At 38.2% G+C, this 140,918-nt stretch overlaps 6 protein-coding genes and 3 pseudogenes across 6 annotated transcripts; 3 read left to right on the forward strand and 6 right to left on the reverse strand.

Moving 5' to 3' along the window:
- The first annotated feature begins 25,310 nt into the window (after positions 1 to 25,310).
- LOC143572139 (glutaredoxin-C9 pseudogene) lies at positions 25,311 to 25,838 on the forward strand (annotated as a pseudogene).
- Positions 25,839 to 36,054: 10,216 nt separating this feature from the next.
- On the reverse strand, positions 36,055 to 36,528 carry LOC143572145 (uncharacterized). Its single transcript, XM_077057378.1, has one exon. The coding sequence runs from the start codon at positions 36,526 to 36,528 to the stop codon at positions 36,055 to 36,057; it is 474 nt and encodes a 157-aa protein (XP_076913493.1).
- A 9,947-nt stretch (positions 36,529 to 46,475) lies between these two features.
- Positions 46,476 to 48,652, reverse strand: LOC143572142 (aquaporin PIP2-7-like). The gene is made up of 4 exons (XM_077057376.1): positions 48,304 to 48,652; positions 47,803 to 48,098; positions 46,949 to 47,089; positions 46,476 to 46,856 (listed from the first exon to the last, which is right to left on the reverse strand). The coding sequence occupies exons 1-4, from the start codon at positions 48,620 to 48,622 to the stop codon at positions 46,743 to 46,745; spliced, it is 870 nt and encodes a 289-aa protein (XP_076913491.1). The 5' UTR covers positions 48,623 to 48,652; the 3' UTR covers positions 46,476 to 46,742.
- A 12,812-nt stretch (positions 48,653 to 61,464) lies between these two features.
- Positions 61,465 to 61,833, reverse strand: LOC143572146 (large ribosomal subunit protein uL11 pseudogene; annotated as a pseudogene).
- A 16,101-nt stretch (positions 61,834 to 77,934) lies between these two features.
- LOC143572147 (protein S40-4-like) lies at positions 77,935 to 78,378 on the forward strand. The gene has a single exon (XM_077057379.1). It carries the CDS (start codon positions 77,935 to 77,937, stop codon positions 78,376 to 78,378), a length of 444 nt encoding a protein of 147 aa, XP_076913494.1.
- Positions 78,379 to 85,338: 6,960 nt separating this feature from the next.
- Positions 85,339 to 85,523, reverse strand: LOC143572150 (U2 spliceosomal RNA; annotated as a pseudogene).
- A 6,592-nt stretch (positions 85,524 to 92,115) lies between these two features.
- On the reverse strand, positions 92,116 to 93,075 carry LOC143572149 (uncharacterized). Its single transcript, XM_077057380.1, has one exon. The coding sequence runs from the start codon at positions 93,073 to 93,075 to the stop codon at positions 92,116 to 92,118; it is 960 nt and encodes a 319-aa protein (XP_076913495.1).
- A 17,370-nt stretch (positions 93,076 to 110,445) lies between these two features.
- LOC143572143 (vacuolar fusion protein MON1 homolog) lies at positions 110,446 to 115,631 on the forward strand. The gene is made up of 13 exons (XM_077057377.1): positions 110,446 to 110,983; positions 111,791 to 111,870; positions 112,055 to 112,126; positions 112,779 to 112,920; positions 113,004 to 113,125; positions 113,219 to 113,351; positions 113,433 to 113,524; positions 113,847 to 113,928; positions 114,084 to 114,148; positions 114,246 to 114,521; positions 114,614 to 114,705; positions 114,837 to 114,901; positions 115,207 to 115,631. Exons 1-13 carry the CDS (start codon positions 110,495 to 110,497, stop codon positions 115,300 to 115,302), a joined length of 1,806 nt encoding a protein of 601 aa, XP_076913492.1. The 5' UTR covers positions 110,446 to 110,494; the 3' UTR covers positions 115,303 to 115,631.
- Positions 115,632 to 116,677: 1,046 nt separating this feature from the next.
- LOC143572140 (CASP-like protein 5A2) lies at positions 116,678 to 120,321 on the reverse strand. Its single transcript, XM_077057371.1, has 3 exons — positions 119,960 to 120,321; positions 118,083 to 118,215; positions 116,678 to 117,114 (listed from the first exon to the last, which is right to left on the reverse strand). The coding sequence occupies exons 1-3, from the start codon at positions 120,160 to 120,162 to the stop codon at positions 116,923 to 116,925; spliced, it is 528 nt and encodes a 175-aa protein (XP_076913486.1). The 5' UTR covers positions 120,163 to 120,321; the 3' UTR covers positions 116,678 to 116,922.
- Between the last annotated feature and the right edge of the window lie 20,597 nt (positions 120,322 to 140,918).

Here is a 140,918-nt window from a genome sequence, read left to right on the forward strand (position 1 = left end):
ATGTGTTTTATAATGTTTGATTAGGCCTACAAAAAAGTTGACCAAATTAGTTGTTTTGGTAAAAAAGCAGGGACGACTTACCCAGTAGTTAAAATTGATTAATATATGCAAACTTTTGATAAGTAATCTGCATCTGTTATGCCACAACAACCTCTGCGCCAATACCAGTGCCTTTCGAAAGTAAATTAAAAAATGAAATTAAAATAGCCATCCAACGAATTTTGTCATGTTTGTATATCTTTGCTTTCAATTAAAATTGGGCATTTAAACTTAAAACTGTTCAATTTATATTGCGGAGTTAAACAAGCTAGAATAGTAAATCTAATGTACATTATGGTGCATCCGAAGCCACTTTTAATTTAACACACGTATAACATTGTTTTAGATAAACATGTGACATCTTAGACACTTCATGCCCCAATACTTCATTCAGTTATTGATGGTATTGTTGTTGATGTTGTTGAAGTCACAACGTTTTTAGCCTCAAGGCCACTGCAACAATGGACCCATAATAGAATGCAACCGCAAAACCCATCAAAGTAGCAGAAATAGTAGATAAAAAGGGTACACCCTAACGGTTACAATATGTTTACCATCTATATTTCGTTAAATAAGCATTAATTTAAGATTTTTTTTCTTACCATCGGGCATAGAATAATAGCCGAATAAACACAAAAGCGAATTGAAGTCTAGCATATATATTTCAGGATGTTTAAACTACAAATTAGGGAGGTGTTCAGAATTGCTTATTTTAGTCAACTTGTAACTTTTTAAAAAGTTAAATAGGTGTTTGGAATTGTTTATTGTGTGAGGGGATAAGTGATAAGTTACAGTAGCATGACTTACCTCAAAAATAATTATAAAGAGGTAAAAATAAGGAATTCCAAACACCCACTGTTTGAAATTTAGTCAGGCGATTTTGAATGGCTCACAAATGACTCTACTTATAACACTCTCAATGGATGGACACAATGTTTCTAGTTTTATTTCAAGTAGAAAACTTACCTGTTAGAGTAGAGGTCATGACTAAGAAAACATCCCACCATTGAAAGAAAAGACAAATGATATATCAATCGGGTCCTCACCTATGTCCATCACCGTCACAAGAATACAATATATAAAAAAAACAAAATACTTTAGATTTAAAAAAAATATATTCGGGTATGTTATGTGAATGATATTATTTCAAAATTGAACTAAATCTCATTTCCCCAAACACAACCCACACTGAAAACCACAAAATTTTTTACTTACCATAAATTTTTAAAAAAAGTGAAAGTATGCGAGTATGTTAATGAAGACAAGTTGCGGTATTTTCCCCGCATGACGAATACCCATATCAAATGAAAACAAATGTTGAAATTTTAACTTTTTATTTTTTTAAAGGAAAAGTAATATAAAATGTGTTAATTTGCGGCCACTTCAACATAATGCTAGCCATCAGTTGTGTTTATTCTTGAGATTGTTAGGAGGTCTAGAGGTATGTTTTCTACGACTTCACACGTATTATTCCCTTTTATGGCTGAACTATTTGATGGCACATTCTGTATGTACCAAAGAAAGTTCGCCTCTGCAACCACATGCCATCCGTAAGGTTTCCTCACATTCACACAATTTAACAAGGCAAATCCGGCATGCTGCCTCTTCATCGGATGCATGACCCAGATCAGTAGCTTGACAAATGAAAAATAAATTTAGGGTTTGGAGATTAAAAAGGGGGTGAACTGATACTATAATGTAATAATTTGGTTAATAAGATGTAGAATGTAACTATATATATCAATAATATAGATGCATTCTACATCGTATTAACAAAATTATTACATTATTATGGTATCATTTCATCCACTATTTAATCACTTAACCATAAATTCATTTTTCATTTGTCAAGCTGCTGATCTGGGTCATGCATCCGATGAAGAGGCAGCATGCCAGATTTGCTTTGTTTAATTGTGTGAAGGTGAGGAAACCTTACAGATGGCATGTGGTTGAAGAGGATAACTTTCTTCGATACATAAAGAATGTGCCATTAAATAGTTCAACCATAAAGAGAATAATCCGTGTGAAGTCAAATAGAAACATACCTTTATACGTACTAACAATCTCAAGTACAAACACAACCAACTACTAGCATCATGTTGAAGTGGCCGCAAACTGGCACATTTTATATTAGTTTTCTTTTTAAAAAGTTTGAAGTTCAACATTTTTGTTTTCATTTGACATGGGTATTTGTCACGTGTGGCAGATACCAACACTTGTCTTCACTAGCATACCGACATGCTTTTACCTTTTTCAAAAATTTATGGTAAGTAAAAGTTCTTGTGGTTTTTAGCGTGGGTTATGTTTGGGGAAATGAGATTTAGTTCAATTTTGAGCTAACTTCATTCGCAAAACATACCTGAATATTTTTTTTTAAATCCAAAGTATTTTGTTTTTTATAAATTGTATTCTTGTAACTGTGATGGGCATAGGTGAGGACTCGGTTGATGTATCCATTGTCTTTGATTTAATAGTGGGGTGTTTTCTAACAGGTAAGTTATATATAACTTAAAATAAAACTAAAAACAATTTATATATAGAGTGTGGTTATAATAAGAAATGAAGTGTGTCTAAAAAGTAATCTGGTACGTTAGATATGTTGATCTGACAGTGGATATGGAAAGTGTGTTGATTGTGCAATGTATTTTATTTTAGTTGCGGTGTGTTTTTTTAGATCTAATGTGAAAACACACTTTCTACAATTCTTAGGAAAATCTATTTCTTAATATAACCTTACTCTCTCTCTCTCTCTCTATATGTATAGATGGGTGAGATTTAGATAGAAATCCTCTTAAAGAGAGAACTATAGAACTAATAAAAAATTATATATATATATATATATATATATATATATGTGTGTGTGTGTGTGTTTACTTGAGTGAGATTTAGAGAGAAGTCTTCTTAATGAGAGAACTGTAGAACTAATAAAAAAATATTTTTAAGTTTTTGATGTAGTGCATATTTTCAATAGTGTGCATTTTATATATACAATAGTTTTTTATTGCATATTATACAAAGCAATTGCATTATACAATGTATACTATTAGATATATGCAAATACAACACTATTTCTTGTATGCAATACACACTATTGCATATATATATATAATATAACACTAATGAACACATACATTATATCATTTTTTTTCATATAATATAACACTATTGCGCGCATATATATATAATACAAACATCTGCATATATGATATTCAAATCTGTTGCAAAAATCAATAACTAGTCATTTGTGTCATTGTGTCCGTCCGGTGGAGGGTGTTATAACTAGAGTCATTCAAAATTGGTTTACTAAATTTCACATAGTGGGTGGGTGGAATTCCTTATTTTTACCTCTTTATAATTATTTTTGGGATAAGTCATGCTATTATAACTTATCAACTTATCCCCTCACAATAAACAATTTCAAACACCTTTTTAACTTTTCAAAAAGTTACAAGTTGGCTAAAATAAGCAATTCCGAACACCCCCTTAATTTTTAGTTTAAAAATCTTGAAATATGTATTTTATTTTTGTTACAATGAAAGGAATACTTGTTCAGTTGTTCAGCTATTATTCTTTGCCTGATGGTAAGAAAAAAAATCCTTTAATGCTTGTCTAGCGAAATATAGCTGGTAAACATATTGTAACCGTTAGGGTGTTAACAGTCTTTTGACGTTTTTAGGTTAAACTGCGAATCAAACCGTGAGTAGCGGTTTCTAGTCATTGAAACCGAAACTAAACGTACGATTGAAAAAGAAAATCGAACCAAACCCAATTGTTACTAACGTTTTGGTTTCACAGTTTGAACTTATTAGGCGATTGTATAAATACTCAAATTTGTGAGTTGAGTAAACCGATATTATTTTTATATTATACCTAACTCATCATATATATATATACACTCAAATACATGTTATAGAAAACATTTTTAAAAATTAAAATATGTTTAAATGTTACTGTCTGTTCTGGTTTTATACGGATTAAAAATTTTCAAACCGCAAACCAAATCGTTCATTACGTTTTGCACATTTTTAAATAGGCCGACTGAAAGTTAATTGAATAAAAAAACCAATCGTGAAATCAAACCGATGATTGTTTTGGGCAGTTTTAAACTGAAGCATGAACACCCTAGTAAATATTCCACACTCACTTCGTGACAATCGTTTCATTGACGCATGTGTAGATTAAATATTTGGATACTCAACCCTTGTTATCTGCTACTTTGATGGGTTTTGCGGTTGCATTATGTTACGGGTCCATTATTGCAGTGACATTGAGGCTAAAAACGTGGTGGTTTCAACACCATGAAGGTGCCAAGAACAATACCAACAATAACTGAATGAAGTATCGAGAATGTCAGGAGCATGAAGTGTCTAGGATGTCACATGTTTATCAAAAACAATGTTACACAGGTGTTAAATTAAAAGAGGCTTTGGATGCACCATATTGTACGCTAGATTTACTATTCTAGTTTGTTTAACTGCGCAATTTAAATTGAACAATTTTAAGTCTAAATGCACAATTTTAATTCTAAACAACGATATACAAATATGGCAAAATTCGTTAGACGACTATTTTAATTCCATTTTTTAGTTTAATTTTATGTCAGCAATGGACAGATCAGTTACTACTTACTAGAGATAATGTGCATTCATTTTCGTACCATCCACGGTACACATGTCATGTTGACGAATGACGGGTATGCGAGAAGCTTTTTAGTCTTAAAAGACGAATCATTATACACAAAGAGGTAGTGAAGAAAATAATTTTATTTTTGCTTGCAAAGAATATAAGAATAAGATCCACACATATCTTAAAAGTTTAATATAGTTTTTAGACTCATGGTTTAAATGGTTAAACGTATCATTATATCATTATAATTACATAATTAGTTTAGGCGTCAAATGTATACAACTTTGACACATCATTTAACATTTATACGCCCGACATACTGTCATAAGTGGTTTAACACACCATTGTAATTAATTATATATAGTCACACCATTGTAACTAATTATATATAGCCTTAAAGGGAATCATAATACATGCGAAGTCTGCAATCAGACTGTAGAAAACATACCTGCCGCCTGATACATTGACACATTTGCACCTCTGATCCACTTTTATCTCTCTCCTTTATGACTTTAGTCTTTAAGGGAGATGGTCAACGGAACAAGAAAGAGGGACACTGGATACAAGAGCTGGAATGAAGATGTGCACGGCGTCAAAAAGATTGCTACTTCGTTCTTTGTTACGAGCATACTGGAGGGATGGGATACAAAGATGTTATGGACTTTATTCCAGGTTTATGGTCAATTAGCAGATTTTTATTTGGCCAGAAAACTGGATAATCAAGGAAAAAGGTTCGGATTTGCAAGATTTCTGAATGTTAGGGATCGAAAAGACTTAATGAAATAAAGATTGGAAGCTCCTATTTACAAGCAAATGTGTCAATGTATTAGAAAAAGAATTTCGGTGTTAGGGGTCCTGCCGAAGATGATAATACCGAGGAGGGAGAAGATCGGAAAGCAGGTTACCGTTTCAACCACAGAGGATCCTTTCTACAGAAAATGTGGGGCTTGGTCACGCAAAAGATTTGATCTTGATCCAAGTCTTGATAGTGATCCATTTGAACTAATGCCCTTAATAGAACAAGTGGGTAACGAGGTTCTTCTAATCAGGATGCCAGTGATGAAACTCAATCTCTAAAATTTCAGAAAAGAAAAGGAGCTATCGGTGAAATTCAGACACTATCGGTGAAATTCAGATCTGTTGTTACGTCAGTTTAAATCTAAACTACGTTTCAATAATTTGGACCAAGAGGTCAACTCAAATGAACAAGTGCATGCGAGCAACATTGAAGATCTGAATAAAGAGGTTCGCAGAACAAAAGACATAGGGGAGATTCTTGGATTTCAAATATTATAACTACAGCAAACAAAGTTATCACTTTACCTTTTCACCTTGTTTAGCTCCATAATCACTGTAACCCTCAACAGTCAATAAGCAAAGTGCTCCTGTTAAGCATAGATATAAAAAGCTAAGTGATCACACCATTTCTTTTAAAACAATCACCATGAAAGTTTAGTGGCTTTAAAGAAACAGAAAAATTTAGCAAAACGTCTGAAGAGTTATAACCTATACACACCTTATGCTAACTTTTATAATTGATGTTAAGAGACAGAAAAACTTCTTTATATCAATTGTAAAAGATAACATAAGGTGTGTATAAGTTATATATATACACTGCAACTGCTTAAAATGGCAAAGTGTGCTCTTCTAAGTTATTCAAATTCAATACCCAAAATGAGTACATCTTCCTCTCTCGTTTCCTTCTTTAATTTCTAAACAAATTTACAATACAATCGTTTAAGGAGTCACATTAAAGTTTACACAAACCAAAACATATACTTAAAACTGTCCTTGTAGTTAAAACTGGATAGATATAACCACTCTTAAAGGCATTTGCCAATTTGTCTAAAACGCGTTTCTTAAGTTTATTATGCATCCACGTCTAGTTTATGGCCATTTGGTTTACATAAAATATTTGACAAAATTTGAGAACTAGTGATATTATATTTAATTGTTTGCACAAATCACAAATATTTATGGCCATTTGAGGCATTTATTTTAAAATTTTGGTGCAAAACAATTGCACATAAAATTAGGGGTGAGCTTTTAGTAAAACCCGACCAGAACCGAGTATTAATTGACCCGGAAAGCAAAAAAACAAGAAGCGAATGTTGGACCCATATGCAGTAACAGGCCTTGGTGAAGTATTGATTTTCAGAATTCGGGTAATACTCGGTTCCAGTTTGTAATGTTTAACGATATATAGAGAGAGAGAGTTGGATTTCAAATTCACAAACCATATATAGTTATATTATATAACCCTCTTTTTTTATTAAGTTCGATAATAACTTTTTTCTTGAACGATTAAAATTGTTATACAATCCGTTTTTCATCAAATCAGTTTACTTACAATTATGGACATAGTTATGTTTTGTGTAGTTTTAGAGGTTGTTTACGTGTTGTTACTATTTTACCCTATTAAAACTGCCCAGCCCATGGTGGGGATAATATTCCGGCGTTTTTCATCAAATCCGTGTCTGAAACCAGCTTAATGCCGGCTTTAGTCGTTTGACCTCGGTAGCAAGAGAAAGCGTATGTTTTCTTCCCCATTTCGGGTAACCAAGTTATCAGTGCCACAAAACTGGTGGTAATTTCAACTCATTTACCTTTAATGCCGCTTGATTAATTGGGCCGTGTTGTTATTTCAAAAGATGAAACCGTTGTAAATATAAAACTTTAGCTTAAATGGCAATAATGTTAAAGGTCTGAAAGTCAACCAAAGGGTCTTTTCAAACGCATTCATTTTCGTACCATCCATAGTACACATGTCATGTTGATGAATGACGGGTATGGGAGAAGTTTTTAGTCTTACGGGGGAGGAGGTGGTTCGATTTCCATCACCCACCGTACCCAATGGTGGTGTGCCACCTCATCAAGTCTAAATTCATCACATGTGGTGAAATTTACTAGGGGTGGTGTTGTGGTGTGATGGGTTTTAATATACATGTCAGGCCCGTCCCCGAAAATAATAATAAAAAATTAGGCCTCGTGCGAAATAGAATTTGGGCCTCCTCCTTAGGGTAATTGTCGTCCCCTTAGGGTATGGGGCGGGTTTGGGGATTGCCTTTGAATTGGTGCAATTACCTTTGAAATTTTTCATGGGTTTAGAACGGATATATGATTTGTAATATACTTAATTATCTGACCCGATTACATAGCCTCATTTATCTTGATTATATACCTGAGCGTAACCCGTCATGATATTTTTTTATAATCTATTATATATTTTTTAATATATAAAAATTATAATATTCATGATTATATTTGGTTTACTAAATGTCTAAAAAAAAAGTTAAGATCCGCGTTCATTTAAATCTTGATTTAATATTTAACAGTTTGTTAAAATAAGTTACATTTTCTCATTAAATAATCCAACTCTAACCTTTTATTTTTCTAATATTTTTTCAATTAATTTTTGTTGGTGTTGAAACTGAATTTAATAAAGTTTTAATTGTATTAGAAACTTGAAACAGAATTTAATTGTCTCGGTCCTCCTTCCTCTGAATCTATCAAATGTGAATTTGGGCCTTATATAGTCATATACATATATGTGTTATAAAATCCTTTGGGCCTCTTTTAGCTATTGGGCCTTGTGCCATTGCACGGATGGCACAGCCCATTAACCGGGCCTAATACATACATATATAGGTTTTTGTGTAAGTGTATACATACATATATATATATATATATATATCCAACGGCTCCCTCCTCGAAATCCCCCCCCCCTTACTTGCGTGATAGTCATCACGCACACTCCCCCCATCACGCGTGATGGGGGACCGGCGGCGGTGTGCGTGAGACCATCACGCGTGATGGTTCCCTCACCACGCACCAGCCCGTCCTCCCTTAAAGATTAGTCATTATACACAAAGAGGCACGGAAGAAAATGATTTTATTTTTTCTTGCAAAGAAAAAATTTAAGAATAAGATCCAACACGTATCTTAAAAGTTTAATATAGTTTTAAACTCATCATTTTAATGGTTAATCGTATCATTATAATTACATAATTAGTTTATGCGTCAAATGGATATAACTTCGACACATCATTGTACATTTGTATGTCAGACATACTGTCATAAGTGATTTAAACACACTATTAACTATTATATATAGTCACACCATTCAAACTTATTTTTATATATACTCGTATAAACGAGTTCTTTGTTAGATACCCTAATATTTACTTGGATTACTATTTTATTTTTATGTTATGTATGGATGAGGTACTTAATCACTGATATTATTTTGTAACTGCTTTTTTGTATAATTTTATAAAATATAACTTGATTAATGGTGATTTTGTACTCATTAATTAGTGGTCATACTCATTTGTTCTTTCTCACATGCCGACCAAAGCTCCAATCACTTCTACTCTTGTCGGATCTCCTAGCATTCGTCACTAAATGAACCTTAAGATCAGTACAAATCGGCGGTTGCTATTAATAAAAATCTTATGATCAGGTCAAATCGATGATTTGAGATTAATAAAATCTTACACTTAGTTCAATCGATAGTTGGGATTAATAAAAATCTTATGACCAGATTAAATTTCACTTAAACCATTATCAAATTGAGTTTGACGTTCTTTATTTTTATATGATAATGTCACATGTGCGCTTATGTGAATGCCTAGATATCGACATATGCATGACAAAAAATTTTGTTTCGGATGCCAACTATTTAAACATAAGTTCTTTTTTAAAATGCATATCATTTCGAACTTTATATTCTGTATAGGAGAAAAGTAAAATCAACCAATAGTTGAAAGTTTAAAAGAAAATCATAAGAAGTTCAAAATTTTGTGAGATTCAGAGTTCATTTAAAAGAAAGAAAGAAAAGAAAAGTTGTTCCTTCCCTTTTCATTTTCTTTCCATTCCTTCCAAATTGAAAGGAAACCAAGCCTCTAATTTTTGCCTTCATTTTCTCTTGTGTATGGTGGCTATTGAGAGGAAGCACCCCCAAAAGGTTCTTTATATGTAGTTCTAGTGAGCCAAGGAGTGTGATGGAACGAGCCCACACACCAAAAACCCTATTCTCAATATTGTGTTCACTCCAAAGTCCAAAATGAATGCATACACCAAACAACCACCTACCACCTTGAATGGCCAAGTGGGCCCCAAAAACCCCACAAACAACACTTCATACGGTCGAAGTGTAAACATATACATTCCTTTTCTTTTATTATATTACAAAATACAATATAACAAGGCGAAAGTGAATATGAGGCTGTTAAGCATGTAAGATTAGATGTGAAACCATTCAAAACTACGTAGTTTTGACTCAAATCAATTAAAAACTTATATTTTTTATTAAAAAAAAATAAAAATAACCTAAATCTTCTAACTTGGGAAACTAATATCAACCTCCAAAAATTCCTCAAATTGTTTCTTCGTTCTTCTCTAAGGTATAAACCTGCAACTAATATTGATTTATTTTAATCAATCCAATCTCCAAAATCAATTTGTTCGTAACTCATTTCAAACTCAATAATTTTGATTTCCCAAGACCATTCATTTGAGGAATGAAATCCATTTAGTTGAAATGGCTTACAGCAAAAAGGAAAAAAAAGTATATATATATATATCTAGAAACTTCAAATTCCAAACAGGAAACCAAGGAATTAAAAAAACATATGTTAACGCATGTATGAATTTTTTTTAAACCAAACTCGGTGATTGAAACACCAATAAATTAACAAAACGGTTAATAAATACGTAATTTTTCAAGTGTTTTGGGATGGTAACAATGTGTTCTATTTCTTGGTGTTGAGTTTCTAGCAATAAGTATTTATTTATTCAATAAGTTTGATCACAAAATAGATTTTTCAGCATCAAATTTGTTAATGCTATTGTGATTAGCAGTATTGAAAGTGAGGAATTAATGGTGATCGTGACTTTTAATAAGTTTTTAATTGATTTGAGTCAAAACTACGTAGTTTTGAATGGTTTCACATCTAACCTTACATGCTTAACAGCCCCATATTCACTTTCCCCATATAACAATAGTACTAATAAACCAATGATGGATAAAATTGTTGAATTTTCCAATGGACAACAAATACCTCACAAGCCGGCTACTTTAACATTACATTACAATTAATATTAAGAAGACGGCTTGTGGACCAACCTTCTGCAGTTTGAAAGAAAAAAACTGTTTGTTTTTTAACGGATGTAGACTGTTAAAATAAACTTATTTAAACACTTATACAAATTAATAATTGAACAAAAAATACTAATAAGAATTTAACAAATCAACTTTGTTTTGTTAAACTAATAATAATTCAACAAATCAATTTATAAAAACTAATAAGAAAATAACAAATCATTTTCTAAAAAAACTAATAAAAATTCAACAAATCAATTTCTAAAAACTAATAAGAATTTTACAAATCAATTTCTAAAAAAAACTAATAAAAATTAAACAAATCAATTTCTAAAAACTAATAATTATTTAACAAATCAATTACATGGAGGTGTGGATGTGCGACAAGAGCGGCGGACGTGTGACATGGAGGGCAACGGTGGCGTGGGTGGCCAACGTTAGCGTAGGGCGTGCGGCGGAGGCATGGGGAGGGGGCGGAGGTGCGACAGGGAGGCCGGCGTTAGCATAGGGTGGCCGAAAAGGGTTCAATGATAATGATATGATATGAGATTTAAAAAGGTTCATTGATTTTCAATCTAGATTCTAACTTATCCTTAAGTTATGAATATACATCAACATAACATATTTAAGTTTCGTTTTACACAATAACTCATATGAAATCTACACAACTATCCAATCTTCTCATTAAATCACATCTTTATTAATCATAGAATGTTTTCTCAACATTAAATAACATCAATTATTTATTTTCGATACCCGCCTCAATGCCTCATGGCCTCATGTTTAGACAAAGAGATAGCTCATGCGATCTCTAAAATATAAAATCAATTTCCAAAACATTAATGCAATCAATTCAATCTTGTTCATTAACTCCTTTGATAGTAATTTCAATTCTCTTACCCCTACTTATTCTCATAACAACAACAACGATAACAAAGCGCAAGTCCAATCGTTAAATTATGCTATTAATCAAATCAACAATCAATCTCAACAAAATCATAGCGTCTCAAACAAGAAACTTTACGACAAAATTCACTCGATACGCTTTACTTGCCACGTACCATAAGACGTTCCTCAACGGTCTATGCCATATAATTCTAAAACCCATGCTACGACGTTTACTCAAATTTTATACCCCGCTACCTATAATTGCCACAACCATGGAAATCCTAACCACCTACTCCATGTGTGTTCTCGAATCAATCATGTTCGTCAAGCTCAAAATATTCCAAACTTATTCTTTTAAACAATACTTTGCAACCTAATCAAAATATTTCAATTCAATCAACTTCAATTATCCACATTTTTATAGATCTAATTAATCAAGTTATTTTAAATCAAATCAATCATAACTAAGTTTATCAAATAAGACGTTTTTGTCATTTTTATCTAAACATATTTTATCTTTCTCAATCGTAATATATAACAAATCTTTGTTCGATTTCTGGATTTAAACAATTTCAATTCTAATAATTTATTAATTATGCTTATACAATAAAATCTAGATAAAATCTATCTTCCCAAAAGACAACTCCTAGTTTATCTCATGACCTCATTCATCCCAATTCGTCTCACTTTCAACCCTAAGGAATCCTTTCCTTTTCAAACTTCCAAAATTTATATCTAAAGTCGTTTTAGAAACTTTAATATTTTATTAAATCAACTCAAGGATTCAATTCGTTTTTAGCAACATTTTACACAATGACTATCTCCTATTTATAAGTAAATATATTAAAATTCTTACTTTCACCAAAAAAAAAACATGTTATCCAAATGTTTTGTAACCCACACAATGAGATGACTTATGTGGACCATCCGACGATCTAAATAATTATGGAGGCCTACATAATTATCAAAGTCCTCGTATGGAAATCATAATGCGTGCAATTGTGTGTCATAATATAGAATCAAAGGTAATTGGGATAACGGTACTTGTAGAGATGATAAAGACATGGTGGATACGCCGCTGGTACATCCTATATATAAGTGTCCTTATCGGATTTTCATTTGGAGCGTTATTTTACCTATTCAAAGTTATGTGTTATGATAAATTTTAAAAGTAATATTTAAGATTTTATTTTCCTCAAAATTCAATGGTTTTGTTATGATATCCTTTAATTTCGGGACGAAATTCCCTAAAGTAGTGGAGACTGTAACAACTCGGGTTTTTCATTTACATATTACCCGACCCGTTTTCATTTTCAAGTAATCTTTATATTGCGTCTATCGAGTTACTATCTTAATTTTTTTTTATTATTTGTTTATTATATTTAGTTTTATATATAAAAATAAACTTTCATTTACATACAACTTATACCCTCAACTTTACTTTAATCTTTGTATGTATCCACTTCTATAGTATAAGGACTAAAGTGCAAAATTCGATATATGATATTATAGTATTATACCATATTCTTTGAACCAAACCCGAAGACCCGTATTTGGATCCAACCCATAACCCATATTGCTTGCTTGATCCTTAATTCTCGTACAATAAACGAAATTGATTCCCTAAGATCGTTTATACGTGTTTTACGACTCCAACGACTCATTTAATTAGGAAGGTCGTTCTTGTTAATACGATTTCCAAATAAAAGAGCCCGTCATATAAGGAATTGGTATTATGCTATTTACTCATAACAAAAATCCAATTAAACTGATCTCGAGGTTCCTCATAACATCGCAAACAATAACCCTAACACTAATCATATTATACCAGTCCGTATTGACCCATTCTTATTCGTTTTCCTGCCGTCGGTTTTGGGTGGCTGTTCTTCGTCAATCCGTCATCTAATCAGGTAATAAATACATGTAAAACGATCGGTTTTCATCACTCATCATTAACCCTATGGTTAATTTAACAAACATGCAACATATTAAGTGATTGCAAAATCTAGGGTTCATAGGATTTTGGAGAAAATCGGATTACTGTATTTAAATCTATGTTTGTAATTTGTTACCAGCCAACACCCCAGCGCAGCTGGTGGTGTGGTGTGTTAAACCCTTTGAGCCAGCAGCTCCACTTTTATTTTTATTTGTTTGTTTTGTGATTTAAATGATTTTATAGATTATTAAAATCAATATTTAATATAAAATAAATAATATTTTAATAAACCGACACCTTTAAGTTTACGGTTCTTGTAAATTAATCTCGTTTCAAGCTTTCGCATATGTGTGTGTGTGTGTATATATATGTATGTATGTATATATTTATGTACGTGATTATAAGTTAGGCGTAATAATGATGAACTATATTTTATTAAAACTCGACACTTTGGTTCACGTTTCGTCACCATTGAACGTCGATATAAACTTAATTATGTTTATTATATATATATATATATATATGTATATATATATACATATTATCTATCTAGTAATCGAATAAATATATTTTTATTAAAAGATTTAAACAACATATTTATTTATATATTATTACATATTATGACTAAATAATTACCCATTATTATTATGGTTATTTATTTATACATTCGTATTTTATTTATTCGGATAATTGTAAGTGTGTTTCATATCAAATTTAGTTATCTAAACTATTAGTTTATAAATTTGATTATATGGTTATCATATCAAGTAAACAAGGGTAATTTTAATATATTAAAAATAAGGACTTTAATAAACAAATGTTAATCAATAATGTAATCTTGCGATAATAGTAGAAATCCATCAATAAAATTAATAAACATCCTAATCCCAAACGTAACTCAAATTACATCGAAATCCTCATTCATTAAATAATGTTTTATCTTTACAATTAATTCTTGTTACTATTATTTAACTAGGAATCCTTTTCGGTGAATCCCGAAGGTGTTTAACTGCTGTCATCCTCACATCCTCACTTTTATTTCGTTCACCCGATCAGGTGAGTAATCACTCCCCTATTTTACTTGTTTTCAAATGTTTTGGGGACACTTGCGTACCATTTATCAGATTATTTATCTTATTATTTCTCAAACGCAAACTGTGATCTTTGTGATGTGTATCAATTGAATGATAGTCTGTTAATTGCTATTTGCTTACTTGCTTACTTGAATTGCATTCTGAGAGGTCCAACATAATCTCATTATAGTATGATCATACGACCGTCGTAGTGGCCGGAGCCCGATCGCATTGGCAATGGTTTCACCGACACCTCATTTTTGGTAACCAATGCCCATTCGCATGGCAACGGTTTAGCCCTTTCTTTATGGTTGATTGTTTATGCATGTGTTATGGTTTAATTGCTTATACTCACAGATAACAGTTTGCCTATTTTTTTTATTCACTTATATCATTATATATTATTACCATTTTTGTTTGTGTCAAAACTAGTGATCTACTCACTCAACATGTGTTGTTGACAAACATATATTTTGTACGCATTTGCAGGTTATAGACTTGGATTGCTTATCGAACTGAAGCTCACATAGAGATGACTTTAGGATAAAACATATACAAGAATAGTTGGTTTTGTATTTGTAGTTTTCTTTATTTTTGTTGTATATGAATGTTGTTTGATAATAAATAAATTAATTAGATATTGTCGCTTTCATGATAGTAACCTTGTGAGCTGTAAAAATCAGTTCACGCCCCGACATTTCCTCCGTAGGTTGGGGTGTGACAGATTGACTGTAACACCCCGGCCCCTCGCACCACCAATATTGTCCGCTCTGCCCACGAAGAGCTCACGGATTTGTTTTTGGTTGCCCAAAACGCGTTGGTGATTGAAGAGGCAGGACATTACTTATGAACCAGTGATCTCTCTTGTCCACAGCCGATGTGGGATAGCCTAAGAGTGGGACGATGTTGTGTTTGCCAAGGGTGTTACAGACAACCCCTCTTTGGACTCATCGTCCTCGATGAGGCATGTCCCAACATACCGAACGGCACAAGAGTGGCTTTGATACCAACTGTAACACCCCGGCCCCATATTGTCCGCTCTGCCCACGAAGAGCTCACAGATTTGTTTTTGGTTGCCCAAAACGCGTTGGTGATTGAAGAGGCAGGACATTACTTATGAACCAGTGATCTCTCTTGTCCACGGCCGATGTGGGATAACCTAAGAGTGGGACGATGTTGTGTTTGCCAAGGGTGTTACATTAGTACCTAGGCTTTAACCATTATTAATATCATTATTATACGTAGGGATAAGATAGGATTGGTAAATCTCCTATCCCTAATCTAACTAAAGTGCAGATGTCTTATACTAACTACTTTGGTCGTAGACACCGAGTAGCCATTCGATCAGTACCGACAATCATTCACGAGCCATCCGATATGGAAAGTAGCAATAGTTACTACACTAGCTTTTCAATCGCGATCAACCAATCAATACGATGTTACCGTATGGGAGCCAACCTGTGTATCTCCCAGGCAGTCAACAATGTCCAATTGAAATCTCTGACAATACCGAGGACAACGTTCCCCAGTATTACCCCTCTGACATCCCAACATACCATCCTTCCGAGGAACAAGAGGTGTAGAGTAAAATCAAGCAAGAAACTGAATCGGAGTCATCAAGCTGGATGAATTGTCACTCTGATCAAAGGAGATGGCAATTCGGATCACCTCCATTGGGTTATCAATACCTGATCCCACCAACCATTGCTGAACCAAGTCGTAAGCCAAAGATGAGGGTCATCTTACCATACTAAAAGAGATTAGTTCAATCACCAATCAAGAATCCTTATGAATCTGAGGAAGATCCCGAGGAAGAGGAGGATTCTAAGAAAGAAAATGAGGAGAATCAATATCCTTATTTTCCATCTTATAAGGGATCAATACCATCGATCTCCCAGCAAGCAAAAGAGATTCGGGAGGAGGCAAATCTCGTCGAAGAATTTTATACTAATAATATCCCCGATGAAGAAATGAATGCATACGTTGCTAACCCGCATCTCTATCCACAAGAAAATGCTTATCTCTTTCCAGCCGCATCCGCACCAACGGGATATCCGAACCCGCCAAATTCGGTGTTGGACGAGCTGAGAAACGAGAAAGTGGACAAAAAGAGAATAGGGAGAAAGATTGCCAAGAAATGTGACAAGATGAAAAATCTTGTTACAAAATGGATTAAGGATTAGAGATCATAGCTATTTACTGTTGTAGTTATTATGATATTTTTCTTGTAAGATAAATAATGTAATATAAAGTGTGTCCTTTCTGAAATTTTGTTTTATTCATGTAACAGCATGTCTAAAGCAAACAGTAATCAAGAAACTCAACTAAATAATAAAGGAAAGACTATCGAAGAAATCATGCAAGAAAAAGCAACTGCGGAAAATATACAAGCCATACCACAAAATTATGTGCTTGGTATCCTCGATCTAATAAAAGAGGTTGTGAATCCAATCTATGAAATATCGAAACATGATCAAAGTCGTACTGCCTCGCATTCTAACAAAAGAACAAGTCGAAGTAAAAGCGAATATGCTACTTCGAAAAGAGAATCAAAGAAAGAATCTAAAAAGGAATCGGAAAAGAAGGAATGTAAGAAAGAGAAAGAATCGAAAAAGAAAGAAGCGAGTGATGAAAGTTCGACTGCTGAAAATAACCTCAGTGAAAAGACAAAGAAGTTAGAGATACATGAAGGTTGTGATTTCAAGGTGTTTAAAGTTTATAACCCCAAAGAGTTCCATGGGGATAAGGGAGCGATACATACCCTCCGATGGTTGGAGGAAATGGAATCAGTGTACGGAAAGTGAGAAGGTACAATATACCTCCCAGATGTTCAAGGGGGGGGGGGCATTAGAGTGGTGGAGTACCCTGATTGGAATCAAGGGTAGAGAAAACTTATACAATCTGGACTGGGCAACGTTTAAGGCTATGATATTGAAGAAGTTTTGTCCAATAAACGAAATGGACCAAATTCAGACTAAACTCTGGAATCACAAAGTTGTGGGAACCAATCTCAAGGAATATAATACCAAGTTTCTTGAGTATTGTAGAATCGTGCCTCATCTGGTCACTCCTGAAATCAACAAGGTGACGCGCTATATTTACGGGTTGCCAATAGAAATCCGTGACTTAGTCCGTTCACATATGCCGTCCACGACGGAATCGGCTATGGAGTTGGCCGGATATCTGATAGATGGAATGATAAGGAACCGAGATGAGAAAAAGAAGGATGATAGAAAAACAAGTGTGGGTGGAAAGGTGAAAAAGACGGAAAAGAAAAGAGAATGGGGATTTATGTATAGTCGCCCCATTTGCAAGACATGTGGTAGGAGACACTTTGGAAGATGTCTTCGACCAAACAACTCGGTTACATGTAATTTTTGCAAGAGACCAGGTCATGTGGAAGCAAATTGCACAAGAAAAACAGTGGAATGTTTCGTGTGTGGAGAGAAAGGACATTATAGTAATGAGTGTCCAAAGAGGAAACCAACAACGATGACAGTTGGTGCAAGTGGCAGCGGTACGAAGACCGATGCCAAGAAAGGAAACGCTCGTGTATTTATGTTAGACACTCAAAAAGCAGCTGACATACCGGACGTGATCACCGGTACGTTTCCTATAAATAATGTTTAAGCTAGAGTTTTATTTGACTCGGGTGCAAACCAAAGCTTTATAGATTATAAATTTTGTAGTCTATTAAATGAGCCCTTAGTTAAATTAGATAAACATTATGAAGTCGAGACAGCTGATGGCAATGTAAGTATAATAACCGAGGCTTTAGATAATGCCACCATTTCTCTAGCTAATCACGTCATACCTGTACGATTGTTACCCATGACATTAGCAGGTTTTGATGTAGTTTTAGGTATGGACTGGTTATCGTGTAATCAGGCCCGTATCTTATGTAAAGATAAAGCCATCGACATTTGAACACCCAATAACAAAACCATCCGTATAACCGGAGATAAAGAAGGAGGAAAAGTAGGAATCATTTGCAAGATCAAAGCAAATCATTGCATAGGTAAAGGATGTCTCGCATTCATAGCCTATGTAACCAAAGAACCCGAACCAAAGAAGATGGAGGAAGTTCCAATCGTGTCCGAATTTCAAAATGTATTTCCTAATGAGCTACTAGGAGCCCCGCCTGATAGAGAAGTAGAATTTAAGATCGACCTCGTGCTAGGAACATCACCAATTGCCAAATCACCTTATCATTTAGCACCAACGGAAATAAAAGAACTAAAGAAACAATTAGATGAACTTTTAGAGAAAGGATTTATACGACCGAGTTCGTCACCGTGGGGAGCCCCAATCTTGTTCGTAAAGAAGAAGGACGGATCGATGAGGATGTGTATAGATTACCTAGAACTGAACAAGGTCACGATAAAAAACAAGTACCCATTACCAAGAATCGACGACTTGTTCGATCAGCTTCAAGGAGCAAGTTGTATTTCCAAGATTGACCTAAGATCGGGTTACCATCAATTGAAGGTAAAAGAATAAGATATCCCTAAAACGGCATTTAGAACCCGATATGGACATTATGAGTTCACAGTGATGCCTTTTGGACTCACTAATGCTCCGGCAGCATTCATGGACATGATGAATCGGATTTGCAAGCCATATTTAGACAAGTTTGTTATCGTTTACATTGACGACATCCTTGTTTATTCAAAATCAAAAGACGATCATCAAGTTCATCTTAAGATCATACTTGAAACCCTAAGAAACGAGAAATTATACGTCAAATTCTCGAAATGTGAATTTTGGTTGTCTGAAGTACAATTTCTTGGTCATGTAATAAATGAGAAGGGTATTCAAGTAGACCCAGCAAAGATTGAAGCTATAACCAAATAGGAGAAACCCAAGACACCGACTCAAGTCTGAAGTTTTCTAGGCTTAGCCGGATACTATAGAAGATTCATTCAAGACTTCTCTCGAATAGCCGTTCCATTAACTTCACTCACAAGGAAAGCAATTAAGTTTGAATGGGGACCGAAGCAAGAGGAAGCATTCGAAACACTAAAACAAAAGTTAACTAATGCACCGATACTGGCTTTGCCAGAAGGGCTAGAAAACTTTATCATTTACTGTGATGCTTCACACACGGGAATGAGAAGTGTTTTGATGCAAGGAAAGAAAGTGATTGCTTATGCTTCGAGACAATTGAAAGCTCATGAAAAGAATTACACCACGCATGATATTGAATTAGGTGCCATAATTTTCGCGTTGAAATTATGGCGACATTACTTGTATGGTGTAAGATTCACAGTATACACTGATCACAAAAGTTTGAAGCATATTTTCGATCAGAAGGAATTGTATATGAGACAAAGGCGTTGGATGGAAACACTTAATGATTACGACTGTGAGATCGTATATCATGAAGGAAAAGCCAACGTGGTAGCTGACGCCTAAAGTAGAAAAGAACATGAGAAGCCAAAGAGATTTCGAGCTCTTAGATTGGAACTCAAAGTGGATTTAGCTAGTCAGATCAAAGAAGCTCAGAAGTTGGCACTGGAAGAAGGAAACATTAAGGCCGAAAAAGAAAATGGCACAATTGATCAACTAGTTAAAGGAAGTGATGAAATACTTAGACTCGGTACAAGGATTTGGGTACCGATAATCGGAAGTCAAAGAGATAAAATTTTAGAAGAAGCACACAAGTCAAAGTATATGATGCATCCAGGAAGTGACAAGATGTATCATAATCTAAAAGATGATTATTGGTGGATCGGGATGAAGAAAGACATTCCTTTGTATGTAGCTAAGTGCCTGACGTGTTCTAAAGTGAAAGCCAAACATCAAAAGCCGTTAGGATTACTACAACAACCGGAAATCCCGATATGGAAATGGGATATGATAACTATGGATTTCATCATGAAGTTACCGAAAACTTCACGCCAAAATGATGCGATCTGGGTTATTGTAGATAGACTTACCAAGTCTGCCCATTTTATTCCAACTCAAGAAACGTTTAGTATGGATAAGTTAGCACATCTATATGTCGAGAAAATAGTATCCTTACATGGTGTGCCGCTATCTATCATTCTGATAGAGATAGTCGTTTCACTTCAAATTATTGGTCAAGTTTTCAAAAGGCTATGAGGACTCGACTGAACTTAAGTACCGCATATCATCCCCAAACTGATGGCCAAAGTGAACGTACAATTCAAACCTTAGAGGACATGCTTCGTGCTTGTGTTATCGACTTAGGAGGAAGTTGGGACACTCATCTTGCGCTGATGGAATTCTCGTACAATAACAGTTATCATACGAGTATCCAAGCAGCACCATTCAAAGCATTGTATGGGCGTAAGTGTAGAACACCTGTATGTTGGTCTGAAACAGGTAATAGTCAGTTTTCAGGACCTGAAATTGTTCAAAGAACCACTGATCAAGTAATACAAATCCGAGAACGATTAAAGGCAGCAAGAGATAGACAAAAGAGCTATGCGGATGTTCGTCGCAAGCCATTAGAATTTAAAGAAGGCGATAGAGTCTTATTGAAAGTGTCGCCTTGGAAAGGTGTAATCCGATTCGAGAAGAAAGGAAAACTAAGTCCAAGATTCGTTGGACCATTCAAGATAATTGAAAGAATTGGACCAGTTGCTTATCGTTTAGAGTTACCTGATGAAATGAAAGGAATTCACGACGTGTTTCACGTATCCAATCTAGGCAAGTGTTTAGCCGATGAAACCCTTGCAATGCCATTGAAAGATGTCAAGATCAACGAGAAGCTTAAGTTTGTTGAAAAGCCGATTCAAATAGAAGATAGCATGATCAAGTTTCTCAAACACAAACGGCTCAAGCTCGTGAAAGTCAAATGGGATTCAAGACGAGGACCCGAGTATACGTGGGAACTCGAGTCAGAAATGAAGAAAAAGTATCCCAATCTATTCCAATAAATCTCGAGGACGAGATTATTCAAAAGGTGGGGAGGATGTAACACCGCGTCTTTTACCCTATTTAATTTAAGCCTGTATATATTAACTTAGAAAGTATAGGGACTGAAAATGAAAATTTTGAAAATCTTGTCCCGCCGCGGTACGCGACGGGGTAACATGGAACCCATCGCGTAGCGCGATGGGGTTGGTGAGTCAGCAGACACGTGTCCAACACCGTGTCAACACGTGGCGCAATGTGACAGGCCACGTGTCACCACCGCATAAGGCGGCGCAATATTGCAGCGTCACGGTACGCGACCTGTCCCAAAGGACCGGGCGCGGTGCGCGACGGGGGCCAGAATTGGCTATAAAAGGGGAGTGACGGGCATGAACCCCATTCATCCCAAACACACCTCTCTTTACACACACATAGTATTGGAAATCGTGCCCCGTTGCCGTAACAAGCCGAAGTGCTGTTTTCTCGTAATTCGTGCAAGAAACGAAGTTATAATCAAGTAGTAATCACATAAGCGAGTAGATCAAGATCTTGCCTTTTTCTTATTATCAATCTAAGCATCCGAATTAAGGTAGGAGTTATGTTTAACTTATTTGAATTATAGCTTAGACTATCAATCGAGGATATGACCTTTAACCTTGATCGTATTTTACAAATCATTCACAATCATGTTTTCATGAATGTTACTTCATGATGAAGTAATGTTAAACAAAGGATATATTTTGACGGGCATGTAGTAACTGGAAGGGGGATATCACTAGTAGTAAGTTTCTTGCCTAAGAAAAAGTAATTCGCATAAATCCCAATCAACCGAGGGACCCGTTTACTTACCTGGAGAAACTTACCAACGTGATAAAACCTATTAGGCCAAAGCATGCTATGTTAAACGTCACATAAAACAAGTGTTTTCATTCACAATCAAAGATAAACGATTTCAAGGTTAAGCTTACAATCATAGCTTAACAACATTCAAAACATTCATACAAACCTCTTTATGTATAGGTTAATATCATTTACAATCAATCAATAAATCAGTCAAGGTTTTCAACACCGACGGTACAGGTGAATACGCCAACCTTTTAATCAGTTAAAACATATTTATATACTCAATGAGACGAACGGGTGTTTGTCTTAACGAGTCATTCAATGTCTACATGAGATCACGAAATCTCTAAAACTTTATAATACAAAGTAGAAAATAAAGTCAACTCAGACCGAATACACATGTGTCTGGATCCAAACATAACCGTTCAGCCTAATCATTCTAAGGCTACGTGGCCGCGGCCTAATGGTCATAACTAGTCTCCCAGTAAGGGCTACGTGGCTCGGGAACAATTGTGTGTGTAGGGCAGTGGTACATAGACCAGAAGTAGAAATGCTTCTGCTGAGCTTGTAGAGAAAACTATATTTGTATTATATGGTCATTCAAATGTTTTATTGAGTCATGCGTGTTCACCAGCATATAGCTGACGTATTTTTCCAACCCATTGCAGGTAATTAAGCATAAGTAGCATTAACAAGGATTGGAGTCTTAATGAAGATAGAAGCGCGTACAAGATGGTTATGTTTTCAATAACTAAACATCCTTGTAATATGAAACATATATTTTGTAAACTAATACTCGGGTGTTTAATTCCCGAGTAAATTTTCAATGTAAATTAATATTATATTCAAACCTAAAGTCTTCCGCTAAAATCCACCCATAAACTCTGATATATTTACAAAACAGGTATCAACTTGTGGTCACACGCATAGACCTTAAATCGGGGTGTGACAGCAATATCTAATTTCACGACTTAGTTATGGCATGAATATACAATGCAATATCTATTTTCATGACGAGGCATATACTTGTTTTGTGTGGCCTTGCACAAGTGGTATGACAGACTATCTCCGTTTGGTGTCGAGTTCCAACGATATTCACATTTCGAATTTGGAACCTTCTTGAGGTGTAAAAGTTCTCTTCTTTACCGAAGAAAAAGGCTAAAGTTTTTTATGCTATTGTACCATTTGATGTGGAGGTTATGGAAGGCCTAAAGCGAGGTTGTTCATGACAGGGTGGCCATTCGGTTGGCTAGCTTGGTAGAGAAGATTAAGATGATAAGTTTTCTTTGGATACGAAATAGATTGAAAACAAATCATGTAACATGGGAGGATTGGAAGTCCTTTAATCGTAGTTTTCAATATGGTTAATGCATTTGGGAGGGGAAACTACTGATGAAAAAAATTGAAACTCATGGCACGTAAGCAATTTGGCTAGTTGCAGACTAGTTATATGTCGACGGAATATGGAAAAATGATCAAAATGGGCCATTTAACCAATCACATTCCTTAACTAGTCATCCTGTTCAAGAAATACTCAAAATGGCCATTCCAGAAACAATCAGACCAACCGTTTAAATATGTTATTCAACAATTTATGGAACTAACAATATCTTGACACATGTCCTCTAAACAACAACATTTGTTATCCTACTGGTCTAATTTATCGGTCGACTTATCTATCCCGTCAGCCGACTAATATTATTTGGTCGAACCTTTGTTTCAAATATTAATCATTTTACAAAAGACCTGACTGAACAGATCATATCAATAGGCTGCCAAAATAGATCAACAGGATGGCATATGTTGTTGTTTCGAGTACACATGTCAAGATCTTGTTGATTCAATAAACCGTCGGATGGAAAATTTAAACGGTCAGTCATACCGTTCTTGGAATGACGAACCACATTCTCTTAACTAGTCATGCCGTTAAGAGACTGGTTAAGGAATGTGGCTGGTCAATGAAGCCATTTTAGTCATTTTCCCTTGAAATATAAATAGTCTTTCAATAAAAATTGAAAATCACCCTATCGAAATTTATAATTCTAAAGTATTATTAAACTAGGTGACAAACCCGTCGCGTTGCGGTAGGGTAGCGACACGAAGTCAACCGTTATCAGTTAGGTTCGTAAATGTCACGACAATAAACCCAAAATAGTAAACGCATTCTTCAAATTAACTTATAAACACGTAAAATAGTTATAAACGATGTTTATTCGACTGGTAAAACCCCATGTTGGTAAAACCTGACGGCTGTTGGTTTCCCACGTTAGAGTGGTGAGTCGGTAAAACCCGGATGTAGGTAAAAACCCGAGCGTTGTCGTTCCAGGTCGTTGTGGCGGTGAGTCGACGCGAATTTGGTTGGTTTCAATTACGTTCATTATGGTTCAGAACTAAAACAAAAATGATTGTAAAACTCGGTTGTTGGTAAACCCGAGCTTTGTCATCCCGGGCGTTGCGTGAGTTGGTAAATTCCGAGTGTTGTAATTCATGCGAATTTGGTCGGTTTCAATTACGTTCATTACTGTACCAGAACTAAAACAAAAGTGTCGTTAAAAACGGTCGTTGTTATAACCAGAGCTTTCTCGTCCTCGGCGTTACGGCGGTGACTCGGTAAGACCCGAGTTTTGTCGGTCCCGAATGCCGAAACGACACGACTAACTATATATTATTAGATTAAAACGAAAAAAATCAATATAAATAACTTGACCGAATCAGAGAATGTCGTGTGGATCAATCGTGATCCAACGTCACCAAGTTTCTTCTTTGTTATATATAAAAATATAAAATAATAAATAAAAATAATAATTGGTTGGGATAATTTAAAGTGAAGGTGGTATGATGTCACGTTTACATCAGCTGAAACATGTTGCACCGCGTAACCGCCCTTGACGTCTGACCCTTTCAAGTCACTGGAAACACACCCACATCTTTTCTTTTCTTCTATAAATAAATAATCCCTCAAACCATAATAAACAAACACACCCACACATTTACACACACTCTTTCTAAAATCTAAATATGCAACAAGCAATTCCGTACAAAACCTGGTCACTTCCCCTAAACCACCACGCCATCAACCTAAACCCTAAACAACTTAACGGACCCACAAACAACACGGTTCGAGACGCCGTGTCCGAAAACTCAGTCATCGTGTTAGCTCGTCACGGATGCTGCATGACCCACGTGGTGAAACGGTTGTTAAACGGTCACGGAGTGAATCCGGGCGTGTTTGAGTTTGAGGAAGATGAGGAGAAAGATGTGGTGAAGGAGCTGAAGATGATCGAAGCACGAAACGATGGATTAAAGTTTCCGGCGGTGTTTATTGGTGGACGGATGTTTGGTGGGTTGGATGAGGTCATGGCGACGCATATTAACGGTGAATTGGTTCCGGTGCTTAAACAAGCCGGTGCGTTATGGCTTTGATGTGGTTTTAATTATTATTATTATTATTTTTTGTCATAACGAATTTTTATATAATTTACTGTAAAACGATTACAATAAAGTGGTAGGCAAATGGGCAACAAGCTGCGCCGCAACCCCCTTTTGAATAGTAAAACCAATCCTGCTAAAAACGAAGCTTTGGGACCTAGAAGCTGAAGAGGTTCCGTGTACGACGCGCTGAACCCTACTCAAAAATTTCACAGCCTCTGGAGCCAGAAAACCAAATGTATCAAAGGCAAATGGTAGAAAGACATGTTGATTATCTAAACAAGCTATCTCGTGTTTAACAACTTTGCCCGATTCAACCTTCAACGCAGCCTGACCCATAACAAACCCACGGTCCCTGAGCCCAACAAGAGGAGACACTCCTGTAAGATCCACACAGGCGTGTTTCCCCCCTGCCCACCCGAACACAAGAATATCAGCTGGTCGTAAAGTAGACCTCCCTTCAAGAGGATCCGTGAAAAAGTTAACAGGGGCCTAATTTCTGTTTTCTTAGAGACTTGAATTCAGTTTAGTTAGGATTATTATTTTTTTTGGTACTTAATTTAGTAAATGTTGATTAAGTTCATATGATTTTAATATATTCAATGATTGCATAAAGTATTAAAGTACCAATTTGTTGAATAATTTTAAAATAAAGTTGAACACGTTAGTTATTCATGAAATGATAAAATAAAATGTGTTTAAATATGAGTGGAAAGAAAACTTTATTAGATATTAAAGTTGAAGACTTAATAAATAAAGGGTGATGCAATTGGTACATCGTTGCTAGCGAAACCATGCATGATGTCAACCAACATGGGTTTGTAAGGTCTTTGTCCTCATTTGTCTTTGTTACAACAGTCATGTCGCCTAACCAATACGCACGGCATGTATAATGTCATCCAAACCCTGTTACCATGTCAATCATGCAACACGTATGAGTTAATATTAATTGTTTGTATTCATGTCTCGAATGTGTTCCAGAAGAGGTTTTCTTATTATGTATGTAAACCAATTATTTTACATAATACAATATTTCGTTAATTATTAGATACAATAAAATATTCTATCAAATATTTGATACGACAAAAAGACTCCACTTAATTCTCATACATAAACATCAAGTTTTAATAGTATTCATAAGTACTCCTCTCAACACTCATGAAGTTACATGATATTAACGGGAGTCTTAATTGGCAAGGGGTTTGCATATCGTTCACTTTTTAACCAATCATTACCAAAGTTGTTTGACTTGCTTCCCGCTATGGAGGGGTCCACTAGAGTTCTCATATCATCAAGCGCTTACATTGTACATGTGACTGCTAACCATTATGTCATAGTGCATTTAAAAGGATCGTATACGATGTCTTCCAATATTACATCATTGTGGATCCACTATCAACATCAGTGTGCAACTGGTGGTAAATCTTATATTGTCACGGCTACAAGTATTGTAGATTATGAAGATTTAGATATTATAGAATTGTATTTCATTAAAACTTAGCCAAATAATTGTAATTAAAATTTGTTTACACTTGTTCAAAAAATAACTAATAAAAGTTATAGATTTGTTGAAAAAAAAAACTATCATTATTATCTTCTTTTTTTCTTCTTTCTTCTTTACTCTGTATAGCTGACACCTAGCTTTTAAGCGTCTCGGTTGTTGATTAGTATTGATTAATGATCCAAATTACTTCTTACGCTTCTCACGTTATAAAAAGAAACTTTGTATGTGTGATGATTTGGCCGTTAAAGTGTTGTTGAGCCTCCGACCTTGTGTCCCTATAGCTTCTGACTAGTTATTTTTCATATTATTCTCGTCTTATTGTTGGCCTGATGTAACATCCCCATTAACTCGACGCTGGAAAAGAAAAGTCCCCCCCCCCCCCCAACCAGGTGGTTAGTCAGGTAAGTTTAATTTGGTTTTTTGAAAAGTGAGCCTATAATTATATACGGATGAACTTCATTTAGGTTTTGTTAGAAATGAAGGTTCTAAATGTACATAAAATATTTGACGTGTATTTTGGTTCCATTTGACTTTGGTCCATCTAGAAGTATAGGACTTACAAATTGTCATCTAATTTTCATTTAGTTAAATTTGACTTTTGGTCCAGAAATAACATACGGAGTATAAATTTTAAAAATCAGGTAGGTTGGTTTCATTTGACTTTGGCCATATATAGTGCGTTGACTTTATGGCGGAATTGCACAATTTAATAACTGAAACAGCTTGCAAACCAGTGATCAACGACATTTGCCAAATTCTTTTTTTGAATGAATTTTAATAATCCAAACTATGACACTATTACCTATTTGACCAATAATTATCAATAACAATCCCACTAACTGATGACTAACTACGTTTATTTTTAAATAGTTCCCATAGACATAGTTAACACATATCATGAATTTGATAGAAAAAGAGACTACGTACCCGCAAGGAGCAAGAAGCCCGTTACAAAAGAAAGAAAACAACAACCAGAAACTAAAACGAGTTATAAGTTATTACACACTATAAAAGAAAATTAACAAAGCTAAATATGCACAACTCCTAGTGTCTATTAATGTTTTAACTTTAAATACTTTTTGTTTAAGGCACATTATTGGTTTCCTACATGGATGAAATACTAATAGAAAATACGGTATACACACTCATAAAGCTTAGAAAATCGTCCGAAATACTTAACCTATTGTGTCATCATCGTCTATTTCGAATCCTGGGGCTCACTTTGAATCCCATTATAACACAAGCATTATGGTTCAAATCTGACCCTAAAACAAAACTGGTGAAGGTTGAATTGTTGATTGTATACTTACCAATCAAATAAATCTATTTAAGTTCATAAGGTTTTTGTGTTTGACTGTTAATTATGTTGTTTTATACTTTCTAGATTTTGGACTAATTAGTAATTAACTTTACATAATGTTTCCATATTTCCTTAAAATAAGTATAACTAATGTAGATTTTCGTCAAGAAGAAGAGATATTTCTTTGAAACTTAACTTTGGTATAACAATCTAAACTAAAAGCATGCATGAACCTTCACCCAACACTATTAGCTACCAGTAAAAGTGACAATATATAAAAAGATACAAAATGTATTATTAGCATATGTATTTGTTGGTGATCTAGTTAGATACATATACACCTGTTAATGATTATTAATGAGAAACTGAAACAATTGAACAACAATAATGAATGTTTAAAAAAATTATAAAAGTCTTACTCTTCTGATAAAGAAAAATATTAATGCTTGGGTGTTATGTCCATCTTTGATTTTATCCTAATTTACTCTCATAATCTTCTAATCTCTCATCTCAGTAATATATTTATCTATTTATGGGTCATAGGTCAAAACCATTTTGACAATTGGGTTATAATATAGTCAATTTTCTCTCATAATTTTCTAATCTCTCTTCTCATCCTTCTAGATATCCATGGTTCATGTGTCAAAACCATTTTGACAAGTAGGTTATAAAATAGACAATTTTCCCTCATAATCTACTAATCTCTCATCTCATTCATCATACTTATCCATGGGTAATGGGTTAAAACCATTTTAGCAATTGGGTTATAAAATAGTCAACAAATTAAAAGTAAAATATTGATTGAAGATTAAACAAGTAGAAATATTAAATTTAGTTTTGTTAGAAAATCTGAGCCCCCCCCCCCCCCCCCAAAATCCCAACGTCGTTTATGAACATATTTATACATATTGAGTCTGGCCCTACGTTTTTGTCCAAATTCCGCCACTGATTTAAAATTAACAAAATCCATGAAAAATGCAACCTTATTTGATATCACTGGTCTAAGAAAAGTATGTGAGATGTGTTAAGGAATTGATACAAGAATTGGCAGATTCTTTTATGAATAAACTAATTAGCTAAATATGCGTAAACCAGATAGAAAAGCCCAAACTTCATATGGGCATAATTTGGGCTAATGATGGAATTACTTGACCCACCAGTAGCCCGATTTCACCAGATAAGACTTTTCGTGCTAGATTCATCGCATTCAAAACTTTCCAGAAATAAGATGTTGCGTTTACTTTCTATCGTTCGTAATTTAGGCTGTAGTTTATCATTTTCGTGTCATTTCCATTTATTGTTTGTAATTTCAAATTTTTGCATAGCTGCCAAAATTAGAAATCCTTATATATTGGGGCTTAATGTAATGTTTTATGCATTCGTGTAATTTATCAATGAACAATTATCTTATCCTCGAGAATATGTTCTCTCTGTTCTTTTATTTGCTTCTGCGTCGCGTCACATGCAACCTTGACACTGCAATGCATGTAGGAAGTCTAGAAAACACATGTAAAAAGTTGAAACACCTAAAATATACAATATCGGTATTTAGACATGTATTTTAATGAGTTTGTTGATAAAAAATCTAGTTATGGACAAATATTGTATCAGGTGATACCCGTCTAATTATCCAAAAGGCCAAAACCAACTTCATACTATTTTACCCTCGTCGCAAATTGAACATATGAATATATAATGTAGTTTTATATATTAGTGTTTGAAGTTTTATAACATAAGTATAGAACTGATAGAAATGGTAGTTGAGTATTATAATATGTGTTTGTTGGTGATCCAGTTACATATACATGTTAATGACTATTAATCAGAAAATGAAATAATTGATGAACAATAACAATTGTAAAAAAAAATTATTACCACCCTTCAAACGAAAAGTTTTAATAATTTTAAGTTACTTTTATATGTAATATCAGTCAACGATACTCTATTTTATAGTCAACGTGCCGGTGGCGTGAACAGGTTGTGTTCGTTGGTTGGTGGGTCAAAACCAATACAAACACGAACGTATTAGTTATGAGAACACAAAGACTTCCATAAGACCATATACAATATCAACCTAAATCCGAGGGTTCTTTATTTCTAATTTAAATTAAAACTAGACATAATTACAGAAATTGTCCTTTATGTTTACCCCAAATTTCACTGGTGGTCCTTTATCTTTCAAATTGATGTTTATTATTCTTTACGTTTTAAAAAATAACACCTTTTGTCCTTTAGGCCTAACCCAGTAAAAAAATCTAGTTAAGTCAGGTTATGTGACTTGCACGTGAGGGTACATTGGTAATTTCACCAACTTATTTAAAGAAACGTTTTTATAATTAAAAACAATTTAATTTATATATATATTTATAATATATATATATTAATTTATGTTAAAACATGTAGTTCTACGTCTTCCCCAACTACAAAAATACCACCACTGCCACAAACCTCCATCTCCGGCGAGCCCACCACCATCGTCTTCTTCGACGACAGAAATCACCACCGCTACCCATTGGAAAACCACCAACACCACAGTTGGTTCACCCCATCTATAAAATCGTCGTTCAACAGTCCCATGTGCGAATCATCCACCTGCGAATCCTCCTGCTCATCCACTAAAACTTAGGTTTCCATGTCGACGTCGTTTCGGGATACAAAGAAGCTCGCTTTACTTACCTCGGTGTGTTACATTTCCACACGATTTACACTAAGATAGTTTTGACAATCGATATTGGAGGCTAATCGATCGGATTCGTCGTCGGATTTCAAGGTGACTTCAAATTGGGGGTTTCGTTAAAACTAGGGCACATAACTAAAATTGGGGGTTTCGTTAAATTATGATTTGAGGACACAGTCTGCGTTTAATGTTACTGCTGTGATTTTACTTGAGGAAATATTTGGGTTGCTTGGTGCCGAAGAGGAAGGATTTCCAGCAAGAGGTTTAGGGTTTTCAGGGATTTGAAGATGGGGTTGTTCGACAATTTTGTAGATGGGAGTAAGCTAATTATTGTGGCGAGCTAGATGTGGTGGTGACTTTCGGTTGCAGTGGTGGTGGCTCACCGGAGAAGAAGGTGGTGGTGGCTGCCGGAGATGAACGTGCGGTGGCGGTGGAGGCACAAGAACAACGGGTGTGGGGAGGTGGGGTTTGGATAAATAATATTTATATATAATTTAATTAAATTGTTTTTATTGGGGGGAAATCATAACCGGACTTAAAATGACGGAAATACCCCCACGTGAGAAGCACATGACCTGACTTAACGAGATTTTTTAACTGGGTTAGGCCTAAAGGATAAAAAGTGTTACTTTTTAAAACGTAGAGGATAATAAACATCAATTTGAAAGATAAAGGACCACCAATGAAATTTGGGGTAAACATAAAGGACAATTTCTGTAATTCTGTCTTAAAACTAAATTGGGTATCCTTTTGTTTTCTTGGGTTTAGCTTTGTTTGATTACAATTAGTTGGATATTTGACATTTTAAGTCATCTTTGGGTTAGTATAAGTTCGGGTTAGGTAATGCGAATCGCAAAAGGTAATGTTTAAGGAAATAGAGATGGTTTTCAAACTACGAATAAGATATAAACAAAATGGCAAAACTCGTCCTTGATGTTTGCATCAATTTTCAATGGTCGTCCTTTACAAAGATGAATGCCATAAAACATCATTTATGTTTAAAATCCCTATCACGTTATGTCCTTTGGCTATAACCCAGTTAATTTTTGTCGTTAAGTCTAGTCATGTGCGTGAGCCACGTGAGAGTACTTTTGTAATTTTGCATATATGTTTAATAATTAAAAATGATCTCCCTACTCTCTTAAAATATTCAAAACCACCAGTCCACCACCACTTTTACTCCATATTTCTCTACAAAACCGAACCATCGCCACACCTGCAACCACAACCACAACCACCTACACAGTGGTTCCCCCTAACCCGATTCGAAACACCACTTGATTCTCTTTCTCTACAAAATCGAACCTCCGACCGACACACCTCCCCTCCCCTTGATTCTTTTTATGTCATCCACCACTTCCGCTACGGAATCACATTTAGGGTTTATGTTGGAATCGAGCTATGTTGTGCAGATCTGAAACAAAGTGCATCTAAACATTACATCATGGTTGGTGTTGTGGCGGTTTAGTGTGGGTGAACGGAAAAAGCAGATCCGCTGTAACCGTTGCCGCAATTACACCTGTAACTCCCCTAGGGTTCACACGATTTACTTCTCCACTATTTCCTCTCTATTTTGTGATGTGATTTTGAAATTGGTGGTTGGATTGAGGTTTACAACTGCTAGATAGGGTGGTTTATGTTGAAAAGTATGAAGATGTGGTGGTGGGTTTTATGGTGAAGCTTGGTAGTAGAGTCTCTCTGAAATGGTGGCGGCGGTGGAGTAACCGGAGATGGTGGTGTAGTCATCGGAGATGATGGTGGTTGTGTGGTCGTGGTGGTGGTATGGTTTTAAAATAAAGAGAAGAGATGTAAAGAGAGAAAGATGAGAGAGGGGAAGAGAGGCGAATGATTTTAATTATATGATTTAAAATATATCTATTTCTTTATTTTTAATTATTAAACAAATATGCAAAATTACGAGAATACCCTCATGTGGTTTGCACATGACTGGACTTAACGATAAAAATTAACCCGGTTAGAGCTAAAAGACATAACGTGATATGGATTTTAAACATAAAGGATGTTTTCTGGCATTCATCTTTGTAGAGGAAGAGCATTGAAAATTGATGCAAACCCTAACGTCCTGTTCTTGAGTTTTTTTAAATGAAAGAAAGGAAATGAAAACTAAGGATAGTTAAAAAATATGTGTTCTTGAGTTTTTTTTAGAATGGAAAGAAAATGAGTAGGAGGAGTTAGGAAGGATTAAATTAATGTATTTTTCCAATAAGTTATCCTCCCAAAAATAGGATGATTACTAAGGATAACTATTTTTTAACATAGTTATCATTTCCTTTCCTCTAATTTCCTTCCAACTCAAGAACATATCTGACTAAAAAAAATTTCATTCCCTTCCCTTCCATTTTTTATCCTTCCATCTCCTTTCCTTTTCTTTCCTTGGTTAAAAAACTCAAGAACAAGGCAACAAATGAAGGACCCGCAACAAATGAATTAATTTAATAAATGTACAAATAACTATAGTACTTATTATTGTTCTACAATTTTGAAATAAAGTATAGTAATAATCAGTGTTGTAAAAGTCGGATTGCCGATTCCAAGGTCCTCAAACATCAACCTTGCCGCATTTTCCCAACTCGGCCACCATTACTCGCCAAGGTCTAACTCAGTCAAAAGTCGGAGTACTCAGGATTACTCGGCCTCCATGGTCAGCTCGGCCACAATTTTTTTATTTTTTTTATTTTTTTATTTAGTAAAAAAATCAAAATAACAACAAAACATGAATTTTTTGAATTATCTTTTTTTTTCAAATGAATTAAGCTTATTTTGGCGTGAATTATGCTTATCTTAACATATATATAATATATAATAATTATATTATGTTATATTTATTATGTCCGAGTACAAGCCGAGTGCTTCCCGAGTACTTTGAATACTTCCTATAAGGGGTCGGCCGCCTAGGGACCGCCTAACGAGTTTTACAACATTGGTAATAATTATTATATAACTCTTGTATCTAATAAATGTAAAAATAACTACAGTACTTATTAGTATTCTACAATTTTGAAATAAAACGTAGGACTATGATAATTATATAACTCTTGTATCTGGAAACTAGATTCTAATAATCCAAATTATAACCCTATAAGGTTATAAGGCTAATGTGTATACATCACTCTCTTTCATTCTCCTCATTCGTCACATCAGCGTCACGTCAGTTTCCCCCCATCATTCTCCGTCACCATTCAACACCATTCAACCAAAGAAATACACCACTCTCCCTCATTCTCTACCATTCTCCATTTTCTATATTTCATTTTTATTTAATACAATTTTTGTATTTAAACTATATATTTAAAATTATAATAGTTAATAAAATAAATTAAAATTCATAAATTTCAAAAGTGAAAACGATTACATTAATTATAAAAATACAAACCATAAACTAAAAAGCTACCTCCGGGGTAAAGTTGAGATCTATTTTGAGTTAAAATGTGTTTGAAATTAGTTGGAATATGGAAGAGCAGAACAGTAAAAAATATGTTGAAATAGGTTGAAATGGTTTGAAATTGGTTGAAATAGGTTAATGTAATTAGTATATATATAATAAAAACAATTTTATTTCTTTAAAGTGCCGTTGCCCAACAATACAATGGGGCCCACCACGAATGCCTGCTGACATGACTGAGCGCCATATGTGGCCTCAGGTCACGCGCGACCGGTAAAGAAGGGGGGGGGGATGTTCCAAGTGAGACTGGTGAAGGGTGAATGCCATATGGTTGTCACCTAGGACCATTGGGGGCTGCCCACTGGTGTATATCCCTTAGCCTAATAATTCATATTTGCACTTTAAATGTTGATCATCTTAACTTTCACGTGTGTTTTTAAGAACAATCTTTGTAACATAATCACCATAGAATTAAACTTGACTTTCATTTGATTTCTCTCACAATGATTAATATTACAACACTAGATTGTTTTTGACAACAAAATGAATGTTGAGATTATCATTGATCAAAATATAAGTATGAATTGTTGTTATTGGGCAATAGGTCATATTTTGAGTTATTAAAATCCATTTTTCCTATTTATTTCTTGAACGTTTGAAAATGTTTTAAATTTATAAAATTTAACTAAATACACATTTATCCTTAAAATTTCTTCACGCTATAAAAATCTTCAACATCCATTTTCCCATATATTTCCATAATCAACAAAGTGCATGAAAAAGAACGTATTAACAATATGTATGTATTTTAGGACATGTAATGAAACGGTAATGTCTACCGGTTTTGATGGTTTAAACAAGAAAAACAAGTAGTTCTTTTGGTGGAAAATTGTAAGGCATCTTATGTAGATCTATAAAATTGTTGTGTGTACACTTGGATTAATTCTAATTATATAAAATGTTAATTTGAGGAATTGGGTCTAGTCAACTACACAATAGATCAAAACACTATACGTTTATAAAACTGTACAGATTAAAAGGGTCCAAATAGGCTGACACCACTCGCGACCATTGTTTTTGTGACTCTTATTTTTCAAGAATCAGAAAATAGTTTTAACCGTTGGTTATGCCCGGCCAGCAGTCACTTTTTAAGGCTTGATGCATCCTAAACCGAATAAATTATTTTTGTTAATTAATTTCCAATCTTTTAAAATCACACAAATATGCATTAATTACTACTAATAAATACGTTACATCTCAAATTAAACTGGGAAAAAAACAAGAAATGGACAATGGCAGAAATTACTAATAATAATCTACTAAACTAATTATGCTCTCATCTATGACCAAATCAAACCGAGGGTAGAATCGTACTTTCACCCTTTGAGCAACCTCTACGATTGGTCACCACATAGAACACACCCATGGCTAAAAGAACAACGAATATAAAACCAAATATTACACCCGCAATGGCTCCAGCTCCAACTCTATCCTCACTCTTGTCACTCCTTGGTCTACTTTCCTCGGCTAGACTTGACTGCACCGTTGCCGCCATAGGCAACGGTGCACAACTGGACTCGTCACACGAGCCATGAATGCTTGGCGGGTTTGATTTAGGATGGAAGAAGTTGTAAGCAGATGGCGAGAATGCCATTGGGTTTTCGTAAACGAGCCCATGAGGTGCTCTTTCTTGAGCTTTTGTAGTAGTGAGGGAAATGATAGCTAGAAAACTAAGGAAACAAGTAGAGAATTCATTGTATTGTTGTAGGTTGCTTTGTGCTTTAGTGTGACTCAAATGCTTCAAGAGTAGTGCATATACATACATGCATGATGTACATACATATAAGAAGGGGGGGGGGTAGATCATTTCTTGTGTATTGGTGGTTGCTTATGCCTCAATTTTTGTGATAGCATTAAACTCATGAAAAGGGAGCAAAATCATTGGGGCTTTTTTGATATGCATTTATTTGTGTATGCTAATAGCTAATACTTTTATACCAATCAATTGTAGTGTCTTTCTCTGTTGATAGGGGAGGATTAAGCTAACTATGATCGTGAAAATCTGAAATGACACGAACTAAAAAGAAATTTGCGACGCACTCGTTGAATTTTGCGTATACAGGTCCGCTATGAGTAGAATGTGTGCACACTTTTAGTTAAAATATGCTAGATTTGAGGCGCCCTCATTGATTCATCGGGTTAACCTCTTTATTTTTGTAGATATATTTAACTAGGTTATGTACCTGTGTTTTACACGGGTTGGACAACTTAAATTTTGAAAGTGATAACTTTTGATAAATAAAGTTGAATAATACATTAAGTAAGTGCAAAGTTAAATTATAACTACTATTCACAAACTTAAATATAAATCATAAATCTTTAAATACTTCTTTCGATACAAAATTAGATAATACACTAAAAATATGGTAGCAACTAAAGTAAAATAGTATTATGAGAAAATAAACGGTACAATCGATACGAACCAACCATCAATAGAAGAAAACATTCGATTAGTTGAAGAATGTACAGCAATGGAGAATCGATAACGTTTTGATCGACAAAATTTGGAATGAAAGAAAGATATTACGGTTACAGGTGAAAATAAGGTGGGTCGGGTTCAATTAAAGATCCACGTGTTTTTAACAATGAACCTGTTAAATAATGAAAATGTTCAATTTATAAAAATGTTTAATAAATAAACCTAACGTTTTAAAAAAATATAAATACGTTTTGTAAAAGCAATTAGAGAAATCATTAAACAAAAAATATATAAAAAGAACTTTAAAATGTATGTATAATTAATAGGAGAGAGAGACTGGAAAAAATAATAAGAATGCATAAGAGAATGACATGTGGCATGAGAAGAGTTTTATTTATTATATAGTATAGATTAAAGCGAGACTTACACATGTTCCCTTCTAAACTGAAACTGAATAAGTTTTTTATGCTAAATTTAAAAGGATGAAAGAGAGAACGGGTGAAACAATAAAACTAGTTTAAACTTTTTTCTTTAGAATTTAATACTTAGAGAACTAATGTTTTAAAAGTACTTTTTTCGCCTCTTTGGCCCGTCAACATGTGAACGAGACCTGTTTAACACAATAAACTCCTAGGAAAACTAAACTTTGCGAGTAGTGAGAAAGAAATTCAATTATTAATTTAAGTATTTTAATTAGTATTATTTTAAATAGTTGATCACTTGAAAATTTTAATACTGCAACCATTTTATATGATTATTTTATTAGTATTTTCTTTAACTTTTTAGATAATTTTCATAATTGAGTGATTAATGTTTGGGCAATTCGTGTGAATCTGAAAGTAATGAATAGTTGTATTATTGAGATCATCATAATTTATTAATCTAAATTATGGATTCATAGTAAGGGAAAATGATAAGCATTATGGGCTTTGCTTTGCTTAGCTTAAAGGGCCAGCAAAGGTGACGAAATAAATATAAATAGTATTTAAAAGTATATGTATTCATGGCATACGTGTGTGTGTAATTATAGTGTGATACCCTCTTTTGGCTTTGTATTGGCCTTCCACCATTATTACAAGCGGGAACAACATGATCGACCTCAAATTAATGCACTCTTCCTTTAGTCCGCTTTTAACCATTATAACTAAATTTTATTATTTTATTTTCTTTTGTTTTATAAGACTGATTATTTATCTCATATGTCTAACGTTTATAATCGTGTTATATTTCACTCTAAAACATTTGGTGGTAAGAGGGAATAAGTCATAAGCTTATATAATTATAAACAATGGTTTCCGTTGTTTTCCGTTGTGAGGGCATTCATAAACAGTTGAAACTGGTCTAAGCGTCAAAACCGAACTAAATCGACTTGTTTGTTATCCAAACGGTTCTGTTCATGATTTGGTTTTCACAATTTGGCGGTTTAATGATCAAGTTTGTTTTTAAAACTTTGAATTGGTCGTTTAACCTTTATTGTTTGTAGTTTGTTTTTATATATTTTCTTACGTGTATATAATGCCATCATGAGCATCTTCATCGTTTTACATATTTTGACACACTAGTGATTATTCGGTTCAAAATGTAAATCGTATAAATTAACATTTAAACTAATTAATATGATTGACCCATCAAACCTGCTTAGATTGGTTTATTGCTTGTTGGGATCACAGTTCGGTTTGACACACACTCTTACTAAAAACCAGTTGAAATAAATCGCGGTTACCTCTTGAATCCTGAAAATGTTTACCACATTATTATCTACTCATAATTACTGGATGAGCGTTAAAATATACTAAGAATTACAAATTTGTTTTCACTCATATTTGAAAATTATTAAATAAATCTTAAATAGTATACACAAATATGGAACTATGATGGGTCATTTTAACATTCACAAGAACATGAGTAAGTCACAAGATTTGTGCGCCACGCCACCATTCCCTTTAAATATGGTTTCACTTTCGACATGATAAAGACAAAGTCAAATGTAGGAGGTGGAGTGGCTGCATAGGCAATCAATTTAAGGAAATTCTACACTGAAATAAAGGGGGATATTTTTATTTATTTATTTGTTCAAATACCATTTATATTATTATAGTTAAAAAAAATAGACTAATCTACTACTTTATAATGAGATTGTCAAAAATTCTTTTAACCTCCTTTTTTTCCCGAAACTCTTGATAACTCATTGCTTTATTTTCAATTTATATTGTATTTTATTTTACTGTGGATCAATTTTCATTTTATAAAATATAGAAATGATAACATAACAATTAAAATTAACTTCTTTTTGAATCTTAATTCTTAAATCAAACATATAGTCTCTCCTCTCAATCCAAGGATGACAGTTTGGATGGCACTAAGAAAGAAAAAATGGAAAATCCCAACTATTTTTTGGTTAAACTTAACATTTTAATACACTCCTGGTTACTCTAAACCTAGTTATTTTTATTTTATTTTTTTTTACCTTTTTTGAGTTGCATTATATACTAGTAACAATTCTCAATATGGTTAAATGTGGTTAATAAGAAGAGTGCATTGAGGCTCAAGGGTGTTAAAAATGCCTTACATGTTTTGGTGTGGCGGGCGTTTTCATTTGATGTGGACGAGGGAGTTTTACTGATGCTCTTAGAGTGGCATTTTTAGTGAATATTTTTGTTTAGTGAGAGTCAAGTTAATGAAGAACAAAGTGTTGAAGAATTGGATGAAGAAGATTCTTATTACATTGTGGATGAAGTGTTGGTAGATATGCAACGTTTTTTATTTAAATGTTGATTACATAAGTTATTGTTAGATCTCGTAAATGTTACAAACTAAAACTACATATCCAAAACTTGTTAGTTTTCAAACTTCAACCCTTGTTATTTTATACAACTCACATGGACCATTTGTAACTAGCTCTTTATATTGTTAAAATGGTAAGTACACGTGAATTTAAATAATGTTTTATCGACTAAGAAAATGTATAAATGAGACACATTATAATCAAATATGTTGTATCATTTATCATATATTTAGCTAAAAGCGGCAAAAGAAGTCATCATTTTTAAAATATTGGGTTTTACAATTCAAAATGGCTAACGGCGCAGCTTATTGACCGTTTGTCCTCTGTCTTGATGTAAACACTACTTTTTTTAATGAAAATACACGGATTTTTAATTGAAACAAATTAAACGTTATTTTGGTTACTAAAAGTTAACAAAACGTAAGTACAAGGTTGTTGCCCAATATCGAAGACATAAAATTTTATTTTTACATGCAAAATACCGACAACTTTAGTTTAATCTACTCATACTTTACTAAACATTCATTTCTAAAAAACTTGTCCCTCATTCTATTCTTTGGATGAGAAAACTCCAAATTTATAACCTTATGACATACAAGTACATAAGTATATAACTTCAAACAACTACATAATAACAAAAGTGGGGTACAAGGATCATGTAATCAAATAATCAATAGAATCGATTCATTGAGTAAACAAAGGAAAAAATATATATTCTTTTGAAAATTAAATAAAAAACACTAAGAGCCTGTTTGTTTCAAGGATTTGTAAGGAATTCTAAGGAATGAGATTTTAAATCCCATGAATTGATATGTTCGTTTCATTAAATGAAAGAATGAGAATGGAAACTAAATCTCATCAAATCCCACATTTCATGAGATTTTAAAATCCCACATATTTGAAAGGATTGTTAAGGATTTTCTTATTAACAATAAAAACCCCTCCAAAAAAATTCAAAAAAATTAATAAAAAAATCATAACTCAAAATATAAATCAAAAACGAAAAATGTAAAAAAACTAAACGTTTTCGCCTTTGCCCTCGTTCTTAAAAAAAAGAATGAAGAAGATTCCAATTCCAATACATATTAACTAACCAAACGTGTTTGATAGGGATTCTCAAACATTCTATTCCATTCCATTCCATTCCATTCCAATTCCAATTCCTATTCCAATTCCAAATCCTTAAAAAATGTCCGTGAAGCGAATGCACCCTAAAAGAGTTTGGCATAAATCCATTAAGTGTGTCGTTATAGAGTTTTTATATATTTATATTATGTCAAGTGATATATCGTAGATTTTTTGTGCTAATCTGACTAGGTTGTAAATAATATTTCAAAAAGTTTCAATTCTTTTTAAGTTCCGTACGTCAGATTTAGGCCCAACTTAAAAACCTGGGTAAATGCTGACACCCTCACTAATGATTGTCTAATAGCATTGGCCCATAAAATAAAACATTTTATAACACAGTCCAAATGATTTGGGCCCACCAACCCGGTTACCCAGATATATATAAAAAAAAAACAATTCGGCTCAAACTAGTTTGGACCAACCCAACTTGCCGGTTCGTATACTAGTTTGTAGTCTTGTTCCCTAAAAACGGTTTGGGCACAACATAAATCGATAAAACATGCAAAAGAAACATTTTTCTAAAACCGATTCCAACCCAATCTAAACTGTTCCAGATAGGGCTGAACATTTTTCTCTCCAAATGGTTCCCAACTCGTTCAGTTTGGGCCATACATAACTTGACCAAACATTGACCAATACGGACTGTTTATAACCCAAAAAAGGTTTCGGGTTTCTGAACCAATTTGTGGTGGCCTAGTAGAGACTAGAGACTACAAAATCGTCACTTCCATTTTTTCGAGCAATCTTATTATTTTAATTTTAATTTTATTTTTATTTTATACACCGTATATATTCTTTATGTTGTATAAAGTATAAACTGAAGTCTATTTTTGTAAAAGTTGAAAGCCTGATATGCTTACAACACTTTCTTCTTCCCATTAAATAAATAAATGTACAAATCTATACTGCGTTTAACGTCACAAATTTAAGGATAAATTTTGCCTTTAAGCTTCCCGCGTTTAAGCCAACATATTTTCCATCATCAATAACCTTTTGCCTACAACTCACTATTGTGAATGTATGATAAGATACAAACCTAATATGACTTTTGAGGATTTTGGTTTTGTTTAAACTGGTCTGTGTCAATTTGAGGTCAAACTCATTAACTCATTTAGTTAAACGGATTGTGTATTGGTCGAGTTGGAAGATTCACAAGCCAACCCATTTACCTCGTCTAACTTTATATTAATTTTTATTTGTGATAACTTTAATTTTTTTTTCTTTTTTAACAGTTGATATTATGTCACAACTTAAAAAGTAAAAGAAAATGAGCCTTATTTTATATAGATTTGTATTTCGGTTATAAAACTAATAGATTAGGGTATCAATATGTACAAATTCAAAACAAAATTACGGGTTAAGTTGGTTGTAATTGTGTTAACTAGCAAAAACTCGTTTTGTGTTTGCATTCATGTGTGTTGATACAATTTCACTTCTTGTTTATCTCATGTTCCACCAACAATGCAACAAATTACACGACCAATAGTGAGCTTATCGCCTCTTTAGTGCCCAAAAAAGGTGAATGAACTGGTTCTAATCTATTATGACTTTTTCCCATGTTTTAGACACTCTCCGAGGTTGAGATAACAAACAGATTTGATGACACTTTAATGAATTATTATTTGCTTTTATAAAAAGAAAGTTTAACCACTCCAATAAACTTTTTCTTAAAATAAGCTTCCCGTTAGATAAAAAAAATACAAGTAAATACAAAGAAAAGAAATAAATATTAAAACTCCATGGTTATTAAAAGAAATAAATACAAATCGATAAATGTGTTCAAGCTACTACGACCTAACACGTTTCATCATTATTAAAACTCCATGGTTAAATTAAACTAAAGTGATAATTAAATATCATATCAAGTGCAACGTACACCACACAACCCTATGTCACACACCTCATCACCATTAACATATAAAACTATACCGTCATTACTAGCATTTATATAATTAATTATGAAGACAATTAGAGGTGGCAACCTTGACCCAAATTATTTCAAATGGGTCAATTGGGTTGTTTTAAAATTCAAATGGGTTGATTTGGGTCATAAGTTTTAATTAAATGGGTCAAAATGAGTCACTTGAAATTCCACATTCTTATTTTTGGGTCAAAATGGGTTGACAAATTTAACTACATGGGTCGATGTGGGTTAGTGTCTTAAGGAAAAATGACATGTTTGTGTTGAAACGGGTTTTAGATTGGAACGATATCGGTTTAGGTTTCGGCTCGGATCAGCTTTCGTGCCGACACGAGTTTTAGCACTGGACGGGTTTGGTTTCGGTTTCTTTCGAGTTTTCGCACTAGACGGGTCAATTAAAGTTTTTGATTCGTTTTCGTCGACATTTCGGTTTCGGTTAATTTGTGGGTTTTATTTTTTTTTTGATGAACGAGGTTAACGGCGAAAATATTTTGGTTTTTTTACTTTTTTCGTTATTCGTTTATATTTTGTTTATTTGTTTTTTTGAATTTTTTTTGAGGGATTTTGATCTTAATAGAAATCATCAAAAAATATTCAAAAAAATTAATAAAAAATCATAACTCAAAAAATAAAAAAAAAAACAAAAAATGTAAAAAAACTAAAAAGTTTCGTCCGTTGTCCTCGTTAAAAAAAATCGACAAATTAACCGAAACTGAAAAGTCGACAACAACGAAACAAAAACATGCTGAAACAAGCTATTAAGTGATGAAAGGAACTGAAAAATCGCTAAAGCAAGCTGTTAAGTGCTGAAACGAGATGAAAAATCGCTTAAACGAGCTATTAGATGCTAAAACGAACTGAAAAATCGCTTAAACGAGCTGTTACGTGCTGAAACGAACTGAAAAATCGCTTAAACAAGCTGTTACGTGCTGAAACGGACTGAAAAATCGCTTAAACGAGCCGTTACGTGATGAAACGAACTGAAAAATCGCTTAAACGAGCCGTTACGCAATGGAACGAACTGAAAAATCGCTTAAACGAGCCGTTAGGCGATGAAACGAACTGAAAAATCGCTTAAACGAGCCGTTACGCGATGAAACGAACTGAAAAATCGCTTAAACGAGCCGTTACGCGATGAAACGAACTGAAAAATCGCTTAAACGAGCCGTTACGCGATGAAACGAACTGAAAAATCGCTTAAACGAGCCGTTACGCGATGAAACGAACTGGAAAATCGCTTAAACGAGCCGTTACGCGATGAAACGAACTGGAAAATCGCTTAAACGAGCCGTTACGCGCTGAAACGAACTGGAAAATCGCTTAAACGAGCCGTTACGCGATGAAACGAACTGGAAAATCGCTTAAACGAGCCGTTACGCGATGAAACGAACTGGAAAATCGCTTAAACGAGCCGTTACGCGATGAAACGAACTGAAAAATCGCTTAAACGAGCCGTTACGCGATGAAACGAACTGAAAAATCGCTTAAACGAGCCGTTACGCGCTGAAACGAACTGAAAAATCGCTTAAACGAGCCGTTACGCGATGAAACGAACTGAAAAATCGCTTAAACGAGCCGTTACGCGATGAAACGAACTGAAAAATCGCTTAAACGAGCCGTTACGCGATGAAACGAACTGAAAAATCGCTTAAACGAGCCGTTACGCGATGAAACGAACTGAAAAATCGCTTAAACGAGCCGTTACGCGATGAAACGAACTGAAAAATCGCTTAAACGAGCCGTTACGTGATGAAACGAACTGAAAAATCGCTTAAACGAGCCGTTACGCGATGAAACGAACTGAAAAATCGCTTAAACGAGCCGTTACGCGCTGAAACGAACTGAAAAATCGCTTAAACGAGCCGTTACGCGCTGAAACGAACTGAAAAATCGCTTAAACGAGCTGTTATGCGCTGAAACGAACTGAAAAATCGCTTAAACGAGCCGTTACGCGATGAAAAGAACTGAAAAATCGCTTAAACGAGCTGTTACGCGCTGAAACGAAATGAAAAATCACTTAAACGTGTTTTTACCCAAACCCGTTTTGACCCGTTCCAATTTTGACCCGTTCTAACCCGAACCTGTTGACCCTAACCCGTTCCGACCCGAACCAAAACAATCCTTTTTTAAGTGACCCGTTTCGACCCTAACCCGTTTCAACCCTAACCCGTTCCGACCCATGACCCGTTTCGACCCAATTCAACCCATTTGCCACCTCTAATGACAATACAACATTTCTCTAATAGACAAATCAACACATTATCTTTTGAATTAAAAAAGTTATTGTAAACTTATATAAATTGTTATAGAAAACATTGGACATTTTGGGCTAATTGTAATAATAGCTATATAAACACTTTAATAATCAATTTTAAGTGAAGAATTACAAAAGGCTTTGTAATACACTTATAGGTTGCAATCCATGTTGATAGCATTGAGTAGATCCATGTTGATAGCATTGAGTAGGATTAGGACTTTATCTATTGTAATTGTTATGGCTTGAAAGAAAACAATTTATTATTATTATTACTATTATTATTGTTATTATTATTATTATTATTATTTGTGTGTTTGTTTCACATGCATTATACTAATACTTTTATTGTATAATATATTATCTAGTATAGTATAATCATACTATATCGTAGACTTATGATAGTAATTTTTTTATTAAATATTCGCCGTAATGTATGTGATTATAAAATGCTACAAGGATACAATAGTAATATTTGACCTTATCTTGTTGATAAAATAATAAAAGGACAAGATAATGAAAGTTCTAGTTGTTTAGAGAATATGCTTAGAGGATAATGGATGTTAATTTATTAAAAAGAAAAAAAAGAAAAAGAAAATAGAATTCTTTTTCTAGTGTGATAAAGACATTGTCGGGTCCATTGTCCTTTATTAAACCAAAAGCAGTGTTATCATGTCTAAAGTCACCTAATCTTATCATAACTCTTATTATCCATAAACTCTTAGTTTTTTGAGTCTCGAAGGACCTAGGTGCTGATGCACTAGTTTATTAATAATGTTTAATTAACGATAATCTTAATATCAATAGAAATATAACAATATATAATACTTACTAGTTAGTAAATTTTAATAGTAAACGACTTATAACATGTGTCATGTTTATGTTTATAACATGTAACATGTTATAACAAGACACAAGATGGAGATGATTGTAAAGAAATATTTGTTGAATTGGAGTATATGGCAATTTTTAACAATCCTTTGTCATAACATGTTGATAACTTAATCACTACTAACCAACTTGTTTGAGGCGTTAAGAAAGATGAGTACACAAATCGTTTGGGGCAATTTGAGTACGTACAAGTTAGGGTTAATTTTTTTACACGAATAAAAATATGTATCGTGTTCAACTAAACAATGTATCCTGATACCTCAAACCCCAGAATGATGGACCCCATATACTTGCACAAGAACATCTAAGTATGCTTAAAAACAATAACAATATAAATATTCTTCATAAATTTACGAACATATGCTCTTAAACTTCATATCTCACATCATTTAATCTTGAAATCATTAGATCCAAAAATCAAATTAAAAAAAATAATAATAATAAATAAAAAACACACTTGCATTTCACATATGAAACGAAACTTAAAAAGAAAATAGAACAAAACACAATTACAATAAACATTTTTTTCAAAGATACCTACAAGGCAAGAACCACCATGGGTAAACATCTTTCAAGCTTAATTAAGCATTGCTTCTGAATGAACCAAGTGCTTTGATTGCCGCGGCTCTAAGCACAAATTGGTGGTAGACTGCGGCGGCGAATGCTCCAATGAACGGTCCAACCCAGAAAATCCACTGCAATTTTGAAATAAAATCATTTATATAAATATAAATTTGTGCAAAAATGTATATAAAAAATAGTAATTGAATTTTATAAAAATTCGTACTTGGTCATCCCAGGCCTTCTCCTTGTTGTAAATGACTGCGGCGCCAAAGCTTCTGGCTGGGTTGATGCCGGTACCAGTGATCGGAATGGTGGCCAAGTGAACCATAAATACGGCAAATCCTATGGGCAGTGGTGCCAATACCTTCATGTTTAAAAATTAGAATATTAGTCGGTATATTTCAAGTATACAAAGAAAACATGGTTGTAATTTGTAAACAAAGTGAGCCTTTGTACATAGTTATTCAAAATCGGCTTGTTAAAACTAGAATCGAAACGAGTTTAAATGAGTTTGAACCCGAGTTGAGTATCTAATGAACGAGTTAGAAATTGATATTTATAAGCTTAAGCTATACTTTTGTCTATAAAAATACATATATTTTTGTTTTTGTAAAATAAATATAAAACTAATAGAAAGACTAATTTTATATAACTAACTAAAATAATATAAATTACGTTATATATTTCAGATTTATATACCAAGTTTGACTAACTTTAGAACCCTCAGCTAAATTTTTATTCATATAAATGTAAATGTAAATGTTTCTATTTTGTAAAATAAAAAGAAAATTAAAATATATTTATATATAACTATTTATAAAACAAAAAAACTATTCATCATGTTATATATAATATTATAGTAAAAAATATTTTTTTCTAATTGATGTAGTTAATAAAGAAATTTTTAGACAGAAAAATTACTTAAGAGCCGAGTAATATTTGACCAAATTAAACAAGCTAAAAGTTACGCAAGTCAAACTCAAGCTAAGTCAAAGGAGACGAGCTCAAGCCTAGACTAGTTCATCTGGTTTACACTTTACACTAATATAATGAGACGTAAGGGGTTCAAGTACTTACAGGAACATGGGAGTCTCGTGCACTCCTCTTGGGGTCAGTGGCCGAGAACACAGTGTAAACAAGTACAAAGGTCCCAATAATCTCAGCACCGAGCCCGGTACCCTTGTTGTAACCATCGGCTAACTCGTTAGCACCACCACCGTATCGGTTGTAGTACGATTTCTGGAAAGCTTTCACAAGACCCACACCGCAAATTGCACCCAAACATTGCGCGATCATGTAACCCAACGCCCTGATCAACGACACCTTTCTCGCCAAAAGCAACCCGAATGTCACTGCCGGGTTAATGTGTCCTCCTGGTGCATTTTAGCAACCACCAGTTAGTTAATTAGTTACAACAAATTCATAAATATAAGTTATTTTGTACAGTGAAAAGTAATTTTTTAAAAGATAAATATTTTTACCACTCCTAAGTGATTTTTTGACCATACTTCATTTATTTTTTTTATTTTATTAACTAAAATCATTTAACTTGTACACTGCAGGATTTGAACCACGTACCAGAGATACCAGCGGTGCAGTAAACAAGAATAAAGATCATGCCGCCAAAGGCCCACGCGATACCAAGGATGCCAACGCCTCCACACTGATCGAGGTTTAAGTTCGGGTCGGTTTGGCTTTTGTACCCGATGACCGTCAAAACAGTGACATAAAGGAAAAGGAGTGTGGCAACGAATTCGGCTATAAGTGCACGATAGAATGACCATTTGGTTAATTCGTCTAGATCGAATAAGGGAGCGGGGGGTGGGTCGTGGTAGTCCTTGGCGGCGTATTCGCTTCCGCCGCCATGGTGCTCGGCTACTTCAACATCTTTAGTCATGGTGTGTGTGTGGGTGAGAGTGTGACTAGAGGTGAATAGTTGCGTTAGTGAAGTTGTGGTGGATGTGTTGTGATGGTAGTAGGTATTTATGGATAGTTGTGAGTGGAAAAAAAGAAAGCACAATGATTAAAGACTTGGCTTAAACATATACTAAGTTTTTAATTATTAAAACTATAATTATATTATAATTTGGAATGTCGGTCACATCTCTCAAAAGAACTGTTCATTCTATTTTTAGGCTTAAGTCTATTGTACGCTGTGCAAAAGGTGTTGTCTTTTGTTCCTAGACATGCCTTTACACCTGCTTTATTCTAATGCATCCACCTGTCTTTACCAAAAGAACTGTTCATTCTATGATCGTTTGTTGAAATGCCTCATCTTCAGGTTAGGGTATGGCAATATTTTATATGGGTTGAAAAAATTAAGATCAGATTGACCTAAAAGTTAAAACGTTCAAAGTGGTGGCTTTTGGTATCATTGAGTGGTAACTTTTGTGGATCAATTTATCATTTAGATGATATCAAATTTGTTCTCGATTTGTATTTCAGTTTTGAATTCAGTCATGATTTGTTTATTTTGATCATTTGTACAACTCTGAGACTCTGACGTATGGTCTATGGATCAATAGTGAAACAATCACTTACAAATTCTCAAGAGGTTGAGGAAGCCAATAAGCACTCAATCAAATGTAAGTATTTTAAATTTTTGCTTATAAGATCTTTAGCTTCATGTCTACATATGAGTATGAATTATTTTTAGTAAATCCCAGCCTCAGGTAAAATTATGTCGACGATGTCTTTTGCTGGTTACCTTATGAGCCTAACTCACCAAATTTTGCACTTCTCTAATCTCTAAATCACGTGTTTTTCTAATTATTTGGTGTGTAGCATTTCAATTTGTTTTAAGACTCTTATTAAGCTTCTTTGTAACTGATGTTGATTGTTGTTTTCTTCTTGTAGTAATTGGACATACAACTAGAGTGAATTGAATTTTCACAAACATGTAATTAAAGATTGTGATAAGGCTCTACAGCTCGATCCTGCTCTTCTTCAAGCTTTTATCCTAAAAGATATTATCTTCTACATTCATGGATGTTTGGATTGATTACCCCTATGAAGTAACTCATATTTAGTAAAATTAAGCAGATGATTCCATGTAACCTCAATTTTTGGTAATAATTAGCATGTTATGAATAATCAATCAAATTTTCTTGATCTTCTTATTTACTTATGTGTGGTCTAGCCATAAATATATCTGATTGTGTCACTTCTACATCAGTCACTGTAAGTTTTATATAATTTACTATAAAACGATTACAATAAAGTGGCAGGCAAACGGGCAACAAGCTGCGCCGCAACCCCCTTTTGAACAGCAAAGCCAATCCTGCTAAAAACGAAGCTTTGGGACCTAGAAGCTGAAGAGGTTCCGTGTACGACGCGCTGAACGATTACTTCGATGTGTTCGACGGAATGACATCAGTGGACACCATGTGTTCGACGGAATGACTTCGATGGAATGTCATTCGTTTTTTCTGTTTTTGTATTCGAATATGGCTTCGTTGCGGGGGGTCGAAATACTAGTTATAATTTAAGTTATAGTGATTATGCTTTTGACAATATTTTTGTTACCAGTTATGTTCCAAATACATTTTTACCATAATGCGTTTTTATAACAAAATATAAGATCTAAACTAGAACAAAACAAGTGACTATTATCCGTAACATATTTTTGTAATGTTTTAAAACAAACCCGTAAACTAAACGGCTAGCTCCATTTGTTTACAAGTCCAACTAGTTAGTCCGGTTATAATACCGGTTGACCACAAAAAGAGGAGGGAATTATCAGTTATTTTTCATGGTTTTTACTGATTAATGTAAAACTCGTATGTTTTTTATAGGTTGGAATCAAATTGATAGCAGCAATGGCTATCAATCTAACAAATACAACCGCCGGATTTGGTATAGTTTTCAACCCTTTTTTAAAAAGAAAATATGTATTTGACTCATATACGAGTTTATAGTTAACCTAAACTTTATATTTTCTTCGATCGAATACTTCTTAACATCGAACGGGTTAAAAGACGTGTTTTGGTATAACTTGACTGGATTTGGGTAATAAAAGTTTTTTACATATATAAGAGGAAGCCGTTATAATTCTGTTCATTTTAGAATTATTTGCCGCCCATAATACAAGGAAAAATTAAATTGGTCACTTTCAACGTTTCATGGTCCCGCAAGTTATACAAACGGCTCTTTTACACTAAGTTTTATGATTTTGTATGCTACTTTAATTCACAATATTTTTTTATGCTGGTTTCTTATGGCCGTTAACTTGAAATAGTGATATTAAAAAGTACCCATTTTCATTTAAAATAGGGGCTCATCATTTTATTTTCTCTCGTGAATTCGTGATATGTACAATAAAATTGGCGTTTATTGGGCTTTAACATTTGGGTTATATTGTTATATGGGCTTTCATTTTTGGTTGAGGGTTTTGGGCCTGAAAACTGAGACTTGGGAGGGAGAGGACAAAGGTGTAAAAAACACGGGTTCGGGAATTGAACCGGTTTGCAATCTAGAACCGGACCCGTATTGAAATCGATTTGGCAAGGACCGTTTAGTAACCAACCAAGCCACCGGTATGTTAACAGGATAGGAACCCTTCCATTAAAACCGGTTAAAAATGGATCAAAGAGGAGTCGGTTTTGAATTGAATTGATTCTTTGCCATGTGGAATATTGGAACCGAAACCAGTTTAGGCAAAAGCCAGTTTTTACTTTTGTTGGCTAAATTGGAACCAGTTTGTACACCTTTTGAATTGGATATTTGGTTAAAACTACAAATTTGTTCGATCATTCAATCTGATTTGTCTAAGTTGGGTTAAAATAAGAAAACTTGGTTAGAGGGGGATCACATGGCACAAGGGCAGGCACTATGACCCATGGCATGCATTTTTAGTTGTCTCAAAAATATCATCTCTAACTAGGACACTTCAAATCGTGTTAGCTAAACTAGAGTTGCTTAATACATTTATCTAAACGTATCAAACGAGCTGACAAGTATTAATCAAGTTATGCATATTCACACACACAATGCGTCTTTGGGGCAAAGCATGAGAGAGAAGAAGAAAACCACATATAATACAGTATAAAGTATTGTGTATTGTCTAATTAACTGTTTATATGAGTATAATAAGAATAACTACAGAATAATATTATCAAAATATAACTTCTAGTAATGATAAATATAATTCGAGATTCATAAGTTCTTTCACAAATAACTTATGTGTGCTTCATTATTTTTAGAACTTATATTATAGAATCAAGAATTTCATCTGACTGAGTATTATTATTAAATATAAAAAGATGTTTTCTTCACTAACAACGATGTGTCTAACCGAGTTATAATAATGACCTAAGTTACTCATTTACAATTATGTGTCTAAACTAGCTAGAATGGTGTATCTAAACAAATTACAACAATAGTACATCTAAGGTACAATAGTGCGTCCGGAAACCCAAATTTGATATATGAATGAATTGTGTGATCATACGTATAAAACCATAGTTTATAACTTAATATAAAACTTTTCCTAAATTATATGTATGATATCCCAGATACTCCACACCTAAAAATCACAAAACCCAAAATTATATAAACCAGAATTAATTAAGAACAAAAAAACCTAACGATGCCAGTGAGCACATGGATGAAAAAGAGGACAAAATGAAAATGCTAGAAGAAGTTTGGTAATATTGGTATGAATAGTCTTCAATCCTCCATCTGCGATTTTTCTGATGTAATTAATTATTGTACTTTTTCATATTATAATTTTTAATACATCAAATGACAGGTTTCATGTATTATAATCCGACGCAAATGAGCCACATATATAATCAAGTTTGGTATGTTTCCGTTAAAGTTATACATCGTAAAGTTTTGTAAAAAAATAACTCCAATTAATTAATTTAATGTTAATATTTTGCTATGGTTTTTTAACACAAATGGAAGTATGAGTAAAATAATACTTTTCATGATGATTTTGTTTTGCATCCTCTTTTCTTCCTCGTCATATATATATATATTTTTTGTTACTTGTCTCATGGATAAATTTTAAAGAATAAAAAGCTATGAAATATGTAATCATAGTCATATATTATATCACTAATGCTGGCTAATGATTGGAATAGTTGATTAAAGTTTGACAGGTGGGATTACTTGTGTCACACCCCGATCAAAGGCGGCGGAACATGCCCGGATGCAACGATTGCTCATAAGCGATGACACTATTTAAAGCGACAATATTTAACAAACTCATTTCATTTCACAACATCGAAAATGTTACATAACCAAATATTCATAACTCAAATACAACAAAATATAACAAAATATAGCAAATCAAATATTGTTCATTTTTGCTGATATCCTAACGGTATTTGTGACGTTTTCTTCACCGAACTCCATAATCAACCTAGATGCAAACCTGTAACATTTCATAAAATAAAGTTTATCAACACAAAGGTTGGTGAACAATTCATAAGTTTGAACAATAGGTATATAGTATGAAAAGCCACAAAACTAGTATACAAAACAATAAATAAGAGCTATAAACCTGGATAAAATAGTTATCCCTAAACAAGTTAGCGACACCCAACTATAAGGGGTTGCCAAATAGTTTAGGATTTTATAGTTATCGTTAATTGTATTACGTTAACGACACCTTGCCATGAGGGGTTGCCAAATGGTCTAGGATTTATAGTTCCACCATCCAAAAGCGATAAACACATAGTCAAATAAGCGTAGAACACCAAATCGAGCAATTATTCAAGTAAGGTATACAACAACGTTTGTGGTTTAAGACAAGTATAAAACATTTAGTTTAGATAGAAAACGGGGTATGAAGTTACTCACATTCAAGTAATAAACTTGAAAGATTGATTATTTTGAGATTTGCCGGAACGACGAGTTTGACGTATGAAGCTTAAATAAAAGAAAGTCTTGGATTTATAAAAGTTGTCTTGAATATTTTAAAATAAAATAATTGTTGCAAAAACTAATCAATTAAAGTTCAAGGTTTAAAATGTAACTATTTAAGAATTTATAATAATAACCCTTTTAAAAAATGTAAGTTTGCTCAAAACCGGGTTAAAGTATCTAACCTTAATATTTACTTAACCAATGTTAAGTAATAAGGTGGGGAAAATGCTAAAATGCAAGTTCCATTAGGCTAAAGATACTAAAACGGTTTTTAACGAGTGTTCGGGTTGTCGGTTCGGGTCTTGACAAATGGTCGAACCCAAAGTCAACTTTCCAAAATATTAATTGTTATGAGATAACTCATTAAAACATACTAACACTTAACCAAGTACGTAGATCTATTGTTTAGAACTAACAACGCACGTTAAGCGAGTGTTCGGTTTTGTCGGTCCAAACTATGTTATGAGATCAAGTTGGATCCAACTATTCCAAGTACTTAAGAAAATAATTAAAATCAGTTTGTAAACTATTTTTTAAAGAAATATACAAGTCTTGATAGCTTGTGTGTCTTAAGCGAGTAAAAGTCGGTATAGTTCGGTTTGGTTCGGTCTCCATCTCACAAATAGTTCATAGATGGTTTCTACATGCCCAAATATCATAGAACTTGTATATTGGTTTATAAATGAAGAAAACTTAAATTTTACAACAAAAAAAGTTAACTACAAGTCTTTTAAGCAAAGGTTTCGGTTTAGTTCGGTTTCCATCTCCCAACGAGTTCATAGATGGATTCCATATGCTTAATATCAAAGAACTTGTAAAAATGATTTTTGAAACTCAAATCTAGCAATAAACATGTTTAAACAACTATTTTAACAAAACTAGTAAACAAAAGTTCCGTTTTCGGTTTGGACTAGTTTCGGTTAAACCGAGGTTAGTCTTATACAAACCCACACCATGGAACTTCTAAATAAGATGTACAAACTAAAGGGTTAGAAGTTAGTCATAAGTGATATGTATAATAAGTTATGTGTGTGTAAATATATATCAAGAACACGAAGTCCTCCATGAAGCCTTGCCTTATGACATTCGAAACCTAACCAACCAAAGTCGGTGAAGTAACAAATAAAGGAAATAAGGGGTGTGTATTATATATATGTTGTACCACCATATTCAAGAGTTAGTAATGTTAGATAAACAAGTTAGAATGAAAGACTATAGTTAGTTTGACCTGAGAAGTCAAAACTTCAAGAATACATAAGAAATAACAACCTTGAATCTATGGAGTTTTGAGAGAGTTTTTGGAGATGTAGCAAGAGTAAAATGAAGAAGATGGGTATGTATATATAGGGAAGGAGTGAAGGGTTGGGTATAAAGATTCTTTTATGGTTTGCATAAAAATGGGTATGTTTAAATGGTCAAACAATGCATAATATAAAAAAAACAATATTTTATATATTTTAAATGACAAGATCCAATATTTTATATATTTGAAATGTTCGGGTTACAAACAGGTCGGGTTTACATAACAAAAGTGACCCGAAATTGACGAATCACAACTTGAAAGACACCCAACTCATATATGGTGTCTTTTTATATATATGCTTTTTTAAGTTATCTAAGATTTTAATAAATCTTTCAAAGACATTTTAATATATAGGGGATGTGCTTGAGAATTGGAGCTTTTTAAACATCTTAATCATTAAAGGGTTATATTTAAAACAATTTAATCCGAGGGTTTTCAATAAGTTTTTTTTATTTTTTTTTATCATTTTTATAGTATTGTCGTTATGAGGTTGCCAACGCAATGGCACCGACCATGGGAAATTAAACAAAACCGCCCATCTCCTTCGGACCGCACTTTAATTATTATCTATATAGATTAATAATGAAAAGTCGGTGCCACAAGTTTCATTTTTTAATATTATATTAGTTATGTTATAATATATAGAGTTAATGGTCGTTTTTGTTCCTGTGGTTTGCTACTTTCGTCACTTCAGTCCAAAATTTGTATTTTTGTCAATTTAGTCCTTATAGTTTTAAATATTAGCCAATTACGTCCTATCCGTCTAACGGCATCCAGCTATGCCGTTAGTTTAAGGGTATTTTTGTCTTTCTTCTTTTTATTTTGAGTTATTGGTCATTTTCGTCCCTGTGGTTTGATATTTTTGCCAATTCAGTCCAAAGTTTGAAATTTTGTCAATTTAAGTCATTTTTTTTCTATAACCCTAGAGAGCGTTATCCAAGCCCAAAACAAGTCTGCATTTACTCTGTCGACAACAGTAATCATACCCCCTCTTCTCGTATTTAGTTTCTAGACGGTTCCTAAACTCTCCCCCGTGGTGGAATTCAATGGTAAAGTGGTCAAAGCAATTCCGTGAAACCGAATTGTACGGAAAAAACTAAAAATCGTTTCTTTGATGAATGCATAATATTTAGGGTTTAGAGATTAACATATCATAACGAAATCTGGGTCGTAATCAACTATTATACATTAATCAACAAAACATTTTTTAGTTTTTTCTGTATAATTCGGTTTTAGGGAATTACATTAACCACTTTACCATTGAATTCCACCATGGAGAAGATTTTAGGAAATGTCAAAAACTAAATATAAGGGGGGGGGGTACGACTATTGTTGTCAACAGAGTAAATGCATACCAGTATTTGAGGTTGCTCGATGGTTTTGGGCTTGAATTATGATCTTCAAGGTTATAATCAAAAAACATAAAAAAAAAACTGAATTAAACTGAACATTAAATTGACAAATTTTCAAACTTTGGACTGAATTGGCAAAGATATCAAACCACAGGGACTAAAATGGCCATTAACTCAAAATTAAAAGGAGAAAGACAAAAATACCCTTAAACTAACGGCATAGCTGGATGCCGTTAGACGGATGGGACGTAATTGGCTAATATTTAAAACTATAAGGACAAAATTGACAAAATTAAAAATTTTGGACTGAAGTGGCGAAAGTAGAAAACTACAGAGACGAAAATGGCCATTAACTCTAATATATATTCAAATCCTCTTGACAGTTAGAACAACTTTGTTTGTTTGCCTTGATGGATATTCTATTTGTGTTTAGCAATAGGCTATATTAAAAGTTAAAAGCCCTCAAGTTCGGGGCACCTTGACTGCTATTTTTTTTCTTACTTTACTTACTTTTCTAATCTGGTTATTTGATGTTTTCTATGGTGGGTTTTTTTATATGATTTTTATGCAACTTTTATTATTCTATTTGTTTTACATATTTTAACCTGAAAAAATTATTATTTGCGTTTATTTTCGAAACCATAACGAACATACCCGATACCGGCCGAATTCACATCGACTCACCACCGCAATGCCCGGATTTTAACGATCAAGTGAATATCATTTTAAATATATTATTTGTATCATAAGCTGCATCGTAACCAAGTTAGTGTCATTTTGATCATAAGTTGTATGTGTGCAGATATAATTTTAAACGTTTACATTTTTTTCTGTTTTAGTAACGATGTCGTAATGAACTTAACTAATGGCGGCAAAATTTATATTGCAACACCGCCGCAACGCGAGGAGTTGTTTTCCTAGTTATTTTTAATTTCGTTTGAAATTTAGTTTTGTAAATATTCCATAGATAAAAGGTCTAAGTTAGAGGTGAGTAAATAAATCGGTAAATCGTACTGACTCGAAAACCGAACTGGTTTGAAATAGATTATGTAGATACCAGTTTGAAACCGAACCGTAGGGTTGGAACCAATTTGTAACTTTCTCCACCAAAACCAGTTTCAAACCGGTAAACCGAATCGAAACCGGGCAAAAACTGGTCAACACTCGAACCGAAACCGATCAAAATCCGAACTGAAACCGATCGTAACATGATAGAAGCCAGTTTCAACCCGAATTGAAAATGGTAACTCAAAACTAGTTTGTACACCTCTATTCTAAGTTGTTGAATTATTAACATAATATAAACATAAGAGGATAAATGTTATGTATATGGTTCTATAATTCTTTATTAAAAACTAATTGTGTACTAAACATGATAATGGCAACAACTTTGAACAATGTACTTATAAATTGTTGGCTCTTGTTTTATTTAATTGATCAAATAGTTAAAGATTGCAGATATAATATGAGATGAGTTAAACAAATCAAAGGTGTTCTAATTATATACCAAGGTAATCAAATTTCTTTCTTTTGGTTAAATTTAACCTCTCAACACATTTTTATATTTGAAAATCACTACCATTGATTTATAATTATATTTACATTATTAATCATTTGTAGTCATTCCCATTTTGATGGAATGATGGGTGATAAGATGGTTATAGTGTAGAATAGAAAGTCAAATGTTCAATTCCTGTAACGTGTAACATTTAGTCATTAAAAAATATATATACATCAATTACTTGCTAAATCAAAAATAAAAAGTCGAAAAACGGTTTGTAAGTCGATTTGTTTTATGTATAAATATGTTTATTTTGGAATAGACAAAATAATTTTAAGGTCTATAATGTTTCTGTATACCTTAAAAATGAGGTCTTTAGAGAAAGATTATGAATAGTTAGCATATCAGAGAAAATAAAGGAAGGGAGATTGAGATGGTTTGGGCATATGAAGAGGAGACCGACAACAGCTCCAGTTAGAGTAGTAGAAGCCTTCATTGTGGAAGGAAAGAGGAGTAGAGGCATACCTAAATTGACTTGGGATGAGAGAATTAGACATGACTTGACAGAGTTGCACCTCTCTGAGGACATGGTCCAGGATAGAGATTCGTAGAGACGTAGGATTAAGGTTAACGACTTCTAGGGGAAGGTACCTAGTTAGCTTAGCTTTCTATTTAGAGTCTAGTTGGCTAGCCTTGCTCCTTGTTGTTTATGAATATTTTTTTGTTTGATGCTGCTTTTTGTTACCCATGCCCTTTTCTTAGTAGATTACAAATTCCTTGCTTTTTTGGTAGTTTGTTATCTATGTATTGCTAAGTGTCTTTTGTTTGTAGGATGTATGTTTACTATGATTACCTGTATGTAGCTTTATGAGCCGGGGTCTCTCTGGAAGCAGCCTCTCTATTCTCTCGGATAGAGGAAAGACTTGTCTACATCCCACCCTCCCCTGACCCTACCGATAACATGCTATGCGGTGAGATATACAGGGCTTGATTGATTGATAAAATGTTTCTTTATTGTGCTTAGCTAATACCTCACTAGTCACTCTTATCTCTTTGAGTTGATACAATTTAAAAAATTGGGATTAGATAAGTGTCACCTCATCATCTTTATACAATGTAAATAGAATCAAAAGTATTTTAATTTTAATTTTAATTATATTTTTTTCATTTTAATTTTAAATCAGAGTAATAAGCATGCTCCTTTGTGTTTAATTTTTATTGCTTTAACTAGAACTTATGGTGTATGTGTTGCAAATGAAGCTATGGATTTTTCATATCATTCTGAGTTTAAAAGAAACTAAAAAGATGTGTCAAGCTTTTTGAAATCATAAAATCGCCCGTTCAAAGAAATACCATGAGATAAGAAATATGAACATAAAATATTATCAACACATATCATTTGTGAATGAAATGATAGCTTCACGATTAAATATGATTAAATTAAAGTTGTTCGGAATGGGTGACTCCAGAAAAGGTTCACTCAGGAACCAGAAACAAACCCAAAGTTTCACTCAGGAACCCGAAACAAACCCGTAAGTTGCTCACGTACAAAGCCAACACTATTGATCGGTAAGAGGGTCCAGCCGTTATAACCACATTGACCCACTCCTTATAAAGAACAACGGGTCAATGTTAAAGGGGTGGTTGTGACATAGTGGGAGTGACATTATAACACAAGAATTGTCCAACTTCATATTTATCAACACGTTTTAGATGTGACAAATATTATTAGCCATATGGTAGATGTGAGTTGTGACAATGGAATTGTCTAGCCATTGAACCATCTTACACTAGGGATGAGCAAAATCGGTACCGGTACCAAAATCGGTATCGATTTGGTACCGTCGGTACCGAATTGGTACAAAAGTTTTAAGTTTCGAGATCGGTACGGTACCGGTATTTCCCGATTTTTTACCTTCGGTACCGGTATAATCCTTGTACCGTCCCGGTACCGGTACCGAACCGAATATTTCGGTACCGGTACCGGTACCAAGAATTAGCGAAATTCGGGATCGGGATTTTCGGTACCGGTACCGTGCTCATCCCTATCTTACACAATGGACTTGTTCAACAAGCAAAATGGTTTAATTCCCTACCATAAATTTCAATAAGACCTCGAGGCGTTTTACTTTTACTTCGATGTAAACAATACTTTTATAAAAATAAAATAAAATAAAATTAACTACTATAAGTTCGCATGTTCCAACAAACAAGATAACAACCTTGAACATCTCAGCTTCATATGATTGTCCAAAAACAACTAAATCGTGTTCTACTACTTGTAAACAACATTGAATTTTATGAGTTTAACTTTTGTTAAACCGAATGAAGTGTTGTAAAACTATTTGGGTTTTCGTCATGTTCGTATACAAGACAGTGCACACAGCCTTTTGTAACATCCTTGCGCATATTATAAAACTATTCTGTATGGCTAGTAACCTATATAGTGACTGTGAATATTAGTAACTTATAATCTATTGCCTACTAAAAATCTAGATGAAGCTCCTGATTTCGCATCTAAGAAGATAAACCAGCCACAATTCATCTTCACCGTCCCATACCATGTCTATAAAACCATGAAGAACTCGTAAAACAAGGTCCAAGACCGAAGACTTGGGAAAACCCTTCAACGCTCAAGTTAGTAACACGTTATTATGAAATGCTGTACACATGGCTTTTAGAGAATATGAGAATGGAGGAAAAGAATACATTTCATCATGAAGATTAAGGACCCCATGTATAAGAGTAAAGATGGACTACGTTTTTCGTGGGACTTAAGTATAACATACCCATGTACTCTATTAACAATGCATAAACCTTTGGAAAATAAAGCTGTACAAACCTGAGCCTCAAGGGTAATGCCGAGGCTGCAGCCCTAGAACTGTTATGAGTTATTCTTGGTTTTACAAGTATGGCAAGACACAAAGAATAATTGTTTATCTTGTTAGTTGCTCTGAAGATCTGGAGCTCCACCCCAAAAGATCTATACAGCAGCACTATCATATAGATGTATCATATACGGACCGAATGTAACTTGTTTTTGCTCATACCACATACAAACGTTCCACCCATTCGGGCCACTAACAAAATTCCAACTGTTCAAACTAAAAAAGACCAAAACGGAGATGCAGACCAGTAACTTTTAAATTCAGTCACACTTGTAAAAAAGAAATCAGCCAACTGAACTGTTACTTCCTTTAAAAGTGTTGGTTACACATCAACGAATTCAACGGTCACATTCAAAGAACCCCCTTTTATCATTACTTGAAAGAGCAAGTATGATAATCATGAGAGATTTAAAATACCCCAATAATGATGGTAAACTTATGGAAGCAATTAAACTTATAATGGTTGTCTAATATCTCAACATCAAACTACAAGAAGCAAGAAAGTGGACAGAACTGTATGCTTAGGCGCTTAGCAAACGCATTATCCCTATTTCATGCAATGCATATAATAAAAGTCCTAAACATTTCACTAGCGAGTTTGGTGATATAATATAATAAAACTAACACTTGATAAAAAACAGAAGTCCTTAAATCTTCATATGATAACATGCTGAAGAACATCCAGAGCCAATTATATAAAATTACTCAGTAAACAATTTGGCAATTAGATTAATTATATAACCATATATGTATGCAATTAGACATAAAAATTAAGCATTTTAGCAAAATGTCATGAAGTTAGTGATATGCTCAAAGTAAAGCTTAACTATGCTTAATATTCTTCACCTTCTTCCTATTTCTCTCAGGTTCCTTCAAGGCCTTAATAACCAATGCTGCGGCTGATGGGACGACGGAGACTTTGGCTTGGCGGTTTTGAACCGTGAGTTTGACGGTGACACGTAGGCCCTTCCAGTCCTTGGCGGTTTCTTTTGCGATGTCTTCTCCGATTTTTTTAGGGGACAGGCCCAATGGGCCGATTTTGGGAGCTAAGGAGCTGGCGGCGCCGACCTCGCCGCCGGTGACACGGACGTAGACTTCGACGACTTGGGATGGGTCGAACTTTGGAGGCATGGTTGCAGGTTAGGGTTTGGTGGTTATGGTTATGGAATGTAATTTGTAAAGATGAAATGAGTAAATTAGGGTTTTGTGTATATTGGGCTTTGGAGAGAGAGATTACATACGTGTGTACTTCAGTACTTGGGCTTGGACCGTGTCATCCGACCAGCGGTACAACCTGGTGTTGGGTTTATCTGGAACCGGTTCCAGCTTTACCCTGTCAAAACGCAACTGACCCTACCCAAAACTTGAAAAATCCGGTAAAATACCCGACTATACCCAGAATCGGTTCGTATCCCGGTATTGACTTTTGTTAATCATACCCAGAACCGGTTCCTAAAAATTACCCTATTTGTGCACCTCTATGTGAAAATTAGAAAACTGTTTTTTTTTTTTGGTAAAAATGATTCGGGTTATAAACCGAGTGTTCAAACCTATCGAATAGAACGGGTATGGATTATAAACCAGTTTGGGAAACAAAAACAATTTTTTTTTCAGGTCATCGTGAAGGCTTTTTTTTCTTTTTGGTAAGCGGTGTTAAAAGATTTGTGTGGAAAAATCTGTTCCGATCAAGGTGAATTACTTTATATGAAGATTCACCCAAAATAAAAAAAACAATTTTATCGAACCTAGTTAGCGCTGTGCAACGGTTCAGAACCGCGAAAACCGAACCGGAACCAAAAATGACTGAAATTTAGAACCGAAACCGGAACCTATTCTAGTAAACCGGTTCGGTTCCAGAACCGGTAAAAATGGTTCTCGCAAATCAATTCTATGCCATAACTAGTTCGGTATTTTATTTATCAATGAGTTGTGCAACTTCGCAATTTTCATAGCATGTTTATATAATTATATGTTTTATTTCATGATAAAATTAATTTAGATTATAATATGAACATCCATTATATTTTTTATCAAAACAAAATTTAAAAATTATATAAATCATTAGTGACAATAGATTAAAGGAATATCATATCATTTTACATCATATTACCTTAAAAGTATATCAAAATTGATCTTGGTTGTTAGGTATTGAATGCAAAGAAATAGGATTTGAATTAAAGAATTATTGAATGAATGCCGACTAATAAGTTAGCATGTAAAAATGGGAATTGATAAATTTTTTAAAATGTTTTTAATATTTCGGTTCTTCGGTTCCATGTCTAGAACCGCGGTTTTACCCAGAACCGAACGGGAACCGTTTAATGCAAATGTTGAGAACAGAGAACCATAAGGTAACACACGTTAGCGGTTCGAAGGCACCGGTTCGGTCCCGCTTCCTCGGTTCTGACTGTTCCGAACCATTTCTTGCTCACCCCTAAACCTAGTAATCATGGTTGTAAAAGTCCAATCGATGTCTTGAACCTATGTGCGGGGGTATCGAATTTGTAGATCACATTTTTATGGAGTACGTGTTCCTTTTCATCACATTCAGCCTGGTGTGATCATATATCTCACCATCTTGATTACTTACTCCATTATTATCCAATAATCTTAATTTGAGAATTAAAGAAGATTATTTATAAACTTGCATATTTTCCCATAAACACACTCCATTGAATCTGCTTATGACTGGAATGATCCATGCACACATTCATGGAAACGCGTATCATCAAATTACTCTACTTGTTATAAATCTAAACACACTCTTTCAAAACATATATATTTGTAAACTCACATTACTTTTCATTCATGTTTCATTTCCTATTTGAACCATTTAATCACATATATCATATATGCATCACCAACTCCTTTTATATAGTCACCTTCCATATTGACATATTGTAATTTGTAAACCATGTACATATCAAACACAAATCATATAACTATTTGAACACTTTAATTCATACTTTTAAACTAATGGATGTGTACCCTCACATTTGTCCTATGAGGCTATGATCTTCAATATCCAAGTTTCTTTCACTAACTGTTTGACTTCGAGATGTTTTATGTCAATATGCAAGCTTTTAGAGTTTTAGGCATAAAGTAACATATTGACGGCTTGAACTAATTCAATATCTAACAAACCTCTAGCAATTCAACTATCAACAACTGAACTCGTATTTTGGTTTGAATCATATCCCACTTTCTTGACTTGTTGATCCACATGAAACCAACTGCGTCAAGTTTATTAAATTAATTGTTTCCAGTCACATTGTATACAACAACTCGTATACATTTAAAACATGTTTTGCCTTTTAAGTTTAAACTCAACAACACCAAGATTCCCCTTTATTTCCTGAAATATACATGACTTCTTCCCATTATTCCAAGTTTCAACATGGTTTGTTCATAAAAATGGGTTGTTCTGATTTTCGACTTGAATGTATGCTAAAATGAACTTGGTTGATTGATCTTCTAACCTTTACTTTAATCTCTAATATGCATAATAAATTACGTCATTTCCTTGTCTCGTCTTCACCACTTAATAACCAAGTTATCTATTATGCTTGTTAACGGTCCATAATGAGTCCTCCAACTTTAACTTGTGATGTTCTTGTTTCAAGGTTATATTTTTCTCGTACACCCCTCAAGGTTATAACTTTTCGATTTTACAAACTTCCATACTAATTTAGGTTCTGTCCTCAAAACCTATTATCATAACTTCAAATACTATAATCTCATTCTTCTATGTGTATATGTTGATGTTGAGCTCCCTTCATCATTTTCATTCGATTTGATTTGATCAAAGTCCATGTTTAAGGTTCTTGAATTTTCAGTCAATGCAAACATTACACTTTTCCACGTAGTTGAATTTATTGTTAATCGTTATTTCATATGATGGTAAATAAGGTGACTCGTCGGTCATGTATTTTTATAAGTGTAATATTATCGTGATTCAACTTAAACTTAAATTGTTTAAATAATGGATCAACTTGTTCCACATTCGAGGTTAGATTTACACCTTTTCACATAAGTGACAACATATAGCACTACGTTTCTATATAGTTTTTATTGGTTGTTAACACACTAGGTCACATAAGGAAACAACCTTATATCCAGTAATTCAGATAGTAGCTGTAAAGCCATGTTACATAAATAGCATATCCTAGTCCGCATACACACTTAACTTTTTTTGGAGATTTGTGTCATCGCTTATTTATCAGTGTGTGGATGATACCTGAAGTTAATATACAAATTAGGGCTTAGTTAAAGTTCTTATCAAGTTCGTTCAAAACATATGGTAATCTAAGTATACAATGTTGTTTAACTTTTTTTATGAACACTCCCACATAAATATTATTAGGCTGAATGCATATTATAATAAAGTATGTTTTGGTCCCGTAAATAACTTTAACATGTACTTTTATCAATAACTTTGGTGGAATGTATTTAAGTTTGACTACCAAACGGTAACAAGGACCAGATATCTACTTATTTCTAGTATTTGACATTAATATTTTTTTTAAAAAGGCTTGGGTTGTAATTTTAATTTATTGTCTAGAGTTTAGTAGTTGTTAATCACTTAATTATTATTTATTATTGTAGTATGCTTTTAATTATTTTTATTGTGTGATGTTCATTATTATTATGCCAATGAAAATCGCTTTAAGTTAGATTTGGTTTTTACATTTTAGTTACAAAAATGAATATGACAGTAAAAAGTCAAAAACAGTAAAAACAACAGCCTTCATATGACGCCCAATATTTTAACAGCGGATGACATAAGCCATAACGCGGCCACACACGGGAGGCTCCACTTCACGTGCTTACTCACGTCTAAACTCAAGTACATGCTTGTGATGAAGCACTGGACACGTGTCGTAACTGTGAACAGCATCGCACACTTAGCCATGCAGCTGCTGCACAGCCAATACTGTCTCCTCGCACCCTGACAAATACAAACTATCATCAATTGCCTAAAGTTAAAAGAGGATGCACGGAGAGTGTGACACGATTTAATGTCAAAACTTGGGATTTTTATTTTTTTTGCATTTGCATGCCTTTTTAAATAACTATTATAATAAATATATAAATATCAATATTGGTATATAAAAAATTGTGTTATACCTTTATATTTTGTTTTTCCTTTTTTCAAATAATAACAGAATAAAAATAATAACTTTTTTTGTTAAGTAATAATAAACAACAAACTGAACATGTGTCGATATCCTTTTAGATATATACACTTACGTTTTATATAGATTTTATCTTTCGATTGCTATAATAAGTGTTAGTGTTATACTCTTTGAAGAGGTAGGTCCCAGCAGAGCTCAGTTGGACCCACAGGACTCACCTTGAAGAGAGACGTCTGCGCAGAAACCAACTGGATCCGCAGGACCCACCATGCTCAGAGACGTGACGTCCTTACGCGCAGTACGCAAGCTGTTCCCGCAGGAAATGCCTCCCAATGGTGAAGTACTCCGCCTGTTCCCGCAGCTGCGGATACAAGCCATCAGGGAAGGCCACCCGCGCAGCAAGGCTACACGCACAAGGCACTTAGCTCTCAATAATTCAGTAGTCACCTGAAGGAATGAGCAAAGCCGGGAACAATCCCGCACAAAGCCGGGAGAACTCCCGCCCAAATGAACCAGTCCGTACGATACTGAAGGATCTTTTGTACTGTACCTGACGAGGTATGGACAAAAGATCTGACCAAGGATACGACAGCTCACTGACAACAGTATGACGAGCAGCACGCTCTTGTACTGTATGTCACTATTAGCCGCTGCCTACTCACCAACCTGTCGGAGGACGTGCATAGCCTGCAGTTGGTGGAACAGGAATAGTACACAGCCGGCCTGGTCACTATCAGCCGCTGCCTACCCACCAACTACCAGCATGGCATGTGCGTAGCCCACAGTTGGCAGAACAGGAACACTATTCAGCCGGCTGTACCTTCTTGGAAACCTACCTTCGGCTATAAATACTCCAACACCTTGGAATGGTATATCATCATCTTATATCTCATCTCATCTTATATCTTATACCTGATATCTGCTCTAGTCATTCTCTTAATATACACTTATATTCAAGAGCAATCTAGTCTGATTCTCACGCCGGAGGGTGGTCACAAGGAGGTACCCCCCCTTCTCAGTGACGAGCTCACGGTGTCTGTTTTGCAGGTTATCAGAAGAACCATCTTTGCCGGGTCTAACCCCTCGTGGGAATAATCTATTTAACCCCCAGATTACCCGTAATCTGCCCGGGGTCGATTAGTGTTTCTTCATTGGCGCCATCCGTGCATAAAAGTTAGAACTTAATTCTTTTTCAGTTTTCTCAAAACTTCTGGAAAGATGGTTAAAGAAACCCCGGTAACCACAACCCCAGCTACTGGGGGGAATACCGGCGACTACACAGTTTTTACGAACACTACCCCGGTTACCCAAGCCGGGACAAGTGCAGTAAATTTTACGAACACTACCCCAGTTACCCGAGTTGGGGCAAGTGCAGTAAATAATCGCTCACTGGGATTCACCGATACCCAGTTAGAGAGACAACGAACGAGGCTCCCCCGCCAAACACTCGATGAAGTTAAAGCGTGGGCGGAAGCACGTCAAAAAGAATTCCAAGCTGAGTTGGATGAACGCTTACGTTCACTCCAAAAGGCTGATGAATTCGGAGAGTACTTGGACGATGATTCGGAGGAATCCGATAGTGACGCAAACCCTCGTCATAGGGCGAAAGGGAAGCGTAAGGAAACGGACTCCCAACCGAGAAGGCGTTTTGGAGAAACCTTCAAACCAAAAAACGCGGGTGGAAACCCACGTGACTTCTCCAAAACATTTACACCAACTGCTGCAAAGGCGGGAACGTCCAAATTTGCAAGGGACATTGCGGAAGCAATCGTCCCGAAAAGTGCCAAACAGATGTCCAACATCGGCACTTACGATGGTATATCTGATCCAGACGATCATTTGAACAGGTTCATAGCGGGGGCAACCGTCAGTAGTTGGACGGAACCTACGTGGTGTTACATGTTCCAAATGACGCTTGTTGGGGCAGCTAGAGCGTGGTTCGATCGTCTACCGGTCCACCACATCTACGATTGGGAAGACTTCCAGCAAAAATTTAGCCAACACTTCAGCCAACAAAGAAAGTATACCGAAGAGCAATGGACAATCCTCAAATGCATTCGAGAGGAAGATGAATCTTTGCCAGACTTCATCACTCGCTTCAACTCAAAGAAGCTAAGTCTGGGTAATATTAGCGAAGATCTTGTTCGCGCTGCTTTCATCCAGGGCGCAAACGACCCAGAGCTCATCCGCACCTTAACGGGTAAAGATGGCATGCCATCCACATGGGATGCCATCATGACAGCAGCTAAACGCTTTGCGGAAACGGAGAAGCAACTGGGTAGAGATCTCCCCCAGAGCACAAACCTCTACACCCAGAAAACAAGAGAAGACAACGTCCTTACCGCCCGACTAAACAAAAAGCGGAAGCTAGGCATTTGGCAGTCAAGGGTAAACTTTGACACCTCATCCGGCTTGCAACATCGGTTAGGCGGAAGGGATAACGTACAGTCGAACCAGAACTCCAGATGGACGCCACTCACCAAAAGCGTCACCGAGATATTCGCCACTGAGGAGCTCCCATGGCCAAAGGCTCCAATAATCCGACATCGTCACAATGCTGATCGGAGCAAATACTGTGACTTTCACAGGACAAAAGGCCACAACACTGAAGAATGCACAGACGTAAAGGACATCGTCGAAGCATTTGTCAGAGATGGGACGCTCGCACACCTCGTGGCGTAACGAACGCTGAGCAGGCTGATGTGTGTAGAACCCCAGCTGGGGAAAACACGAATAAAATTGCAGCTTCAATGCCGGAGACTACATACTGCGTAAACAACGAGATCCCGAACCAGGTGCATATCGGCTCGATGGCATTCCCATCCCAACAACATGGAAGGGAGCTCAATTACACAGTTTGCATGTAGATCAATTCCAAATTTGTAAAGAAAAGGCCCAGAGCCACTTCTAATGGAAATGATTCCCCTTAGAACATCGATGCTGATGATTTTATATTTATACTTATGAACTTTCCACACGAATATGCCGGTTTTCACCGCATAATTACGGGGAAAGTCGTTGCGTGGGGAAGTCGGCAAAACCCGCATAAACCCAAAAAACGGCAAACCTTCACGCAGGTCAGTTAAAGGTAAAGTTCAGTCATCCCACTAAATGAAAGTGCCGGTCTATCCGCAAGAATCATGATAGAGGATACTGAACACTAACCTATTAACAACCGCGCGTCGAACGGTTAATTTATTCAACACTGATGCCGGTACTCACCGCATAATTACGTGGAAAGTCGTTGCGTGGGGAAGGCGGCAAAACCCGCATAAACCCAAAAAATGGTAAACCTTCACGCAGGTCAGTCATAGGTAAACTTTGGTCATCCCACTAAATGAAAGTGCCGGTCCTAACCGCACAAATCATGAGAGGAAACCGAACCTATTGACAACCGCGCGTCGAGCGGTTAACTTATTCAAAATACTTTAGAAAATTTCAAACAAAAGGATGAGGAAAACCTCCACGCAGGTCAGATATAGGTAAAGTTTAGCCATCCTACTAAGTGCAAGTGACGGTCTTACCCGCACAATCACGAACGAGGAAGCAAAACTTCAACCTATTATCTACCACGTTCAAAGGTTAACTTATTCTAAACACTTAGAAAATTTCAAAGGAAAAGATGAGGAAAACTTCCACGCATGTCAGATATAGGTAAAGTTTAGCCATCCTACTAAGTGCAAGTGACGGTCTTATCCGCACAATCATGAAAGAGGACGCAAAACTTTAACTTATTATCTACCACGTTGAAAAGTTAAATTATCTAAGTACTAAAGAAATTGCTAAGTTAAATCAGAATATGCGTGAAATAAACAAGGCAAGGGATTGGCAAATAATCTTTATTCCATCGAAATTCAAATATTACAAAGATTACTGGGTACATACCCGCATACAAAAGAAGCTATACAAAAATAAAAATCTACTCTAATGGTGGAAAGGGATCTTCAAGATCAAGCCTCAGGACCACTTCCACTTGGACCCGCACCATCAGTAGAGTGTGGCGGTTCAAGGAAAGCCTTAAGGATAGCTAGCCCATCATCAGCAGCGGCAACTTCGTTTGCCTTCTCCACCACCGGATGCGGGAAGGCGGCATACTGACTCACTGCTTGTCGTATACAGCTTCAGTATCCACATCAAATAAAGGGAAGTTGGAAGGCGGGATGCCTTTCTCAACGAACCCTAGACCAAGCAGGAAGCCGGCCTTTTCCCCATCCTCATGAGAAGCGTTGAGGGCTGCGCTCATAGCATCGTCATAAGACGTATCCGTGAAGACCCGATGCACAACCTACAAAAAGAAAAAATACAAGTATCAAAACCTTTTCTATTTACAAAGAAAAGCGTCAAGACATTATGAAGTTAAGCTTACCTGAGACAACGCTTCTCGAAGAAGCCATTCCTTGGCAACCAGAGCCTCTTGGAGGGCGGCTTGAGCTTGGTTACGGGCGCATTCGGCTTCACTTTTATTGAGGTTGGCAAGCAACACTTCCTTTGCAGCAGCCTCTTCAACGCCCTTTAGCTTCCGCTCAGTGTGGTCAAGCACGCCCCTCTGGTCCAAGATCTCTTGGAGCTTCTTGGCGTCTTCCATCGCCAAGGCATCATGAGCCTGTTGGAGCGCCTCTAGTTTGGCTTTGAGTTCCTCATTCTCGAGGCGTAAATGCTCAGCAACAGCTTCAGCCTTGGTGGCCCTCTCGGTTGCGTTCCGTGCAGTTTCCTTAGCCAACCGAAGCTGTTCGTTAACAGCTTGGGCAGCCTTGGAACGGGCCTCGAGCCGGGCCTGAACTTCAACCTCGAGGGCCTTGAAGGCCTTCTCCTTTTCCGCAGCCACTGCGGTAAGCCTCCTATTCTCCTCCCGGACAGCCCGCGCCTGAGCTACTTCTTGGATGCGAGCTGCTTTTAACTTGTCGTTTTCACGACAAAGCAGCTCGACGCGCGACTGCATCCGGGCCAGGAGAACCCGAAGCTCATTGGTTAGCCTACCATCCTGGTAGCTAGCCATGGCTTCCCCCAACGCACCACTGGGAGCTGCGTGACGAGCCCACTCCACGCACTCCACAGGCGTGCGAAGGGTTGTTCCTCGGCGGATGTTCCATCGTGGAACATACACTTCATTGGAATCCGACACTGCAAAAAACAAAAAGCAGTTAGGAAAAGATGATATGAAAAAAAAAAAAGGCCAAAAGAACCCTATGCACCTGTAGGGTCGACAACAGGCCGATAGCCGCCAAACCCATCACCTGAACCCAAGGGAAATCCGTCCAAGAGGTCAGGCAGATGGGAAGGAGGCAGAGGTTGGCGAGAAGCCCCAAGCGTACCTGAAGGATCGGCCGTCGTTGCCGATGACGGAGGAGGCATGGTGAAGGCCGCCGCGGTAGTAGAAACCAACGGAGGTGAACTCACCGTAGGTGAACTCACAACCGTGGTCGCCGCTGCGGAGTCCGCAGAAAAAGTAACCGCCGGCTCAGTGGAAGATTCAGTAAATATGGCACTGACAGCCGGCGGTGATGTCATCACAGTTGGAACAGTTGGCTCAACGGGGTGAGCAACTGAACCAACTGAGGCAGGCGCAGCCGCCTGGGTCGTCGCCTCAGGTAGGCTGACCAAGCCTACCGTCATGGGTCCGGAGGTACTCCTCCCCGCTCCACCCTGGAATGCGGTAGCATCCACGCCTACACAAAGAAGATAAGTAATAATGATGGAAAGCTATGAAGTTAAAAATAAAGGAAGTTTGTACTTACGGGTTTTCTTGAGCCTAAAAGTGCGGACAGGCGGGGACGAACCCGATGGAGCCGGCCTCTTTACGCCGCTCACCGTCGTCATCCTGGGCTCTCCGGAGGTGACAGTCGTCGCAGCCTCCGGAGCAGTGGTCTTATCACCACCAGGGTTCCCCGCCACCTCCTCGCTCTCGGTCTCTGAATCAGACCGAGGCACCGGATCGGCAGTGGAGGCCACCTTCGCCTTCCCCTTCCCGCCGGCAGCCTTCTTCTTCCGCACCAACGGAGGACCATCTGCGGATTCCTCATCAGAACACAAGATTAGAGGAATTCCAGCAGAGGTTTCAGCATTGAGGGGTCGAGGGTTGAATAACGCCTTACCTGGCCGCCTGGCGCTCAGGATCTCGTGGCCTGGCGGGTAGACCTCCACGAACCGATCCGCCGTCTGTTCAAGTATGGGCAACTCGTTCTCATCTAGAGCACGAGTACCCATCCGAGCGGGACTATCAGCCTCCCGCGGATACAGGAGCGACTACAAGTCGTTCCCCTCTGAAATAAAAGAAAAATAGTTAGAAGACAAACCTATATAAACAAAGAAGACAGAGCATACCGTAAGGGACAGAGTTCAATCCGTATTTAAGGACGATCGGGATCTTTTGCGCCTCCGCATCCTTCCACACCCGGCTCATCCCGAGCATCATCATCCCGGACTCCGCAAAGCGGTAAACCGGAGATTGGACTCGGGATATCTTTGAGAACCATTCCGCCTCCTGGTAGTTGGAGGCGTGAAGGCTGGGGAGTGGTTGCCCATTCTTAAACTTCATGGCAAGGGGGATGGCGCGAGCGGAGATATAAAATAACTCCCGCTTCCATGAACGAAGACTGCGCTCGGTTGCGCAAATCTTCAAACACTTGATCCGGGTTATCAGAGTATACCACCCCTGGATGCACCTCCAAGAGTAGAAGGTCATCAGGCGGTCGACGAAGGGCTCAACGCCCAGAATCCGGCACACCCACTCGAAGTGGCGAATCTTTGCGATCGCCATCGGGTGTACCTCGGTCAGGTGTACACCGTGCCTCTCCAGAACACAGTACACAAACTTCGTCAAGGGGAACCTAAGATTCCCATAGACAAAGAATGCGGCATATACCCCGATCTTGCCTCTGGGGGCATCATACACCGTCTGATGAGGTTCAGGAAACTCAGGCTCGAGAGACTCAAGCATGAACTTCCTGACGATGTACTGATATAGATCGACAGGCAGAGCACACTGGCACTCGCCAGCAGTACTCTTGTCATCCTTGTCGGATGTGGATGACGGGTTCTCGGCGTACACCCCAGCCTCCTGGGCTGTAGCCTCAAGATCGTAAGTAGAAGACATCTTGCAGGTATGAAAAAGAGAACAATTTCAAGAGAATGCTCGACTGAAAAGGTGAGTATTCGCCGGAAATCGTTTTGAAGATGAAGAGAAAAGTGAAAGTGTGGATTACAAAGGACCCTCTCCCCCTTTATATACTAATCGCAATCAATGCGATGAATTTAATGCGGAAGAGAGAGAAATCGCAGGTGCAATGAAACTATGACACGTGGCAAAGAGCAAGCTGGCAACAGCTGTTGAAAGGACGCGTGCCATTAATTTCGCGGCCACGCGCCCGAAAAATCGCGCCCACGCGCCTGAAAAAGCGTCTGGAATGACCATGTACTGTCACGTCACCATAACTTCCTGCACGTCCTGACACAGTCAGAAGAAACCGTCGGACGACGTTTCAACAGTTTGGACTGTTCTTATCCTTTCACCAACTCTTCGAATTTCAAAATTTCAAAAAGATTCAAAAGTAAGCGGGAAAATACCCCTTACCTTGGCAACCAAGTAACTGTAAGACAGGTGCGAGTACAGTGTTAAGGCAAAACCCTTCATATACTTAGCACCTGCAGGGAATTGAAGCCAAGAATACCTCGGCGACCAAGTAACTATAAGACGGGTGCGGGTACAGTGTTAAGGCAAAAACCCTTCACATACTTAGCACCCGCAGGGAATTGACGCCAGGAATACCTTGGAAGTAAACCGTAAGACGAGTGCGGGTACAGTGTCAAGGCAAAACCCTTCACATACCTAGCACTCCGCAAGGAATTGAAACCAAGAAGGATCTTCTGGGCAATGCTTGCGGAAACGGGAATAACATCCCCGCATAGCGGGAACGTCGAGAACTACATTGTTTGAAGCTTCAAGATGGAATTGGTGGTTTTAACATAATTGATCACTATGTTCAAAACTACCAAAACCTCATGGAGAATCCACACAAGTGTGACTCAACGCTCCTGACTTGCGAGGAGGTTGCAGACCTACCCGCATCATACCCAGAGATCAAGCAGGAAAGTCGGGAATTTCTGCAAGTGACATAAGGACTTTCGCGGGAAGAATCCCCATGGAAAACCTTAAAACTAAACCCTTTTCAAAAACCTTTAGCTCAAGTCCAAAAGTTCACCTCACTTATTAAACACTCATGAGAAGAACATTGGACTGGGGGGACTTGAAGAGGTAGGTCCCAGCAGAGCCCAGTTGGACCCACATGACTCACCTTGAAGAGAGACGTCTGCGCAGAAACCAACTGGATCCGCAGGACCCACCATGCTCAGAGACGTGACGTCCTTACGCGCAGTACGCAAGCTGTTCCCGCAGAAAATGCCTCCCAATGGTGAAGTACTCCGCCTGTTCCCGCAGCTGCGGATACAAGCCATCAGGGAAGGCCACCCGCGCAGCAAGGCTACACGCACAAGGCACTTAGCTCTCAATAATTCAGTAGTCACCTGAAGGAATGAGCAAAGCCGGGAAAAATCCCGCACAAAGGCGGGAGGGGGAATACTCCCGCCCAAATGAGCCAGTCCGTACGATACTGGAAGATCTTTTGTACTGTACCTGACGAGGTATGGGCAAAAGATCTGACCAGAGATACGACAGCCCATTGACAACAGTATGGCGAGCAGCATGCTCTTGTACTGTATGTCACTATTAGCCGCTACCTACTCACCAACTCCTGTCATACCACGTGCATAGCCTGCAGTTGGTGGAAAAGGAATAGTACACAGCAGGCCTGGTCACTATCAGCCGCTGCCTACCCACCAACTGCCAGCATGGCACGTGCGTAGGCCACAGTTGGTAGAACATGAATACTATTCAGCCGGCTATACCCTCTTGGAAACCTACCTTCGGCTATAAATACCCCAAATGGTATGATTATCTGATCTTATCTTGTATCTTACATCTTATACCTGATATCTGCTCTAGCAATCTCTTAATATACATTTATATTCAAGAGCAATCTAGCTGATTCTCACGCCGGAGGGTGGTCACAAGGAGGTACCCCCCCTTCTCAGTGACGAGCTCACGGTGTCTGTTTTGCAGGTTATCAGAAGAACCATCTTTGCCGGATCTAACCCCTCGTGGGAAACATCTATTTAACCCCCAGATTATCCGTAATCTGCCCGGGGTAACTTAGTGTTTCTTCACTCTTACTGGTATTGTTAACCAAATTTTGGCGCATGAGTTGAGTACCTCTAGGATTATATATTATAATAAAAAAAATTAAAATTTTAATTATTTATCGATGAAGTTAAAATCCCAACATATATCATCACTATATTTTTCTACTTATTCTTACTAGAAACAAATTCACACAAGTTTTAGACCGAGTTTAGTGATATTGGGGGGGGGGGGGGTGCGTCACTTCCTTCCACGTCATTGGTATATTGTCGTTAGAGCATTTCAAACAAGAAAAGAGAGTACCCAAGAAATATTGGAGGCCAACCAAGTAACAAGCTCTAAGGGGTGGGGGGTCGTAAACAATTTCAACCAATCAAAATACGTATCACTCACATTTTTATATAAAAAAATTAAGTTAAATAACAATCGTGTTTTCACTTAAATCATCACGTGTAATTAAGTGAAGACCTGATAATTGCCCTATGTCTACATGAAGAAATAACGTGACAAAACGCTTTTCATTTTATAGTTAAACTATTGCGTTTTGTTTTGACACTCTTTGCCATATTCATTGAAAACTTTAAATATGTTGATGTGAGAGGACACATCTTGCAGTCACTTCACTGCCAGTTATATACTTTCGGCGTATATGGCGTTTGGAAGGGATTGTCTTCTATAGGAGTGGTTAGGCTTTCTTAATGGTGAATTCACTAGAACAACAATTTCATGTAATGTGATTATGTGAACGATAACAAAACTTATGTTCTCTTTGCATTCAGAATAGTAAACAATATTTAAGGTGGTTAGTATTTTAAGACTTAACCGATTTTAAATGACTTTTAAGAGGGGTAAAAAAGACGCCATATTCTTTTTTTTTTTTTTTCAAATCATCGTGAATTTAAAGTTATTTATAAAAAGTAATAATTTTTTTACTGTACCAGTGTCTACTTTAAATATTTTATGTGATATTTTTTTAGTTTTTACTTGAAATTGACTTTCTAAAACGTAAAAACTAAAAATGTTATAATCTCACCAGATTGAAGGGTCGCCACCTCTTCCTTTCTTACCAAGAGATAAGCATCTTTCGGATTGACATGACCCGACCCGACACAAGTATCAACATAACGGACTAGAATTGAGAGAACTAGAACTAGCGGCAGCAAGTAAATCAGGGGCTACAACGGTCAAGACAACTAGCGATTGTGACAATATCGTGTTAGTACTTACTGGTAAACAGCGACAACGACATAAAATTGTTTCAGTCGATCTTAATTAGAATATTGACATAGTTTAAATTTAAGTAAGTTCAAACAAAAATTTAACTACTACGTTAAAAGCAAGCAAATCATTTACAGCCAATTCACCTCACTATCTCATTTTACATTTCACATTCACCTTAGTAACTTTCCTTTTCACATTTTAGAATTCAACACAACACGAAGACACTATGACACATAATGTTAAAAGAATGCTACCATTATGACCACACTTGTTTCCTAATAAATAACAAGCACCCATAGTTGAAAAATATGTGGGGCGCGATAATAATAATAATAAACCTTTATCACCAACGACAAAACTTGCATGGAAAATTAAATTCAACATTAAAAAAAATAAAGTGACTCTATAAAAGCACACACAACTAGGGATGGCAAAAAAACCCAAACCCGATGGGGAAAACCGAAACCCGCCCCGAACGGGGCGGGTTCGGGGACACTTAATCGGGGACGGGTCCGGGTTCGGGTTTTCCCCGTTTAAGTTAATCGGGTTCGGGGCGGGTATGGTATAGCCTGTACCCGCCCCGTATACCCGCCCCGTATACCCGTTTAAAACCCGTTTAATTAAATATAATTTTTATATTTATATATAATATATTATTTATTAAATATAATTTTTATATTCGGGTATGACTTATTATTTACATTAATTTAACTTTATTCATTAATTGTATTAACTTTATTTATATATTAGGTGTCACAACGGAGCTTGATTTGTATCTACAAGAGAAAGTTTGGATAAAAGAAACTGAGATTGACCTTTTAGCTTGGTGGAAAACAAATGGTGTCAAGTACCCAAGGTTGCAAAAGATTGCTCGAGATATATTGGCGATTCCAATATCTACCGTTGCTTCCGAGTCCGCTTTTAGTACAAGTGGTAGATTGGTAAGTCCACATCGTAGCCGTCTTCATCCAAAAACATTGGAAGCGTTAATGTGCGCCCAAAGTTGGTTGTTGAATGAAATCAAAGGTAAACAAACATTTTATTTTTTATTTTTAACTTAGCTACTATATAAACTTTTGACTTATGTGATATGAATATAGCAACTTGTTCAGAAGAATCCGAGGCATATTGCCAAACTATTGAATATGATTGTGACGATGGTATTGAGGTAATACATATATATATGGTTTATCGTTTACATTTTAATATGGTTTAACATTGATTCTTATATAGTTTCCAATTAATATGTTAATGTTTGATTATCATAGCAATCCGGCGTGACAAGTGTTTGAATGGTTGAATGGGTGCGGTATGGACGTGTAAGAAGGATCAATCATGAAGTTAATTTCCGTTGTGATGGGAGAAATAAACATTTTTATGTATTAATAATGTCTTTTGTATGTGTAATGTGTTTGGATATTGAACTTTTTGTGTATTAATATTGTATTGTAATTTTGTATCATTTTCTTACAATCGGGTTTTAAACGGTGAACCCGACGGTTAAATGGGGATCCCCACGGGGAATTTAGCCCGTTTAAAAACCATTTATGCTAGACGGGTTCCCCGAATACCCGCGGTTTTCCCCGAATCCCCGATGGGGATTCCCCGTTTAGTCCCCGCGGGTTTTTAGACGGTTTTGGTAATGAGTTTTATAAACCGGGGCGGGTATGGGATTGGCATTCCCCGCCCCGAAACCGCCCCGTTGCCATCCCTACACACAACACAACTCATCAAATATTAATAATGGCAACCTACACCGGTACACAAAACCACCGCCGGTACTTCTCCGGCGAAAAACCCGTCCCCACGCAGACGTTCCAGACGTACGAATTCACCGAACTCGACGTCTGGAACGTCGGGTCATCGCCCGAGCTTCACAAAACCTTATCAAGCTCAAGAAAGTTGAAGAAACCGGTTCCTATGGAGAATCGAGCGTTGTCGGTCCCAGTCGATGTTCCGGACTGGTCAATGATATTAAAAGAGAAGCGAAAGGCGGGTAATGACAAGGGTGGTGATTTTGATGAGGATTTGTACGGTGGAGATGAGCTAATTCCGCCTCATGAGTATTTGGCGAGAGGTCGAATGGCGTCGTTTTCGGTTCAAGAAGGGTTTGGAAGGACGTTAAAAGGAAGAGATTTGAGTACGGTTCGTGACGCGGTTTGGAAGAAAATTGGATTTGAAGATTGAAATCAAAATGAAATGAAATATGTCCGAGTCCATGTCACTAAGTTGGTTTCTTACCGGCAGTGACATGGACTCAGACATGTATCATTGGATGATAGTTCATCCAGATTTTGCCTACACTATCAATTAACGTGTTATAGTTTTTAGACGGATATTAATATGTACTTGAGAATGCAATTTGCAAATTTTGAGACTAAAATGTGTAGTCTGATTTGTTGATTTTGACGTTTTGTTAGTTTTAAACGATTTAATTTCTCTATATAGATAGAGCGGTGGCAGAGCTTGTTACCCTGTTTGTCTTTTATTTTGATACGGAATTTGTTTTCATTTTGGATTTCGGTTTTTTTTGTTGTGAAATTTGTCAGAAAAAACATGGGGAGGAAAATTTGAAAGCCAAAATTTGGTAGAACAAGATTTGGGTATTTTTGTGATGGCTTGTTGTTTGGGTAAAGTGTAAATAAATTGACTTCGAAATTATATTTACGGGCTACCGAATTACCATTGACTAATTCATGGCCAAACTAATAGTTGACTATTGACCAAGTCTAATTTGGTTTTGTGATCAGGTTTGTTGGATGGATTTTTACGTTTTGGTTTCATCAATTTTGATAAATAAATTTTAAAAAAAAATTGAGCTAAACAACCAACTATAGCTGTAGGAAATTACAAATCGAACCTTATTTTCTTTTGCAAAATCAACTTTTTTGTATTAAAACTTTAAAATTAAGAAAAATGACCAACCATACATGTGTATAGCTACCAAAGAAGGATAGTCTCCTTACTCTCATCTAGAACAATTTGATTCGGGCTGAGGTTAGATTAATCATGAGTGTCTTTTCTTAGGATATGTTGTGAGTTCGAGTCTCGTCTAGAGCAATTTGATTTGGGTTGACGTCAGATTGATCACGAGTGTTCGGGTTTTTGTTCTTCGGAAAAGAACAACACAATTGCATATTTTAAAAATGAATAGAAGTTATATATATAATAAAAGTTATACGTGGTTGAAAATGGTATGTAATTAATAGTTAAAAGTTAAAATGGTCAGTTAAGATTAGACATAGAATTGCATATTTTAAAAAATACAAAAAGTATATAAGTAATAAAAGTTAAAACGATCATTTGGTTTATACTATGGAGATGTTTGATAGCCTTTTGAGGGTTTTATTGAGGCTACCTTTTAATCGAGCAAATGTAATGTGTTTGGCTTAATTAAAAGACACATTTTAATCGGGTGCAGTTACTGTACGCTAATGCTTAACGTACAGTAGGTACGCGAGACGCTCAAAGACAAAAAACAAAGGCAAAACCCTAAAACGCTCACAAAACCTTAAACGCTCATTAAACGCTCGTTAAACGCTCAAAACCCGTCTTCGTGAAAAAAAGTGAAAAATTGATCGATTAACCATCCAAAACTGTTTTTCTTCGGTGAAGCAATGATTGATTGGATATGTATTGACGATTCCGAGATGTTTGGATGTGATTTCATGGATCGATTCGTGAAAAACGGAATTCGTGTACGTATTTGTACGATAAGCATTAGTGTATTAGATCTTTTCACTATTTTAATCACTAATAGAGCATTTTAATGGATAAGTTTTAGAAGCATGATAACCAATTCAAAAGTACTTCTCAATCAGTCAAGTATCTTAGTGGTTCATCACAAGGATGACAAACAACCCTAGGAATGAGAAAGGTTCATTCACAATTAAAGTTAAATAGCTGTTAAGATTAGGCGACAGCCTTCGAGGTTTAAAATTGAACCATTAAAGCGTGTAGCCATCAATACTGGATCTTTTGAGTAAAAACGACCAACTTGTCTCAATTTTAACACAATCTATATAGTAAAAACGATTTTAAAGCCAACTATTAACAGGTCCAACGATAACCCGTTGTTATTGGACATCGGTTTAATAACAAACTGAAACACACCACTGGTTACCCGAACCCGATCTATACCTGTTATTCTATACCGACTAGCTAGTGGGCGGTTTTTATTCCAACAATCATTTATGTCCAATTTACACAGCCTTTTGACAAATTCTTTAGTGAAATAATTGAAATACAAATAGACAAATCGAAACATAGTACCAATTCAAATCAAGAAAATTAATTTTCTAAACAACTAATTAATAACTAAATTATTTGATGATGGTATGAAAACAAACAAACAAACGACACCATTGTTAATTGTTAATTATAGAAGTGGCTTATTAATAATGTTTAATTGAGGACCGTTATTGTATTTAAATCTCCTCGCTGGATTTAGCTAATAACAATTCCATTTGTTGGATATCAATCCAATTTTAAAGAGTAACTTAAAGTTATGAAAACGATCATTTAAGTATTTAAAGTACACTGATCATTATTGATATGTTAATATACTTTTTTTATATTTTATATTTTGTTTCACCTATGGTGTTTAAATAGATAGCACATAGGCACATAGCAAATAGAATCCAATTTTTATGCTCAAGTTGTAAATGGTGCTTCAAACTATACTATTTAAAAAATGTATAAGGGGAATCGGTTGATTAGGCTTGACATTTACCCTTAACGAAAATGGGTTAAAGATACCGGAAAATATAGTGGTAATAGGTCAAAAGAGTCGAAAGTAGATGCATAATATCTTATATCAAGACCGGTCAAGTCCGGGACCCACTACCGGTTGGTTAGTTGTTGGATCATACCTTTCTGAGCCAGCCGGTTCATACAGATGGACGGTTGGACTGGTAACCTGGTTAACCGGTCGGGCTAGAATTTATTTATTTTTTTCACTCTTTTTTTCTTTTTTAGTTTTGCCTTATAAGGCCATACACAATTTATCTAGCGTGAAAGGCCAACTTATCTCGTGGGCCAATGTGTAACGCCAAAAAATTATAAATTTTGAAAGAAAAAACTAAAGTTAAAGGTTAAGCTTCTACCACTTGATTTGTCAACTTGTTATTATCAAACATGTAACTAAAATATACATAATATACTCGGGATTATATTTATTATAAGTTTTAGGTTATATTTATTATCAAGTTGTCTACGTTCACCTTTTTTTAAGTATATAAAGTATGTCTTTGTTTATGCAACTATAGACGAAATGGCAAAACTATTATTTTCGTAACCGGTGGCGAAGTTTGGACGATAATGGCGAGGGGGCCAGACGAAAATACGCATTAAAAAAACTGTAAACAGAGGGGGCCGGGATCAAATTTTCGGTTGGAAACGGGTAAATTTGCACTACGTGTAAAAATGTCATGTGGAAACGGGTAAATTTACGTTGCTGCGCAAAAAACCAGAGGGGCAGGGATCACCCCTGGCCCCAACCATCCTTCGCCCCAGCTTGTAACCACCTTCATTTTGACACAAAAATGAGACATGTAGACCCACACTTGTATGAATATGCATGTAACTTCTACATATTTGTTTGGTGTAATCCGATCGGATTATAACAGACGAATTGGGTAGTTTTAATAGGAAAAAAAACATTATATTAGGGTGTCGAATTCTTGTTTCACCAGTTGTCGCAATATGATGGATCATGTGACCCTCCATTTCAACCATCCTCGAAATAAGTATTCTTTACGTGAGATTGTGTCCCTAAACTGTGTCTCAGGTTTAACTTAAACGGTTAAAAACATACATTTTAGTGTGAATGACGTGTTTAAATATCAAACTTTTAGTTTATATTATTTGTAAGAATTCTGTTTGTGTTAAACTTTGAAAATTTCCAACTCATTTGTATGAAAAATAAAAAACAAAACAAATACTGTTATAAAATCCCATTTAATATTCATGCCAAACCATGGGGTATTCATACAATTACTGTATGAATCAAGGCCCACTCTCCCATGGGGTATTGGGGTTCAATAACTTTTAATTTCTTTTATATATGTGACTTTTTTTCAAACAAAACATGTAATTAAATATAAAAGTTAGAAGTTAGAACCCAATATGTTTTCAAACTCATTTAACTTACCGTATTTAGTTTAGGCCTATATAAACAAACAAACACATTTCTCATTTAACCAAACTAAACCGAAAAGTGTCTTAAATTGCAAACCCATTTAGAAAAAACTGAATATATATACACTGGGTTTATATTTTTGGGACCCCCTTTTTTATATATGAGTTGTTGAATTCATATTTGTAACATCCTAAAATTTTAATGATGAATAAAGAAAGCTATGTTTAGTGATTTCGCGTTATTAATTGATATCGGGTAATGAGCGGATCATGGACTTAGATTAATTGAGATGGGTTAAATGAGAATGGGATCTAAGGGATATAAATATCCCCTAAACCCAAGATATCTTTCATTCCTTTCATTTTCTAATACTCCAAAAAGAAAAACACACACACCACACACCACACTTCGCCGGCCGGACCAAGGGAAGAACCGGGCAGATCCGAGAGAGAGAGAGAGCGATTAGTGTGTTAACAAGTTAAACGAGATCCTAACAAGCTCAAAAAGGTATGATTCTTGATCTTTGAAGTTTAAAGATCCAAGCTTTTTAGTGTATAAGCGACCGAAAATGGTCGGGAAGCGTAGTGGGTGATGTTGAACCATAGCAAGGGTGTTAAAATCGCTCGAAATGCTGGTCAGAAACCGAACAACGGCTGATCTGGACAACTTCGCCTGCAACTGGGCAACTTCGCCTTCAAAGCGATGAACTTCGCCTGCAAGCTAAGTTCGCCTGATGAACTTCGCCTGCAAGCTAAGTTCGCCTGATGGCAACTTCGCTGTAAAGTTAAGTTCGCCTAACTGGTAACTTCGCCTGAGGCCAAGTTCGCCTAATTGATAACTTCGCCTAAGGCCAAGTTCGCCTAAGGCCACTTCGCTGTAAAGCTAAGTTCGCCTAGCTGGTAACTTCGCCTAAAGCTAAGTTCGCCTAAGGTTAACTTCGACTTGAGCTAAGTTCGCCCGAGGGTTAACTTCGCCTAAAGTCAAGTTCGATTAGAAAATAAATTAAAAATCTAATGAAAAATGTGTTAAGACAGTTAATGGAAATAAAATTTTTCCAAGCTGACCTGGCAGCTCGACCCCAGCCAGGGGCTCTGCCCCTTGGACCCTGCTAGGGGCTGCCGCCCCTAGACCCCGCTGCCAGGGGCGCTGCCCCCGGACCCCCGTTCGTTGTGGGTCATATAAAGATAGAAATACATTATGAGAAGTGATAGTTAATTGATACGTATACTTGTTATACAGTCAGTCGTGCACAACTGAAGAAATGGATTACGATTAACGGTGAACGTAACCGTGTTCAGGTGAGTTTCTAGCCCCATTTATGTGTTATGTTTTCGGGGCTGTGTGCATACTCAATATGTTTGTTAATACACTTATCCTAAGAGATAAGTGTATGCCTTATGTGGATAATGTGAAATGTATGAATGATTGCTTGATGGTACGTGAACGATCTTCGGATATTGCACGTACTGTCAGGTTGTAACGCTATGTATAAGGTAACTATGTTATGTATGTTTATGTGTATGAACATGATAGAGATAATAGAAGAAAGAAATGATAATGTATGGTTGTATGGTTACGAAAAGGGTACCGAGCCCTACTAATACTCGAGGTATGATGTATGGTTGTATGATAACGAAGAGGGAATCGAACCCTACTAATATTCGAGAACTAGGGAACCGAACCCTACTGATATTCGAGGAAAGAGGAAAACCGAGCCCTAATAATACTCGTGGAAAGAGGGAAACCGAGCCCTAATAATACTCGTGGAAAGAGGGTACCGAGCCCTAATAATACTCGAGGAAGGAGGGTACGGAGCCCTAATAATACTCGAGGAAGGAGGGTACCGAGCCCTAATAATACTCGAGGAATGTAGGGCGTAATGCTCTTTATAACGTAAGATATGAAGGTAAGTTAATACAAAAGAAAGAATGAAAGTATGAAAGTATGAAAGTATGAATGAAAGAATATAAGTTTATGTGTATTGTATAGTGTATGATTAACTAGAACTCACTCAGCGTAGCTGACTTTTAGTATGCACGCAGGTGAGTAGGATGAGGCAGCTCGCTTGAGGAGACACGTGGCATTGAACAAGAGTCTGGCATCTGAAGACTTATGATGTTTTAATTTTAATGCTTTAATGTTGAAAGACAATGGATGTTTTGAGACAAGTTATGAATTATGTAATGTTTAATGAAAGTTTTATATTCCGCGTAAATGTTTTAATTAACTCTGATATTTAGAACTGTGTTTATGAGTAAATCTAACACGAAAGTAGGGCTACCGGTAACGGGGCCTTACAATATTTGAAGGGTTATACTCGCCCAACGCCCCGAATTCTCCGAGACTCTTAACATGAATGCATGAATTTGGCCAAAAGTCCAACACGAGGTTGTCTTGAATTTTCTCAAACCAATTCCTGAGGCAGTTGGAGCATCAAGGGCATGCTATAATGAAAATCTCTTGATCAAATCAAACTCGTGTTTGACCTTTTGCATACATTCAGTACCACTATGACCCAAAATATACATTCTTAACCTAACTAATTATAAAGTTACTCGAACAATAACAGATACCAATATACCATAACTAAGAAGTGTATGCGCAGGAACTAGCCTGACACGGTGACATATACAAGAAGCTAGATTAATGGTAAGTTTAAGGTATTTGAAACATATATTCAATCGAAATAACCTGTTGTACGTATTATATGCTTTTGTCTGAATATTTAGGTCCTTAATGATATGAATATTTTCTAAAAATAAAATACGAAAAAAGTAGTAAAAAAGTTGATATGATGTAATAAACAATCTCTAAATCCAAACAAACTAAGAAACATTAAACAAAATAACAGTCCATATTTAAATGCATATGAATAATGTATTCTCAAGCGGTAAATTATGAAAAGTGCAGCTTAAAGAGTTGCATACATATGCTTCACAGCCATACAAATAATTAAACTATTTAACTATGTAAGCTATAAAATAATATAAAATGTTAACTATTAATTGGAGGGGCACGCCAAGACAAGGAAGTAGTGCAGGCGATGCTCAAAGACTCAAATAGCTATTGTAATGGGTCTTTTCTAATAAAAAATAAAATTAATATCGAGTGAGTCAATGGTCAACTATTAGATATTAAACTGACAAGATCAGATACTACACTTGATCCTTAGCCAAAAGGCAGAGAAAGGTATGCCTTATCTCTTCGAAGGCCGTGTTTTAAATACGCGTCCCTTTCATTTTGTATTTTCCATTTAGCGGATGTGGGACTTTGATTTACTTTTGCTCTTTTTGGTAGTTATCTCTCATGAAGAAACACAGATCCACCCCTCAAGGTCTAACACGTTAGTCCGAGGGTAATGGTTAAGTATTCTACACGATGGGTTATAAAACCTTCTTGGCGCAGACAAGTGTATCCTGCAAAATAGAACACCGTAAGCTCGTTACGAGGAATGGGGGGTGGGATTCTCTCGTAACCACCCTCCGGCGTGAGAATCAGTATTTGATAATACGAGAGGGTATAATTTGATAGTGATAGTGAGAGTGAGTATATGCCTTACCATTTGGAGGTTTACTGGTATTTATAGCCGGAGGAGAGAGAGTATGACCAACCACGTTGTCAGGTTCTCCACCAATAATATTCCCCACTCGTGCGGTCGTGGTGGTTGGTGGAAGTTGGTGGGCATCATGGCCTTTTGACAAGGATTTGATTGTACTGTTTGACCATCCTTTATGTGTTGTCTAATCCCCATTGGTTTTGTGTTTATCCCTATGTGGGTTACCATCTTTTTGTCCCATGCTGGTGGGACCTTTGCATTACCATTCCCGAGGTGTCAGGAAAAGCTATATTGGACTCCACTCTTCGCACCATGCACTACGCCTTGCGTTAGTGGCTTCCTGGCGCCTAGTGTTCCGCCCGGCGTATGCAATTAGTGTCATACTTAGTCAAATGGTGGGTTTCATACCCTACCTCTACAAGTCCCCCTAGTCCATAGTCGCCCTTCTTTCAAGAAATGGGGGCTGTGGACTTATCATGGCCTTTTGGCTTTCACCTTCTTTCCTTATTGGTTTGGTTTATTTTTGTGGGTATTTCCACATATTGGACGGGTGACTTCATTAGTCGTAACCGTTAGTTGACGGTTGATTCATGTTGAGTCATCCCGTTTGGTAGTCTACATTGGCGGGTGATTTATACTAAATCATTCCGTGATGTCGCCTGTTTCTGCGGGTGATTTATCTTAAATCATCCCATTTTGGCGCCTGCTTTGGCGGGTGATTTATCTTAAATCATTCCATGATGGCGCCTATTTTGGCGGGTGATTTATTTTTAAATCATTCCATCATGTCGCCTATTTTGGCGAGTGATTTCTTAAATCATTCTATGATTGCGCCTATTTTGGCGGGTGATTTATCTTTAAATCATTCCATGATGTCGCCTATTTTGGCGAGTGATTTCTTAAATCATTCCATGATTGCGCCTATTTTGGCGGGTGATTTATCTTAAATCATTCCACGATTGCGCCTATTTTGGCGGGTGATTTATATTTAATCATCCCATGTTGGCGCCTATTTTGGCGGGTGATTTATAATAAATCATTCCATGATTGCGCCTATTTTGGCGGGTGATTTATCTTAAATCATTCCACGATTGCGCCTATTTTGGTGGGTGATTTATATTTAATCATCCATGTTGGCGCCTATTTTTGGCGGATGATTTATATTTAATCATCCCATGTTGGCGCCTATTTTGGCGGGTGATTTATATTTAATCATCCCATGTTGGCGCCTATTTTGGTGGGTGATTTGTATTTAATCATCCCATGTTGGCGTAACCTTTTCTGCCAACACTTGCCGTTTTTGTTTCCCTTTATGTGGATGACGTGTAGTTTGGCGTTGGTGAGTGAATTAAATGCAATTCAGTGAAACGACTGCTGGACGTGACAGTTTGACGACGGTTGCTCTGCCCTGCAGACTTTGCCTGTGTCAAGCGAGTGGGCGAGAATCCCGGTGACGCGCCCAGCTGTAGTGCATACCCTCTGTCACGTTATTATCGTGGTGCTTTCCGATTGGGCCGCGTGTTAAATATCCTTTTTATACCCCTGTCCCTTATTAATTGCGATTAGTATAAATAGGGGGAGGTTACACCGCCTTAAGCACCATTTCTCATCGTTTTCTTCTTCTCTCATTTCTTCTTATTGTCTTCTTTATTTTCATGGCTGAGTCTTCCCAACCCTCCAAGACTAAGAAGAATAATTCTATGGAGTTCGTCGGTTGTCGTATGTCAGCCGAGGACTTCAACGATATTGTCAGGGTGTACAATCTTGGCCCTGAGTATGAGCCCGAGTTGCCTACCCCTGGCAGGACTGCTCGAGAGGCTCCTGCCGGCAAGATTGCCGTGTATCGGGAGTATTTCTTTTTGGGCAATCTTCGTTTGCCCCTTACCCGATTTTTGGTGGATGTTCTGGGTGTTTTTGGGCTACATCTTAGCCAGATTCATCCGTTCGGAATGGCTCGTCTTCGCCATTTCGAATATACCTGTCATTATCTCGGTATTACTCCAACGGCTGATAGGTTATCGGCTTTTTATCGGTGGCGTTTTGCCCAGGGATGGTATAACTTGCACACCCGCCCTGGTGCAAAGGCCATTGCTCTGGATGCACCACCCAGTTTGCATGAGTGGAAGAGTGTGTTTTTCTACGTCTCCGCTCGTGTGGTGCCACATCCCATGTTTTTCACGGATGTGAAAGAGCTTCCTGAGCCGAAAGTGGTTCCTTATTCCGGTTCAGACTGGTTCACCACTTTGCAGGCTAGCCTGTCTCCGCTCCGTCATTATTCGTAGCGCGCGTTGGTGTTATTCGGCATGAGTCGTATCTGGGATGATGCGGCTTTCGTACAGGTCATTCTTAATGGCGGTCAAGGTTAGTATTTATTATTATTGTTATTATATATATATATATATATATTAATATCGTAACTTGTTTTTCTTCAGAGGTGGATGAACGCATATTCCTCCTGCAACCTGCAGATAAGGGCGTTAAGATGCTGGGGCGAAGGGAGTCAGGTCCCCGCAAAGAGCCGATCCTTACTTGGACCGCTCGAAACTTTGTGTTTCCTCTTCCTATGGGGCGATCACCTGCCTCGCGGCCGCTGCCACCTCCTAGCTCTGTTACCCTTCAGAGTGGTAAGCTCTTCAACTGTTTCCATCGTTTGCTTTGTTTATTTTACTAACGTTTCATTCTCCTTTTCAGGTAGACGATCTAACGTTGTACGCCTTCCTAAGTGCAGTGGTAGGGGCGCACAACGCAGTGGTGGGGATACGGTTGCGTTTCCGATAGACGCGGCCGCAAGAGACGCCGTGGATGATGACGACGATGTCGTCGAGGTCTCTGCCGTTCCCTTTGGGGTTCCGGTGTCGTCGTCGGTTTCATTGCTTGAAGCACTCGGTGTGAGTGCCAGCGTGGCGTCTTCCCCAACCACCTCCGCCCAGGTTTCTGTTGGCTTCTCCTCGCCGACAGATTCATAGCTTGTGGTTGCTGCGTCTGCGCTAACCACATCGGTTGCCACTCCCATTTTGGTGGCGACTGATGTGTTTTCTGCAGCTGCAGCTTCTGGAACCGTTGTGGATACGAGTTTCGTATCTACCGGTCCATCTTCTTCCTCTTCCTCCTCAGCGGGTGGGGCGTTCACTGTTCCACACCATTTGGGTCCCACCCCTGTGATTAATGAAGATGATGAAGAAGTCTTCTGCGCCGTCAAGAAACCTCGTCTTGGCGGTTTTGTCAAGCGTGGTCTTGTTAAATCGTCAGGTATATGTTTTTCTACTATTTCTTTTGATTGAACTTAGACCTTCTCTGAAATCATTTGTTTAGTTCAGGTTTGATGGCGATTTCTTCATCGACTGTTTCTCCTGCAACTTCTAACGTTACATCTTCTCTAGCGTCTCTTTTTGCCAGTTTGCCGATGATGACAAGTGTTGGCAGCTTGTCGGAGGCTGGGCCAACTGTACAGATGCTGAGTTTGCCAATGATGGCGGGTGTGGTTGGCCCGTCTGAGGCCGAGACCATCGTGACGACTGTTCGTGCTTCAACTGGGTCAATTCCAGTTGTCTCGCTTCCGGTGTCGTCTGTGCAACCAATGAAGGCGATTGTGGACGAATGGCCTAAGGTTAGTCTTGAATCAGCGGGTCTCTCTGTCGCTGATTTTTTGAAATCAAGACAGTCCTCACCGGACAATACTTTAATTCTTGATGGTGATGAGGCCGTGTCGTTGCCTCCTTTTCTCCTTAGTGCGACGGTGCAGGGTAAATTTTTCGAAATCCCAGGTAGTAGCAGCGGCGGGTTCAGCGGATGTTTGAGTGGGGGTGTACTGGATGTGGATATGGATACCCGCGACTCCATGGAGGCGAGCCAAGTTTTCCGCCCCCGCTGGAAGGTTAATTGTGGGGCCAATTTTGAGGATCCCGCTACCTGTTCCGAGTTTTTGGAGTATGCTGTTCCTCCGGGTGAGCGCATTGCTCGTAAGATCCAGCCCCGAGGCACTTTGTACTCCGATGCTGCTTTTCACCAAGTCCAGGCCTTCTCTTGTTTTGCGGAGTTGTTGCGCGAAAACCGTGCCCTTCATGAGGACAAAATCGATGCCGGTGTTCGAATGAGAGAGATGGAGCAGTTGGTGAAAGACGTCGAGGCCGGCGCCTGGAAAGCGGGTAAAGAATCGGCTGATCATTGCCAAGATTTAAGCGATGTTGAAGCGAAATTGGCTAAGGCTGAGGCAGACCTGGCGGAGTCTGCCCGCGGCCGTGCTGCCCGCTATAAGGAGTTTGAGGTTGCGTGCAAGAAGTCAAACTCTGATCTTGCGGACGCACGCAGCCGCGTTGTTGCTGCCAAGGAGGCTTCCGCTCGACTCGAGAGTGAAAACGCTGATCTTTGCAAGCGTATTGAAGAGTTGGAGACGGAAGCCGCGGTGAGGAAGGCGGATGCTGGTAAGTTAGCTGATACGCTGGCTTCTAATGAGGAGGCCATTAAGGTTTTGACCTCCGAGCTTGCTGCCACCGTTGCCGACCGCAATTGGTTGCTGAAGCATGCTATTTGCAAGGTATTATCTTCTTTCGTTGCTCTTCCCCCCTTATTATATTTTTTTTATTACTTACTCTGATGATGTTTTCCTTTGTTTAGGTTGCTCAACGCATCATTAGTGATGATGATTTAACGCCCTGTGTTGGATCCCTTGTCAATGCTTCTCAACAGCTTGGTTATAAGGTTGGTTTTCATGATGGTATTGCACATTTTCGCAACAACCTTCCACTTGAGGCCTATGCCCTTCACGCCATTGACGTGGAAAAGGAGTATGCTGCTGCTGAGACGGACTATGATTCCCTCACGTTTCCTATTTTTTCTGAAGTTGCTCAGTATGCTAAGAAAGAGAATGGCGTGCAGCTGTTGAGGAATTTTCTTGAGCCTTCGCGGGCTGGTCCTTCCACCGCTCCTGCTGGCGATCAAGAGGATATTTCAGTCGCTGACTCTGGAAGGAGTGTCAACGATGTAGATTAGGCTTTTTCTTTTGTGTTCTTTTTCTGTATTTCTCCTTTTTTTTTGTGTGGGCGTAAGCGCTCGCTTGTAAATTTTTGCTTATAAATGAAAAGGTTTGTTTTGTGAAATGTGGAGTATCGTTTCCATTAATATTTGACCCTTGGCCTGTTTTTACAATTGGAATCGATTTACATATAACATCTTCGTAATTGTGTTGCGTTCCATGTTCTAGGAATCGCTGAACCATCGAGGTGCATCAAAGTGTAGGCGCCTTTTCCCAATACTTCCTTGATCTGGTATGGGCCTTCCCAAGATGGCGCTAGCTTGCCTTGCGGTTGTGCTCTTGATGCCTCGTTATTGCGAAGGATGTAATCTCCGATGTTGAACTCACATATTTTCACTTTAGCGTTGTAATACTTTTGTAGTTGGCGTTTGTAATTTTGTTCTCTTATTGCCGCCAACTCTCGACGCTCTTCAAGAAGCATTAGGTCTAACTTCCTTTCTGCGTCGTTGTTTTTCGGTATTGTGATTCTTGGCGATGGGACGCCAATTTCGGCGGGGATCATTATTTCGGTACCGTAAGTTAGGCTGAACGGCGTTTCCGCGTTGCTTGTGTTTTTGTGTGTTCTTATGGCCCATAGTACGTGAGGTAGCTGATCGACCCATCCGGATTTGTGGTTTGCTAATCTTTTTTTGATTCCACCAACGATTGTTCTGTTGGCGCGTTCAACTTCGCCATTCCCTTGTGGATGAGCAACAGAAGTGAATGTCTGCATGACATTGAGCTCTTTCAACCATTTTTGGATATGTTGGTCAGCGAATTGTGTTCCGTTGTCACTGACTAAGCTCATGGGTAATCCAAACCGACAAATTATAAACTCCCAGATAAACTTCTTGATGCTCGTTGCGTTAATTGTTTCCACCGGCTTTGCTTCGACCCACTTTGTGAAGTAATCGATTGCTACGATCAAAAATTTCACGCGGCCTGGCGCCTCTGGAAATGGTCCAGTTATATCAATTGCCCATTTCTGAAATGGCCATGAAGCTGTTACCGGTATCATGGCGTTTTTCGGACGCAGGGTGTTTGGTGCATGGCGTTGACAAGCACTGCATTTTCTCAATTCTTTCTCAGCGTCAACATGCATGCCTGGCCAATAGTATCCCGTGTTCATGATTTTTGCCACCACCATTCTCGGACCTGCGTGTATGCCACATATTCCTTCATGGATTTCTCTGAGCAGATAATTTGCGTCTTGCGGGTCTACGCTTCTGAGAAGTGGACCCAAGTATGATCGCCTATACAGGATATCTCGTTGGTTGTGTAATTCAACGCTTTATGGCGGATCTTCCGCGCATCTGCTTTCTTTTCTGGCAAGATACCTCTCGCGAGGTAGTTGATGATTGGTGTCATCCAACTGTTTTCTGTTTCTGAGCAGACGAGAATTTCTCTGTTCATTATTGAATGTGTTGCCAGGACTTCGATGTGGACATCTTTTGCAAGGTGTTCAAATCCAACAGATGCGAGTTTGCTTAGGGCGTCAGCTTGTTTGTTCTCGCTTATATTGATGTGTTTCACCTTGCATGTGGCGAAAGTTGCCATTAACGCCTTAGTTTGTGCCAGGTATAATGCCATCTTGTTGTCCTTCGCGTCGTATGATCCTTCAATTTGGTTTGCCACTAACATGGAATCCACATGTGCTTCCAAATGGCGGGCCCCTAGTTTTTTAGTGATTCTCAACCCTGCCAACAATGCTTCGTACTCCGCCTCATTGTTTGTGCTTTTGAATTCTAGGCGTAATGCGTACGTAAAATGTTGCCCTTCTGGGTTGGTTATTTTCAGGCCTGCTCCCGTGCCTTCGTCGTTGGAGGCTCCGTCTGTGAACATCTTCCAGACTTCGTCTTGCTTTTGATCCACGGGGGCTTCGATTTCTTTTTTACATTCTTCTTCTTTTTCTTGGGGGATTTCTTCGATGAAATCAGCCAAAACCTGGCCTTTTATTGCTGGGCTTGGTTTGAACTCAATGGCATATTCTTTCAATTCTATCACCCATTTAGCGAGCCTCCCAGACAATTCTGGCTTGCTTAGTACATTTTGCAATCGAAAGTTGGTGAGAACATGTATTGGGTGGCCTTGGAAGTATCTTCTTAGACGTCGCGCTGTCTGGACCAAGGATAAGACTAACTTTTCCAAGGTGGAGTATCTTGTTTCTGCATCTACCATAGTTCGGCTTATGTAATAAATGGGCGTTTGAATGCCATTCCTTTCCACCATTAAGACTGCGCTGACTGTTTTTTCTGATGCTGCTAAGTATACTACTAATGGTTCTCCAGCTTTGGGCGCTGTGAGCATTGGCAGCACTTCCAGGCGTGACTTGATTTCTTGGAACGCTTTTTCCGCTTCTTCCGTCCATCGGAACTGAGACTTCTTGAGGCAATTTCTCAAGGTTGAGACGAACGGGAATGGCTTTTAGCGTGACTAGACAAAAACCTATTCAATGCGACTAACCGGCCATTGAGTGTTTGCACTTGTTTAACTGATTTTGGCGACGACATTTTTCGCACGGCTTCCAATTTTTCTAGATTGGCTTTGAAGCCACCATTCGTCACGATTACTCCTAGGAATTTTCCCTCTTCCATGCCGAAGGAACATTTCCCTGGGTTGAACTTCATGCTTATTGACCTTAGAGTATTGAAGGTTTCCTCTATATCTTTTAACATGGTTTCTTCTGTCTTGTTTTTAATGACGAGATCGTCCATGTAGACTTCCAAATTCCTCCAAATTTGATGTTTAAACTCTTTGTCCATCAACCTTTAGTACGTAGACCCGGAATTCTTGAGGCCAAATGGCATCATTTTGTAACAATATGTTCCGCTGTTTGTTCTGAACGTTGTTTTGTCTTGGTCTTTTGTCGCCATGTGGATTTGATGGTACCCCTTGTAGGCATCTAAAAAGCACTTGAAGTGAAAGGGTACCAGTGCGTCAACTTTAAGGTCGATTTCTGGCAGAGGGTAGCAATTTTTCGGGCACGCCTTATTCAGGTCCTTGAAATCGATACACATGCGCCATTGGCCATTCGCCTTGGGTACCATTACCGGGTTCGCTACCCAAGTTTGGTACTGAATTACTCTGATTATACCTGCATCGATCAGTTGCTGGACCTGCTCATCACAGGCTTTTGCCTGTTCTAGCCTCATCTTTCTTTGCTTTTGTACGACCGGGATGAAATTTGGGTTAACTTTTAACTCATGTTCCGCCTTGCTTCTTGGGACTCCTGTCAGATCTGCTGGGGTCCAGGCGAAGACATCGATGTTTTTGAGTAATAAGGTTTTGAGCGCCGCACGTGCTTCTTCTGAGATGTTTGGGCCAATGGTTATGCTTTGCTCTGGGAATCACTTGTTGAGCACCCATTTTTCCGCTTCTTTGATCTTGTTCGTTTTTTGCACTTTTGGTGCTTTTCTTTCTGCCATGTTGCATTCTTTGTTGGCGTGGATCATCGCTATCCCGGTCGGGGTTGGTACTCCGACTATCCCATGTGCTGTTGACGGGGTGGCGTTGAAGTCACCAATGACTTCTCTTCCTAAGATTATATCGTATTGTGGGTGAGAAGTTTCCATTACTAGGAAATCCACCTCTTCTGTTCGGGAGTGGAGCCCATCGCTTAGCTCGACTGGGAATGTCAGATGTCCTAGCGGGTATGCGATACTCTGGTTGAATCCCGTGATTGGGGCGTTAACTGCTGTCAACCGTCGTTTGTCTTCTTCGTCTACCAGGTTGAAACACTGGCGGTACATGATATTGGACGTTGCCCCTGTGTCAATAAAGAAGCGCGGCGTTCTGTAATTACCAAAAACGGTTGTAATTACTAAAGGTGCCCTTTTGTTCGCCCCCTCCCCCCCTCTGACTCTTGGAAAGATAACTTGTTCTTTCTTCCATGGCGCCCATTCTGTCCTCCTTTTCTTGTTCTGAACGTTGCTCGAGATCATGTTAGCGTGTAGGTCTTTGATCTTCTTTTCTGGTCTTCCGCCATCTTTTGGAGGTGGGCGTCTGTACTTCCCTCGTATGTTTCTCATAAGGTGATCCAGTTTGCCATTTTTGACACATTCTTCGATCGCGTCCTTCAAGTTGATACACTGATTTGTCGTGTGGCCATGTTGCTCATGAAAGTCGCAATAACTTTTCATGTCTGTGCCCGGCCCCTGTTTAACTGGTGTCGGTTTCTTCAGTTGGATCCCTTCGTTGTACATTATATGGGCTGGGCTTTTTGTCAGCGGGGTCCATTTGGATCCGTTCGTTTGGGGCGTACTTGATTGACCTTTTTTTCTTGCTTTGGATGGATCGAATGTGGAGTGTCTTTCGCTGTTCAACCTTGACCATACGGAGGACATTCTTTTGCCCTGGCGGGCCCTATTAATGTCGTTCCTGGCATCGTTCTTTGCCAGTTCTTTTCCCAAACTTTTTTCCATTCGCGCGTGTCTCCTGGCCGCGGTCATAACATCGTCCCATCTCTACCCGTAAGGTTCCGTATGAGGTCATCGCATTTTACGTTTTGGCGAAAGGCTGCCCGCAGAAGTTCTTCGCTTACGCCACCGATGTTCAGGCCTTCTTGGTTGAATCTAGTGATGAAGTCTTCAAGCGTGTCATTATCTTTTCTGATGACGTTCAGAATATCTACTGGGTCACTGATATGTCGCCGTTGCTGGCTAAACTGTTGAGTGAAATTTTTCGCTAGGTCTTCCCAGCTTGTGATTTGATTATCCGGTAATCTTTCGAACCATGCTCTAGCGGCTCCTACTAGGGTTAGCGTGAAGATATGGAACCATAACGGCATGGTCCATCTTGATACTAACCCCGTCGCCGTGAAGGTTTGTAAGTGATCATCTGGATCTGAGATACCATCATATTGACCCACCGTTGGCGGGATTTTGGGATTTTCTGGTAGTTCAGCTTCGGCTATTCTTGCCACGAACTTTGATTTTCCCGCCGATGTTGTTGTCCGGTATTGTTTGGAAAAATCTACCGCCGCTTCTGGGTGGTACTTTACTAATTTTCTAGCCTCTGGTCCTCTCCAGCTCTCTTCATAGTCAGGGTCGTCTAGGCGTGAGTCTGCCTTTTGGATCGACCTCTGAGATTTCTCTCCTGCTTTGCTGTTCTGCTTAGCAGGAGACGTTTTGGCGAATGGTGTTTTTGCCCGAGCCGGTGTTGAGTTTTCTTCAGATTCTTCTTCCTCGTTGCTACTAGAATCTGTATCAAACAGTGATCTAGGTTTTACAACGGACGTCATTTTTTCTTGTACTTTGTCTCTCAACTTTTGTTGCTCAGCCTCGAGCCATGCCATGATGTCTGGCGGCATAGGTGTTTTTGAACGCGCTTTTGTTTGCTTTGTATCTGTCATTGTAGGCTGAACGGTGGAGGCGTTAAGGAGACCTCCGTCCGTATTTTCTACGTCCAGGTTTTCGATGTTTCCTTCTAGGTTGGTTTTTTGACCAACCTCCTTCGGTGTAGTCTTGCCACTCATCTGAGCCAAGAAGGGAGTGAGTTATTGTTCTAGCTATATGCACGGATGGCCCCAATGAAGAAACACAGATCCACCCTTCAAGGTCTAACACGTTAGTTCGAGGGTAATGGTTAAGTATTCTACACGATGGGTTATAAAACCTTCTTGGCGCAGACAAGTGTATCCTGCAAAATAGAACACTATGAGCTCGTTGTGACATCTGCCCAATCCGACCCGACCCAGGTACCCGTTTTCGAATCCGATTCTTTTTATGATTTAAAATTTGATTATTAATCTTTGTAAATTTAACATTAAATAAATTATATTTATATTTTTTTATTACTAATGATAATAATAGTATTAATTTCTTGTCGCTGTCCCGCCTCTTTCTCTTTCTTGTCGCCATCCCGCCTCTTCTTCTCTCTTGTCGCCGTCCCGCCTCCCTTTTCTCTCATGTCGCCGTCCCGCCTCCCTTTTTCTCTCTTGTCGCCGTCCCGCCCCTCTGCTTAACCCTTAAGCCTTGAAACCCTTTTAACTCTTTGCTTGTCCTTTGGTTCTTCCCGCCTAAGGATGTCTGCGCAGCTCCACGCGCCAGACTCCTTACAAGGAAGCCTGCGCGAAGACCAGCTGTCCCTGCGATACGCGAGGCGAACTGTTCCCACAGCGCGCTAAGAATGGTAGTTCTTCCCGCGGCGCGCTAAGGAATGTAGTTCTTCCCGCGGCGCGCTAAGAATGGTAGTTCTTCCCGCGGCGCGCTAAGAATTATAGTTCTTCCCGCGACGCGCTAAGGATTGTAGTTCTTCCCGCGACGCGCTAAGGATTGTAGTTCTTCTCGCGACGCGCTAAGGATTATAGTTCTTCCCGCGGCGCGCTTAGAATTGTTCTCTGTCTGCCTCCTCCCTCGCGCGCGCTCGAGTCTTCTCGCGCTAGACCTTAAGTCTTTTCTTCTGTTTAGGTCAGCTTGTATGCTTTTGAAATATCTTATCCTTTGTTTGAGCACTGTAGGTCAGTTCCGACATCTGTCCGAAAAGCCACTTTCGGCGCAGCATGCGCACCAATCCTATTGGTTGACAGAAAAAGTGACTGACATAATCTTTTGAAATCTTCTTTTGCATGCCTTGAACAGTGCTTTTTCTGACACCTCCCATGCTTTACCTGTAACCTGTCAGCTTTTCCTCATCCCCTGCAGCTGCCGGCATATCTTTTTAATATCTTTTGCTTTTGTTTTCTTGTGCTTTTTAATATCTTTTGCTTGATTTTATTTGATCTTTTCCCCTTTTCAAGGGATTGTGTTCCCTATAGTTTTCCTATAAATAAAACTATTTAGTTAACACTTCACACACTACACTTAAAACTCTCCCCAAATCCCTCTCCCTTTGCCCTCTGCCGAAGATCTTCAGCGCCTCCAACTCCTCTCTTTGCCTCCTTCTTCTCTTCTGTTTTGCCCAGATTCTCGGTAAATAATTAATATATAATTTTTCCTTTTAAATAATTTGTTTAAGTGACTTACTGCATATATTCAAGACATAAAAACCAATCGTTAAACCAATAACCTCTTATTTATAGGTTAACTTGTGCTTGTTTAAAATTTGGATTCTTGCATTATCTTTCAACACACCTTTTTCAGGTGAGTAATCTCGTACTTAATCCCCTTTTATTTTTAATGTTTTGGGATGTTCATGTGTTCGTACAACTTGAGTCTTAAACTTGTTTATGAAATTTATGTGCGCAAAACCCCATGTGTTATGGACGTTTACTTGGCTGTTTATTTGTATGTGTGAATCATTAACCGCTTTGTTCGGCCTATTCCGAAGTTTTCATGGATCCATTAGATGAACACGGGAGACCTATCGTTTACGGTTTTCTTGTTTTGTTTACACATGCACGTATGATTTCTTGTTTTTGTGCTCAATTGGGAGCACGGATTGAACTATGAGCTATGATCTAAGGCTTGATCACAATCTGATTACACCCTATGTTAAACCCCAGTGAAGCACATGTTGCGCGCAGTGTTTGTTATTATCTATTTATATCTATTAAACTTGATTTCTCACCGACACGCAAGTGTTGACGTTTTATTTTAACACATGTTCAGGTTTGCTGTAGCTGCTTTTGGGAATCTCAAGGACACGTAGGATGTTTTCTTTTTCTTTGGACCTAGATTAAAATGTAACAAGACGAATTATGTTATTTGAATATTTTGAGTTATGATATGATTTATGTTACTTTACGATTTGTGTTCTGCGCGTGCGCAATGAAAACGTATTTATTAAATATTGACACCCAAATAGTGTCACGAGTAATGAAACAATACGTGGCGCCCCGATGTATAATCCGCCATCGGTCGGGGTGTTACAGATTGGTATTAGAGCTCCGTGACTTAGGATAGGTGGTTAGACGTAACGACCTAGAATACCTAAGAGTCCCTTCTCGCGCATGAGAAATATCTCATGTTTGCGCGCTAATTGTTAATTTACTCGATATTTATAAAATATGCTTGCGCTTACGCAGCACATGATTTCATGTTTTATTCGCGATCTTTCAATTTTATTGTTAAATTTCAATTTATTTCTTTACTTGCATATTCGTTTGTTGTGGGGATTGAAAATCCGAAAAGTCATGGTGGTACATGAATAGTTGATTTTCAATTACCATTAACTTTATGTTTTAAATTGAAGATTTGAAAAGTCATGGTGATACATGAATTGTCAATCTCCAATATTCATTTGCTCGATATTTTAAATTGAAGATTTGAAAAGTCATGGTGATACATGAATTGTCAACCTTCAATGCTTGTTTACTCGATATTTTAAATTGAGAACTCGGAAAGTCATGGTGATGCATGAATTGTCGATTTTCAATTCGAATTTATTACCTGTATTTAGTTTGCATTTAAATTCATATCTTACGTCAAAATTTGATTGCATTTAACTCCGTGAAACAAGCTTTACGACGATATACTTTGCGCTAAAACGATTTCCCATACCAAGATATTAACAAAAACTAAAACTTTTATAGAATGCCTCCGCTATCTCGCCGTCATCAGATGAGAGAAGCCGCGCGCAGACGTAGGCAGCAACGTTCCCAAGAAATGGCCGCCGCAATAGCCCAAGCCTTAAACCAAAACAATACCAACCCCTCCGGATACAATATTAAATCCTTTAATGCGGGTAACCCTCCGAAATTCACAGGGCTTGAAGGAGCCACCGTAATGCTCCAATGGCTCGAGAAAATTGAGAACACCTTCCTCCATACCCAATGCCCTCCAGACCGACGAACCTTATACGCCTCAAGTGTCCTAGAATCAAGGGCGCTTACTTGGTGGAACGGAGTAGCTCATGCGCGTGGCGCAGAGGCTGCTTCTAGCATGCTTTGGGAGGAATTCAAAGAACTTGTGACTAGAGAATTCTGCCCTCCCAACGAAATAAAGCGCCTTGAGGAGGAATTTTGGAACTTGAAGCAGTACAGTGGCGAAGCGCGCGAGTACGCTATGCGCTTCCACGAACTAAGTTTGCTTGTCCCACACCTAGTTACCCCTTCCCGCCGAGCCATCGAGAAGTTTCTTGGGGGTCTTCCCATGGAAATTCAAGATTCTGTATGGGCCAGGAACCCAGCAACCCTCTCTGACGCCATCGAGTTGGCCGCTGTGCTCAGCGAAAACCATGTCAGGGCAGGAACCCTGTTCCTGCGGGGAGCCGAAAAGACCAAACTCACCAAGACTGTCCCTGAACCAACAGAAACCAAGCCAGAACCCTCAAACCGTAACAACCTCAAGCGCAGGCGCAAACATCAAGCCTACGCGCTTACCAACCCGTTCGTTGTCCAGCAACCCGCCTACCAACCTCTAGTATACGCTTCTAACCCACTGCCAACCTACCCAACACCCCCTGTAGTCCATAACTATGCCTTAACCAATCCCGCACTCCCTGCTCCGTCAACTAAGAAACCTTACACAGGAAACCAACCCTTTTGCCCAACCTGTAGACTTCACCATCCAACTCAAGTCCCGTGTCGACAATGTAACCGATGTGGCCGTACTGGTCACACTGCTGAGAACTGTAGAGTCCTTCCCGCCAACCCAATCGCGCAAACACCACCAACTTACCTGCTAAACCCACAACCAACATACCCTAATCCACGACCCAGGTCGTGCTATAACTGCGGTGACCCCAGTCATTTCCGGAATGCGTGCCCGAGACTGCAAGTACAAATTACGCAAGCTAATCCGGTTAACCAAATTTCAAACCAAGTGACGCGAGGCCGAGCTTTTAATATAACCGCGCACCAAGCGCAAGCGAATAATGACGTGGTTAATGGTACATTTTTACTTAACGGACAATATGCATCTATACTTTTTGATACTGGCGCCGATAGAAGTTTTATTTCTCGCGCATTTGAGCAAAAACTTGCGCGACCGCGAGTAAACTTAAACGAAAACTTTTCAGTTCAATTGGCTAATGGTGAAACTATTTTAATAAACTCTGTGATCAAGGATTGCACGCTTAACCTTAATGAACATGATTTTCTAATCGACCTCATTCCCATGCCTCTTGGAAGTTTTGATGTGATTATTGGAATGGACTGGCTCTCGCAAAATCGCGCCGAAGTAATCTGCGCCAAGAAGTTGATTCGCATTCCTCGGAAAAATGGTCAAGATCTTCATATCTACGGCGAGAAACCATCTAACGGCCTTAAACTTATGTCATGCTCTGAAGCCCGAAGACTTTTGCGAAGGAAATGTGTCGCATTCTTAGCTCATGTGGTCAAACCCGATGAAGGAAAGAAGAAACTTTCTGAAATTCCCATCGTGCGTGACTTTCCTGAAGTCTTTCCCGATGATCTTTCTGGTTTACCTCCCGCTCGGGAAGTCGAGTTTCGTATTGATCTTGTCCCTGGTGCATCCCCTGTAGCCAAATCTCCTTATCGTCTTGCACCCGCTGAAATGCAAGAATTGGCAAGTCAACTTCAAGAGTTGACCGATAAAGGATTCATTCGCCCTAGCTCTTCGCCATGGGGTGCTCCGGTGTTGTTCGTTAAAAAGAAAGACGGATCGTTTCGCATGTGTATCGATTACCGCGAACCGGTATCCTTTACCGCGTATTGACGACCTCTTTGACGAACTCCAAGGTGCCTCTTGTTTCTCCAAGATCGATCTCCGTTCTGGCTATCACCAGTTGCGTATCCGCGAAGAGGATATTCCCAAGACTGCCTTTCGAACCCGCTACGGTCATTTTGAATTCTTGGTCATGCCCTTCGGTTTAACCAACGCACCCGCTGTTTTCATGGATCTAATGAACCGGGTGTGTAGGCCTTTCTTGGACCGATTCGTGATCGTGTTTATCGATGACGTTCTGGTATATTCCAAAACCAAGGCCGAGCATGAACAACATCTTCAGTTGGTGTTGCAAAAGCTTCGAACCGAACAACTCTATGCCAAACTCTCCAAGTGTGAGTTTTGGTCGGATGAAGTACAGTTTCTTGGTCATGTTGTAAACAAGATGGGTATTCATGTCGACCCATCCAAGATTGAAGCAATCAAGAACTGGATTACACCGTCCACTCCTACCGAAATCCGTTCCTTTTTGGGCTTAGCTGGTTACTACCGGCGATTCATTTCGAACTTCTCAAAAATCGCTTTGCCTTTAACAGCTTTAACGCATAAAGGCAAACCGTATGTTTGGGGCTCTAAGCAAGAAGAAGCCTTTCAAACGCTCAAGCGATTGTTGTGCGAAGCTCCTGTTCTAGCGTTACCTGAGGGTACTGACGACTTTGTCGTTTATTGTGATGCCTCCAACCAAGGTCTCGGTTGTGTACTTATGCAACGAGGCAAGGTTATCGCTTACGCGTCTAGGCAACTTAAAATTCATGAAAAGAATTATACGACTCACGACCTCGAACTTGGTGCAGTTGTATTTGCCTTGAAAATCTGGAGACACTACCTCTATGGGACTAAGTGTATCATTTACACAGACCATAAAAGCCTTCAGCACATTTTTGATCAAAAGGAACTTAACATGAGACAACGCCGATGGAACGAACTCATCAGCGATTACGATTGTGAGATCCGATATCACCCTGGAAAGGCTAATGTGGTAGCCGATGCGCTCAGCCGCAAACCCAGCCAACTCAACTGTATCTTGCCGCGCACGCAGCTTCATTTTGCGCCGATCCAAAACGATCTTGAATCGCGCATTCGCGACGCGCAGCGCGCATCGATCAGCAAAGGCAACCTACGCGCCGAGTTAGCGTGTGGTGCAGAAGTACATCTAGTCCCTAACCTGAATGGAATTCTCTGTTATCTCAATCGCATCTGGATCCCCAATGATGAGAATCTTCGCTCTGTCATACTGAGTGAAGCGCACAAAACTCGGTATTCCGTTCATCCTGGTGCTGACAAAATGTACAAAGATTTGCGCCTTTCTTATTGGTGGCCTGGTATGAAAAAGGATATTGCTGTGTTCGTAGCTAAATGCCTAACTTGTTCTAAGGTAAAAGCTGAACATCAACGCCCATCTGGTTTGCTCGAACAACCTGAAATTCCTACGTGGAAATGGGAAAGTATAGCAATGGACTTTATCACCAAGTTACCCTTGACCGCAAGCAAACATGATAGCATTTGGGTAATAGTGGATCGATTGACCAAGTCTGCCCACTTTCTGCCCATTCGTGAAACCTACCGTGTTGAACAACTTGCGCATCTTTATGTCAAAGAAATTGTCTGCCGTCATGGTACTCCCTTGAGCATCATATCCGATCGCGATGGTCGTTTTATATCTCGCTTTTGGAAATCTCTCCAAACTGCGTTAGGAACTCGTTTGGACATGAGTACCGCATATCATCCTCAGACTGACGGACAGTCTGAGCGAACCATCCAAACCCTTGAGGATATGCTTCGATCTTGTGTTCTTGATTTTGGAGGTAATTGGGATTCGCACCTACCCCTGATCGAGTTCTCTTATAATAACAGCTATCATTCCAGCATCGGTATGGCCCCATTTGAAGCACTTTACGGTCGAAAGTGCCGCTCACCGATTTGTTGGAGCGAAGTGGGTGAAGTTCAAATCACAGGACCCGAACTAGTTCAAGAGACAACCGATAAAATCGCCAAGATCCGTGATCATCTGCTGACTGCCAGAAGCCGACAGAAGAGTTACGCAGATCGCAGGCGGAAGCCTCTCGAATTTCTAGTTGGTGATCTTGTTCTCCTCAAAGTGTCGCCCTGGAAGGGTGTTGTCCGCTTTGGGAAGAAAGGTAAGCTTGCACCTCGTTATGTTGGTCCATTCAAGATTCTTGCGAGGGTGGGAAAAGTTGCCTACAAACTGGACCTGCCGCCCGCGCTCAGCAATGTGCATCCAACTTTCCATGTATCCAATCTCAAGAAATGTTTAGCTGACGAGAACCTCCACATACCACTTGATGAAGTTCAAGTTGATAAGTCTATGCATTTCGTTGAGAAGCCTGTTGAGATTATGGATCGCGAGGTAAAGCAAACCAAGCGCAGTCGCATCCCTATTGTTAAAGTTCGTTGGCAGTCCAAGCGCGGAGCCGAGTTCACTTGGGAAAGGGAAGATCAGATGAAGATCAAGTACCCGCACCTTTTCTCTGCGCAACCTACTTCGAGATAAATTTCGGGACGAAATTTCTTAAAGTATGGGAGACTGTGACATCTGCCCAATCCGACCCGACCCAGGTACCCGTTTTCGAATCCGATTCTTTTTATGATTTAAAATTTGATTATTAATCTTTGTAAATTTAACATTAAATAAATTATATTTATATTTTTTTATTACTAATGATAATAATAGTATTAATTTCTTGTCGCTGTCTCGCCTCTTTCTCTTTCTTGTCGCCATCCCGCCTCTTCTTCTCTCTTGTCGCCGTCCCGCCTCCCTTTTCTCTCTTGTCGCCGTCCCGCCTCCCTTTTTCTCTCTTGTCGCCGTCCCGCCCCTCTGCTTAACCCTTAAGCCTTGAAACCCTTTTAACTCTTTGCTTGTCCTTTGGTTCTTCCCGCCTAAGGATGTCTGCGCAGCTCCACGCGCCAGACTCCTTACAAGGAAGCCTGCGCGAAGACCAGCTGTCCCTGCGATACGCGAGGCGAACTGTTCCCACAGCGCGCTAAGAATGGTAGTTCTTCCCGCGGCGCGCTAAGGAATGTAGTTCTTCCCGCGGCGCGCTAAAAATGGTAGTTCTTCCCGCGGCGCGCTAAGAATTATAGTTCTTCCCGCGACGCGCTAAGGATTGTAGTTCTTCCCGCGACGCGCTAAGGATTGTAGTTCTTCTCGCGACGCGCTAAGGATTGTAGTTCTTCTCGCGACGCGCTAAGGATTATAGTTCTTCCCGCGGCGCGCTTAGAATTGTTCTCTGTCTGCCTCCTCCCTCGCGCGCGCTCGAGTCTTCTCGCGCTAGACCTTAAGTCTTTTCTTCTGTTTAGGTCAGCTTGTATGCTTTTGAAATATCTTATCCTTTGTTTGAGCACTGTAGGTCAGTTCCGACATCTGTCCGAAAAGCCACTTTCGGCGCAGCATGCGCACCAATCCTATTGGTTGACAGAAAAAGTGACTGACATAATCTTTTGAAATCTTCTTTTGCATGCCTTGAACAGTGCTTTTTCTGACACCTCCCATGCTTTACCTGTAACCTGTCAGCTTTTCCTCATCCCCTGCAGCTGCCGGCATATCTTTTTAATATCTTTTGCTTTTGTTTTCTTGTGCTTTTTAATATCTTTTGCTTGATTTTATTTGATCTTTTCCCCTTTTCAAGGGATTGTGTTCCCTATAGTTTTCCTATAAATAAAACTATTTAGTTAACACTTCACACACTACACTTAAAACTCTCCCCAAATCCCTCTCCCTTTGCCATCTGCCGAAGATCTTCAGCGCCTCCAACTCCTCTCTTTGCCTCCTTCTTCTCTTCTGTTTTGCCCAGATTCTCGGTAAATAATTAATATATAATTTTTCCTTTTAAATAATTTGTTTAAGTGACTTACTGCATATATTCAAGACATAAAAACCAATCGTTAAACCAATAACCTCTTATTTATAGGTTAACTTGTGCTTGTTTAAAATTTGGATTCTTGCATTATCTTTCAACACACCTTTTTCAGGTGAGTAATCTCGTACTTAATCCCCTTTTATTTTTAATGTTTTGGGATGTTCATGTGTTCGTACAACTTGAGTCTTAAACTTGTTTATGAAATTTATGTGCGCAAAACCCCATGTGTTATGGACGTTTACTTGGCTGTTTATTTGTATGTGTGAATCATTAACCGCTTTGTTCGGCCTATTCCGAAGTTTTCATGGATCCATTAGATGAACACGGGAGACCTATCGTTTACGGTTTTCTTGTTTTGTTTACACATGCACGTATGATTTCTTGTTTTTGTGCTCAATTGGGAGCACGGATTGAACTATGAGCTATGATCTAAGGCTTGATCACAATCTGATTACACCCTATGTTAAACCCCAGTGAAGCACATGTTGCGCGCAGTGTTTGTTATTATCTATTTATATCTATTAAACTTGATTTCTCACCGACACGCAGGTGTTGACGTTTTATTTTAACACATGTTCAGGTTTGCTGTAGCTGCTTTTGGGAATCTCAAGGACACGTAGGATGTTTTCTTTTTCTTTGGACCTAGATTAAAATGTAACAAGACGAATTATGTTATTTGAATATTTTGAGTTATGATATGATTTATGTTACTTTACGATTTGCGTTCTGCGCGTGCGCAATGAAAACGTATTTATTAAATATTGACACCCAAATAGTGTCACGAGTAATGAAACAATACGTGGCGCCCCGATGTATAATCCGCCATCGGTCGGGGTGTTACACTCGTTACGAGGAATGGGGGGGATTCTCTCGTAACCACCCTCCGGCGTGAGAATCAGTATTTGATAATACGAGAGGGTATAATTTGACAGTGATAGTGAGAGTGAGTATATGCCTTACCATTTGGAGGTTTACTGGTATTTATAGCCGGAGGAGAGAGAGAGTGTGACCAACCACGTTGTCAGGTTCTCCACCAATAATATTCCTCACTCGTGCGATCGTGGTGGTTGGTGGAAGTTGGTGGGCATCGTGGCCTTTTGACAAGGATTTGATTGTACTGTTTGTACCATCCTTTATGTGTTGTCCAATCCCCATTGGTTTTGTGTTTATCCCTATGTGGGTTACCATCTTTTTGTCCCATGCTGGTGGGACCTTTGCATTACCATTCCCGATGTGTCAGGAAAAGCTATATTGGACTCCACTCTTCGCGCCATGCACTACGCCTTGCGTTAGTGGATTCCTGGCGCCTAGTGTTTCGCCCGGCTTATGCAATTAGTGTCATACTTAGCCAAATGGTGGGTTTCATACCCTAACTCTACCTCTCAAAATTTTATATCTAATAAACCTAGTCATTAAATTGCAATTATGAAGTAACGCTGACTATTGTCCAATAAATTGCAATGATATCACGATCTTTATAAAGGCATCTTAATAAAGTTTCAAAATTAATATTATGTTATTGTTGAAGGAAATTTAAGGGGGATGCATATAAATCACCAACTATAAACCGAATATTTTGCTAGGAAGATCGAATAAGTTTTTGTGCTTTGGTTTTCTAAGAACCTGTATGGCTGTATCCAATGGTTACAAGCAGGATTCGTTTTAAGTGCTAGAGAAAATCAAAATCAAACATGGTAACATACCTACTTGATATGTATAAGCAAATTGTGAAAACTATTGGCCCGATCGGCTAATATCCGACTCACTTGAGCTGAAGTGAGTAGGGCCGATTAATTCAACAATGGGTTGGTTAATTGGTGGATCGGTTTAATGTACTTAGTCAACAAGATTGGTTGGATTAAGGGATTATATTTAAGCAAGTAGGTTTTTATTCTATTAGTTAGCTATTTGATTTGTGTTAAAACAGGTTAGCTTGACTAGCAAGTTTGGTTAGTATATATAGATTATTCAAGTCATGAATTCATCAAGAGAGAATTGTAATCAGTTTTGAGATATTTTATGACTAATACACGTGAGAATTATTCACAAATATACGTTTTGTTTTATTATTATGATTGATCGGGACTAGAAAAACAATGTCTCAAGACATGTAAAGGATTTCAAGGCTGCATAATATTAATAATGAATGAGTGACCAATTGAAACCCAAAACTTAAACAAGAAATTAAAGGATAGTTGGCCCGATCGAGATGGGCTATTCTCCAAGCAATCCTATTCTAGAAGGATTAGATCTCCATTACAAGGATTTTAACCAAGTAAATTCATAAACATAAACATTGACATTCTCCTCACTAGAACAAAAGATATAAATAAGCATTAGTAGAATTGTATAACTTGTCCTAAACTTTAGCTAATCTTTATTGAATAATAACCGGTCCTAAACTTCAACTACTCATTAAGCCACCATCCCCTCTTTTGATAATTGATTTAACCAAGATACGAGACCGTATCAGTGACACGTATAACATACTTATGTCACCATCCCTCACATAATATTAGTACAAGTATTAGATACCTGACAATATAAAATATGTACTTTACATTACAATTATAACCCAACGTGGACATGTTATTGATACAAAAATATTTGGCGTTACCTTAACCTAAATAATTATAAAGTTGATATAAATAGAACAATAAGAAATGCCACAATTCAGTGTTTTGTTTTCCATGCAAAGGATAAAGAGAGGTAAGTTTCTGATCATGAAAAAACCCTAACGACATAAAAGCAAATGGTTTGATTTAATGTTTTTGTAAAAATGAACTTTCAGTTTAATTTGAGTTTTTTGGGTAAATAAAAACCGAACCGAACTTGTAGGTTTCCTTTTCATTTTTTAGAATTTTAAGTAATTTATATTTATTTAATATGCATTGTTAGCCCAAATGGATACTAGCGAAAAAAGGGTCCAAATTCACTATTTTTAACCAGTTTTGGCTCATATGATAAAATTAAAACCGAACCCAAAAAGAATCCGAAATAACCGAAACCAAACGGTTTTAAAAAAATCAAAAACCAAAATTTTGTTTGTTGGTTCGGTCTGAGCCTTTGCACACGCTTGTCGTTTGATTTTGATCAAAAGTTTCAAAGTAAGAAATGCAAAATGAAATTGGAAATGAGACCATTCACAACAAAAGACTCAAAAACAAACTTAACATACACACACATCTTTCTCGTTTCCTTTACTTACAAGTGGGTTCTTAAAACAGTTAAAGAAAAATGTTCACATGCATCTCTCCTAGAAAACACGCCCTAAAAGTGACCTTGTAGATGCCATGATGAACACATGAGAGTTAACATGTAATCTAGCCTCACATCATAAGGCTGAGGGGTGTGGGGGGCGCGAGAGGGGGCGTGAGTGGGGGCGCCATCCAATAATATTGTGACGTGTGGCAGAGAGAGAAACTTGATAAGATGGGTATTGGTAGTGGTGATAGCGCCCCGGGGCATGGTGTGGAGGGGCGCGAGAGGGGGCGCGAGCGGTTTATTTTTTTATTTTTTTATAAATGTATTAAAAAAACGTATTATTAAAAAAACAAGTAATTATTTAAACAAACACACATTAATTAAAAAAACACATTAATATATAAAAAAAATTACCGCAACGCCGATCCTCAGAAATGGCTATCCAAGCCCCGGGGCATGGTGTGGAGGGGCGCGAGAGGGGGCACACCTTCTCAACCTCTCCCACAACTTTACACCGTCCCACGTCTTCACCGCCCCATACCTCCGCAGGCACTCCTGCTTCCACTCTTCGACAGTGAAATTATAGACCGCCAAATCGTCACTGCCACTTGGTCTCATACGACCGGCGTTCCTGTTGAACAGATTAGTAAACAAGCCGACAAATTTTCTAATTTCGGTCCACCGACCCGAAATCATATCGGGATTCCGCTCTGTACTCCCAACGAGCGAATAGAACGTCTCCCTAACCTTTGTCCAAAAGACCTTGCTCTTTTGGTAGTCGGCTGCAAAATTATGTAAATAAATTTGTAAGCCATTTAACTTTTTTATTTAACTTTTTATTTACAATCATTTTTAAAAACGTTAAAACAATTACCGCAACGCCGATCCTCAGAAATGGCTATCCAAGCCCGACACAGGGCTTCCTTCTCATCCGATGACCACGGAGTGATTTTCCGTTTCGCCCTTCCGGTCGAAGCCGAACCCGACCCGTCCGTTGCAAGTTGTTTTTTCCGGTGGACGCGTCTTCTTTGTCCCGCAGCTTCACCTTCTGGTTCCGGTTCTTGTGTCTCCGGAACTACAAAGTTAGGAGACGGTTGCATGTTGGATGGTTGAAAGCCGGATGATTGTTGCGACCCCGAATAAAACATCGGTTGTTCCGGTGCCGACCATAAATCGTCGTAAGGGTAATCTGAATCTAGGTTTGGGTACCAATTTCCAGACATGTTTTTAAAAAAAGGTTTCGAAGATAGGGTGATTTTGGGTTTTGGGTGTGGTGTGTGATATTCGTTTTGGTTGTAGTATGTGAGAATGGTTGTGTTTGATATGTATTGTGATATATGTATTGTGATATATATAGATGATTTTGTTAAAAAAAAAAAATATTTTTATTCATTATTAAAGCCTTCCAACGGCTCTTTCCCATTTCCCACAGCCACTCACGCGCGCGAGCCTCCTGGCGCCTGCCTCGTTTTCCGCTCTCGCGCCCCTCTCGCGCCCCTCTCGCGCCCCGGTGGTGTGGCTCTCGCGCCCCGGGGCGCTATCGAAGTCCCTCACGCGCCCTGACTAGCGCTCCGCACCCCTCAGCCTAATATATTTTGTCTTCTGAAGGCTTTAAGAGAAAATAGTTTTATCATTATAAATTTTAGCATAAATAATTCAAATAATTAGAAAGTTTTATTTATTTGAACTGAAAACTACAAGGCAGGATTTACAACAAAAGATGGTTAATGGTTGGTTAAACAAAGAAAGAAAAACACTTGATGGGCTAGGCTAGAGGGTGGGTCATAAATACAGTAGTGACCCCACTGGATCCGAGTACCAAGAAAACAGACCCGATGATCCATATTAATTAATCGGATCCTACTTTGGGAAGAACATCAACACTCCTAACCAACTTCTCATTCATTTCATTTCCCCCAAATTAATAAAATTCAAAACCCTAATTCTCCAATGACGTCGGATTCATCATCATCATCATCATCATCCTCCGACGAAGAACAAGAACCTAATTCAATCGTTAACAACAACTCAATCGAAAATCAACTCTCTTCAATCTCATTCAACGAATTTACTCCCTCTTCTTCCAATCACTATGACGTCACCGTCTCAGACATCACTAACGATTCATTGACGGAAACCGTTACCGATACGTTCAGGAACATTAATAATAATTCGATCGGTGAGAGCAGTTATACGAATAATCTGGAGGTGGAAGTGGAAGTGGAAGTGGAGGATGGAGCAATGTCAAGCCCTAGCAGCAGTGGGTATGCTGGTGAGAGAGGGAGTAGTAGTGGTGGTGCTGGAAGTGTTGCTTCTCAAACTACTGATGGTATTAGGGAGATTATTCGGGATAATGGTGATTCGCTTGGGGATGATGGAGTTAATTCCGTCGAGAATTCGCAAGTGCAGTGGGTTCGGGGTAAACACCATGCGGATGAGGTATTCTTCTTGCATGCAGGGTTTTGTTTAATTTCGGTGTTATATTATTATTATTAATAGTAGTAGTAGTAGTAGTAGTAGTTTTGATAACATATGTTGATAGGGCCTGTAGAGAACGGTTGTAGCTAGGTGTGTGCACGGTTTGGTTTGGGTCGGCTTTGGGCTAACATGTGAACTAGGGTTCTTGAATGTTTGGAAACTGTTTGGTTTTTTTTGTTTCGGTTTTTTCTGTTTTGCCATTTTAGCTTGAAAATTTCCAGTTAATTTTTTTTAATACCAAAATAATGAATTTTGTGCTAAACACAGAACTTTGGTTTTTGCAATTTTCAAAACTATTCGGTTTTTACAGTTTTGGGCTAAAACAGAAACATTGGTTTTTGAAATTTTGAAAACTATTCGGTTTCAGTGTTTGCAGTTTTGTCATTTAACTTGTAAATTTTGAGCTTTTTTTTTTTATTAACAAAATAACAAATTTGGGCCTCAATCATTTTGTTAATTAATAACTAATTGAGTATCACACATTTGGGCTAAACTACTTGAGTTACATATGTATTAAATTTATATAAATTACTTAAAAGGAAAAAATGAAAATCTATAAATTTGGTTTGGTTTTTTGGGTTTTTGTTAAATGCAAGACCAAAACCGAAAAGTAAGTTCGGTTCTTACAAGAACATAAAACCAAGCCGTCGGTTTTTGTTTCGGTTTGGTGTTTTGAGTTTTTTGGGTTTCGGATTGGTCTTTTCGGTTTGATGCACATCCATCATAATTGTCTGTAATGTATTGTAACTGATAATGGATAAAGTGCAGGATGATAATTCTATCTCTTGGAGGAAAAGGAAGAAACATTTCTTTATTTTGAGTCACTCTGGAAAGCCAATATATTCAAGGTATGCACAGTTCTTACCATTTTGAAATAAAGGTTTCATTCACATGAAATCTATTCACATTAGTCGATTTTGTTTATGAGATGGTAATTAGTATGAATGGCTTCAAATCAGTTTGCATGAATCATGTAGTATTTTTAACTACACATGACAAAAATGTTATTTTGTTTTTTGAATTGGTTTCTAGATATGGAGATGAGCACAAGCTAGCAGGATTTTCAGCAACTTTGCAAGCTATCATTTCCTTTGTGGAAGATGGGTAAATAAATATCTTACCATTTATTGGCAATGCAACTTTATCATCTTATATTCGTTACAAAAGCAAAGTCAAAGACTCCAACTAATTGGTTATCGCTGTAGTTTAAAAAATAGTTAATTTATTTATGTTTTGAAAATTAGTTATGATCATCAACTTAATTAGTAGATGTTTGCTAGAAAAGTAAATGAATTTTAGAAAGACATTTAAATTCATGTAGATCCCTTCTTCACACAGTTCACCTTTCTTTTGATAAAACTCGTTTTTGATTTGGAATCGTGTCAACATGATCTGTAATATTAGTTGAATGCCTCTGAATACAGATCATGTTTTCACATGATTTATCTTACATACTAAACTATTTGGATTCTACACGAGTAGTTGAATCACAGACTCACAGTAACATTGTCTTACAGTAGTCAATGGTAATCAATAATGCACATAGTTTAAAAGGCAGTTGAAGAGAAATATTAGTAAGCATTTAAAACAAATCAATATCCAATGTCAAAAACTAGAGTTAAATCAAAGAAATGATAATAAAGATGTCTTGGATTCACCTAAATACGCCTAAGATGCATAATGATGTATTTTAAGCACACAAATGGCGTATGTAATTTGCACTTATCATTACATATTCACTTTTTTAACCTCTCAGGGGAGATCGTGTCAAATTGGTTAGGGCAGGAAAACACCAGGTGGTTTTTCTAATTAAAGGACCAATTTATCTGGTTTGCATAAGCTCTACGGAAGAACCTTATGAATCACTACGAGGGCAACTTGAGCTTCTTTATGGTCAGGTAAAGTTACTTTACTACCCTTTGGTTTATCTGAAATGAATATCACATACTTGTACATCATTGTATGATTGACATTAATGCAGATGATACTTATACTTACAAGATCTGTTGATAGATGTTTTGAGAAAAATCCAAAATTTGACATGACTCCTTTGCTCGGAGGAACTGATTCTGTTTTCTCTTCACTCATTCACTCATTCAGCCGGTTTTTTTTCTTTGCTTTGATCAACTTATTATCGAAAGATGTCATGCATTATAATTTCATATAAAAGTTTTTATGATTAACTATTTGTATCAGGAACCCTGCTACTTTTCTTCATGCATACACTTGTCTTCCTCTAGCTTATCCTACAAGGCAAGCTGCTGGTGCTATTTTGCAAGATGTTGCTGATACAGGAGTCGTTTTTGCAATATTGATGTGCAAAGATAAGGTTTTTACAGCATTACTTATACACCTACAAAAAAATAAGTAAATTTATATACTTGATAATTTAATTAGAGTGTAAATGCAGGTTGTTAGTTTGGTTGGCTTGCAGAAATCATCACTTCATCCTGATGATATGTTGCTGCTGGCCAACTTCGTCACGTCATCTGAATCATTCAAGCAAGTTTATTTCTTTTTATTTTCTTTATGTCAATAGTATCGCAACCCATATTTTTTATTCATGTAAATGCATCAACCCTAACTCGCACACGCTTAAGATCATATTACCCGAACATGACCTGTTTAACCCATTTATCTAAACGTTTCAGACGGGTTGGCGGGTAATAACCAAGTTGTAAATGTGGTTATTGGGTTGTAAAAAAGTGGTTGAATGGGTACAAGTCACCGCAAACCTTAGCCAGTTTTTAAACGTGCTAGGTGTGCGCTAACCCAAAACCTGATTTACAGTACTGACATTGCTAAATATGTAACTGTATTGCAGGACATCTGAATCTTTTTCACCGATGTGTTTGCCAAGATACAACCCTATGGCATTTCTATATGCTTATGTTCATTATCTTGATGTGAGTCAATCACAACTTTCTGTAAAATTTTCCTCCCACAAGTTAAATGCATACATAACAAAATCTTGTTAATTTGTGTTTTTAGTTATTACATTGTGTTTTCCTACAATATTATATGGGAGATTAAGTGAGTTCAACATTATATATATTTGCAGGCTGATACGTACTTGATATTGCTCACGACAAGTTCTCAAGCGTTTTTCCATCTTAAAGAATGCAGGCAAGTGTTTCTTCCCTTAGTATATATTCCAGTATCATTCTTTGTAATAAAGTCATGATGATTATCTTGTCTAAGCCATTCGAACTATTCTTCATAGGATACGAGTTGAAACGGTCCTATCAAAGTCAAACGTTCTAAATGAAGTTCAAATGTCCATGTCACAAGGAGGCTTGCGTATTGACCAATTACCTGTTGACCCATCTGCTCGGTCTGGGTCTTTATTCCATTTAAATCAAAGACGGGCACCTGAAACGGTTGTAGGTATAGGCGGTCCAGCTGGACTTTTGCACTTCATATATCGCAGCATATATCTCGATCAATATGTATCTTCCGAGTTTGCCCCTCCAATCACAGAACCCAAACAACAGAAAAGGTTTGTTATTTAGCTAAATTCTACGGCACTATTTACCCTGATTATTTTTTATAGTTTTGAGTAACAGTTGACTTTTTTTTGTTATTTTGTAGATTGTATAGAGCATACCAGAGACTTTATGCATCAATGCATGATAAAGGATTGGGCCCTCATAAAACTCAGTTCAGAAGAGATGAAAATTATGGTAAAGTATCTAATCTATCAGATTCTAGCAATTTTATTTATATCCTTTCGTCCTCTTTTTCTAATATTACAGAAGGTATTTCTTGATTAATGTTGGTATTAAAATTACAGTTATACTATTCTATCTTGCAGTTTTACTGTGCTGGGTTACACAGGATTTTGAACTTTATGCAGCTTTTGATCCCCTTGCAGATAAGGTTAAATAAATTTTATTTTTTTATGGATAATTTTATAATGTCATAATTGCCCAACAAAAACTCACAATATCAAATATACCAACTTTCAAGTTTGCGACATTCATGCCCTTCGTTATGCGAGAGTTTGGAATGTAAGACAAAAAGAGGGGTATAATAGTCATATATTATAAAATTTTTATAAGTTTTCAGGGTATGTGTGTGTGATATTTTTAGGGTAAATATGATATTGTGCAAGTGTAGATGAGTTTATAGGGTAATTTATATTTGCAACTTATAACTGAAGTTTGGTAAGTTGATTTTTGTAGAGTGTGGCGATACGGATATGCAACCGGGTGTGTCAGTGGGTGAAAGATGTGGAAAATGAAATATTTTTGTTGGGAGCAAGCCCTTTTTCATGGTGATAATCTCCCGAATAGCATAATGTGTTGTGCCTCTGTTTTTTTGCTCTTTTAGTGTAATGGTATTTGGTACAAAAACCGACAAAAATAAATAGCTAAGTGTTCGTATAGCTTTTAGTAAGAAACATTACACTTGTACCTTGTACTTACATACCAACTGGAAATGTATACTTTGTTTCTCTGGTAGATGACTGGTCCTTCTGATTTTAATGGATTTTAAGTCTGTAATTACTTAATTTTAAGTGTGTTTATTATGCCTGTATGGTCATGAGTACCTTCATGTAGTCATATATGTAAATTCTGTAACTAGAATTTGTGGGTGATGATCAACAATGAGATTAGTGCTAGACGTATTTTGTGATCGCCAACCATCAGACATGCATTGTTTGGACATCAACCATATTAGTGGCTTTGTACTAGTGTTGATGTATTGTATGGATTAAAATTTGGTAATGGCTTTGCTAATGCATCGCTTTGTTCATGCTTCTTTTGAATCAAAAGCGAACATCAACAATCACTTATAAAGTTTACTAATGCATTGTTTGGATTAAAAATAAACATCAATAACCACGTTAATTTTGCATTTAGCCATTCAAAATAATATAAAGAAATAGCCACATTAATGGCTTTTTCTCATGTCATTTATACATTAATGGCTATTACTTATGTCTCATGACTCTCATCATTCACACAAATATGCATTGAACATTGATTCTACTTCCACATGTAATCAAATTTGTGCATCTTATGTTTTATACCCATGTTGTGTGTCCATACTAGCGTACGAAACCAAGAAAAATAAACAGCTAAAACGTTTTTGTATAGCTGTAGCAAGAAACATTACATGTGTACCTTGTACACACTCGCTGCAAATTTATACTTTGTTTTCCCAGTCCAATGTCTCATCAAATCCCTGTTACGAGTCTGGTCTGGTCATCTTAACTCATTTCTGGTCTAGTGTATTGAATGTTGATGTTATGAGTAAATTCAGATAACTAAACGTGAAATCTGTAGTTAGTATTCGCCTGTGAAGATCGACAATCAGATTGCAACCATCACACTAGTGGCTTTGCACATGGGGTCGCTTGAGCAGCCGTATTAATACCATATAACTTTGTACTCGTGTACAGTTCGGATCAAGAGTGATCATCAGAACGATTTTTATCAGTGCATTGTTCAAATCAAGATTCAACCACATTAACAGCTTTTTAAATTTTAATCACGTATCGTTTGGGCAAGAGTGAACATCAACAACCACTTTTGTTAATGCATTGTTTGAATCAAAAGTGAACATTAGCAACCACATTAATGCCTTTTATTCATCTCATTGATCTCATCATTAGCGAAAATATTCTTTAATTCCATTTCCATGTTATAAAATTTACCGATAAACATAATGTATAGAATTTAGATGTGCAATAACAACTGTCAAGAGATAAACACAAACTTTACTATGCGGAAGAATGCATATTTAAAAACTAAACACGCGTATATACATCAATGAGCCCACGACATCAGCGTGATTCTTTCTTTATAAAAACCAATAAAAACAACACAAACTACACACGAATGGCGGGATGATGACAAAAAACAGTGTTTTAAATTGACAGTTTTATTTAACAATTACCGAGACGACAACGACCAAAAGTTGAGAAGAAAAGAGGGCAATGCAGTAAACCAGCTAAGGAAAGCCATAGCAGTTGCGGTCTCAAACTGCTTGCAATGATTTTGAGAACACAAATCGAGATCATTACCGATAAGAACTGTAATACCAGCAGATGCACATGCTGCTGCAAATGTAAGAGTTGATATTAACTGAAAATTAAAGACAATGGTTTTAAACTTGATGAATCATATATATAACATCATATTTTCGCAACTAAAACAATTAATATCAGATATTCCTATTTAAAGTACTTAAATTTAATATTGACCCATTTCGTTTAATACAGGATACAATATGACAGCCATACCCTTCTTTTTCTCCTTATACTCCAAACACTTTGTATCCTAAAGCAAGTATTAAGCGAAGGGTATATATGTCATAAATTCCAAATGGCAATATCTGATAGGGGTGTGCATGAAACCAAATAACTGAACCAACCCAAACAAAAACCAACAGTTTGGTTTTATGTTTTTGTGAAAACAAAACCAAATTTATGTATTTTCATTTTTTATTTTGAATTTTAAGTGATTAAAAAGAATTTAAAAAATAGTGTAACCCAAATTTTTATATAGCCAACATGTATAATAATTAATTAATTATTAAACAAAAAGATTCAGTCCCAGATTCATTATTTTGGCCCAATTTTTCTGGCTCAAAATTTTCTAGTCCAAAATTCAAATGGCACAAACTGAAAAACCAAAACCGAATGGTTTTCAAAATTCAAAAACAGAAATTTGGTTTTTGGTTCAGCTAGAGTCCAACACCGACCAATGCACACCTCTATCCAATTCTATGATTATTTCTTACTGAGTTAATGTGATACTATACCAAGTTTAAAAAGGTGAAATGAGTCTTGAGTCATCTTAACTAGACTTGGATATAAAAACAATTCTGAATCGTTTTATTAAAATCAAATAAAATAAAGCAAAAACGCTTAATCTGACATTTTGACTTCTCCTATAGCTAAATCATGAACTAGACATGAGACAGCAAAAATATACTGTTTATTATTAATTTAGGAGTTAACAAGACCTATGTGAAGCATATATTATTTAAAGGTAAACAGCATACAATCATCAATCTCAATAATAAAATAAACAGCAGTGATTAATCTTACCCCGTCACCGATAGAAAAGAGACTAACAACTCTATAATTCTGCAATGTCCGACCAACCAAAAGGGCATGTATGTCGAGAATAGCAAGTGATAAGCTCCACATACTCTGAAGGGCAACAGCAGCAACAAGGTAGCTGACATGGCAAACAATTAAAAGATTTTAATTCAACAATAACTCAAGAATACATATTTATAGAAAGTAATGTGCAGAATACCCATAGAGTGCTATATCTAAAGCAACCATTTTTATTTGATGAAACTTACACAGTAATTCTCTAACAGTCCATATAACTAGTCTTCCCCTACTGCAATCATTATTAATCACCATAACCTTAATTAGGTTCTTGATTAGATTATTGCAAAAGCAAAGCAACATCCATGCTAACATTCAAAGAACTCACTTGATTAGACTTTTCAATATACTCAACCACCTGTGGTGATTTCATTATATAAACTCTAATCAAGTGACAACTATGAACATTGGCAAAGATGTTACTCCAGCAACAATCCTATCAGAAACCACTAGTCAAGATTATAATGATTAATCATAATAATGCTAGGGAAAAACATAGCCTTTTATTAATCATTATATACTATTGTGATCATGGGTAAAACTTACTAAAATTAATTTTATTTGATGCAACTTACACGCTAATAGTTCATATAATTAGTCTTCCCTTACCTCTAGCATCAGAATTAGGTATTTACAGGAGTCTTAACTTTTCTCCATCTTAATCACAGTCATAAGATCATAAATACGTCTACCCCTACCAAAACTATGTTTAATCGCCATAATTTAAATTAATTGGCTATTGATCTTATTATTGCATTGGTAACGCCATGCGACCATTCACTGCACAGCGGCCTCTTAATTAAAAGTTTCATAATGAATTAACACCAGTGATTAAAATACTGTAGTTTTCCATTCCAGATGCTTCTCTCTCATTTAGGGATGAGCGTCTTGTACCGAACATCGTTACCAACTTACCGTACCGGTATCAACAGAACACGACCATTCACTGCACAGCGGCCTCTTAATTAAAAGTTTCATAATGAATTAACACCAGTGATTAAAATACTGTAGTTTTCCATTCCAGATGCTTCTCTCTCATTTAGGGATGAGCGTCTTGTACCGAACATCGTTACCAACTTACCGTACCGGTATCAACAGAACACAATCGGCATTGATACTCGTTTTCATGTTTTTGGTGTTGGTACACTTCGATGTCGGTATTTTTAATGGTATTGGTACCGAGTCAAAAAAATCAGTATGGTATTTGGTATATGGTTTCACTCGTTTTCAGTACGTCCGATCTTAAATCTACTCTCATTCAATCAAACAGAATAAATACTCTTGTCACAGTAACTATCACAATATCAACTAAAAATCCTAACACAGCTCCAAATTTCCAGCTTAATTTTCAAATTCAGAAGCTAAATCAATCAGCTACATAGTTCTAGAACACAATTTATGTCTCTTTACTAACGAATTTTGAACACTCTCATTTAGAAATGAGCACTTTTTACCAAATGTGTACTGTTTACCACACCGAACCGACACAGACTAAACAGAATGTACTCATTTTCATGATTTCGGTATCGGTACCCTTCTGCTTCGGTATTTTCAATGAAACCAGTACCGAGTCAGAAAGATCAGTACAGTATAATATATCACTCGGTTTCGGTATCTATCGGTATCTTAAGTACAGTATACTGGTACTAAACCGATCTCATCTCTACTCTCTAAATTTCCTAATACAGATCCAATCTCCTACTTAATTAGTATTACACAATCCAGCACCTAAATCTATCAACAACTACTTCCACTATAAATACAATTCAAATAATAAAATCACCAAATCAAAACAAAACAATTACCAGAAGGCAGTAACTGAGGGAAAATCGGAAGTTGAAACCATAACCGCAAGCGAAACGACGGCGTAGGTGAACTGAAAGAAGCGCAAGCTAAGGCCGCCGATGGTTGCCGGCATGCCTTGAATAACCTTCATCCTCACTCTCGCCGGACGGCCGTCGGCTGGCGGTGCTTCAACCGGATGCACTGACGGATGGCTGACGCTCATGTTCCAACCACCACACCACTGCCTGGAACGACGTCGTATTGTGATTTGTAACTAACTACCTAACTGATCATTATTATTATTATAATTATTATTAATTGTTATTATACAGTGGATCTATATGTTGGCTTTTGTTAGGTTAGGTGTAATAATTTGTAGATTTAACGGTTTGATTGGATTGATGAATCGTGTGAAATTGGAGCAGTGACTGATTCGATTTGTTGTTTCTCAAGTGGTGTCACACTAATTGTGATTATAGTGATGTAGTGTCTTACATACCATCATTATGCTAGCTTAGTTAATACATAACAAAATGATGCAATTACAATACATTATTATGCTAGCTTAGTTAATACATAACATTATAGACGGATTCTTTTTGAATAACAAAATTAATTCTACTAAAAACAAAGTTACGGGGTATTATTTTTCGGTGTTGATAAGTTACTGTGTTGTGTATGACCCGCTGAACTCTTTTTAGAATTGTAGTGGTTTCGAGGGCAAATGACCCAAATGCATCAAGAACAAAAGGACGAAGACGTGTTAATTCTCAGCACAAAGTTTCTCGTGCTAAAGATAGTGCAAATACCCTCTAAACTTAAAGCTTTACGTGCTTTTCTTATTCGTCTCTTTGATATGGTATTGTCGGAACCAACTCTCACAACTGCCTCGTGAGTCATGACATTTTATCTCTCATGTTGTACCTAGGTCACTCAAAAATAAAAAATAAATTGATGTTATTTAGTTTTGTAACTTAGATTATGTCTGATACGTGCAATTTAAATAAACATGTTAGTCTAATCAATTTCTATCATCTAGAGAAATAATCATCACCACCATTCATTGTTCATCTCAGTATGGAATTAGCATGTTATATTAAAAACATGAAAATAACGATGATGGGCCACACATTTTGGTTGGAGTTTTCTTTTAGAAAAGGAAATGCATAAACTAAGTGTTTACTTTTTTTTCAGATTCGATCATCCAGGAAAATAATCATCGCATTCATCGCCTAAAAGCTTGTGATTAAGAACATTAGAAAAACCGTTGTTAGTTAACACATGTCACGTGTATTTAACAAATTCTGGGTGTTTTTTAACATACGTGACGCGTATTTTACATGTTTTAGCGTCTTTAAACATCTATCACGTGCATTTTATCATATCTCACGTATAGCTACCTTATATAACGTGTATTAACTTTATAATCATCAAGGCCAATTCCCGTGTATATAACATATTTATAACCTATTTTAATTAAAAGAATCAACTGTGTTATGTTGGGGAGCCAAAATCCGTAGTTTCTAAAAAGAAAGAACTAAAACAATAAAACATGCATATTAAAATACCACTTGTGTAATTACTCGTGTTTAAATAAACATATACAAGTCAAAGAAGACATTCGCTTGACTTCATTGATTTCATGTGGAAGATCGGAATAGTGGATTTGATAAAGCTAGTTTGTTTTGAAGGTGAGTTGGTAAAGATGATTGGATTTTGATCATATCAAAGAGGTATGGAAGCAGACGGGTACACGTATAATAACTTGACTTAGACAACACATGTAAGGCTAGAAACATACATTTTGACGAATAGTAAGAAAAAATGAGTGAGCCATATGTTGGCTTTTAATATATATATATATATATATATATATATATATATATATATATATATATATATAATATGAAAATAATATTATTTTCAAACAAGTAAAATCTAGATAAGGCACTAACTCTCAATAATTCAGTAATGTCACCTGAAGAAGGAATGAGCAAGGCGGGAATACTCCCGCCCAAATGAGCCAGTCCGTACGCTTCTGGAGGATCTTTTGTACTATACCTGCCAAGGTATAAACAAGATCTGACCAAAGCAGCCCATGAACCAATCACAGGGTGACAGCTCACTGACAACAGTACGACGAGCAGCACGCTCTAGTACTTAATGTCACTATCAGCCGCTGCCTACTCACCAACCCTTGTCGTGGTACGTACATAGCCTGCAGTTGGTGGAAAAGGAATAGTACACAGCCGGCCATGTCACTATCAGCCGCTGCCTACCCACCAACCACCAGCATGGCACGTGCGTAGCCCACAGTTGGTAGAAAAGGAATATTATACGGCTGGCTGTACCTACTTGGAAACCTAACTTCGGCTATAAATACTCCAACACCTTGGAACGGGATCATCATCTGGTATTATCATATATCATCTGATATTATCTTATCTGCTCTAGCTATTTCTCTTAATATACACTTATATTCAGAGCAATCTAGTCTGATTCTCACGCCGGAGGGTGGTCACAAGGAGGTACCCCCCTTCTCAGTGACGAGCTCACGGTGTCTGTTTTGCAGGTCATCAGAAGAATAACCATCTTTGCCGGACCTAACCCTCGTGGAAAACATCTACTTGACCCTAAGATTATCCGTAATCTGCCGGGGTCACTTAGTGTTTCTTCATTGGCGCCATCCGTGCATAAAAGCTAGAACTAATTTTCTCAGTTTTTTCAAAACCTCTGGAAAGATGGTTAAGGTTACTCCGGTGCCAAGGCCAGCGAGTGACCAAGAAACTCCGGTAACCACAACCCCAGCTACTGGGGGGAACACCGGCGAGTACACAATTTTTACGAACACTACCCCGGTTACCCAAGCCGGGGCAAGTGCAGTAAATAATCCTCCCCTGGGATTCACCGATACCCAGTTGGAGAGACAACAGACGAGGCTCCCCCGCCAAACACTTGATCAAGTTAAAGCGTGGGCGGAAGCACATCAGAAGGAATTCCAAGCTGAGTTGGATGAACGCTTACGTTCCCTCCAACAGGCTGACGAATTCGGAAGCACTCGACAACAGCTCAACATGAGTAATGAGTGCGAGTATGATAAAGATTGGGAAGAATCTGACAGTGACGCAAACCAGCGCCATAGGGCGAAAGGGAAGCGTAAACAAGCAAATTTCCACAGAAGAAATTTTGGAGAAACCTTTAAACTAAAAAACGCGGGTGGAAACCCACGTGACTTCTCTAAAACCTTCAGACCAACTGTTGCAAATGCGGGAACGTCCAAATTTGCAACGGACATTGCGGAAGCAATTGCCCCGAAAAGTGCCAAACAAATGTCCAACAAAGGCACATATGATGGTATATCTGACCCAGACGATCATTTGAACAGATTCATAGCGGGGGCAACCGTCAGCAATTGGACGGAACCCACGTGGTGTTACATGTTCCAAATGACGCTTGTTGGGGCAGCCAGAGCGTGGTTTGACCGTCTAACGGTCCACCACATCTACGATTGGGCAGACATCCAGCAAAAGTTCAGCCAACACTTCAGTCAACAAAGAAAGTATACCGAAGAGCAATGGACGATCCTCAACTGCATCCGAGAGGAAGATGAGTCTTTACTAGACTTCATCACGCACTTCAATTCAAAGAAGCTGAGTCTGGGCACTATTAGCGAAGATCTTGTTCGCGCTGCTTTCATCCAGGGCGCGGAAGACCCAGAGCTCATCCGCACCTTAACGGGTAAAGATGGCATGCCATCCACATGGGATGCCATCATGACAGCAGCTAAACGTTTCGCGGAAACGGAAAAGCAACTGGGTAGAGATCTTCCCCAGAGCACAAACCTCTACACTCAAAAAACAAGAGAAAACAACGTCCTTACTGCCCGACAAAACAAAAAGAGGAAGCTTGGTATTTGGCAGTCAAGGGTAAACTTTGACACCTCATCCGGCTCGCACCCTCGGTTAGGCGGAAAGGATAACATGCATTCGTCGAACCGGAACTCCAGATGGACGCCACTCACCAAAAGCGTCACCGAGATATTTGCCACCGAGAGGCTCCCATGGCCAGAGGCTCCAATAATCCGACAGCGTCCAAACGCTGATCAAAGCAAATTCTGTGACTTCCACAGGACAAAAGGCCACACCACGAAGGAATGTGTCGCCTTGAAGGACGTCGTCGAAGCATTTGTCAGAGATGGGAAACTCACACACCTCGTGGCGTAATGAACGCTAAGCAGGCTAATGCGTGTAGAACCCCAGTTGGGGAAAACACGAATGAAACTGCAGCTTCAATGTTGGAGACTACATACTGCGTAAACAACGAGATTCCGAACCTGGTGCATATCGGCTCGAAAGGCTCGATGACACCCCCATCCCAAGAACATGGAAGGAAGCTCAATTACACAGGTTGCATGTAGATCAATTCCAAACTTGTAAAGAAAAGGCCCAGAGCCACTTCTAATGGAAATGATTTTCCTTATCACATTGACGCTGATGGTCTTACATTTATAATGAACTTTCCACACTAATATGCCGGTATTCACCGCATAAATAAGGGTGAAAAGAAGTAAGTCGTTGCGTGTGGACGGCGGCAAAACCCGCATAAACACAAAAAACGGCAAAAATTTCTAAGGAAAAGATGAGGAAAACCTTCACGCAGGTCAGTTATAGGTAAAGTTTGGTCATCCCACTAAATGAAAGTGACGGTCCTACCCGCACAATCATGATAGAGGAAACTGAACAGTAACCTATTGACAACCGCGCGTCGAAAGTTTAACTTATTCAAAAACACTGATATGCCGGTATTCACCGCATAAATAAGTGGGGAAGTAAGTCGTTGCGTGTGGAAGGCGGCAAAACTCGCATAAACACAAAAAACGGTAGAAATTTCTAAGGAAAAGATGAGGGAAACCTTCACGCAGGTCAGTTATAGGTGAAGATTGGTCATCCCACTAAATGAGAGTGACGGTCCTACCCGCACAATCATGATAGAGGAAACTGAACACTAACCTATTGACAACCACGGGTCGAAAGGTTAACTTATTCAAAACACTTGAAAAATTGCTAAGTTAAACTAAAGTATGCATGAGCGAATCATATATTGTTTATGAGGCAAAAAAAGTGCCAAATTAAACTATAATATGCATGAGCAAGTCATACAACGTTTATAAAGCAAGTCAATAAGTGAAAGTGACGGTCCTACCCGCACAAACATTTATATTTCACAAAAAAATTCAAACATTACAAGAATGGCCAGGTATCTACCCGCCTTCAGAAATGTAAATCTATCCTAACGGTGGAAAGGGATCTCAAGGTTCAAACTTCAGGACCACTCCCTCCAAACCCACTTGAACCCGCACCATCAGTTGGCTGTGGCGGTTCAAGGAAAGCCTTGAGAATAGTTAACCCATCATCGGCAGCAGCAATTTCGTTCACCTTCTCCACCACCGGATGCGGGAAGGCAGCATACTGGTTCACTGCTTGGTCGTAAGTAGCTTCAGTGTCCACATCATAAAGAGGGAAGTTGGAAGGCGGGATGCCCTTCTCAACAAACCCCAGACCAAGCAAGAAACCAGCCTTTTCCCCATCCTCATGGGAAGCGTTGAGGGCTGCGCTCATGGCATCGTCATAAGATGTGTTCGTGAAGATCCGATGCACAACCTACAAAAAATATATGTATCAAAAACTTTTCTAAGTATAAAGAAAAGCGTAAAGATATTATGAAGCTACGCATACCTGCGACAACGCTTCTCGTAGAAGCCATTCCTTGGTGATCAGAGCTTCCTGGAGGGCAGCTTGAGCTTGGTCACGGGCGCGTTCGGCTTCATTTTTGTTAAGGTTGGCAAGCCACACTTCCTTAGCAGCAGCCTCTTCAACGCCCTTCAGCTTACGCTCAGTGTGGTCAAGCATACCCCTCTGGTCCAAGATCTCTTGGAGCTTTTTGGCATATTATAAAGCCAAAGCATCATGAGCCTGCTGAAGCCTCTCTAGTTTGGCTTTAAGCTCCTCATTCTCAGCGCGCAAAGGCTCAGCAATGGCTTCATCTCTGGTGGCCCTCTCGGTCGCGTTTCGCGCAGTTTCCTTAGCCAACCTAAGCTGTTCGTTAACAGATTGGGTAGCCTTGGAACGGGCCTCGAGCCGGGCCTGAACTTCAACCTCGAGGGCCTTGAAGGCCTTTTCCTTCTCCGCAGCAATGGCGGCAACTCTCCTGTTCTCCTCCCGGATAGCCCGCGCCTGAGCCACTTCCTGGCCACGCGCCGCTTTTAACTTGTCGTTTTCACGACAAAGCAACTCGACGTGCGGCTGCATCCGGGCAAGGAGAATCCGAAGCTCATTCGTCAGCCTACCCTCCTGGTAGCTAGACATGGCTTCCCCCAACGCACCACTTGGGGCTGCGTGACGCGCCCACTCGACGCAGTCCACAGCCGTTCGAAGGGTTGTTCCCCGGCGGATGTTCCACCGTGGAACATACACCTCATTGGAATCCGAAACTGCAAAAACAAAAGGCGGTTAGGAAAAAATGATAAAAAAAAAAGATAATAGGCCAAAATAACCCTACGCACCTGTAGGGTCGACAACAGGCCGGTAGCCGCCAAACCCATCACCCGAACCTAAGGGATATCCATCCAAGATGTCAGGCAGATGGGAAGGAGGCAGAGATTGGCTAGAAGCCCCAACCCTGAACATACCTGATGAACCGGCCGGGGACGAGGTAGTCGCCGGTGCCGAAGGCACGGTTGAAGCCGCCGTGGTAGAGACCATCGGAGGTGAACTCACAACCGAGGCCGCCGCTGCGGAGGAGCCCGCTGAAAAAATCACCGCCGGATCAGTGAAGGATGCAGTAAAGATGACACTGACAGCCGGCGGAGATGACGTCACAATTGGAACAGTTGCCTCAACGGGATGAGCAACTGAACCAACACTGCAAACAGGCGCAGCCGCCTGGGTCATCGCCTCGGGTAGATTGACCAAACCTACCGTCATGGGTCCAGAGATGCTCCTTCCCGCTCCACTCTGGAATGCGGTTGCATCCACGCCTGCATGAAGACAAAATATTAAAAACAATGGCGGAAAGAATTGCGGGTAAGATTAATTTATACTTACGAGTTTTCTTGAGCTTGAAGGTTCTGACAGGCGGGGACGAACCCAATGGAGCCGGCCTCTTCACGCCGGTCACCGTCGTCGTACTGGGCTGCCCGGAGGTGACAGCTGTCTCAACCTCCGGAACAGTGGTCTCACCATCACCAGGGTTCCCCACTGCCTCCTCGCTTTCGGTCTCCGAGTCGGACCGATTTCCCTGATCGGCGGTGGAGGCGACCTTCGCCTTGCCCTTCACGCCGGCAGCTTTCTTCTTCCTCACGAAGAAAGGCCCATCTGCGGATCCCTCATCAGAAGATGATAAAATTAGGGAAACTCCAGCAGAGGTTTGAGCATGAAGAGGGCGAGGGTTAAAGAATCCCTTACCTGGCCGCGTGGCGCTCAAAATCTCGTGGCCCGGCGGGTAGACCTCCACGAACCTATCCGCCGTTTACTCCAGGATGGGCAACTCGTTCTCATCAAGAGCACGAGTACCCAGCCGAGCGGGACCACCGCTCTCACGCGGTTGCAGAAGAGATTGCAAGTTGTTTCCCTATGAAAATAAACATAAACAGTTAGAAGAAAAACCCTAAATCAGCAAAAAAGACGGAGCATACCGTAGGGAATAGAATTCAAACCGTATTCGAGGATGATAGGTATTTGCGGCGTCCCAGAACCGGCATCCTTCCATACCCGGCTCATCCCAAGCATCACCATCCCAGACTCCGCAAAGCGGTAAACCGGAGTTTGGATCCGGGAGATCTTGGTAAACCATTCCGCCTCCTGGTAGTTGGAGGCGTGAAGGTTGGGGAGTGCCCTCCCGTTCTTGAATGTCATCGCAATAGGGACGACACGGGCAGAGATATAGAAGAACTCCTGCTTCCAATACCGAAGACTGCGCTCGGTAGCACAGATCTTCAAACCCTTGATCCGAGTGATCAAGGTGTACCAGCCCTGGATGCACCTCCAGGAATAGAAGGTCATCAGGCGGTCGACGCGGGGCTCAACGCCCAGAATGTGGCAAACCCATTCAAAGTGGCGAACCTTTGCGATCGCCATCGGGTGCACCTCCGTTAAGTGTACACCTTGTTTCTCCAAAACACGGTACACAAACTTCGTCAATGGGAACCTGAGATTCCCATAGATGAAGAATGCAGCATACACCCCTATCTTGCCCTTGGGGGCATCATACACCGTCTGGTGAGGCTCAGGAAACTCAGGCTCGAAAGGCTCGAGCATGAACTTCTTGACGATGTACTGATAAAGGTCGACGGAAAGAGCACACTGGCACTCGCCAGCAGTACTCTTATCGTCCTTGTCAGACGCGGACATCGGGTTCTCAGGGTATACGTCGGACTCTTTGGCAGTAACCTCAGGATCATGAGTAGAAGACATGTTGAGGTTGGAAAGAAGAACGATTTCAGGAGAATGCTCGACAAAAGTTAGAGTATTCGCCGGAAATCGCTTAGAAGAAGAAGTGAAAGTGTGAGTTGAGATGCATCCTCTTCCCCCTTTATATACCCATCGCAATGAATGCGATGAATTTAATGCGGGGGAGAGGGAAAAGCGCAGCCGCAATGAGACGATGACACGTGGAAAGCAAGTTGGCAACAACTGTCGACAGGACGCGTGCCGTAAAATTCGCGCCCACGTGCCCGAAAAGTCGCGCCCACGCGCCTGAAAAAGCGTCTGGAATGACCATATACTGCCACGTCGCCATAACTTCCTGCACGTCCTGAAACTGTCAGAAGAAACCGTCGGACGACGCTAACGTCCCTTCAACAGTTTGGACTTTTCTTATCCTTTCACCAACTATTCGAATTTCAAAAAGATTCAAAAAGATTCAAAAATAAGAGGGACTACACCTCCTTACCTTGGTAACCAAGAAACCGTAAGACAAGTGCGGGTACAGTGTCAAGGCGAAACCCTTCACATACTTAGCACCTGCAGGGAATTGAAGCCAAGAATACCTTGGTAACCAAGAAACCGTAAGACAAGTGCGGGTACAGTGTCAAGGCGAAACCCTTCACATACTTAGCACCTGCAGGGAATTGAAGCCAAGAATACCTTGGGAGTCAAGTAACTATAAGACGCGTGCGGGTACAGTGTCAAGGCAAAACCCTTCACATACTTTGCACTTGCAGGGAATTAAAACCAAGAAGGATCTTATGGGCCATGCTTGTGGAAAGGGAAATAGCATCCCCGCATAGCGGGAACGTTGAGAACTAGATTGTTTGAAGCTCCAAGATGGAATTGGTTGTTTAACATAATTGATCACTATGTCTAAAACTACCAAAACCTCGTGGAGAATTTACACAAGTGAAACTCAACGCTCCTGACTTGCGAGAAGGTTACACACCTACCCGCATCATACCCAAAGATCAAGCAGAAAAGTCGGGAATTTCTGCACGTGACATTAGTGAAACCGCGGGAAAAATCCCCACGGACAACCTTAAAACTAAAAACCCTTTTCAAAACCCCTTGCTTAAGTCCAAAAGTTCACCTCACTTATTAACAATTCATGAGAAGAACATTTGACTGGGGGGACTTGAAGAGGTAGGTCCCAGCAGAGCCCAGTTGGACCCGCAAGACTCACCTTGAAGAGGGACGTCTGCGCAAAGACCAACTGGTTCCGCAGGACCCACCATGCTCAGAGAGATGAAGACCTTACGCGCATACGCCAGCTGTTCCCGCAGGAAAAGCCTCTCAATGGTGAAGTACCCCGCCTGTTCCCGCAGCTGCGGATACAAGCCATCAGCGGAGGCTACCCGCACTAATAGTAAGGCTACACGCACAAGGCACTAACTCTCAATAATTCAGTAATGTCACCTGAAGAAGGAATGAGCAAGGCGGGAATACTCCCGCCCAAATGAGCCAGTCCGTACGCTTATGGAGGATCTTTTGTACTATACCTGCCAAGGTATAGACAAGATCTGACCAAAGCAGCCCATGAACCAATCACAGGGTGACAGCTCACTGACAACAGTACGACGAGCAGCACGCTCTAGTACTTAATGTCACTATCAGCCGCTGCCTACTCACCAACCCTTGTCGTGGTACGTACATAGCCTGCAGTTGGTGGAAAAGGAATAGTACACAGCCGGCCATGTCACTATCAGCCGCTGCCTACCCACCAACCACCAGCATGGCACGTGCGTAGCCCACAGTTGGTAGAAAAGGAATATTATACGGCTGGCTGTACCTGCTTGGAAACCTACCTTCGGCTATAAATACTCCAACACCTTGGAACGGGATCATCATCTGGTATTATCATATATCATCTGATATTATCTTATCTGCTCTAGCTATTTCTCTTAATATACACTTATATTCAGAGCAATCTAGTCTGATTCTCACGCCGGAGGGTGGTCACAAGGAGGTACCCCCCCCCCCTTCTCAGTGACGAGCTCACGATGTCTGTTTTGCAGGTCATCAGAAGAATAACCATCTTTGCCGGACCTAACCCTCGTGGGAAACATCTACTTGACCCTAAGATTATCCGTAATCTGCCGGGGTCACTTAGTGTTTCTTCAGTTGACAAGAAAAGTTACTTGTTACAAAAAATATCAAAATATAAGCTTCTTGAATCATTGGTGTTATGCCAAGTAAATTGTTACATGTTTATCTGATAACCATAAAGTCTATATTTTTGATATATTTTGGTATTTTATTTTCTCATGGTCATTGAAATTGATAGGACCACTCCACCTTTAATAAACAACTAGTAAATTACTTGCGGCGTTGCGTGAGGAAACGGTCGGTAAAACCCGAGGGTGGTAGCGGAAAATCAATGCGAATTCGGTGGATATTTTAACTAAACTTAAAAAAGTTTGTTAAATTAAGTTGTTTAAAATAATTAAATGAAGGTAGCAGCAAAACACGGATGTTGGTGCCCGGACGTTGGTAAAACCCGACGGTGAGTTGACGTGAATTTGGTCAGTGTCGATTACATTCGTTACGGTTCAAGCAACGTTTGTAAAATCCGGCGATGTTGGTCTTGGGCGTTGAGGCGGTAGTCTACGTGAATTCGGTTAGTTTTTGTCATGTATGTCACGGTTTCGATTGTTTTCATTGCGGTAACAAAACTGAAACAAAAAATAAAATTAAAGTTGAGACGGACTAATGAGGTGGCGTCGGTCGTTAAAACCCGAGTGTTGTTCAAACCGGAGCATTGCCGGTCCCGTGCGTTGAGGTGTGAGAGTATAAAAATTCGGGCGGTTAAAACAAAAAAATAACAAAAAATAAAATAAAATTAATGTTCAGTCGGTTTGGATGAATGTGGTGCCACCTGACCCAATCAGGACTTTGCGACACCAACATTCATCTGCGCAAGTCGGATCTTTTTATGCATCCAACACATTGTACCAGGTGCACTAATGTGGGTTCAGTTGGTAGTTGGTACCATAATTAAACCCAAAAAACAAATTCAAATTAACATAAAAGAAAATAAAATATTTAAAACAATATTTATTCGGTTGGTAGAACCCGAACATCTAAACCTGAGTGTTGAAGCCCGAGTGTGTAAAAACATAGTCGAAGCGAATTTAGTCAGTATCAATTACGTTTATTATGGTATAAACAAAGCTGGTAAAACCAAAACGTTAAAATCTAGAAAATAAATTCATCAAATTCATATATAAAAAGAGTAACATATAAACAAATATAATATTAGAAACAAATATTTATTTGGTTGGTAAAACTCAGACGTTTTTAGAGTTGGATTTATAATAAACATGTTTTATAAATCCTTTAAATTTATGTTAATCAAAATATGTTTTTAAACATTTTAAATAGGCTTGATGGCCCATCAATAATGACATAAATGAAAAAAAAAATGTAGAAGACATTTCCTATGGCCAAGTATTGAACCCGGGACAAATAGGGCAAACAACAACTACAAGAATCACCAAAGCACAAGTATCTAATATATATAAAATCTTGAAACTTTCATTTTGTGGCACCAACTTTGACATTTACTGTATACTAGGTGTAAACCCCGCCGCTTTGCGGCAGTGACGCAACGCTGCGGATTCGATCAACATATCTTCTCCACACTGAATCAACGTTTGATAGATTATCCAACCTCAAACCAGTTGTGAATCCGGTCGGTAACAGTGACTTTGAAATGACGACGACACTGAATCAAAAAATAAAGTCGTGAATGTCCAAAATAGCATTGATACACGTACAACTTATTATCAAAGCCAGATAAACTGGATCAATATCGGTTGAATTCGTTATGGTAATCACAATAAACCAAAAAAAATTAGCAGATACTCAAAAAATTCGTATACTTTATATTACAACAACATATTTAAAATGACGTTTACCCGGTTGGTTAAACCCAGACGTTGCGGCGACGAGTCATCGCGAATCGAATGGTACCGGTTACGTTCATTACGGTACCAGAACTAAAATTCGCCAACACCAATACAAATTAACATACTTAGAATGAAGAAAAAAAAAGCACAGCGAATATTGAAAATTTTAAAAACAAAACAAAAACCACACTACGTGATTACAAACCGGCGTGCATTCGGGCTGTATCCGGTTACGGCGCCATAAATAAACAAATAAAAGTTCATTGACCTTTAAACACAACACGTTAACATACTTAAAAAAAGCAGCAAAGACAGACCCACGTATAATTGTCGTGAATCGACCGGTATTAATGATGTCGAAATCAGATCATAAAAGACATGTTTAAAAAGAAAGTATAGAATGCAAACATAATAAATGATCAACTACATAATAAAGTTTTTTTTTCATAGCCTGGAATCGAACTTGAGAAGAAACCCCACTAAACAATTCTTTCAAACACTCATAGAACCGCCATCCAGCTAGAAGTAACTTTTTGCTAATATTTCACAATTATGTATTATACATCAGAAAACAAAAGACTAAAAAGCCAAGTTTGTGGCGCCGGGTTTCTCATTTACTATATATAGATAATTATAACATGAACACAACTCCAATAAAATGGTAGTTACAAATACTTTTCCTATTGGCATGTTATATAATTAAAAGTATGCAACCAAACATAACTACTTTCTATAAATAGTTGTGTGCCTGTATTGCTTCATTAAAATAGCATCTTGGTCATGAAAATAGACAGGTATAACACAATGATCAATCAAAACATACAAACATATTTATATAATATACGTCTCTCTCAAGTCTAAACACTACTTAATCATAGTATTATTCTTTAATGTTTTAGCGTTTGTTTTATGTAGTACTCCAAAGTTGACTTTGTGCACTAAGACACTAAAGAGTCGAAACACTATTTTTAAAAAGTGATTTTCATACACGTTATAAGATACACAAGTTAATTCACTATCTTTATCATTAAACTAAAATGAATATTTTAACCCAATATTTTGTTTCAAACCAAATTCGAAAACCCAAACCGACCCCTTTTAAAACTAAACCAAGTTATATATAACGGAATACTCTATGAATCCCACCTTGTTCGGATCCTCATCCAATCTCCTTGCGTTGAGATGATTAGGTAATCGGTTTTCCATTCTCAAAATCCAATTTCAATAAACACCGAGGACAGAACCATACTTAATGGGCTATGGATTTTCCTATTAGTATAACCCGTTATCAAATGGAAGTGAAGAAACACTAAGTGAACCCTGGACAGATTATAGATAATCTGGGGGTTAAGTAATGTTTCCCACGGATGAGATCTAACTGAGAAGGCTGTTCTTCAGGAGACCTGCAAAACAAACACCGTAAGCTCGTCACTGAGAAGGGGGGGGGGTTCCTCCTTGTGACCACCCTCCGGCGTGAGAATCAGACTAGATTGCTCTGAATATAAGTGTATATTAAGAGATTGCTAGATAACTGGATAGCAGATGATCTTACCATTCCAAGATGTTGGAGTATTTATAGCCGAAGGTAGGTTTCCTAGAAGGTACAGCCGGCTGAATAGTATTCCTGTTCTACCAACAGTGGACTGTGCACAGGCCATACTGGTTGGTGGATAGGTTACGGCCAACAGTAACAAAGTCGGCTGCACTATTCCACCAACTGTAGATCCTGCACGTCCCACCTACTGTGGATTATACGCCGGCCATGCTGGTTGGTGAATAGGTTACGGCCAATAGTAACACTATTCCACCAACTGTAGGCTGCGCACGCCCCGCAGTAAGGGTTGGTGAGTAGGCAGCGGCTAATAGTGACAAACAGTACTAGAGGGTGCTCCTCCTCGTACTGTTGTCGGTGAGCTGTCACCCTGTGATTGGCTCATGGGCTGTTCTGGTCAGATTGTCTGTCCTATCCATACCTTGGTAGGTATAGTACAGATCTTTCAGAATCATACGGACTGGCTCATTTTGGCGGGATTGTTCCCGCCTTGCTCATTCCTTCATGTGACTACTGAAGTGTCTATTGTCTTGTGCGTGTAGCCCTGCTGTCTGCGGGTAGCCTTCCCTGATGGCTTGTATCCGCAACTGCGGGAACAGGCGGGGTACTTCACCATTGGGAGGCTTTCCCTGCGTGTACAGCTTGCATACTGCGCGTAAGGTTCTCTGAGCATGGTGGGTCCTGCGGGAGCAGATGGCCTTTGCGCAGACGTCCCTGTTCAAGGTGAGTCTTGCGGGACCAACTGGGCTCTGCTGGGACCTACCTCTTCAAGTCCCCCCAGCCCAATGTTCTTCTCATGAATGTTCAATAAAGTGAGGTGAACTTTTGGACTTTAAGCAAGGGGTTTTGAAAAGGTTTTTAGTTTTAAGGTTCTCCGTGGGGATTCTTCCCGCGGGTTTCCTAATGTCACTTGCAAAAATTCCCGATTTTTTTGCTTGATCTTTGGGTATGATGCGGGTAGGTATGTAACCTTCTCGCGAGTCAGGAGCGTTGAGTCTTACTTGTATATAGTCTCCATGGGGTCTTGGTGGTTTTCAACATAGTGATCAATTATGCTAAGACCATCAATTCCATCACGGAGTTTCAAACAATATAATTCTCGACGTTCCCATTATGCGGGGATGTTACTCCTCTATCCGCAAGCATTGCCCAGAAGATCCTTCTTGGTTTCAATTTTCTGCGGGGCGCTGGGTATGTGAAGGGTTTTGCCTTAACACTACCCGCGCTCGTCTTACGGTTACTTTACTTCCAAGGTATTCTTGGCTTCAATTCCCTGCGGGTGCTAGGTATGTGAAGGGTTTTGCCTTAACACTGTACCCGCATCCGTCTTACGGTTATTTGTTTGCCAAGGTAAGGGGTATTTTCCCGCTTACTTTTGAATCTTTTTTGAATTTCGAAATTCGAAGAGTTGGTGGAAAGATAGGAACAGTCCAAATATCTGAAACGTCGTGCGACGGTTTCTTCTGACTGTGTCAGGACGTGCAGGAAGTTATGGTGACGTGACAGTACATGGTCATTCCAAACGCTTTTTCAGGCGCGTGGGCGTTGTTTTTCGGGCGCGTGGCCGCGAAATTAATGGTACACGTCCTGTCAACAGCTGTTGCCAGCCTGCTTTTTGCCACGTGTCATAGTTTCATTGCACCTTCGATTTCTCTCTCCTCCGCATTAAATTCATCGCATTAATTGCGATTAGTATATAAAGGGGGAGAGGGTCCTTTGTAATTCACATCTTCACCTCTTCTCTTCATCTCTAAGGCGATTTCTGGTGAATACTCTCTTCTTTAATTGAGCATTCCTCCGAAATCGTTTCTTCTTTTGCAATGTCTTCTCATGATGCTGAAGCTGTAGTCGACGATAGGAGTACTGCTGGCGAGTGCCAGTGTGCTCTACCTATCGATCTGTACCAGTATGTTGTCAGGAAATTCATGCTTGAGTCTCTTGAGCCTGAGTTTCCTGAACCTCATCAGACTGTGTACGATGCCCCCAGTGGCAAGATCGGGGTATATGCTGCATTCTTTGTTTATGGGAACCTTAGGTTCCCATTGACAAAGTTTGTGTACCGTGTCCTGGAGAGGCACGGTGTGCACCTGACCGAGGTGCACCCGATGGCGATTGCCAAGGTTCGGCACTTCGAGTGGGTGTGCCGAATTCTGGGCATTGAGCCCTATGTGGACCGCCTGATGACCTTCTATACTTGGAGGTGCATCCAGGGGTGGTACACCCTGACGACCCGGATCAAGGGTCTGAAGATTTGCGCGACCGAGCGCAGTCTCCGATCGTGGAAGCGAGAGTTCTTCTACATTTCTGCCCGCGCCATCCCCATTGCCATGAAGTTTAAGAAGGGGCAAGCGCTTCCGAGCCTTCACGCTTCCAGCTACCAGGAGGCGGAATGGTTCGCGAAGATATCTCTTGTCCAATCTCCGGTTTACCGGTTTCCGGAGTCCGGGATGGTAATGCTGGGGATGAGCCGGGTATGGAAGGAGGCGTCTCGGTTCCCCATCCTTCTCGAATACGGTTTGAATTCTATTCCTTATGGTATGTCTTGTCTTTTTTGCTGATTTGAGTTTGTCTTCTAACTTTCTTTTCTTTCAGAGGGGAACAATTTGGAGTCACTCCTGTACCCGCGGGAAGCTGACGGTCCCGTGCGGGTGGGTACTCGTGCTCTAGACGAGAACGAGTTGCCCATCCTGGAGCAAACAGCGGATCGGTTTGTGGAGGTCTATCCGCTGGGCCACGAGATCCTGAGCCACCGGCGGCCAGGTAAGGCGTTATTCTATCCTCCCCCTCTCAATGCTGTACCCGCTGCCGGAATTCCTGACATCCTGTCTTCTTCTGAGGAATCCGCAGATGGTCCTCCGTTGGTGCGGAAGAAGAGGGCTGCCGGTGGGAAAGGGAAGGAGAAGGTGGCCTCCGCTGCGGAAGAAGAGGGCTGCCGTTATCAAATGGAAGACACCAGACCCAAGGCACACGAAATGCGAATCGATACACCCATCCTATTTAGCATTCAAGTTTTTAGGTCTAAAATTGAAACCTTAACTAATTTTGAATTAAGTTTTTTTCAATTTTTCGCTTTAAACAATAAAAAATCAAACCAAGTAAACCGATAACATATAACCTTATTTAAAAAAACGTTTTCTTTTTCCCGAGTATTCATGTAATGAGATTTCAGTCGTCCTAGTTATTTAACGCTTCAGGTATGACTCGCAAACCTCACGAAGACGGAAACCCCGCCAACCAGGGCTTCCAATTTCTAACATGTTTAACAAACAATCAAACATGTTTAATAAAAGTACACTATGTTAATTTATATTTTATCTTAAATAATTAAAATTAGTAAGTTATGCTCTATCATCTATCATGTTGGTAAATGAAACATATACTCGCGTCATATAAATAAGATATAAAACAGCTAAACAAGTTGAATTTATATTTGATAGTTGTGTTAATCATGTCGTCCATAACATGTTTAACATGATAAGACCTGCCTTTTCTAGCCCTATACCTACAACTATGTTACCCTAGAGGTGCACAAAAAACATGAACCTGGAACCAGATAAAAAAAAACCCCAAACCCGGGTTTTTAATACCCAAACTCGTACGTAACCATTGTGACATCTGCCCGATCCGACCCGACCCAGGTACCCGTTTCCCTTATCCGATCTCTTTCTTTTATGATTTAATATTTATTTATACTTATATTTTACTAATAATAATAATATATATAATTTCCTTCCCGCCTCTTTCTCTCTCTTTCTTTCCGCCGTCCCCTCCCTCTTCCTTCTCTCATTCCGCCTTCTTTTCCCTCTTGTCGCCGTCCCGCCCTTAAGCCTTGTTTCCCTCAACTCTTTGCTTGTCCTTTGGTTCTTCCCGCCTAAGGATGTCTGCAGCTCCACGCGCCAGACTCCTTACATGGAAGCCTGCGTGAAGACATCTTGTTCCTGCGATGCGTGAAGAGAACTCTTCTCGCAGCGCGCTAAGAATGCATGTTCTTCCCGCAATGCGCTAAGAATGTATGTTCTTCCCGCGATGCGCTTAGAATTCCAGGTTCTTCACGCAGCGCGCTAAGGAATTGTGATTCTTCCCGCAGCACGCTAAGGATTGTTGTGCCAGCCTTCGCGCTCGCGCACTCAGCCTTCTCGCGCTTGACCCTTTAGTCTAGTCCTGTTTTATCCAGCCTGTATGCTTTTGTGTTGCCTTTTCTTCTGAGCTGTTGACCTAACCTATCTAATGTCTGAATAGTTACTTTCGGTGCAGCATGCGTACCAACCCCATTGGTTGGTAGATAAAGTGACTGACATTATCTTTTGAGATCTGCTTTTGCCATGCTTGACCAGTACCTTTATCTGACCTGCCCATGCCTTTTTTACTGTTCGCTGACAGCTTTATCTTGCCCCCCTGCAGCTGTCATATCTTTTGATATCTTTACTTTTCAGAACTTTTTACCGTTGATATCTTTTCTTTTACTTTTTGAGATCTTTTCCCCTTTTTCTAGGGTTTGTGTCTCCTAGGGTTTTCCTATAAATAATAATAATATTTTCATAACACATCACACACAAACACTTAATCTCTTATTATCTCTTCCTCCCTTTTTGCTCTCTGCCGTTGTCCTCCTGCCGTCTTCCTCTCCTGCCTCCGTCTTCCTCCCTGTTCTTCCCTGCTTTTCCGGTAATATATATATATTATATATAATAATTTACTTATTAATTATGCTAACTTATAATCAAGACTTAAAACAGATCATTAAAACAATAATCTTATTTATAGGTTAACTTGTGCTTGTTTAAAGTTGGTTCTTGCTTTATCTTACACCGCATCGTTTATCAAGTGAGTTATCTCGTATCTAATCCCTTTTTATTTTAAATGCTTTGGGATGTTCATGTGTTCATACAAAACTTGAGTCTTAAACTGTTTATGAACTTTAGTCGCGCAGTATCCCATGTGTTGAGGACGTAGACTTGGCTGTTTATTTGTATGTGTGGATCATTAACCGTATTGACGGTCTATTCCGCAGTTTTCATGGTACCATTAGATGAACACGGGAGAACTATCGTTTATGATTTTCTCTTTTGTATACACATGCACAGTTAGTCTTGTTTGTGAGCTCAATTGTGAGCACTGGCAGTCTTGTCTCTTAGAGTTGGTCCCGATCAGATTACACCCTTGTTGAAAACCAGACATACACATGTTGCGCGCAGATTTATTGTTATCTATGTATTGTATTAAACTTGATTTCTCACCAACACGCAAGTGTTTGACGTTTATTTTAACACATGTTCAGGTTTGCAGTAGCTGTTTTGGAGCTTGTGGACACGTAGGACGTTTTCACTTTTGGACCTAGAATTAAAATGTATCAAGACAAGTTAATGTTGTTTGAATGTTATAATTTATAATATATTGATTTATGTTTGATTTATGTTCTTTATTTTCCCCGCTGCGCTGTGCGCGATAAAATGTGTATTAATAAATATTGACACCAATAGTGTCACGAGTAATGAAACAATATGTGGCGCCCCGATGTATAATCCGCCTTTGGTCGGGGTGTTACAGATTGGTATCAGAGCTCGTTGACTTTAGGATAGGTGGTTAGACGTAACGGCCTAGAATACCTAAGAGTCCCTTCTCGCGCATGAGAGAAATCTCATGTTTGCGCGCTTATTGTTAATTACTCGTTATTTATGAATATGCTCGCGCTTGCGCAGTATATGATTTTATTCCGCGATATTTCGACTTTTGTTGAATTTCGATTTTTATTGATTTTACTTACATATTCGTTTGTGGGATTTGAAAATCCGAAAAGTCATGGTGATACATGAATAGTTGATTTTCAATTTCCATTTACGATTATGTTCTGAGGTTGGAGACTTGAAAAGTCATGGTGATACATGAATTGTCAACCTCCAATACTCATTTTCTTGTATATTTTATATTGAAGATTGGAAAGTCATGGTGATACATGAATCGTCAATCTCCAATACTCGTTTACTCATCATTTTAAATTGGGAATTCGGAAAGTCATGGTGATACATGAATTGTCGATTTCTGATTCGAATTTGTTACCTTTATTAAGTCTGCATTTAGGGTCATTTATTTTACTTTAACTTTTGATAGTATCTAACTCCGTGAAACCAAGCTTTTCGAGGTTAAACTTTGTGCTAAAACTAAGATATTAACTAAAATTAAAATTTTTATAGAATGCCTCCGCTATCTCGCCGATTTCAGAGAAGAGAAGCCTCGCGCATACGTAGACAGCAACGTTCCCAGGAAATGGCCGCCGCAATAGCCCAAGCCTTGAGCCAAAACAATACCAATACCTCCAGTTATAACATTAAATCCTTCAACGCGGGTAACCCTCCAAAGTTCACAGGTCTTGAAGGAGCCACCGTGATGCTCCAGTGGCTTGAGAAAATAGAAAACACTTTCCTCCACACCCAATGCCCCTCAGACAGACGAACCCTGTATGCTTCCAGTGTCCTGGAATCTAGAGCGCTTACATGGTGGAATGGAGTAGCTCATGCGCGTGGCGCAGAGGCTGCTTCTAGCATGACATGGGAGGAATTCAAGGAAATTCTTACGCGAGAATTCTGCCCTCCCAACGAAGTTAAGCGCCTGGAGGAGGAATTCTGGAACTTGAAACAATACAGCGGTGAAGCGCGCGAGTACGCGACGCGCTTCCACGAGCTAAGCTTACTGGTCCCTCACCTTGTTACCCCTTCCCGCCGAGCCATAGAGAAATTTCTTGGGGGTCTTCCCATGGAAATTCAAGATTCTGTATGGGCCAGAAACCCAGTAACCCTCTCTGACGCCATCGAGTTGGCCGCTGTGCTCAGCGACAACCATGTCAGAGCAGGAACCCTGTTCCTGCGGGGAACTGAGAAGACCAAAACTGCCCCTGAACCCGCAGAAACCAAACCTGAACCCTCAAACCATAACCAGAAACGTAGGCGCAGACAAGCTTACGCGCTTACCAACCCGCCCATAGTCCAGCAACCCGCTTACCAGCCTCTAGCATACGCCCCTCAACCTCTGTCAA

Source organism: Bidens hawaiensis, unplaced genomic scaffold (assembly GCF_021521415.1).
Source record: "Bidens hawaiensis isolate Kalapana, Puna unplaced genomic scaffold, B.hawaiensis_p1.1 tig00025754_1, whole genome shotgun sequence".
NCBI lineage: Eukaryota > Viridiplantae > Streptophyta > Magnoliopsida > Asterales > Asteraceae > Bidens > Bidens hawaiensis.

Excerpts from the sequence above, each read along its gene's own strand:
- LOC143572145 (XM_077057378.1), bottom strand. The coding sequence starts at position 36,528 with ATGTATGTATATGCACTACTCTTGAAGCATTTGAGTCACACTAAAGCA.
- LOC143572142 (XM_077057376.1), bottom strand. The coding sequence starts at position 48,622 with ATGACTAAAGATGTTGAAGTAGCCGAGCACCATGGCGGCGGAAGCGAA. Across the intron at positions 48,099-48,303 it reads CTGCACCGCTGGTATCTCTG|GAGGACACATTAACCCGGCA; the intron begins GTACGTGGTTCA and ends AAAATGCACCAG. Across the intron at positions 46,857-46,948 it reads AGAAGGCCTGGGATGACCAA|TGGATTTTCTGGGTTGGACC; the intron begins GTACGAATTTTT and ends TCAAAATTGCAG.
- LOC143572147 (XM_077057379.1), top strand. The coding sequence starts at position 77,935 with ATGGCAACCTACACCGGTACACAAAACCACCGCCGGTACTTCTCCGGC.
- LOC143572149 (XM_077057380.1), bottom strand. The coding sequence starts at position 93,075 with ATGGTAGATGCAGAAACAAGATACTCCACCTTGGAAAAGTTAGTCTTA.
- LOC143572143 (XM_077057377.1), top strand. The coding sequence starts at position 110,495 with ATGACGTCGGATTCATCATCATCATCATCATCATCCTCCGACGAAGAA. Across the intron at positions 113,525-113,846 it reads ACGTCATCTGAATCATTCAA|GACATCTGAATCTTTTTCAC; the intron begins GCAAGTTTATTT and ends ACTGTATTGCAG. Across the intron at positions 114,149-114,245 it reads TTCCATCTTAAAGAATGCAG|GATACGAGTTGAAACGGTCC; the intron begins GCAAGTGTTTCT and ends TATTCTTCATAG.
- LOC143572140 (XM_077057371.1), bottom strand. The coding sequence starts at position 120,162 with ATGAGCGTCAGCCATCCGTCAGTGCATCCGGTTGAAGCACCGCCAGCC. Across the intron at positions 118,216-119,959 it reads CCCTCAGTTACTGCCTTCTG|CTACCTTGTTGCTGCTGTTG; the intron begins GTAATTGTTTTG and ends TTGCCATGTCAG. Across the intron at positions 117,115-118,082 it reads TCTTTTCTATCGGTGACGGG|TTAATATCAACTCTTACATT; the intron begins GTAAGATTAATC and ends TTTAATTTTCAG.